A 144,179-nucleotide genomic window follows, 5' to 3' on the forward strand; every position below is an offset into this window, starting at 1 on the left:
TAGCATGTAAATGAGTCATCATAGGCAACGAGTTGAACCAAAACCACTTTCATTAAAGGCACTTCCATATAGTAGCACTCCTGTAAATTATATCCTTAAAAACATGGCTTAGTGATGTGTCACATGACTAAAACATGTGTATTATAATGAATATTGTACCACCTGTTGTAAAATATGAGTATATTAAAGATGCCTGGGAGTTCCACAATCTGTATAAAAGCACTCGGCCTTTAGCCTTGTACCTTTATATGGTCAGAGAACTCCTCAGTGACGTATAATATCCTTATATTTTCCAGAACTGCGTACCTTAATTCATTATATATTGTCCAATGCTCCATGTTATCAAAAGATTAGTGTGACAACTCATCCAGGGACACCCGTATCCTCCCGTATCGTCCCATTAATGCGCTGCTTTTCCAGGTTGCATGCTTGGCTATTTCTGGATTCTATTCATAAAGTGCAGAACGTGGCGTCATCACCGGTGCGAAATTCAAATATTTATTTTGTGTAGTTTTCATTGGCCAACGTAAAAAGTCTATTAGTAGTTCCTGGGTGTGATTTCTATGTGTTTACTGTTGTTATTGACCCTGTCCTGTCTTGGTGCCTGTCCTTCTGCTTGTATTTGACCATTCTTCTGGATTCCGTATTTGTGCTACTTTGTTATTGACCCAGCCTGTTTACTGACAACACTCTCATCTGCCGCTACGGTACTGCTCAGCTCTTTTGACATTGACCCAGCCTGTGACCCGACCACGCTCTTGTCTCCTGAATCTGTACCGTTCTGCTAGTTTGGTATTGACCCAGGCTGTGAACCGTCCAAGTTCTTGCTTCCTGAATCTGTACCCTTCTTCCTGTTGGTATTGACCCAGTCTTTGACCCCGACTATGCTCCTTGTTCTCCATTTCTGTAAAACATGTGGTTCCCTTGCCTGCCCAGAACTCTCCCCCTGGTCCTCTCATATTAAGACCTGGCGGCACCCGAGTAGTGGAGGGCTCCTCCCGAAGTGAAAGGTGGTTGTTAAAGGCAGAAGGCTGAGCCGTGACCGGGACCTTGGGTTTGATCTGGGTTTTGGATACCAGTTGTAACAATTAGACTGTTGCTTTCTAACTTGTGTCTGTACATATTTTATCTCAAACTTATTTAACCTAACAAAGATGCACAAAGAAAAATAATCAATGAAAAAACATTCAAAAAGATAATGTCCATGTAATATCATGGTTGTTCCTTGACAAAAATAGCATAGCATACTTTGCTTGTGCCTAATATATCTGTCATTTTATAAATTAATTACAATGCTTCCTTTCATGAAATACTGCATATGAAGTTTAAATGCACTGTGAGTTGGAATAATATGGAAGCAAAATACAGCAGTAAGGAAGTGTCCTTTTTCTATGAGCAGATTTTTGGATTAAGTTGAACAGTTTACAGCATGCCATATTTCATAATATACAAAAGCCTGTAATGCTTTAATTATTCGACATCTAGCAACACAGTTATTTCCCAGTGTGCAAATGCAAACACAAACAACACCAACACTTTTAATTACAGAAAGTAATCTTGATCCAACCAGTCCCATTAATTACCTTACGCAATGGCACTACAGCCCTTGAAGAACCTTGGCCTCCTTAATAATTCTGCCCCATTGTTCTCTATCTTGTGCCTTGTTTCTCAATCCTCTTATTTTGAGTTTCTGAAGCTCAGTCTCTATGTCATCCAGCCACCATTTTCTTGGTTGTCAAGCCCTGCTACTTCCTCTTGGTTTGCTATTTATTAGTTTCTTCAGAGGGTTGCCACTGAAGAAAAAACCTTTTCACTTCCCCTTATATCTATGTTGTTATATATATCTTCAAGACCTCAGCATTAGTCTTTATTCTCCATATACCATTTTCAATTATAGGCCCATATATCTTTCTCAAAACCTTCCTTTCCCAGGTTTGCAGCAGGTATTCTTAATTTTTTGTTAATGTCCAGCACTCTGCACCATACATAATCAAAGGCTTCATCATCACTTTATAAATCTGAACCTCCAATTATCTGGTCAGTCGTATTGATTTCAGTAATCTTCGTACAGCATAACAGTATGTATTAACTGCAGCAAACCCTGCTTTAATTTCCATATGTATTTCATTATTTTCATTGTAAATTCCTCCTAAATATTTAAATTAATACATCCTTCTTACTGTAACTCAATTTCTCCACATCACTAAATATGACCTTATTCTTTGTACTTATCATATATTTTGTTTTATCTTAATTGAGTTTAAGGCCTATTCTTTTCAATTCGTTATCAAGCACTATAGCTTTCTCTATTAGGACAATTAGGTTTCCAGCAATTAGAACAATGCCATCAGCATACCAATCCCTTCAGAAGCTTCTGCTGCATGGGCTGATTATTAGCCAGCTTTGAAGAAGAATGAACTGATTTATATGCTGCCATGAAATTTGAATTAATAACTTTGTTTGTATATCAGTCTAGAGTGGTGTATTGCAAAAAGGAATACAGCTTGTTTATATAGCTACATGGTTTTTTGAACACCATGCTAAAATCGCAATTTTACACCACCATAGACTTGGTATAATCCATTAAAGTCAGTGTGACAAATTCATAGGATAAAAAACTTTTGATGTCAAAGCGATTTTACATGACATCATGTGAACACCTCATTTTACACTCATTTCTACACAAATGCACTTTAAAACATTATTCTAGCACTAAAAATAATTGGTTGAATCCTTTCTCCTGACAAGAGATTTGCATTGCAGACCAAGAATTTGGACCGGTGAGCCTTAAAAAATGTATTTTCAAAATGTAAATCGACATCATGATGATTGTTTTTTGCTGATAGTTCTGCTTTTGTAAGTGATTATTACTTGAAGTTCCTAAACCTGACTGTTTTGCCAACCTGACTGTCCCTTCTTAACCTGTCAGTTAGAGTCTCTAATGCTAACGGACTACTGCAGCCCCCCTCATAGAGGAACATGTGAGTAAGAAAGGTAATGAAAAAGCATCAGGCAAATACTTTATGGCAAAATCATAAATAGCATTCAAAGATAATGTTATGATGGATATAAAAAAGGTTATTTTCGGGCATCAGTATCGCTTTAAGTAATTTTCACTGTAAGTTGGCAAAACAAAAAAACCCACCAACATGAAAGCAAATAAATATAAAGTAATGTTTAAGATTTGCCTCAGAGACCGAGGGAAAATAATATGTGTATGAAGATTATTCATAGTGTACGGATGTGAAAATGTAGACACCCTCCCATATTATTGACAGGCACATCCCTAGTAATATGGACGCCTAAGTGGGTCCTGATAGGGACCTTGTGCTTATGTAACCCCTGTAGTTCTCACAGTGTACACCAGATGGCACTGTGCAGTAGTATAAGGGTCTTGGGAACCATGAGGTCTGGGTCCATTACTTTAGCCCAACCAAGCAGGCTGGAAGGGAATGGGTAGTGTGATCCTAGGAGCATTGGCCCTAGTTAATAGATTAGCATACTCTGTCATAGATCACTCTAGGAGTGATAGATAGCTTAGGTGGTTGAGCAACTCAAAGCTCCGACGAGGAGACATTAGGAGTGATTAAGATCCCGGGTACTAATAGCCCAGAAGTTGGGACAAAGTGTTGAGTCTAGGGATGATAGGAATTCTCCTAGATGCCAACTAAAGAGATCCTGAAAGCTGGCTGTACCTTTCACATTACTGCTAACTCTGTTGACATGAACCCTTGCCTGTAGGGATCCAGCCCAATGCATGGTGCTGTGAGTATTTGCTTCCTTTATGCTATCTGATTGTTCTGAATACTCCTTTGTGGATCTGTGCTATGTTTAAATAAATATACTGTTCTGGTTAAGCATTAAAGAACTACTGGCACCCATTTATTGTGCGATCGCACCTGGTTACAGTTGCACTACACCCTGCCTCCACCCCGCTGCAAGGGCTTACCCCTGAGAGAAAGGACCTCATTTGTGGTATTACCCCACAATTAAAGTAGCTAAAACTGACCACAGTGAAGTCAGTTTACTATAGCGCTACAATAGTAATATAAACTAAAACCTTGCACCATATATTTGTACAGTAGCAGATTTAGGAACTACCTGCCAAACAAACAAAGGGTAACCTGCTGAAGGAATGGATTTGTAAGCATCTGCAGACAAATAGAGATTATCAGTTCCTTCTCCCATAAACATTTAGAGAAAATGTATGAGGAGAAAGTGCTGGGGGAGATGGAATATATGTGCAGATCTTAGCTCAGTTATACACAGGGGCTTAATTGTATTCTAAGTAGACTCTGTCTAGTCTGGTATGTTGCCAATTGATTTGTGGAAAGCAGATACAGTTCCAGTAGACAAAATGGGATTACAGCCTCGGCTTGGAAACTATAGAACAGAATGTTGGATATTTATGTAAAACTAAAGGAATATACTGTAATTCCTCTCTCTAAAAACTAGAGAGGAAACAAAAACATTAGTGTTGATCAGGGTTGGTTTGAAATCCACTATGCACTGGGCAAGGTATTTTTATTTTAACCAATTCTGTAAATCTTCCCTTAAGACACAAGTGTGTCCTTAGTTCTTACAAGAAAGGAGATTTCACCTTCAGCTAGAAAACAGGTTTCTATAGTGAGAGAAGTAACGCTGAAAAATGCACATCCCAAACTATACTGGCAGATTGCAGTCTCACTGAAGAAATGGCCCATGGCTAGCTTTTTTTTGTTTTTAAATATATTCAGTTATAGGATCCATTATCCGGAAACCTGTTATCCAGATTGTTCTGACTTAAGAGAAGTCCATCTCCTATAGACTCCATTTTAATAAAATAATTAGAATTTTTAAAAATGAATTCATTTTTCCCTGTAATAAAGTACCTTGTACTTGAACCAAACTAAAATATAATTAATCCTTATTGCAAAACCAGCCTATTGGGTTTAATTAAAGGGGAACTGTCACCCACACCTGAAAATCTGTATACTAAAAGTCCTTTTAAAATGAATCATGAAACTCAAATTCTTTTTATTATTAAAACAACCACTTGTTTTAAACTCTCAGCTTTCAATCATATATTGTCTTAGGCATAGAGGCAGGGCAGGCAATTACTTTCACTTTCCTTTCTGCAATTCGTAGATGTCACTGCACTCCTTACATTCCCCCTCAGTCTCCAACATTAAATTTTTAGCCAGTACATGGGCATGGGCATCAGATGCCCCAAGATTTTGGTATGATCTAAAGCTTGCCTTAATAATAGTGTCCACAAAATGGCTGCTGCCTGTTTCATGTGATTGTGAATTCGAAGACTAAAACAAACAAGATTTAAATCCTTTATATAGTGTAAGAGAAGTTTGTTTTGCTTGACTAACATCATAAAGCAGGATTTGGAATTATTTTTTAGGATGACAGGTTGCCTTTAATATTTAAATTATTTATGGAAAGATCCCATGTCAGCAAAACCCCAGGTCTAGAGCATTCTGAATAACCTGTATAAACTAATACTGAGGTAAATCCCTTCCTTACTTGCTTCCTTTATTAACCCAGAATGCCTATATTCATTATTTAATTCCTATGTGTGTATATATATATATATATATATATATATATATATATATATATATATATATATATATATATATATTGTTTTTGTATGAAGTATACATTATTTTAGCATAAGGAAAACTGATGAACTGCATTATTACATGAAGTCACTGAAAGAGATAAATACAATACACAGCAGTACATCTGACAAATGTATGTAGTTTTAATAAAAAACATTCAATTGTTTGATAATTTTCATATAGTCTGTGTTCATTTCCAAAGCCACAGAATATTTAAAAATAGATGCTTCCAAGAAAAAATGGATCAATCTACTGTAAGGTCTCAACAATGGAATATTGTTTCATGATTCGGTAAATCAAAATGGTAACTAGCATAACATATCAAAAATCTGCATCCATAACTGACATTGTCTGCAAAAACCTCAAACATTGTTTTTGATAATAAAAAGAAAGAAATACATTGCACATATTAGAAAAAGTGTGATCCAACATACATTATACTATTTCCCATGAGCAAAGCAGCCAGAGAAGTGAAATATTTATCATGTTACATCTAATATATCCTTAATCAGGTAAGCTATAGAAGCTAGGAATTCAAAGGCATTGTGATTGTAGATGAGAACTCAACATGGCTATAAAAAGGAATACAAAGGCTATTCTAAAATATTTGCAATGGTTTTACTTAAAAAACACAATATGGGAGTGGAGTACACAAAAATGGATATTCAGACAGATGACCGTAATTTTGTTACAAATAACTGCAGGTCTCCTTATGACATTAGGCAATCTCAAACAAGTGATCTATGAATCTGTGCATGTCAACAAACAGGGCACATTTACTAAAATGTTAAACAGGGAAATAAAGATTATCCTTATTATGTATAGTACTAGTTTTATACAGTACTGACATATTCCAGAGATTATACATTATTCACATCGATCCCTGACCCAGGGGAGCTTATTTATATTCCCTATAATATGCAGTCACACACACACTATGGGGACTATTTACTAATATTCAGATTTCTTTTTATTCACAAATCAAATTTTTTATTTTTTTTTATTTCTGGAAAAATGTGATATTTCTAAATTCTAAAAACCATGAAAAACTCGAATACAAACCTTTGCCAAATAAAAGCAGGTTGAGGTGCCATAGAAGTCAATGGAAGCTGCGCTAATCCTATTGCACCTTTTCATTAGCCATTCAGACTTTTAGAAATTTTCAGATTTTCAGATTTTTTTCATTAGTAATTGTTTAAAATTGTTTATAGGATTTAGAGGGTTTTTTATTTTTATTTGGATTTTTTTGTTCATATATTATTATATTCATGGTTTTAGAGAAAAATTTTTTTGTGGTTTCAAAAACCTCTAAAACCACTAAAATGATACTTTTGTTAAATGGGTTAATTTTATCAGAAACCAATTAACCTGCCTTTATATTTTTGCAGTGCAGGAGACAACCAGAGAACTCCTACACAAGCACAGGGAAAACATATAAACTTTGTGTAGGTAGTACCTGGCTGGAAAAAAACCTAGGTCCCCAGCACAGCAAAACACTAAGGGGCACATTTACTTAGCTTGAGTGAAGGAATAGAATAAAAAATACTTCGAATTTCGAAGTATTTTTTTGGCTACTTCGACTATCGAATTGGCTATTTCGACCTTCGACTTCGAATCGAACGATTCGAACTAAAAATGGTTTACTATTCGACCATTCGATAGTCGAAGTACTGTCTCTTTAAAAAAACTTCGACCCCCTACTTTGCCACCTAAAACCTACCGAGCATCAATGTTAGCCTATGGGGAAGGTCCCCATAGGCTTTCTAGACAATTTCTGATCAAAGGAAAATCGTTTGATCGATGGATTAAAATCCTTTGTATCGTTCGATTTGAAGGATTTAATCGTTCGATCGAACGATTATTGCTTTGATCAAATGAATAGCACTAAATCCTTCGACTTCGATATTCGAAGTAGAAGGATTTTACTTCGACGGTCGAATATCGAGGGTTAAATAACCCTCGATATTCGACCCTAAGTAAATGTGCCCCTAATTCTAACACTAATAAGAGTTAGGGGCACATTTACTTAGCTCGAGTGCAGGATTAGAATAAAACATACTTAAAATTTCGAAGTATTTTTTTGGCTACTTCGACTATCGAATTGGCTACTTCGACCGATTTGAACTAAAAATCGTTCGACTAGCTTTCGAACGATTTTTCCTACGATCGTTCGAACGAACGAATTGCGTTAAATCCTTTGACTTCGAAGTAGAAGGATTTTACTTTGACGGTCGAATATCGAGGGTTAATTAACCCTCGATATTTGACCAATAGTAAATGTGCCCCATAGAGTTAACCACTGTACCACCATGCTGATAAATAAGTCAGATCATTTAAAAGTCTTGTGATCGCAAAAAGTGTTTAATAACTCAACTGAAATTTGATTAATACATAGGGCCCACCACAAAAGTTCTCAGTGCAGCATACTCAGTCTCTGACTACCCAAACATTTACAATATGCTGTAACTGCACCGTAATTGTATTTATGCACAGCTGGGAAGTCCAATTTAGACCCCTCGTCGATCAGCTATCTGGGGATTCCTGGGACTGATAAAAAAAGCCTACAAATACAACTTCATAAAGAAACTTGTGATTAGAGAATAAATGCAACATAGATGTTCTTTCAAAAAGAGTTCCTTTTACAACACTTCATTTAAGATTCTTTATACAAATTTGTAACTATTGGTGATGTCACAGTTTCAGGAAATATTGGTACAGGTATGGGATTTATTATTCTTCAAATCCATAAATGTCAATTCTTCTTTACTGCTGAACCTTTTGTCTTCTATCACAATGTTTTACATATTTTTAAGTTGTGTTTATTAACAATAATCTATGATGGTAAAACAATTATGTTCATATTTTCACATTTGGCGATTTTAGGCCTGGTGCTACAATTTTTTGCAAGATGTTTTTTTTTTTTGGAAAAGTTCCAGGTCTCCGATATTCTAGATAATAGATCCCACACTTGTATTAAAGGTTTTTTTAAATAAATAACAGAATAGATATGCACATCAGGTCAAAGCAAGAGTTTTAATTACAAAATATTTTTGTACAGAAAATGTAAATCTAATTCATATACTGTTTTAACTATATAAACAATTTTCATGGATTCAGTACATAAAGGGGCAGATTTATCAAGGGTCAAAGTAAAAATTTGAAGTAAAAAAATTTGAATTTCGAGCTATTTTTGTGTACTTCTAATAGGCCAAAATTCGATTCAAATTTGGAAAAAATGAGAACATCGAAATTTATCATGTACTGTCTCTTTAAAACTTTGACCATTCGCCACCAAAACCTGCCGAATTGCTGTTTTAGCCTATGGGGGACCTCCTAGAACCTATTTGGAGTCATTTGGTGGATTTTTGTAAAAAAAACTTTGAATCGAAGTAGATGGAATATGATCTCACTTTGATTTGATTGATTGTAATATAGCCTATTCACCCGCAGAAAAAAACGTCAAAAAAACTCCCATTACTTCGAAATTCGACCCTTGATAAATCTGCCCCAAAATGTGCATTTATAAAGAATCCAACACCAATTGCAAGGTCTGCTTTCTTGTAGCTATCCCAGTGGGACACCGTTGCTTCTCCTGATTTGACTTTCAGAATAAAATATAAAGGTTTTCATTAAGCTGTAGGGATTTAAGCAAATTTACAGAAAGACAAACATAATAAATAATAATAAATATAATAAAATGTTAGGGGCAGTCATTATAAAAGTGCTTTATTAACATATGCAATTGTTTTGACCCCCTAAAAGTTATTTGCCAATTTACTTATCATTTTCTCAGCAGCTAAGTATATTATTCCATTTTTATTAGATCTATGTTTCAGTTTATATTTATTAAAAAAAATCAGTAAAATATAACTACCATTTATTGAAAAATTATTTTGCAGTTGGAGCACACCTTAAAGGACATACATTACTGAAATCAGCTTAATCTACAGTAATTCAACATAAATTTGTTTTTCACTTTTACAACAGAGAACATCAATTGTACTGGAAGGAAGTCATATAAAGGTGATATACAAAAAATATATTTTCTATTTCTCTTAAGAAATTGCTAGTTTAGATAGAAAGTAAATAATATTAATGGTTCAGAAATTGATGCAGCTTCATTTGTAATCGCCAGTTTTTTCATTTTTATAAATGTAGATTTTAATGAGGGAATAAAGTATCTTTCGAATAAAATCAAAATGATTGTGGGGTAGAAATCTTTGCATATTAAACATTTTCATGTTTAAAGTAGATATATTGTGCTCTAAGATATGACAAAGTCATGCTAAATATTTGTGGGATTTGCTAGTATATCTGTATAAAGCAAAAAATGTATATCAGTGAAAATATGTCTAAATATTGTATCAGTAGAGTCTGTGACTCTTTAATAGAAATATATAATGTTACAGAAATAAAATTATGACAAAGCATGCTGTCACAATATCAAGCAAAAGAAAAGAATCCTCTTGATTATATGTATATATGCATACCGCGAATATATCCCACATAAACATGCAGTTTAATAATCATAATAGTAACAATGTGTAGAAGGTTGAGTTTTTCTTTAAAAAAACAATGAGATGTGCTTGTGTGAGTAGCAAATATCCTGAGATGGATGTTATTAAGGTTGTACTTTCACCTACAGGCTAAATGTGCACCATTAAAGGTTAGACTGCTTTGAGAGATTCAAAAGACGTTGCCTTGTTTACCATCGTATTGAAATACTTCAACTTTGAATATCAAAGTTGAAGTATTTTTCACCGAATTTGGACATCCTGCGATCGAATTAAAATCGTTCGCAATGATTTTAGCGTACAATCGAACGATTTTACTTCGATGTGTAAAGACTTAGAAAATGGTTGTAGAAGGTCCCCATAGGCTAACATAGCACTTTGGCAGGTTTAATTTGGCGAAGTATTGAAGTCGAAGTTTTTTACAGAGACAGTACTTCGATTATCGAATGGTCGAATATTCAAACTATTTTTACTTCGAATCGAATTCAAAGTAAATTTGAAGTCGTAGTATCCTATTCGATGGTCGAAGTAGCCAAAAAATTACTTTTCGTACTTCGAAAATTCCCTCGAATTCACTTCGACCCTTGATAAATCTACCCCTAAATGTTGGAGCTTGTTGCAGCTTGAAAATGGAAGAAGAAAAAACATTAAATTGAAGGTGTTCATAGAGTATTTAGAACACCTCTTTAAATTTGTATTGTGAGATATATATATGCAAGGACAGGCCTAATCTGAATGTTGTATGACCCTAGGCTTACCATTTGAACCTGACAAGCAGTGACTAGATCTCACATAGAGGTATATCAAATGACATCTCTGGTAAATGCTGTAAGCTCAATAGAGAGTAACTGGGGCTCATTTATCAACACTGGGCAAATTTGCCCATGGTCAGTTACCTACTGTATAGCAACCAATCAGTGAATAGCTTTTTAAAGCCAGCTGCAAGTAGAACAATGAACGCAGCAATTTGATTGGTTGCCATGGGTAACTGCCCATGGGCAAATTTGCCCAGTGTTGATAAATGACCCAGAGTGACTTAACCAATAGGTGAAAGGTCCCATTTAGCATCATTTTAATAGTTTAGGCATGTATAGCCAGATTACACTGGCATCCTTAAATACTCAGTGCATTCAAAATGGGGAAGGGTGGTTATTTTCACAAGTTATCTATAACTGGCGTTAAGTGAAAAAATATACTGTACAATATTTGTAGGACATAAAAAGTGGAATCCATCAGTTTGTAAAGATTCAGTGCTTTTTAGATGGATCCCTGAACACTGTTAAAATAATGCATTTTGTGCCATAACAGAACTATATAGTATGTGTAAAAGACAGTACCGAACTTGTATAATAACTTATTACAGGCTTTAAGGAATACACTGGATGACAGAAGGAGCTAGAAAGAGTATATATATACTCTAAATAAGAATATTACAGTTGCTATTATGCACTGGTAACAGGACACTAGCTATCCTAGTGGTAGCTTCTAATGTTCAAAGTAAACAATGAGATGATGGCGGTCATCCAGTTTTTGAAACCAGAACTTGTTATATGTATATCACAAGCAGTATTCAGAAGATTGAAAGGCATTGTAGTTCTTTCTAAAAAGAGCTTCATTGTCCAAAGCTTAAAAATAATTCTTGTGGTTTCTTGAAAAATTGTCCACAGTCATAGAATATACATGCTTATATGAATGAGTGAGCACGGCTAGTGCACATACATTCATATCAGGACCAAGTATGCATAAAAAAATGTTTCTTAATTGCATACAATCAAAAACCCTATTTGTTCTTTGACTCTTGAGTTTCCATAAGCATAGTTTGTCAGTTAATATAATATAACCAGTAGATTAAATTGAAGAGAGAAAATGTTATAGGGAAGACTAATCTTGACCACCTATCAATGGCATTCACGTCCGTTAAATCAGGTATCTTAATTTTTAGCTGGGAAGACCGTCTCCGCAAATGGCTTTTCTTATGAGGATTGTTTCTCTCTGTGGTACGCCGCCCAAGACTATCCCGAGCTGTACTCTGTTTTCTGTACTGGATTCCTGAGTTATCAAAGGATGTTGTTGAGTTTCTTGCATCACTTACGCTTGTGGTTATTTCATTGCCGGTTACTTCATTGTGGATTTCAAGCGTTGTAAGTAATATATTTCCATGGGCATCCACCTGAAAAACACATGCAGGGTTTTGTGATTGCATTTTTGGAGGTTACATGATAAGGAATTTCTCTTATTTTTCTTCCTCTGCCCATAAAAAAGAAAACAAAAACTCTAGTATACCCAACAAACTCTGGAACCTCTGAATGGAAAATGAGTTTCTCACCTTCTTTCCATAGTTCTTACATTTAGTAAAAAGGATGACCGTCAAAATTAGCAGGAACCAGATGATATGTTATATGAACAATCAAAAACTACAGTCTATTATAAAATGAAATATATAAGTAATCATCATGTAGCCTTAGTAGCAACTATAAAGTAATGTAGACATGTTCATGGACTCTACTAAGCTTTTTAATATGTAACAATTCAACTAAGTAATAAGATGGAGTCATGTTTGCTATTAATCATTAACCTATGATCATGGATGCAACAAGAGGCCACAATAGTAATTATGAAACAACATGCAAGTACTGCTGCCACCATAAAATTGCTGGTTGCCTCAGTATTATATGACGGTTTAAAAATTTACACTCATACCCTATTGCTTTCAAATTTGGAGCGATCCTTGTTGGATTTTGCGGTCTTTTCTGCAAGCTTCTTTTGCATTTGGGGACCTCTTCCAAAGAAGATGTAGTTTACAAAGGCATATTCCAGTAAGGCCAGGAATACAAATACAAAACATCCCATCAAATACAAATCAATGGCTTTAACATAGGGGATTTTTGGCAATGTCTCTCGGAGATGTGTGTTGATAGTTGTCATCGTCAGCACCGTCGTAATTCCTAAACAATAAATGTATTTTGTATTAGTGTTCAATTAATGGCTTATGTTCATTGGGGTGAAGGGGTTTCAGTCAGGAATTTTAGCAGGTATATTCCCTAGAGGGTAATTAGAAGGAAGGGTTGTGAAGTGAAGAAATTTCATTAGCAGTTCGCAGCAAAAAAAATATATACATATTGTAAGGCACAGGCTGGGAAAATAGTGAATGAGGTATACATTGCTCCTAGATTTTTCACTACAAAATGAGGGGCTCCAGTATAACTAGCCTCAGCTGGCTCGAATCTGCAACTTGGTGTCCTTGAATCCTGTCTGCCTTACCACTACCAATACTAATTTGAGCAAATTTGAGACCCAGAATTTGCAATTTTAAATCAGCCAGCCAACATCATGACTATGAGTACATTTCCATCGAAAGCAACAGCTGCTGCATTAACAACAATTTCTCTGGAGACAAAGGGAATTGTTTTTATACAGTGCTTTTCTCTCATGAGACTAAAACCACTTTAGAGCATACAAGGCATGTGAACTACGTATGCTGAGACACCAGGAAATTAAGTCACTTGTCCAGGGTTGCAAGAAGTTGCCACAGTGAATTGAAATAGTCTCTAGCATAAGGTCCCACATCACTTAACCTCTAGGCCAGCTCCTAGAAGTACGCTAGTACTAATTGTTAACTTTGGTTTCCTCATTAGCCAGTAAATTGTATTGCCATTGGTGCTGGCAAAAATATATGTGACTCAGAAATCAACATGGCGTATAAAAAAATAGTGACCTTATTTAATTGCACCATTCCAGTAACAACACAAGGACACAATGCTCTTCATATGTAAGAAAGTACTTACAGTAAGAATAGCATAGGTAGTTACTGGGAACTAATAGAGTTGTAATTGCAAAAAACAGAGAATCCATACCTAGGGCAACACGTGCTGCTGATGCATCATAATTAATCCAAAAAGATACCCAGGATAAAATTGTAATCAGTATGGATGGCATGTACGTTTGAAGAATGAAGTATCCAATGTTCCGTTTCAACTTAAAGCTTAGTGAAAGTCTGGGATATGAGCCTGTAAAAAGGAAATAAAAATGTACAAATATAGAAAATGCTAAATTTTATATGAAAACACAAACATGTAAGAAGTCATATGATGCACATACAGTATATGTTTTACTTGATAAATGTTTAGTAGTTGATGACAGTATTTAGCATAGATGTCCCCCATCCTTCCCCCAAGTTAGGCACAGCCCTCATGTTGGTCTTTTTTATGTAGATAGTACAGGCTGGATGGAGCTATAATTTTAACTTTTCTACCAATAAATTTATTTTTTAACTGAATATCTCTGGTCTTGTGGATCCGTATGAGTGCCGATCAGCCCTGCTTCTTTATCTTCTGCTGTACCGCTCCCCGAAGCTGGGGGTCTGGTGCACCTGGACCACCTTCACTGTTTGGTGAGTTACTTTATAACTAATTCTGGAGCACCTTGTCCTCCTCTAACCATTTGTAAAGGTGAACAACCCCTTTAAAACAACAAAATGAAAACTGTATTTTATGATATGGTTACAAATGAAAAATGCTGATTTGAAGAAAGTTGCGACTAAATCATTAATCAGAAGAAAGCAAGAGTCTTGACACAACAATCGGACTGTTACATGCTTCTGCACTTACTGTTTTAGTAACACCAAGCTATTTATTTGTGATTCTTTCCCTTTAAATAATGTTTGTGAGCGAATATTTCCGAATTAGTTATCTGTACAGAGTATCTGTCACGCCAATTGATCTTGTAACATTTTTCAAGTTAACAGCACTTAAGAATATGATGAATGTGTGCAGTGTACATCTACTTTATTTCATTACATTTTGTGCCAGTGTGCTCTCTAAAGGAAATGTTGGAGATTCAGCCAAAAAAATCGAAAGGGTGCTTCTAAAACATTAATCCAAAGTAGAACTTACTTTATGGACACTGTACTCATAATATACACGGGATAATCTAACATAACTCTGTCAAGCAGTAACGAATGCGATACAGTAAATGTTATTGCTGGTGTCTCAGTATTTTTTGAAACACTAACGACTTTTAGAGAAGAAGTATACTGTACATATAAAAATGAAAGTTTTAAAATTAAAGTAACCTGGTCTAGCAGTGCAGAACAGCCAATTTGGGGTTTGATTATAAACAGGAAACTGGTACATATTACCTGGTGATTGATTTGGTTTTGGGATACTAGATCTAGTGCAAACTAGTGACACTTTTATAACATTTCACTTAGGCATAGGGGGCATGTACAGACTGACATTAGCTGCTGAATGAGTATAGAATGAAACAGTAGCTTGTAAACTCTTTGTGGGTTCAATACAGGGTCGGACTGGGCCGGCGGGACACTGGGAAAAAAACTGGTGTGCCCCCGGCCCTTGTGGGCCCTGCCAGCCTAGATCCGCACCCATATCCGATTCTTAATGTGGCAAAAACAGAACGTGCATACTTGGCGCATGTGCACAAATGCGACGTTGTGCACCGACACAGCTGGGGGCTGGAGGGGGGCCCTGGAGCAGTAACCCCAGTGGGCCTACGGGCCCCCCAGTCTGGCCCTGATTCAATACATTGTATTTCTGACTGATACTTGGCTGGGTTCCAGGCAGATATCTATTAGTCAGGTTTAAAAATACTGTGGAAAGTTACACCCACCTACAATGTAAAGGGCAGCACCGTGATGGGGAATGGCTGACTACTGATTTTAGATTTATTTCGTAGGTGCAACAGTAAGCACATATAGGCACAAAGTGTACAGCAAGCCATAAGGTGTCCCATAGTGTTCTAGCATTTGTGCCAAGGAAAATAGTACATTACCTCTTGTATTTAATTTATTGTAATGGTACAGGTGTCTGGAAAATAAGCATAGTAACGTTAACTCTGTGTTTGATTGTGGATGAGAGAAGTTCCCAGAGAATGGTATTATAGCACCATCTGTCCTGCCCCTGAATGAAGGCACGCCAAATTATAATTGTACCTGCTCTGCATATAGTGAAGACAAAGGACTCCTGCAATGCCAAAAAGTGAAACACAGTGAACCATTTCTCTCAGTAGCAGAATAGGGCTGTATAATCTAAAAAGCACCTGCAATTTATACAACAGAGTTGTAAAGAAGGGCTCAGATTTGAATGACTTTGTACAAGGAAAATGTGACATATTCATGAGCGCTTGAGATCCACAAAAAGAGATGAAATAGCAAAATGCAGAAAAAAAGTAAAGAAAAATCCAAGAAGAAAAGATTATGTACTACAGCATGAATGTTTTACACCAATATTAATAGAGAAATATATTACATATTTACATTCAAGAATAAAAAGATGACTCTAATATATTTCACTCCTGCTGCTAAGAAGTGTTCAAAAGTGTGTTTATAGCAGGTGAGATTTTAATAATGCATTCAAGTTATTTTTATATCTTCAAACTATGTGTATATGAGACTAAACACTTGCTCTGCCCATCCTGCTCCCTGCTGCTGTTTGTTCTACTTCCCCTCTCCAATACTTTGCTTCAGAGCAGATTCCTGGCAAAAGGAAAAAGATGTAAGGATTTCCTTTGTGTGCTAATAGTGTAGATTATCCAAGTGAACAGTAGATTCAAAATTTAGCTGAAACAGAAGACCATGAATGCTCACCAGGACATGCAGCAACTAGCCAATACAAGTATGGGTTGTATTATCCAGAAAGTTAAAAACCTGTTAGATTTTTTTTTTGGCTACTTCGACCATCAAAATTGCTACTTCAACCTTCAACTACGACTTCGAATTCGAACGATTCTAACTAAAAATCTTTAGACTGTTCAACCATTCTATAGTCTAAGTACTGTTTCTTTGAAAAAACTTCGACCTCCTACTTCGCCACCTAAAACCTACCGAGCATCAATGTTAGCCTATGGGGAAGGTCCCCATAGGCTTTCTAGGCAATTTCTGATTGAAGGAAAATCGTTCGAATAGAACGAATAGCGCTAAATCCTTCGACTTCGATATTCGAATTCGAAGAATTTAACTTCGACGGTCGAATATCAAGGGTTGATATTCGACCCTAAGTAAATGTGCCCCTATGTCTTGCCTCCTGCCAGATTTCAAAATGAAATATGAAAAAAATCTATTTCCCTTTTGAAAAATGAATTTCAGTGCAGAAGTCTGCTGGAACAGCACTATTAACTGATGTGTTTTGGGGAAAAAATTTTTTTTTTTACCTTTTTAACTATTGCAGTTAGACTAGATGAGTAGAAGTTGGTTTCTATGAGTAACAGCCCAGGGCAGCTGCTGTCTGTGTATTAACAGTTTAAACATGTATAAGAATAGTTTACAGCAGTCCTTGTGAGATCAAGATTTGAGATTACAGCTCACTTTCACTTGTGATGCATTAACTTGCTCACTCACTCCTTTGGTTTGAACTGTACCTACACCAGTCAACACCAAACCCAAACGACAAACCTGAGCCAACCTCTTCCTTGCAGAACTTTTTCTCATGTATCTCCATAGCACCATAGTATCTCTTTTTGGTCCTTCATATTTCATTATACATACTGTATATGTACTATGGAACCCTACAACCTCACAAATGATAAGCTCCATAGAAGCACATAACTAATTAAGCATCCAGAATTTGATGCATAAATATAGTTAGCTTAAGTTAATTTCTCTTTCCTTTCAAATATGTGCAATGCTCAGCAAATAAACTTACCTATAAAATATTGCACATTTTGCACAGATGGTTAAAATAATTATGCTGTAGCAAAAATGAAAACAGATTCTGTTGCCGTTTGGTAAAGAAATAAAATTCAGAGACTGCTATATAGCATTAGAAAAGTTAGTTATGTTTTCTGTAGAGATACAAATCCCCTTCAAGAAAGCATAACTTACTCTATACTGTTTATCACAAAATGAGATCCTGCTGCCTGAGACCTTACTTGGAATCTATATTGTGTGTGTAAACAGACTTCACAAAGATAGAGCACGTCTGAGACTCTTGGCAATGAAAATATCTGACTCTGATACAAAAATGCCTGACATAATTTAGACTTCTATCTCCAGTAGGAAATATTTCAGAATGACAAGTAAAAAGTCATTTCTTGTTACGTTTCTCTTACAAGATTTTATTTACAGCCAAAATAGCAAGTGAAGCTCTTCTTTTAATGAACAGCCATGTATTGCCAACTTGTTTTCAGTAAATCAAGGATATAACAGAGTATTTGAGATGAGACTTTATTTCTGAATACTACCTTGACTTAGGACTATAAAGATAATAAAAAATAAATTTTTGGTTCTTTGAGGGGAACATCTGCTCCTGCTCTGGTTTAGCATAAGTAGGTCTTGTCATGCTATTGTGATCCCTTCACAAAGTCCAAAATGTTTCATTTCTGTAAGACCAGGACTACTATATTCAAAGAAGTGACCAAAACTACAACAATTTTATTATTACAGTCTGGGAGGACATGCACAGTAATAAAATCTGAATTTAGAAGCAAAAAGCTAGCTCTTTACTCTACTTTGCATAGACTCAAAACAATTAATTAATATTTTCTTAAAATGATTTTCTTTTTCTCTGTAATAATAAAACAGAACCGTGTACTTGATGTCAACTAAGATTTTATGAATCCCTATTGGAGGCAAAACAATCCTATTGGGCTTAGTGATTAACAATTTATATATATATATATAGTGAATAAAGTACCCCCTTTTGTAAAATATAAGGATATTATAAGTTACCGAGGAGTTTCATGACCATATAAAAACACGAGGCCGAAGGCCGAGTGTTTTTATACAGGTCATGGAACTCCGAGGTAACTTCTAATATCCTCATATTTTACAACTGGGGGTACTTTATTTATTATAATACACAAATTTCAGTGAGTCATGTGACTGAAATGACATCAGAACTCACCGTTTATAACTGATGACATCAGAACTCACCGTTTATAAGGATATAATTTACAGGATATTCATGGCTTTTGTGTATTATATATATATATATATATATTTATAATTTATAATTTATAATTAATCAAACCTTAGGTTTGAGTAAAGTAAAACTCAGCATATCCCTGATGTATTGCTGGGCAAATGTTCTATAGCAAACACAGGTATGGTTATCCAACAAATATCCCAAAGACTGCGCAGTATCTAGTAGAATTACAGTAAGTAAGTCAAAGGCAATTGGGCATTAAGGGGGTTATTTATTTAAGGTCAAATTTAAGAGATTTTTGAGGTTTTTTTAATACCTCAAATGAACATAATATCAAAGGCTATTGTGATACTTAGCTCTATAGTTAGTATAGATATGGGTATATATAATTTATGTAAAAAGTATGGAGGGGTATGTGTATGGATGCTGGGTTTTCATTTGGAGGGGTTGAACTTGGTCGACTTTGTCTTTTTTCAACCTGATTTAACTAAGTAACTATGTAACTCACAACTCAAATGGTTTATAATTTAGGAAAAAACTAGAATGGAAAAAAACTCGAATCAGTAAATTTTGGGTTAACAACCTGAAAACTCTTAATTAATCGAGTTTTTAGTAAAAAAATACTTCACATCACGAAGGTTATTTACATCTTCAAATGGGTCAAGGGACCTCTGCCATTGACTCTACATGACCTTGACAGGTTTTAGATGGTGTATTTTTTTAGATTCAAGTTATTTCCAGCTTAGGGGTATAATAAATCTTAAAAAACTCAAGTTTCAAGTTGAGGCAGCCACTCAGATGAATGGTGAAACGTTTTCAAGAAAGAACAAAAAAAAACCTCTAAATGTCCAGTTGCCTTTGAATTAATTCTACTAGATACTGTGTATATATCATGACCTGGATAAACGAGAATCTTCATCCTAAGAATGAATAAACAGACAGACTAGGGTCAGCAACATACTGAGTCTTGGTTGAAGAGATAAAAATATCATGCTGATCTGTTAGAAATGCTAACAATATTGTTTAGGTCAGCATTTGGGTTGGATGTCTCCTCAGCTAACGATATTGCATAGGTCTGCATTCAGGGTTCGAGGTCTCTTTAGATTTTGAGTATAAAAGGATACCCTCAGCTTTGGGTTAGCAGCTTCGCCTTGGACCTGTGAATGGGTGTCAGGAATTTGGACTATTGCTCTCTAAAGAACGCCATGCACCAAAGGTTGTGAGGCTCACTGATGTCTGTTGAATTGATATTGAACTGGCTATCTCTGTAATCACTCATATAAAGCTAAATAAATGAATCTTTTTAATTCTACTATTACTTGTGTGTGTGCAAGTTAGTACATCAAAGAGCTTAAAATTGATCCTGCATATTTGTATTAATATTTTTAACACTGTTCATTAATACAAATCATTAATAAAGGTTCACCCTTTTTTACCGTTATGTAATAGAATTAGGGATGCACCGAATCCCCTAATTGGGATTCGGCCAAATCTCTGAATCCTTCATGAAAGATTTGGCTGAATACTGAACCAAATCCTAATTTGCATATGTAAATTAGAGACAGGAAGGGAAAAAAGTGGAAAAAATATTTCTTACTTCCTTGTTTTGTGACAAAAAGCTTACGTTATTTCCCTTCCAGTCCATCATTTGCATATGCAAATTAGGAGTTGTATTTGGCCAAATCTGAATCCTGCTGAAAAAGGCTGAATTCTGGCTGGATTCTGAACTGAATCCTGGCTGAATCCCAAACCGAATTCTGGCTGAATCCCGAACCGAATCCTGGATTCGGTGCATCCCTAAATAAAATAATGTAAAAAGTAGAGATGACGTTCTCTGGATGAACCGGGCAGACATATGGCAAGTCTAGAAAGCTATCTTTCATATTTAGTTTTATATAACTATTCCATGTGATGAGCAGGAATCTTGTTAGATCACTTTAGCGCACACTTCACCGTATCTATAAGGATTTCTCGGATTACAGATGCTATGGCTAAGAAACAACTGCTCTGTATTTTTGAATGGTGAGATCAAAATGAAATAAATAAAAACTAAATAATAAAATGAAAAGTAAGACTATGATGGTAGTGGTGCTATTAAACCAGCTCTACATCTAAACATGTTTATCATTTTGGTTTCATAATTTAGTGCTATATGCATATGGTAACACATTCCAGCCAGTGCACTTGGAGATGTCCTAATAATGCTGGTACCCAGATGTTCTGTCAAGCACATCAACAAGAATAACTGCAAATAGCACCAATGGCTTGGAAACAGGGACAGAAGAGTCCATCAAAAAAGCACAAATAAGCAGTTATCCTGCATCTGCCCCTGTTTCCTGCCTTAGGTGATACATTGTGATGCATTAACATGAAATATGTAAATAACTATTGTAATGTTTTAATTATATTTTATAGTGCAATGCATAATGTCTTCTTCACTTATAAACAGAGCCAATTCGGCAAGCTGTGTGCCAAATACACAGTAGAAAAGAAGAAGAATCACAAAGGTATGCAAGGCATTGTGGAAAGTGCTGGTTTGGCTATTGAGTGCAGATTACAATGTTTAAAAAAACACTCATGATAGAGGAGGATTTAACTAATCAATGTATGTGTGATGCAACTTCTTTGAAGTGATGTGACATACTGTGCCTTCTAGCCACCTCGCCACTAGGTTACACTAGGAAACCACACTGACAATTTACATTTATCCTAGACACAATAGGCCCCACAAGCTAGCCATCTTTGTTACTTTTTACAGGTTGGCTAACAGGTCGTCCTACCACTGATTAGTCATTCAATGCAATGTTGGTTCACTCAAAAAAACCTCCCAGATATTAACGTGAAATAAAAAATATTGTTTGTGGAATATTAGAAAATAGAGAAAAACCAGTAGCAAAGACAAATGATTGGATAATTCACTAAGGGTTAATTAGATGACATTGTATCTCTAGAGATAGATACTCATTTCAGTCTAACAAAGAGATTGCATTTAGCTCCAGTGTCTAGACGAATAAGACTGCAAAAGGTTAACATCGTCAGCGGAAAATGGCCATTCTAGCACATGATTAATTACCACCCTTGAAAACTATAAGGTCCTCTTTTCCCTCAGGTTGTTATGATAGTATTCCATGTGACCCAGAGACATGCAACTTCTGCAAATTGCTGCCCCAGCATTATCACCACAAAACAACACAGTTTATTGAAACTTCGTTTATGCTTCTAGAATCACCTAGCTTTGCACAAACAAGTTTTACATTCAATTCACTTTATTTTTAATATCAATTCAGAAAGATAAGGCTAATTTAATATGCCCATTTAACACAATTTTGCTGCTTAAAGTGGAACCGTCACCCAGACACAAAAATCTGTATAATAAAAGTCCTTTTCAAATTAAACATGAAATCCATTTTCTATTTTTTATTAAAGCATTCATAGCTGTTGTAAACTCATTTAAAAATCTCAGCTGTCAATCAAATATTGTCTGCCCCGCCTCTATGCCTAGGCATAGAGGCGGGGCAGACAATTACTTTCACTTTCCATTAAGTACTTCCTAGATGTCACTGCTCTCCCCACATTCCCCCAGTTCTCTTCACCATTTAATTGTGTAGCCAGGGCATGGGAATGGACATCAGGTCCCCCATTCTGGTGCACAAACAAGATTCTGAGATGATACAAGGCTTATCTTAATAACAATGTCCACAAAATGGCTCCTGCCTGCTTGCTATAATTATGAATTCCCAGACTGATGGAAACAAGATTCAAATAAATTATATAGTGTAATTAAAGTTCATTTTGCTTGACTAATGTGATAAAATAAGATTTTGAATAATTTTTTTCGGTGACGGGTCCACTTTAATAATGACATTTTTCGCTGTGCTGAATGTTAGTCCAGTTCCTCTGCATTCAAATTTTTTTTAGATTTATTATTGCATCGCGTTTACTCCTATTAAATGTGTGGAAAAAATATGTAAAAAAAACCCATACTGTACTGGTCTCTTCCTCTTTGTGTACATGAGGGCCTTTAGTATACTCCTACAATTAACCTGCTTATCTCCTTAACCTTTGTGAAAAGTTCAACCCATAAGACTTCATCCCTAACCTTTCCTCCCATATTTTTCTTTATGACGTGTTTCAGATCATACCACTCCTCCTTCACTATTGCTATAGATCTCTGAAAAGGAATTGTATCTATATGATTCTTTCAGTCATATTTCAGCAACGCCAAGAATATCAGACTTCATTCAGTGAAATTAACTTCAGCTCTTCCAGTTTACTGGCTTAGTTCTTGCATTAGTTAACGCACATTTAAAAGCAGTACCACTTTTATATTTTGTACTGTATATGTAACTTTTCCTCCTGCCATATATGATATCAACCCCCATTTCATCTTATTATGCCCAGATCATGATCTACCCTATCTTCTGCAGAATTACTGCCCCCCCCATGCCTAGTTTATATCTCCTCCACTCTTCTAGGCATCCTTTCCCTCAAAACAGCTGCACTATCATCACTGAGGTAAACTTGTAGCGATACAAACATCAGTCAATTTCTCCAAAAACACAAGCCCTCCTTCCTACACTGTTCTCTTAGCCATGCATTAATCTCTCTAAACTTCATCTGCTTTCCTAAGGTAGCACATGGCATCGGTAATAACTCTAAGACACGTCCTTCCTTTCAACTTTTCACGAAGTATTCTAGAGACATTTTTAAGGATTTCCCTCTTCCTATATGTTTGTCATTGGTACCAATGTGTATTGTGGCCACTGGGTCTTTTCAACCCTCTCCCAATAAGTTGTCCACTTCTCCACAACATGCCAAACTCAAAGCTTGTGACAGATTACCCTGTCCACCCTGTTCTCTTTTCTAATAACTTTTCTAAAATGTATCTTTCATTCTTAAGACTCATCCCCCTTGATGTACTAGAGCTGCTGCCCCATAGGGTGCTCTAAGAGTCAGCTTGCTCCATGCATGCCAATTAAGAGCTGTCCCTCCCAACCATCTTAACCATCTGTTGCTGTGGACCAGCCACCCTGCAGTTCTGCCCTACACTTACCCCTTTTAACTGCAACACATCTTTCTCCAGTTTTCTCCTCAATTCTGCTATCTTCAACCCAGCCTCACTGACCCCTGCCAGTGGCTGCTTATTCACCCCTCAGTGCAGTCTCCCTCAGTGCTATAAGTTGCCCCTTGAATTCAGATTTCAAGAGGAAATTTACAAGTGGATGCTCCCTGGATCAGCTGTCCCAAGACTGCATATATGTTACAAATTCGAAATTGAAACACTACCTTTTTATTTTCACTAATTTCTGCTTAACACTCACAACATTAAATCACATGCAACACTCACTTGGCAAATTTTGCAGACTTACTGAAGTAATTATATCACTGTATAGAAGTTATTTTTGCAACTTCTAGTATTGATCGACTCCTTCTAGAATGACTGTATTTAAATTGGCCTATGAGATAGATTGTTAAATCAATAAAGAAGGACAATTATAGGCACCCATAAAAGGGTCCATTAATAAAGTTTCCATAAACTTACACCCACTGAGTTATTTTAACCACCCTCTCTAGTGTGAGTAGGTCCAGATACTCTTATGTTAAAAAAGGTTGACCCTACAAACTTTCCCATCTGAAAAGTTGCCATTTAACCTGCTAGAAACATGACTGGTATAAAATGACATTTTGTATGTAAATTGATTTCAAATGCTGTTTTTTTGCAATTGCAAGGTTTAATTCAGTATGAATTATAAAAATTTCATGTTGGCCCACAGGGTCTAAAATTTTATTTCAGTTTCATTATTAGTGATTATACATGTGTATAGATAATTTATAAGTTTGGCATTTTCTATGAATACTGCACATTTCTTGTTTCACATTTACACCTGGTAAATATTTGATAACAGTGGTTTTAATATAAATTCTACTCAAGCTTATACTGGCACCAATGTTATAATTTACATGCAGTGTTTTAAAAAGCCATATATTATTGGAAATTCTTTGGCAAGGAAGCAAGTGGAGAGGTGAGAGTGAAGGTTAAATCAAACTGTTCTGTACACATTGGATTTATTTCATATTCAAGCCACAAATTACTTCCTACATTTATATTATATACAGTATACTCACTTTGAGAAAGGCCTTTTATTAGACACCAGTGGGATCACCTGACTATAGCTGGGACTATGTTGTAGCTCCCACCCTTCCCAGCTATAGTCAGGTGATCCCACTGGTGTCTAATAAAAGGGCAGCTAAGTTTGGGAGTTTTGCTTTGAAAGCAGCTAGTAAGTTGCAGGTTAAACTTAGTCCCTTTGTAAAATGTATAATTAAGCAATTGAATTCTTAATGAATCAGATGAAAATAGAGCATAGGACTGGCCAGATATGGGATGACTTTGACGTACTTGGCCAGCTTAAATATATTGCAATATATGGACAAACAATCCCTATTTTGTTTAAAGGGTAAGGCATTTTTCAGTAGCAGTATGCACAAAATGTCTCGGTCTTAAATATATTGATAATGGGTTGAGGACCTCTTGTATTTGTGTGTGTATTATATATATATATATATATATATATATATATATATATATATATATATATATATATATATATATATATATATATATATATATATATATATATATATATAAGTTGAGTAGTAGAAGAAAGGCTGTAGCGGCACACACTCTGGTTCAGTAAAATTCTAATTTTATTTAATTTAGATGATACATATTAAAAGCATCAAAATTTCGGTCCATGGTCTGGGACCTTTGTCAAGACCTTTATATCATATATATATATATATATATATATATATATATATATATATATATATATATATATATATATATAATTTTTTTTTTTTTTTTTCCCCTACGTTTTATCTGCTTAAAAGGCTGGGATGGAAAAATGAAATAACCTGTTACTTTATCTCAACAAACAAAAGCCAAGTAGCTGCAGACAATAATTTAAATAAATCAAATATAAATGGCTTAGAGACGTGTTGTCAAAGACTTCTAGACTATCCACTTGCTGTTTACAAGGTGTTTCAACCCTTATGAACTGTGGAGTTCAATTTGATTCAATGGCCATGAATGATACATACTTTAGGACAAATAAGTGTGCATTCTGAATTTTGCACACTGAGTTCTAAGTTCTTGCAGAATTTCTGCAGGTCTCTGTGCTCCATTTCAGAGCACAGAGACCAGGGGCTGGGCTTTTGAATAGTGCACTGCCTGGGTTAGACATGGCTCTAGGTAAGAAGGACAAATATAGGCAGGGGTACGCCTATGTGCCTCCTCCCACCCGTGCCTCTCAGATAAAGAGTTAACTAACAAGTCATATAAAAGTGCAAGTTAGGGAGTGTCTGAAGGCACAGGTTGCCACAGGGCCCTTTTCTTACGACCTGCCATAGGAGAAGCAGTAAGGACAGGGTTGGTCTGCTTCTCTAGGAGCAGAATGCAATCTTTTTTGTGATGCGTGTGTTTGATGAACATTAAGGGGATCTGTAAATGACCCATATAGTGTATTATGATACATGTTACATTCATTTCTTCCATCTGTGACTGATTGAAAAAAACAAATATTTCCTGGAGGTCTGCATCCAGCCCTGGGCCTTCAGCTAGATATCCATGGGCAATATTAAGCATACAGTAAATAATATAAAGTGTTCCTTTACAATAAATTAAAAAAACGGAATATTCTCAGAATACTGTCACTCCTTATTCACTAGCATATACTCATGAGAGAGTCGGTTGTTAGAGAAAGCAGTAAGGAAAAAATGGAAAAGGATTGAGTTAAAAAAATGACTGACCCTAGGGTAAGAATACAGAAATAGACAGATAATTCTATTCAGTATTTAAGGCCTCCATCTCCAGTGCTGCAGGGATGGAAGAAAACTCAGGTGGCTCTGATTTTGAAGACAAATATGAAAAAAGAAATGAACCTGAGAGTTGTAGACCCATATATTTACCTTCAGTAGTGGGGAAATGTTTGAAAGTTTAATAAGTGTTATTATTCAGCCTGACATTGTTTATAAAAATTCATAAGACTGAGTGAGGGAGATAGCATAAATGTATATTAAGTACAGTACAGTATACCATGTACATTTGGATTTCATAATCATATTAATAGGGTTATACATGTGAAATTAAAAATCACAGGTGTTCTGAGAATGAACCAAGGTTATAATGTAATAGATTTGCATGTGGCAGTGCAAGGTATAACTGGCAAAACAGAGAAACATCTATAGAGGGTGGGGTCTGCTTCCTCTATAGTTAGCCACTGTCTGTGTAGCAGGGACCTCCTTCCTCCTGTATCTCATAACATGTGACACTTCTTTGTAATGGTGAATATTTATACTAATTATATATTCAAAGATATAAATAAACTATACATACAGGGACAGATTTATCAAGAGTAGAACTGAAAATTCGAAATTCGAGTTTTCAATTTTTTTTATTATCAAAGCTGTCAAATTAGACAAATATTCAAATTTGATTATATTTTTAAAAAAATTCAAATTCGATTTTCGAGATTTATAATACGATGGCCCTTTAAGAACTTTTATTCGACTATTCGCCACCTAAAATTTGTTTAAATCAATAGGAGAGGTCCAGGGATCAATTTGGAGTTGTTTTCAGCCTTCCTGACATTTAAGTTTTTTTCGGATCGAATTCGATTCAAATTCGATTCAAGTTTTCGGGTCGATTTAATCCATTCGAGTTTTGATATTTGATTTTTAAAATAAATTTCGATTGGTTGAATTTAGAATTTGTGGGAGTTTTTAAAAATGTGCCTCACAGTGTATATATACAAGTATTATAACACTTGAAATATCTTATACAGTAAGGGCACTTGCTAATTTCCTGTTTTCCAGGCAAGTAACATATGTATAAATAAAGAGTTCTTCATGCCTTGTGAAAGAATAATAGAGTACTATTACTTTAATGTCTATTAGCAAGTGAAGTGCTAAGAAAGAAAGAAAAGCTCTCACCTGTTGCAAACACAACATTCTTTGATACCAGCCTATGATCCATTATAGAAAACTGTGGAAGTTCAATCCTTTCTACACCAGTGACAGCATTCTCCCCTCCTAGCCAGTAGAATCCAATGTCGTCTGTTGTGTAACCATCTAAAACAACAAAACAACATTGGAAACCTTTATACATTGCTTAAGTCAAACAAATTTAAACAAATTATGCAAGGACTTTGTAGACACATCTAGAAAAAATACCAATTCAAACAAATTTGATAGTTATGTACGATTATCCAGGTCATGATGTACAGTATCTAGTATAATTAAGTCAAAGGCAACTGGACATTTAGAGTTTTTTTTTATATGCCAGTGAATAGGGAGTGACAGTATTTTTTTTTTTAGCTATTTCTGTATTCTTACCCTAAGGTCAGTAATTTTTTTAGCTCAGTTCTTTCCCATTTTTTCCTTACTGCTTTCTCTAACTACCAACTCTCTCATGAGTATATGCCAGTGAATATGGAGTGACAGTATTCTTTCAGTATCTTGACAATATTCAGTTGAACTGAAGAAGCCACGCGGCTTTGCTGAAATATTTGCAAATCCACAGCAAAATGGCGAAACATTAGCAAAAGTGTTGAAGTCAATGGGCGTCCAAATTTTTTTGCTGCTAGCGTCAATTTTATTATGCACGACTATTTTGTCCAAATGCATTAAAGTCAATGGGTGTCCGAATAATTTTTTTTTTTTTTGTCGCTGCAGATTTTTTGACAGCAAATTTTGTTTTTCATGATTTAAGCGGTTAAGTCTTTTTTCATAAATAAGCACATATACAGGTTTTGTCCATGAAAATACTAACATTACAAAAAAAGTGTTCTTGACAAATAAAATCAGGATTAATCACATTTTGAAAAAGTCAAAAATGTTTAATATATACTTTCCAAGTCTGATTTATTAATAACTGTATATTCTGTTTGGGTTTATTATTGGCAGATAAGAGAGGAAGAGAGATCTTAAACTTGCTCACTTTTTCTTGTTTTTCCCCCTCCTTGCAGGATTTTTTTTCAAAAATGTGTTTTGAAAAATAATAAATAAAAAGGCAATCAGGTTTTAGGTGGCAAATTTTTGATTATTTAAAAAAAAATCTGAAACATTTTAAGTTTGCTTCTAATGATTCACCTGAACACAATCTTCAATCATTAATAAATTATAAATAAATCAAGTCACCAAGCTATCACTCCTTGGATATTATCATTTGTTTTAGGGGTTATATATATATTTTGGAATGTAACAATAATAAACAGAAAAAAACATGCTTCTCCTTATATTTTAAGAAATAAATAAATACAAATAAGACTCTGAACATATCTGAAGGTCACAGAAGATCATTAACTTAAAAGATGTTGCTTTTAAGGCATTCAATATAGCTGGGACAACTGAAACGTTTATCAGGTACAAGGAGGCTAATAAATCATGCCAAAAGACTACAAGACAAGCTAAAATTGAGATGGAAAAAGATATTGCAGCGAAGAGTACAATGAATCTAAAATTATTTTTTCAATATGTAAATAGTAAAAAAATAAAGCAGCAAGGGGTGGGACTCAAAGGTGGTTATTTACTAAACTCCAAATGCAAAAATCACGAAATATTCATGATTTTTTTTTATAAAATCGAACTTTTAAAAAATCACAAATTTTTCAGAATTTATTAAACTCTGAGGATGGAAAAGTTTGAATCAGAAAATCCGGCATATCAGACCTGTCAAGGTTGGATATAAGTCAATGGGAAAAGTGCCCACACAAGAGGAAATTCAAAAGAGACTAGAACATGTAAAGATAAACAAAGGTCTGGGACCAGATGGTAACCCAGGGTACTAAACAAGTTTAGCTCTGTGATTTCCAAACCTCTTTGCTTAATTTTTCATTATTCACTGGCATAGTGCAGAGGGACTGGTGAGTTGCAAACGTGCCGCTATTTAAAAAGTGATCCTGTTCTCAGCCTTAAAACTGTAGGCCTGCTAGTCAGTGGTAGGAAAGCTTTTTGAAGGGGATTTTAAGGGATAAGATACTTGACATAACTGCAAATCATAATACCATGAGTTAGTGCTAGAATGGTTTTTGAATAACAGATCTTGTCAGACTGATTTAATTGCCTTTTATGAGGGGTTAAGAAGGAAGATCAGCGATGGCAGCAGATGTGATCTACTTAGACTTTGCTAAAGAATTTGATACAGTACCACACAGAAGGCTGGTTAAGAAATGTTGGCCTGGAACATAGTATTTGTACAGTTATGGGACCTGTTATTCAGAATCCTTGGGACCTTGGGCTTTCCAGATAACGGATCTTTCTGTAATTTGGAACTTTATACCTTAAGTCTATTAGAAAATCTTGTAAACATTAAATAAACCAAATAGGCTGGTTATACTTCTAAGGATTAATTATATCTTAGGCTACTGATTCTGTTAATGATTTTAAGAGGGGTTGGATGATTGTGATACTAAAATCTACAATTAGTATATATATTGGTATATATAATTTAATTGAGTGTATTGAGGGGTCGGTGTGAGTGTGTGTATGAATGGGCACTGGGGTTCATTTGGAGGGGTTGAACATTATGGACTTTGGTCTTTTTGCAGGTCAACTGGAAGCAGCTGGAAGTTGTAATAACACCCAAATCAGTCAGCAATACCTTGTAAAGTTTTATTTTATGTATAATTTGAATTGATATTTGCTTTTCTATACATTTGATAACCTTACATTTATCAACTTCAAGGCAATTAATGAAAACAAAGAAGTTGCATATAAGGGGAAATTTCCCCACAAGCTCATTTTATATTATTCCTTGTATTGGATGACCTTATCTATTGACCTCATTTTATATTATTCCTTATATTGGATGACCTTATCTATGGCCTTATTAACTACCATGAAAACACCAGCAATCCCAGTCCATTATTTGTGTATATATAGACAAATATAGAGATCCTGAGCAATGACAATAAGTGGCACTAATTGTATGTGAAATGCACCTAACAGGAAATGACCTGAGGTGAAAAACACTAATTTCCATTTGAAAGGGCTCCACTAATCATAATTAGTTCTTTAGCGTTTTTTCTGTCCAAGCACAAATACAATAATTGGCTTCTAACCTATAGTTTTAACCTTTCTAATGCTAAGGGTTTTCATACCCCAGTACTGAGCTTCATATAGGTTATTTTATCAGGTTATTATTAATGAGCAAAACCACAAAGAGTATTGCTTAAGGGGTAAAAGTTAACTTTTAGTATAGAACTTGCTATTTTTGGGAACATTTTAATTGGTCTTAATTTTTTATAGTGTATGGATTATTTGCCTTCCTCTTCTGCCTTTTCCAGTTTTTAAATGGGGATCACTGACCTTGGCAGCCAAAAATCTATTGCTCTATGAGGCTACAATTTCGCTGGTTTCCATAAGGATACTTATGGAATAAGAAGCGGTGTACATGGTCAGCCTAAATCATTCAGTTATTATGTTGTACATATATTACATATGAGACCGTGAAGCCCTTTTGGCAGAGACCTATTTTTATGCTTTGGTTGCTTTGTTTGACATTGGACTGAAGATTTTAACACTTAGGTGACATTTTGATATAGTATAGTTTTTTTTTTATCCCTTTACTCTGGAGACCATGCTCCCAACAGTTTTATTCAGTTTCTGCTATGCCTTTATTAACGGGGTGGTTCACCTTTAAGTCAACTTTTGGTATGTTATAGAATGGCTAATTCTAAGCAATGTTTCAGCTGGTCTTCATTATTTCTTAATAGTTTTGGAATTATTTGCCATCTCTTTCCAAATGGGAGTCAGTGACCCTACCTAAAAACAAATGCTCTGTAAGGCTACACATTTATTGTTATTGCTACTTTTTATGACTCATTTTCCTATGCAGTCCCTCTCCTATTCATATTCCAGTCTCTTAGGGGCAAATTCACTAAGCAACGAAGCGCCGAACGCTAGCGTTAATTCGCTAGCATTTGGCATTTTCGTTACTGCGCAAATTCACTAACGAACGCTGGCGTAGTTTCGCTAGTGTTACTTCGCACCCTTACGCCAGGCGAATTTTCGCTAGCGACGTAACTACGCAAATTCACTAACTTGCGCAGTGTACTGAACGCTACCTTTTACGCTAGACTTCCTTCGCCACCTCAGACCTGGCGAAGCGCAATAGAGTAGATAGGGATTGTTTGAAAAAAAACCAAAAAACGCTGGCGTGTTTTCTACATTATGGGTGATAGGCTGAAAAAAATCGAATTTTTTTTTAGGGCTCCCCTCCTTCCCCCCTACATTTCCTGACTCATGGCAACTTACCTAGACAGTGGGCACATGTGTTGGGCAAAATTAAATTTTTATTTGATGATTTGAAGGTTTTCTTGGCATTTGTAGTGCTGACACGTATTCCTCCATTGAAATTTGAATGTCGCCGTATGCAAATTAGCCTTCGCTAGCGTAACTTCGCTTTACATAGCGCATCAATGCTAGCGCAACTTCGCAACCTTACGCTACCCCTGAGCGCAACTTCGGATTTTAGTGAATTTTTGGAGCACTGGCGAAACTAGGCCTGGCGAAGTGCGGCGAAGTTGCGCCTGGCGCAACTTCACATCTTAGTGAATTTGCCCCTTAGTCTCTTGTTCATTTGGACCCTAGCAACTGAAATTGCAAACTGGAGAGCTGCTGAATAAGATGCTAAATAACTAAAAAAACAAAAGATAATAAAAAATGAAATCCTATTTTTTGTGTACTTAGTCTAAATTCGATTTGAATTTGAAAAAAATTCAAAAATTCGAATTTCAAAATTTATCATGTACTGTCTCTTTAAAAATTTGACTTCGACCATTCGCCATCTAAAACCTGCTGAATTGCTTGTTTAGCCTATGGGGGACCTCCTAGAACCCATTTGGAGTCAATAGGTGGACTTTTGAAAAATTGAAGTTTTTTTGAGGGAAAAACTTTGAATCCAATTCAATTGCGATATTCCTTCGATTTGTATGATTCAAATTCTGCCTAATTCAGACTTATTCGATTGAAAAATGACCTATTCAACCAAAAAAAAACTTCAACTTAATTTCTGTTGGTCTTTTTTTGAATTTCGAAGTTCAATTCAAAATTCAACCCTTGATAAATATGCCCCTAAGAGTTCATTTAAAGGGGAATAACCCTTTAAACGACATATTGTACCTAGGCTATAGCTAGTATATTGTACCTAGGCTAAACAGCATTTTTGCAAATGTTCTTCCCTGATATTCTTTTGCCAGTGGGGTTCTTTTTTAATTCTTGAAGTTTTCTGCTCTGTATAATATTTTTTTATTTTATGGATTTAATAAAACATATATTTAAATGTGGGTTTTTTGCACTTTTCCACTATGTGATTTTTCAACCTCTACACTTAATCAGTATCATCTGGCTGTATCTTATCCAGATTTAATGTCATGCTGTCTGTAGTTATGGCTGTAATATGGACCTTGCACATACTGGGTATATACTTTCCTTGCCTACAACAACATTAAATTCAGCTGTGTATGATGTTGTTGTGTTAGCTAGTAAACAGAAAAAAACTAGAACAGACCAAATAAATAGTTAAAGAAAAATATTTTTTTTTTATTCATGGGGATACCTATTTATCAATATTCAAAAAACATTCTGCTCATCACTTTCAATGGATCCACCAACCACAAAACCCAAAAACTTGGTTTCAAATGTTAATAAGTGGAACTTAATGTTCCTTAGTGCCACTGGTTATTCTACAAAAGAGGCCTTATTGTATAATGGTTAAAGAATATTCTGCCACACCATCAGAATGCATAGCCCACTGGCCGGCACAGGGAATATTTTCTATATACTAGTGTCCCACAAGGCACAGAAAGTCTCCTTTATTCCTATCTGTTTCTGCCATACTATTGCACAGCAATGCATTTAATTTTGTCATTCTAGAAAAAGTCAAGCAAAATATTGTCATATAAAAATTATATTTGATAGCATAATATTCCTTTTATAAGAATCAATCATCTACATTGTAAAACTGCTGTATAGCTTAATGCTGTGCCGAGCATAACAAAAATAAAGTTTAAACTAAGCACAGCATACATGCCCTGTTCCACAGAGCTCAGTAAAAACTAGCATCAAACTATTTTCTACTGAGCTCTATTGCCGTAGCTTTATTGTAGCTAGGAGGCTCATTGTCTTGTACTTTTTAAATCACGTATTACAAAATGGACATGATTTTTTTCCACCGCCCTCTTACCCAATTTACAGCACTATAATACCTTCTGCCTCTGTCACCCCTAACAGCTTTGCTGCACAGTTCCCCAAGGGTAATCTGTCGCATTCGGTTGGGTGATTACTATTTAACGTTACCAGGGTGTCAGAAACAGTATTAGTATATATCATTTCTATCTAGGGTTAACAAGACCATCTATTTAAAGTAAAGTATTACAATTCTTCAAAAACGACTATACACACAAAATTGCTTGCTCATACACAGATGAGTTCACAATGATAATAAGAGGGTTTTCCATGTGCCCTGGGGAGGATTAGCAAAATCGGCGCTGATGCATACTGTATTAAACCACAGTAAAAGTAAATTGCTTCTCACTGTTTTCCCTATTCAAACAGAATCTGATTAAAATGTGAACATTAGTTCTTTTGCATTGCCGACAAGCTTCGAAGCAATGGCTAATCAGTGTGGCGAGAGCCAGTGCTGTCTAATTCAGTCTAATTCAGTGATCTCTGATCACTACATAATGCAAAGGAGAAATTAAACATTCTTTTAAAGGTTCATTTAATATTAATCATGTATGCCACAGTTATGGAGTACTGCATAAACAATACTTGTCTTCTAGACATTTGGATTCTACTTACAGCTTTCTATCTCAAGAGTGCAATTCTGCTCATCCAGTGGGTACCTCCTTAAGTCCATCATGCACGCAGCTGTTGTTGTTATTCTGATGTAAACAAACAAAACACAAACAATTAGGTTACAGGCAACTGTCACAAGTGAATGCAGAATTTACAGTTAAAAACAAATGAAAGCTGAAACTAGGTCTATTCACTTTAGACAGAGAAACAGTTCCACGTGTTGATAAATAGGCCAAATGCACTGAGAATGAACAATATACTATTTATGGATGGATAGTGATATGATTGCTACATGTCCAGAACATTAAAAGGGTGGCTCAGCCTGAAGGCCAGCTAGAATGAGAACTGGGAGGAATGACCATTTGCTTTCCTAGATACACCTGTTTGTAGGTCAGTTAGGATGGATATGTATTTTCTGCAATAGATAATTACACATAGATAATCAAAATTATGACTGAATGGCTGATACATTGACAAGGGGAGCACTGGTCAGAGGTTGGACATTCATTTAGGGCTTTAACTGATAAAGCTTAAAAACACAAAAAAAATACGGAAGCCATATGCTACTATATTTTCTAGTTATCAGATACCATTGTCTGCAATTGAATTATATCTTCAAGTCAATTACCTGTGGGTGGGACTAATTCAACATGACTAATGTTGTTTACGCTGGAGATGTGCAAATCATCCACAATTTGATTCACAAAGATTTGTCAATTGAATCACACAATTCATATTGATCCAGCTCAAACAGTACGTTAATTTATGTACTGATCACAAATCTTTAACTACTGATTCACTTTCAGTATTTTCTGTACCAAATCATGATTTATTGCAACAATTTTACTTTAATTTATTCTAGGGGAAGTCCCCTCCAGCAATTGGTTATTGTTCTTAATGATGGAAAACTGCATTTTGGCTGTTCTTCTTCATTAAATTTGAAATTGCATTTTTTAAATTGTGTTGGATTTGCACTTGATAGCGATGTCTTAAAAGCCCGACAAGAATAAAAATTACATGAAAATCACATCACCTCCTAAAATCTTTTAAATGTTTGTGTGCAAGGAAAAATGAAACAGGTAAAATAGCTGTAAATAAGAAGAAAGGGTTGGAAATTAGTGATGGGCGAATTTATTCGCCAGGCGCGAATAAATTCGCGAAACGCCCGCGAACATTCACGGCAAAAATTTGCCGGCGTCATAAAATGTTTTCGAAAAAATGAGCGCCGGCGTCAAAAACGGGCGCCGGAGTAAAAAAATGGGCGCCGGCGTCGTTTCGCGAATTTTTCACCATTTCACAAATTTTTCGGTGAAGCGAAACGGCGCAAATTCGCCCATCACTATTGGAAATGCCACCAAAAATGTTCCCATTTTAAGCATGTGTTATGGAATTATGGATATTTATATATACAAAAATAAAATTTACAAGAAAAAGTAAAAAAAAACAAAAAAAAAACAGACTAGTCCAGACACACTACCAAGTTAAAGAGGCAAGGACATGGCTCCATAACCAGTTTTTTAATATCTTTCCATAGATGTATTCTCTTTGGCAAATTTCTTGTGCTGGTCCTAGAGGTTATGGAAACACTTATAATTTAATATGCAGTGGGGTTTGGCCTTACTCTAGGTCAAATGGGAACTTTCATGCCAGCTTCACTCGCCCCCTTTTTCATCCAGATAGTTGCACTGTTTGTTATTTATCATACTGATAGGATAGCTTAATAGTTAAGGGCCCTTGGCAGATATATATTGGTCCTCCTTGGGATCATGAAAGCTTGCTATTAAAAGTAGAATATTGGGTCCTGAGGGTGACATAATACTAGAACTAGTTTTAGTATGCTTATATAATACTGTTTCCAAACCTTGGAGGATACAACTTCAAGTATCCGCCAACATATAATCAAGGTAGGATTAATGTATGCTTGCAGCTGGGTATTTCAGTTTAAGGAAAACTGCATTAGAATAATACAAAAGGAAAACAATGATAGTTGCAAAAATGGGAATATTTTAATAAAGAATGACCTACAAATAAATATATATATATTATATTTTTTACACAAGGGAACTCAAAGCAATGATGAGTGGAAGGAACAGGACCAGGCAGGACAGTTAATGGTTTTAGAGAGCTGGATTTGGACTGAATTTTATGGTTTTCTGCTTCATCTTTGGTGTTGGATGAAGCTACAGCTGAATGTGGTGCTTTACTGTATTAAACAAGGGCAAATATAAAGAATAGCAAATATAAAGATGCCCTGTGGCATATTTTTGAGTGGGTAAAAGCAGGTAAAAGTTCACCATTTGACAAATATGCTTTTAAAAATCTCATGAAAAATTAAGAGAGTGGTGAAATTTCACTTTGATGGACTGTGGCAAGGGTTGTTTCACATTTGATAAATATATCCCTATGTATACTATTCACCTAAACATCTCTGTTTTAGGCGTAAAACTAAAAACGAAAAATACATATGGGTGCAAAAAAACGTCCTGCCATTTATGCAACCGCTGAGCAACCGCTGAGCAACCGCTGAGCCTTGAAATTAAGAAACAAATGTAACCTTGTAAACAATAGTTTCTCATCTGAATCCCTTAAAGGAGAAGGAAAGGTTAAAACTAAGTAAGCCTTATCAGAAAGGTCCATCTAAATATACCAGTAAACCCCCAAAGAAGTGCTGCTCTGAGTCCCCTGTCAAAAGAAACACTGCATTTCTTTCCTTCTATTGTGTACACATGGGCTTCTGTATAAGACTTCCTGCCTTCAGCTTAAACCTCATTGCCCTGGGCAAGAGCATGCTCAGTTTGCTCCTCTTTCTCCCCCCCCCCTCCCTTCTCTGCTGTAATCTGAGCCCAGAGCAGGGAGAGACTCAGGCAGGAAGTGATGTCACACCATGTTAATACTGTAGCTCCTATCCTGAACAAACAGAGAGTTTCTAGAGCTTTTTACTCAGGTATGGTAAAACATTCTACAGAATAAATATAGCATTCTAGCTTGTGCTATTGCAGCTAATCTATTGGCAATAAAACACCTCTGTAGCTTTCCTTCTCCTTTAACTTCACAATTGAATATAAGTTGAAACAAATCAATAACAAGAACTGCAATACAGCAATACAGATGGGTGCAGTTTAATAGCACAGTCCAACATCAAACTTGTTTTCCAAACAAATGTTTTGGGGACAAGAAGCAATTGAACATGAACAATATTAATAATTAAATATGACTACGAGTATTAATCACCAATTACATATTTGACTCTGGCTAAAATATTGTCTATGCACTATGGGGCAGATTTACTTTGGGTCGAATACCGAGGGTTAATTAACCCTCGATATTCAACTGTCAAAGTTAAATCCTTCTACTTTGAATATCGAAGTGGAAGGATTTACCGCAATTCGTTCAAACGAACGATTGAAGGAAATTTTTTTCGATCGAGCGATCAAATCCTTTGAATCGAACGATTGGAAGGATTTTAATCCATTGATCGAACGAAATTCCTTTGATCAAAAATAGCTTAGAAAGCCTTCCCCATAGGCTAACATTGAGGTTCGGTAGGTTTTACTTGGCGAAGAAGGGGGTCGAAGTTTTTTTTAAAGAGACAGTACTTCGACTATCGAATGGTCGAACGATTTTTAGTTCGAATCGTTCGAATGGAAGTCGAAGTTGTAGACGAAGGTCGAAGTAGCCAATTCGATGGTCGAAGTAGCCCAAAAAACGTTTGAAATTTTAAGTATTTTTTCTTCTATTCCTTCACTCGAGCTAAGTAAATGTGCCCCTATGTGCTAATGGCACATTTTGAACATCTTAGTTATCTCAGGGTGAAGATAAAAGAACATACATATAGGGGGTTATTTATTATTACATTTTCCAGAAAATTTGCTTTGCAAGAAAAAAATCACATCAAAAAGTCATTGGGACTTCCCCCACTGACTTAAATGCAACCTCGACAGGTCTGAGATGCCGGATTTTCTGATTTGGACTTTTCCATCCTCGGGGTATAATAAATTCCTGAAAAATTTGTGATTTTTTAAAAGTCCGATTTTATAAAAAAAAAAAATCACAAATTTTTGCATTAAGAGTTTAGTAAATCACCCCCATAATCATATAGAAATACAGACATTTCATGGAAAATGTATCAAATTCAAATACCAATTTTGTTTGTTTTATAGAAAAAAAAGTTATAAAGCTTGCAATTAAAAAAGGTGAAAGAAAATGATAGAACAAGCAGGGATGTCTTCTCTGGTAACAGGCAATCTGCTATGGACAAGATGTACAAGATAATAGATGGTGGCAACTCTCTCATCATACATCAGTGCCAAGCAGAGTATCCTTCCACTACAGGCAAGTCTTTGTTTTCCAACTTATTACTTACAATCTTTCAGCCTAAATGCATACAGCCTAAGTGCAAAGCTTTGTGAGATTCCAGAGGATCTTTACACACCATCTGGTGTGTGGGTGTTGAGATCTTACGTACTGAAAATGCATATTTTAAAACAAATTTGTAGGCTGACTGACAATAATTCTGTAGTGCATATTCTGAACTAAAGAGAAGATTTTACCCTTACATTTTTTAAGAAATAAACTGAACTAATACATAGGCTTGATATTCAAATAGTTCTCCCCAGTGCATGCTTATGTGAGTTTGGATGCTTAGAACTGCTCTAAATGTATGTTGGAGTCTGTGAACAATAAAATGAGATACCGTTAACCCCTATTTGTTATAATCCTGTACTGAACCAATAGATTTCAATTTATGTTCATCTTCATAAGGTGTGCACTGAACCATAACCTATTATTTAATCAGCGGTTAGAACACCGAAGATTTTATTTTCAGGGTAAATTAAGCCTGTAGATGACAGTTGACTGGAGTCCCAAATGGCAGCCGGTATAACACTGTAGATCTTATCATAGATATGTTGTAGTAATCTTTAAGTACAGAAACTTTGCAAGGAGTGTTGCCTTAATCTGTGATTAATGTCACTATGGGGTGTTGTGTTCCAAAAATTACACAGAGGACATTTACTAGAGTTAAGATTGGTGCTTTTATGCTTTCTTTTGGATCTGTTGATGGAAAGAGGGAGGCCAATCAGCATTTATGTAAACTGTAAACTTGTAAGGGTGGTTACCAGGTGTTAGACCCTCACACAAACGATTCCGTGAATAAAAACACATTTTCTTTTATTAGCAATGTGAATCCAAACAGCCTCAGCCACACTCACAGTTCAAATCATGCATCCAACATCATTCTATTTCCAGTCGGGCTCACAGTTTCCGTGCCAAATCCCATAGGGCCTTTCCCAGATGCTACGGCGGGTTAACACTTGCAGCTCCGGTCTTTTCCTCTGCCTGGTTCAGTAATCCGGTGCACCTTAGCACCCCTTTACTATTTCACCAAGCCCTCCCATCTCAGTAATCTGGTGCTCGACCAGCACCCCTTTACTATTCCGACCGGGATCCACCGACATCGCTTTTCCTTTCCTTAAGCCCTTATCACACAAGTGTAAAATCAAAAGCATTTGCTCAGTGGCGTAACAGGTGTGCTCCAGGCCCTCCCCCCAGCAAAAAAATATTTGGAGGGCAATTCCTACCTGCCCCCTCCCTGCTTACGTTGAGCCCACTGCAGGCCCTCTCCCCCTCCCCCCAGTGGCCCTTGCTGGGCCATGCTGATGCTCAAAGATAGGTGAATAATCAGAGCATCCACAAATCTGCACAAGCATGCACACAAGAATCATTTGGTTTCATTTTCTTTTGTCTATAAATAAAGCTGAATTGGCATTTGCATGAAATTACACAGAAGATCTTGTATTGTGAATATCTCCACAGCAATATCTGCTATGTTAGATCTATTAGTAGTAGTAATAGTAAATTGCATTTAGGATATACTGTAGCAGAAAAATGTTCCTTTTGCTGAATACAGTATACTGTAGTCCGTAATGCTTTAATGACAAGACTAGATTTAAGAGAATACAAAATGTATATGAAACAAAATAAACCTTAAATCATTTTTATATGATATATATATATATATATATATATATATATATATATATATATATATATATATATATATATATATATATATATATATATATATATATATTACATATGCAAACTTCAGAGTTATGGCTAACAAACTAGGATCCATGCAATAAAGAAGGCAGGCGTTCCACACTGAGAAAAAGACCCACATGGAAATTAGGGATTTTCAGCCTGTTAACATGTAGCCTACTTTGCTGTCATTTTCTTTTGCCTCTCTTCAGGTGTCCCCTGTGCCAACTCTGACACATACTCTATCACAAAGATTTTTGGGTTCCAGTGGTTCTTAACCAGAAACAGTAGAGTTACTTAAAAAACAACATAGAAAAAAAGGCTCTTCCTTTGTACACAGAATATTCGTGGAATACACTGCATCATATCACAATCACATGGGTATTTTTAGTACCAAAGATGTCTGCTCCAGTGTATCTGTATTCTCGCAGGGATTTCACTCTCCTACCTACTTGAATCCCTACTGGCCGGGGGGGTTGTTGTATGTAGAACTACCTCACAGCCCACATCTCCCTATCCATATGATTCACATAGGTCAAGGGATGGAGAATATTTTTCACATGTACATATGAATTCTTCATTACACAGTGCACGACAAAATGGCATTCCCCACGTGCAAGGTACATTTTTGGGAAGGTAACACAGTTAAATAAAATGGTAATTAAAAAAAAAAGTAGCTATCGGGGACAGCCAAGGGTCCTCTATAACATACTGAAGACTTAATAGAATAAGAGAAAGGGTTTCCTTGTCCTTTTGAAATAGAGGACAGCGATGGGTGAATTAATTTGCCAGGCATGAACTGGCTGCTAATTTCCACATTTCGCGAAAAGTCTACCACGACAAAAAAAAATAAAATAGTTAAGCGCATTAAATTATTCGGATGTCCATTAACTTTAATGCATTTGGACAAAATAGTTGCATGTATAAAAATTGACACTCGTGAAGTTTCTTTCGTGAAGTTTTCGCCGTTTCACAAATCGGTAAATTCGCAAAATTTTAGGTAAATTCGCAAATTTTGCGGTGCAGCGAAGTGGCACTGATTGGCCCATCACTAATAGAGGAGGACTAAATAGCAACATATATTTTTCATTTAAAAATATAGGGGAAATATAATAAAAGTGGTGAACAAATAATTGCATAAACAAGAATAACAATTCTCATATTGTAATGTAATATTCTTCATTAGGCAGCTAATGAGGACTTTGAGGACAGTAAGAACTATATGAAGGAGCATGATATACTATGATGCAATATTCAACCACAATTCGTTTTCAGGTACAAACACATTTTACAGAAAGCTACTGTTAAACTAGAAACTGTCCAGATAAGGGCAATAAAATTGTTGTCTAAATCAGTGTTGTCCAGGTTGGATCCCCTTGAGGAAATTATGTACATGTACTAAAGTCTATGGGACTCTTGTCAAGGCTCAGAACCATTAGCAGGTTGGGTTTTTTTTTTTTTTTAATAAAATAGGGCAAACTTAATTAGAACTTCATGGGGGTTATTTATTAAAGTCTGAATGCCAAAAACTTGAAAAAAAATTTTTTAACTATTAAATTTTAATTTTAAGTGGAAAAAAACCCCTCAAATTTTTCAAGATTTATTATACCCCAAGGAAAGAAAAAGTTTGAATCTGAAAAATCCAGCATATCAGACCTACCAAGGTTGTATATAAGTCAATGGGAGAGGTCCCTATCCTATTTGGAAGTTTCTGTGCTAGAATTAGCCCAAAAATCCAAAATTGTACGATTCTGATTTTCACTCGATTTTTTCAAGTTTCTCCCTGATCCAATAAAATTTAGATTTTTTTCATAACAAAAGAGGTCCAATCGTGGATTCTAGTTTGGTCAGACTTTTTTCATTACAATAGTCAGATAAATTCAGACTTTTATAAATAAGGCCCCCATGATAAAGATTATAGATAATGTTGATATAATCACAATATGCAGTGCCGGGCCATGCTGGGCAGGTGCCCTAGGCAGGCCCAGCAGTTGCGGCACCTGTTTAGTGTGCGCGTGCGTGAATTTGCGCATGTGCAGAAGCGCACAAAGAGAAGGGAACCGGACTTGGGGTAGGCGATAGAGGAGGTACGTGCCTGGCGCCCTCCCAGCTTTGCGCCCTAGGCACGTGCCTACTCTGCCTACCCCTAGTTCAGGCCCTGACAATATGTAAAGTACATAAATTATTTGACAGAGTTTAGACAGGGAAATGTGTCTAGAAAAGACACATCTTGGATATAGCCAAGGAATACATCTTGAACGGAAGAACACATGATAGATATAACGCAATGATAATTCTGTTTCAAATTAGGTTGCACATAATTACCAAATTGGGCAGATTGTGGCAAATGTAAAAGGAAACGTGAGCTGTGGGATACATGAATATGCTAATATTCTTCTACTCAGAAGTCTGTAGAGGTACAGTTAAGTGTCCTTTCATGCTGAATTGATAGATCGAATTGTTTAACAACAACTACTTTAAGATCATTAAGGACAGATGCCATTCAGTTAGTCTGATTCAGATTTGTGTAAGATTGCTGATGATTGATTTTGCTAAGTTTGAAACTGTTCAGTCCCTGAGAGAGACAATAAATTATAAGGCTAAATAATAACAGCTTTTCTCAAAGGTACTGATAAAAGTAATGTTCCCATATATGTGAACGCAATATTTCTTTTTTTTTCCAAGACACAATATCATATAGCTTTTTTAAACAGTAAAAGCCAATAGATAGGAAGAAAGATACAAATAAGAACTATAATATAAGATCACACTGAAATGCTAGCATTAAAACAATTTATGTTTTTTTTTTACCTCAGACCATATAAAACTGTCCCATCTGGATGAAGGCGTATCATACGATTCTTCACTGTAACTCCATGTACAAAAGACTTTTTGTCATTAAGAAAATAAGTGTCAGGAACCCACAGTTGATCAGCCACACGGTTGTCAAGAGTGAGGTTGAGTGGGATGCCAGTATAAGCCAGCCTCTTGTCTCTCCAGTACTGTTGAAAGTACATTGTCAGGGTGTAATCCTGCAAAAGACATACACTATTTAAATGCTGGTACAGGATATACAAATATACATCTTGATTTTGTTAATTTTTGAGGGTTATTTACTAAAATATGAATTTATCTCATTTTTTAAATAAAAAAATCACAACCAAACTACTATACCCTTTTATGGGTTCATGTAAAAGGAGTTTTTTCCAGAATCTCTAGATTTTTTTGAGCTTTTTCCTTAAAAGCCTGAGTTTTCAGATTTTTGCCAGAAATGGTCAGATTTTTGGGCTAATTCCAGCGCAGACCACAGACACTTTAAAATAGAATAGGGATCTCTGCCATTGACTTATACACAACCTGAGATGGTGGTTGTGTATAAGTCATATTCAGGCTTTTTGCTGCATCATGCTTTAATAGATCTTGAAAATTTGAGTTTTTAAAAAAAAAGTTGAGCTGTGCCCCAAAAAGTCCAAACAATCTGATTACAGGGGTTATTTACCTAAAGCATAATTGCAATGGGGATTCGTTTTTAAAAATTGACTGAGGGGAAGGGATACTGTGTCAGGCCTTTTTTTCCGTCTAAATAAGTGGATTTAATTATAATTTTGACTGGTCAGGCAGGTAAAATACCAACTTTCCCCATGAATTACTTTCATACTTGGAGGGTGTTATTCTCCTTTAAATAAAGAGCAATTCTTTTGTTATTTCCAAAAGTTCTTACTAACTGAACAACAAATGTTTTTTGGTTAAAAGTACTGTATTTGAAAAAGTATACATGCTTTATAGTCATTGATATCCAAAACTGTATAGTTTTACACAAGGAGAACTGTTAAAATAGTCAAATCAGTGTAGGCAATATTCAAACTATACATGTCCTACATATTTAATCAATGAAAAGGAATTGATATATGGTTATATTCTGGCAAAGCATTTCAACAGCTTGCACAGGGTGTTATTGACAGTTCTTTGTTCATCCAAGTGTAGTATCAGCCACTGACTTATTCCCTTTCTGCATATTATTACCTACCGTCTGAAGTTCCTTTTAAAAAGATTGACTGGATTATATTGTAAATGTGGCCAGATATAAGGGACTGGTCATGGCAAATACCAGAACAAGCAGCAAGAGTAAAATTCCCTTGCTAATAGCCTGTTTCTTCTACACACATCATAATATTGGTCCTAGAATAAGGATCTGAACATATTTAAAAATACAAAACTTTAATACCCTGTTATAAGATGTGGTTATGCCAGGCCATTTTCTGTAATATCCATCTTTATACTTCCATAACTGACGTGTCATTTTTTGGGTACTGTAATAAACCAAGTAAACCATTGATACGGTAGCTAAAGTACTTATTAATTAACTTACTGTTTAAAAATTATTATATTGTTGGCATGATGGGAAAAGGGAAATGTTGCATAACACACAAGTGATTTTAGGTCTGTGTACAGCTGATTAACTTGTACAGGATAAGGAAAGGACAAAGGAATTTATTAAAATAAATGAAGGTTTTTTTATTTTCTAACAGACAACTCTTCAATAAATGTTCAGTCTCCCACAATTTGCATGCCAGGCTAAAGCTATGACAAGGTTCAGTGCCTTATACATTAAACAATATCCAGACCTTTGCTCTTATACACCAGAGTAAAAGTCAAAGATTTTTAACTCATTAAAAGAAGACATCAGAGGGCATCAGAGCAAATAGCTTCTGCCACTCTGTCCCTTCCTACTTAATGACTTGCCATATCAAGAAGCTATTTCCAAATTTCCAGGTCTTACATGGCTTACATGAGGTGCAGCATACTATGAGGTGCATTTATCATGCCAGTTGCTGAGCTCTAAAACTCCAACAGAATGGTCTTTGACATACTAGCTATCCACGTAAAGGAGAAGGAATGTTACGGAGGCATTTTATCGCCAATAGACTAGCTGCAATAGTGCAAGCTAGAATGCTATATTTATTCTGTAGAATGTTTTACCATACCTGAGTAAAAAGCTCTAGAAACTCTCTGTTTGTTTAGGATAGGAGCTGCAGTATTAACATGGTGTGACATCACTTCCTGCCTGAGTCACTCCCTGCTCTGGGCTCAGAATACAGCAGAGAAGGGAGGGGGGGGGGGAAAGAGGAGCAAACTGAGCATGGTCTTGCCCAGGGCAATGAGGTTTAAGCTGAAGGCAGGAAGTCTGATACAGAAGCCCATGAGTACACAATAGAAGGAAAGAAATGCAGTGTTTCTTTTGACAGGGGACCCAGAGCAGCACCACTTTGGGGGGTTTACTGGTATATTTAGATGGACCTTTCTGATAAGGCTTACTTAGTTTTAACCTTTCCTTCTCCTTTAAACTTCATTACTAGGTGCTATAACTTAATAGCACCTAGTAATGGTTTACCATAGTCCACCCGACTGCTAGATGGCATTTTTTTACCATAACTGTTAATTGTCTGGGTATATATACAGTACTACAACATGCATATTCTGTTTTCCATGCCCAACAAGACTCTGACCTGAATTTAATAACCAGGAGAAAGGTAAGAAGAACTCAAGGAGTTGGTTGTCTGCCACAGTTCCAGGTCATTCTGCCTTAGGCATCAGACTGTCTGGAATTGCTCCTGCCTTACCCATTTCACAGCTGGAAAGCAATAAATCAAGTTTTGCCTTGCAATGCAACAGCCATAGACACAGCCAGCTCTGTATGCACAAGAGTGCACTAATCGCATTTCCTTATTATTAATATGGTGTTGTTGCCTAATGCACTGTAATAAACCAAAGTTGTCTTTTGTCAATCAGAGCTGAAATTATAATGCCAGTAAAGCTTCTGAAAACATGTATATCATAATGGGCTTTTTGGCCTCCCTGCCCTTTCAACTAATTTAAATGAAGAAAAATTCAGTGCATTTAACTGAAATTCTAGCCTTGCAAGAGACCACATCATTCACAGTATAATGCAGGGTTATCATTTATTTATAAAGCAACAGATTATTTAGCAGAGCTCTCCAGAGTTAAAATATAGTATAAAAAACAAGAGGTGAAAGATTTCCCTTTGCACCCAATTAAGATATTATCTTGGTGTTCCACAAAACTGATTTACTGGATGAATTAAGATTAAGGTGGCAACTAAAAGGATTTTATTGGGCCACTATCACATTTCTGCCAGCATGAGGGTACAAACCTCTAGTGTGATTATGGGAAAGTAGATGCAACCACCTAATGAAGAACGAGTGGCAATAATAGTGATGGTTAATCGCACATCAATAAAACAATAAGGGAAACATTTACTAAGGGTCGAATATCAAGGGTTAATTAACCCTCGATATTCGACCATCGAAGTAAAACCCTTCGACTTAATATCGAAGTTGAAGGATTTTCCCGCAAATACTTCGATCGAAGGAAAAATCATTAGATCTAACTATTAAATCATTCGAACCGAACGATTCAAAGGATTTTAATCCATCGATCGTTTGATTTTCCTTCGATCAAAAAAAGTATAGAAAGCTAATGGGGAAGGTCCCCATAGGCTAACATTGTAGCTCGGTAGGTTTAAAGTGCTGAAGTAGGTAGTCAAAGTTTTTTTTTAAGAGACAGTACTTCGACTATCGAATGGTCGAATAGTCGAACGATTTTTAGTTCAAAACGTTCGATTTGAAGTCGTAGTCGAAGGTCGAAGTAGCCTATTTGGTGGTTGAAGTACCCAAAAAAATACTTCGAAATTCTAAGTTTTTTTACTTCGAATCCTTCACTCAAGCTTAGTAAATGTGCCCCAAATAATAGTAGGCACAGATTAGTGATACAGGTGCACAAAGAATCAGCCCCATTTTGCTTCACTGAAAAATTTGCCAATTTGTGACATGAATTGAAGTCAACAGGCTTTTTTTTGCGCAATTCTTTTTACAAAAGCAAATTTTTTTCTGACTCCAATTGCATTAAAGTCAATGGACATTTTTTCTCAAGTTTTTTCTCGCTCCAAATGCATTGAAGTGAAGGAGGGTTTTTCCTTGTGTTTCTTTTTTATGCAAATTTTTGTTGCAATTTCACAAAAAAATTGTCAAAATTCACTTATCACTAGCACAGTTGCATAAAAAATACTCTGCATAATTAAAGCGTTATCAGTTATCAGCATACTATAGTTGCAAAGTTATAGTTAATTTGATTTAAAAAAAGTCCAACCCCTTCAAATAAACTCCAGTGCACAGGTAGCCAATACATATAGAAAAATGCGTATCTTAAGATTGCTATATACTTGGAAATTGTACTTGCTCAAGAAAGGGAACAACAGTAACCAAAAAATGAAAGTGTTTTAAAGTAATGAAAATATCAAGTAATGTTGCCCTGCACTGGTAAAACTGATCTGTTTGCTTCAGAAACACTAATATAGTTCATATAAACAAGCTGCTGTGGAGGAATGGCAGAAATTGAAAAACGGCTATATGACACAGGTTAAATAGTGGATAACAGATAACACCATTATTTTCTACAGAGCTTATCTGCTATCTGCTCTGTAACCTGAGCCTTTTCTCCTTTAAATGGCTGCCCCCATTGCTACACAGCAGCTTATTTATAAAAATAATAGTAGTGTTTCTGAAGCAAACACAGCAGTTTTACCAATGCATGGAAACACTGCAACATATTTGTATTACTTTAAGGGGCAGATTCACTAAGGGTCGAATTTTGAAGTAAAAAATACTTCGAAATTCGACCCTCGAATTGAAATCCTTCGACTTCGAATATCGAAGTCGAAGGATTTAGCGCTAAACGTTCGTTCGATCGATCGAAGGATTTTTTGTTCGATCGAACGATTAAATCCTTCGAATCGAACGATTCGAAGGATTTTAATCCAACGATCGAAGGAAAATCCTTCGATCAAAAAAAGTTTAGCAAGCCTATGGGGACCTTCCCCATAGGCTAACATTGACTTCGGTAGGTTTTATCTGCCGAAGTATGGGGTCGAAGTTTTTTTTAAAGGGAAAGTACTTCGACTATCGAATGGTCGAATAGTCGAACGATTTTTCGTTCGAATCGAAGGTCGTAGTCGAAGGTCGAAGTAGCCCATTCGATGGTCGAAGTACCCAAAAAATACTTCGAAATTCGAAGTATTTTTCATTCGAATCCTTCACTCGAGCTTAGTGAATCGGCCCCTAAAACACTTTGATTTTTTGATGTTACTGTTCCTTTAAAGGCATGAATAGACACCTGTATATTTTTAGAAGGTAGAATCATCAGCCAAAACAGAGACAGTATTTACAATTTCTACCTCAAGGTAATTAATAGACAAATTAAAAAGCAAAGGGCCAAGTACAGACCCCTGTAATACTCCACTAACAACACAGGTCCAATTAAATTGGTAGTAAAGCAATCATTTTCTTTGTAATCTATCCTCCAGTCAGTTCTCTATTCAAGTACAAATATTATGATTTGGAATGTATGGAAGTATTTTGTCCCTTATTACCCCCTTCAAAAGCTTTCATGCCACTGATGGCAAACTTACAGACTGAGAATATGATCCCTTCTTGAATAGTGGCACCTTATTAGTAATTTGCCAATCTCCTGGCCAGACTCAAAGAACTCTGAACGATTAAGTAAAAAGGTTTGACAATCACATCAGTCTTTGAGTCCAGTTCCTTTGGTCACCGCAATTGAAGCACCAAAAGTATACTACAACCAGGCTTTTCTCATCCTTATTTAGAATAGCCCTTCTGTATTTTAGCTTAGGTTTTTGGGTTGAGTTGCTCATGTCTAAAAGTGTACATGACAAAATCCATATACTCTACAGTACAGATTGGAAATAAGATGGTCTGTGGATATTTGCACACTTTTAGACATGAGCATCTCAACCCATATATAACCCCTTTGGTCTTGCAGTTAATACAGTTATTCACATTATGCATTTCAGCTCTCTCATATTACATTTTACATTTTATCCATCAATGAGCATGCATGTTCCACTTGTACAGTATAACGTCACACTATTGCTTTTTTTCCCCAATCATGAGTTATGTACACATTTTCAGTTTTAAATTCACTGCTTACTAATTAAAACCTTGATTCAATTTTCAATTAGCAAAATTCCCTGAACCATCTTCCCCACGTCAAATTCTACTTATGTCCTTCATCGAAAACATTTCCCTAAAGGGGCAGTATACTCCCATGTTCAATATGTAAGGCTTGTGCTGACCACATTTTTTTGACTTTTGTTAATTAGGAAATAAACGGAAAATAGAAAAAAAGAAAATAAATAAAATGTTTTTGCTATTTCTTGAGTTAAACAGGGCAACTCTATGTTTGGTTCTTGCCAGTGCACAGATAACCCCCCTGCATAAAGGACTCCTGCTAACAAAACAGTCACAACAAAGGTTGGGGATTGTATTCTGGTGAACTAATTATCTACCTCACAAGGACCAAATGTGGAGCAGATCAATCTCATTCTCCCTGTTTGCCCTGAACTTTAAAATTGGAATTATTACTCTACTAAACATGCTAGCTGTTATGTACAGCAAAGGAGATATAAGTGGCACTGACAAAGGTGGAAGCACAGTGCTCAGTGGGTTGTATACTGGGTGGGTGCATTTTCACCAGGAGGGCCAGCCCAGGGTGTAATGCAAGTGATTATATTCACTGAGGGTCCCCTAACACATTTGTTGACTTGCCTTTCGAAGCTCTAAGGGGCAGCTTTATAAAATTGTTAAATTAGAGCTCATGCTCTCTATTCATTTCTATATTTATCAAATGACTTTGATAAATGTGCCTCTATAAATCTCATAGAAATGTATAGAGAGTTGCTGCATTTTACTGAGGTTAGCGCTAATCTACTCTTAAATGTGAACATGTGATAATAATTTTTTTCAGAGCTGGAAATGCAGATAAGGCTATGGATTCAGTTTGATATTTGGTATAACAGACCTGAAAACATGGACAAATCTCAGTGCTTGGACAATATGTTTATGATTTTACCAATTCATATTATTTAAAGAAAACATGTATACTTTAAATTCCTTTTAATTCAATGCAAAAATGGAATCTTAGCGGCTATGTTTGCAAGCCTTTAGGCTTTTAAATCGCTTTTCCACCAGCTTGTTGAAACAGATGCAACTGCGGGAGTCATACAGCTCATACAGCTAAAGGATAAATGACTGAATGTTATTCCTTTTTAATGCTGAAGTAAAATGCTGATATGAAATTGCTGTTTATTTAAATAGTTTACAGGATTTATTTGCACCCCATTTTGGCAAAGTGTATGTTTATGGCACTTGGTCATTTGTAAGATTACTGTACAAAAACATGAGGCTACATATAATATGCATGACATAAAGAAACATGATTGCAGAAAAGAAGGATAAGTTTCAGAAGACTTTAAGCATCAGCATTACAGTTGAAACCTATATCTCATGTGTTATGACATGCATTTATCTACAATCTAATATAACACTTACTGTATATGTATAAAAATACTATATGTCACAGAGGAGCTCCATTAATCCATAAAAAGCTCAAGGCTGCCAAACTCCCTATAAGCTGACCTATATAAAGATCTTTTACCACTTTGATTTTTCTTTCTGTCTCTTCTGAGGAACATCAAATTTACCTATAATATAAACCTTTCAGTACTTCTGTGTTTTCTTTCGATATTTAACTTTTTGTTACTGTGTAATGTGAAATAGTTAATTTCTCTCTACTGTATTAAGTAACATATGTCTGGTGAGATGGATATGTTCCTATTGGCCCAGTAGTGTTATGGTAATTCTATGTATAAAAAAATGGAGGAGCAGGGGCCTTAGTGAAGGAGAAGTCAGGATTCTAAGGTATAGCAATAAACCTTGGTGGAGTATGGGAACCCCCTGTAGACAAGAGCTAATCGTGAGTGACAGCGGCAGGCAAAGCCAGACAGACAGGCCACCATTCTCCCTGCCCAAGTGCCGCCGCGCATGCCTACCCTTATTTCCGGCCATGGTGAGTGATAGAACAGCAACAGCAACTGCCACTGTATGCAGGGTCAGCTAGAATAAACAGTTGTATGCTCTACCAAACAGGAACAGTATGGGTTCATTCTCGTGGTGACAACCACCATGGCAGGGACTCTAGAGTGTAGGAGCTAGAAGTAGTATATCTTCCCTTGGAGGCCCCACTAAGTTATCCAGTGCACTGGCGCTGACACGTGTTTTGAAATAACCTGTGATGCAAACTCATATACCTCCATATGTGTAATGAGAGTGAATAAGCTGTGTGATAAATTTGTGAAAAATATTGAGACTGTCCTGGAAATTCAGTTACCCGAGATCACTTGATGTGAAAGACAAAGTTAATTTCACATAAACTCCTTGGATTCCGAATACACAAAGAAACCTGAACAAAGGAATCACAGTTTTTATATGTGGGAGAACACAAAAGATGTTGCTCCACAGCACAGAAAAACAAAGAACTGCTCTTACAGCCAAACAGGTGGCTCTGCCCTTAAACCCAGGGTAGTAGTAACCAAGGCTAGCTTGAGAACAGAATTCAGCTAAGTCAGGGGGGCACATGGGAAATCTGCATAAACGGTATTTTAGACTCTCTCAAAACTATCTCTACTAAGTGACATATCTTCTTGCCCTATTTTTGTTCTTCTTGCTGTTCCTGCTACATTACATTTGCAGGTTAAATAAATTTATTGCTGTATTTCTTCAATTACAATTCCCAGATTTGTAAGGGGCAGATTTATAAAGGGTCGAATTTCGAATTGAAAAAACTTCAAAATTCAAATTGAAAAAGACCAACCGAAATTAAGTTGGTCAGTTTAGTAGGTCCGTATTCGGCCAAATTCAAATGGTATAAATCGAAGGAAAAGCACATTCGATCGAATTTGATTCAAAGTTTTTCCCAAAAAAACCTTAGATTTTTCAAAGTCCACCAATTGACTGCAAATAGGTCGTAGGAGGTCCCCCATAGGCTAAAACAGCAATTCGGCAGGTTTTAGATGGCGAATGGTCGAAGTAAAATTTTTAAAGAGACAGTACATTATAAATTTCAATATTAAAATGTTTACATTTTTTTCATATTTGAATCGAATTTAGACTATTCCCTAGTCAAAGTACACAAATATAGCTTGAAATTAAAATTTTTTTCATTCGAAAATTCACCTCGACCTTTGATGAATCTGTTGCTGCCATACAGAGGAATAGAATATGGCTGAAGTGATCTGACAAGCAAGCATATTCTCATCAGATGATTACTTTCTCAGGAAACAATTCTTAAAGGGTTTGCCTGAGTCACTCTATGGAAATGTAAGAATGGATTTATTCCAGTAACCTGTATGATGTGAGGCCAAACCTTTACATGAATTTCATCCTTTCATTATTCCTGTTTGCTTGGCCATTTAAAGTTCCAAACAAATGGGCAGGAAAAAAAAGCTAATCTATACCTCATTAACTATTAATACGTTATCTGGAATCTTTGCTGCTTTTAGTGTTGCAGCATGTAAAGTGCTTTTATACCTCTAACTTCCCCTTTCAAATAACTGAGAATTCTGTAGCTTTGTCATTATTATTGATTATGAAAACTGACCGTTAGGAGGTAGTTATTATTGTAACAGGGTGTGGCACTATTAATCTCAGTTTCTGTGCAATATACTTGCATATATGTTCATCTACAAAGACTGTTATATGTTTATAAAACACAAGAACCATGAATATCCTAAAATGTATATAGTGAATTAAGTACCCCCTCTTGTAAAATAGTCAGGTGACAGAATGACATCAGAACTCACCGTTTATAACTGATGACATCAGAACTCACCGTTTATAAGGATATAATTTAGAAGATATTCATGGCTTTTGTTTATTTTATCCTTATAATACACAAATGCTATCAATATCTTGTAAATGATATCCTTATAAACAGTGAGTTCTGATGTCATCAGTTATAAACAGTGAGTTCTGATGTAATTTCTGTCGTATGACTCACTGAAACTTGTGTATTATAATAAATAAAGTACCACCAGTTGCAAAATATGAGGATATTAGAAGTTACCTCGGCCTCGTGTTTTTATATGGTCATGAAACTCCTGGATAACTTATAATATCCTTATATTTTACAAGAGGGTACTTTATTCACTATATAAACAGTGCTTAGGGATGTCATCAGTTATAATTGGTGCTTAGTGATGTCATTTCTGTCACATGATTTGTGAAACGCATGTATTATAATTTAAATAAGTAACCCCTGTTAAAATATATGAGGATATTAGAAGTCATATTAGAAGTCACCTCGTTCTATGACCTGTATAAAAGCACTTGGCCTGGATCTCCACTGTGACTTATAATATTCTTATATTTTACAATAGGGGATACTGCTAACATTCTAATATTCAATTTAGATTATTTTTGACACCACTACTGCATTTAGTGCAATAAAAGACAAATAACAGAAAATGTCAAGATAATTAGAGATTTGCCAGCCCTGAGGAATGACTGCACAAATTAAATTCCCATGACAAATGGAAACAAGGTGTGCTGCAATGTGGACTCTTTATGGAATTGGACAATGTGTAATGATGCAATTTACACTGCCATTCTAGAAGAAAGTAACTACATCCTAGGCATTCTTCCCATGAAATACAAAATACTAAATGATGTACTCTTTCAGGTTTTATTTAGGGAACAACAGTAAATATGTGAGAGAGAATATTTCTGTGAAGGCATGTATCTCTGTGGCCCATTACATATTCAACTTTTGTGTTCTTACATATTTTTTTTACTTCTTCTTAAGGTGGCCATACACGGGCCGATAAAAGCTGCCGACAGACTGTGTCAGCAGCTTATTGGCCCGTGTATGGGGGCCCCCGACGGGCTTCCCCAATCGAGATCTGGCCGAAAGTCGGCCAGATCTCGATCGGATGGGTTTCAAAATCCCGTCGGATCGCGGCCGCATCTATTCGTTGATGCGGTCCCGCGATCCGACCGCCCGTTTGCCGAATGCTAGTATCCGATCGTTGGGCCCTAGGGATCTGCCCGATATTGCCCACCTCAAGGTGGGCATATCGGAGGGAGATCTGCTCGTTTGGCGACATCGAGCGGATCTATCCATGTTTGGCACCCTTACATGGTAAAATGAGGTTTTACATTTCAGTTTTATTGGCTGTTTATAAACCATGTAAGGGATAATCCCTTTAGTGAAAGTCGGGGGAGCAGGAACCCTGTGAACAAGGTTTTAGTCAGTTATTTAGTCAGGTTATATCATTTAATAGCACTTTTTATGAAAGTGAGAAAGAGAGATTCAGATAGAAAGAGCAGCTTGTGCTCCAGCAAGGATTTATAGCGGGGAGTAGCACTCCCCTAGGCTCTGCTTCCCTAAGTAAAGGGACCGCAGTACTGAATAGGGAATCAGGCTTAGATTAATGTCCCTGATCCACTGTTGCTGTATGGGATCCTGAACACAAGGGGCAATTGGCAACCTAGAAGATGAACCTTAAACTACCCTAAAGCTGGCCATAGACGTGCAAATTTTATTCACAACTACCATTTAGATAAAATAAAGTAGTAAAAATGACAAATCACACAATATTCTGTACATTTATTATTATATCCAACAAACAGTAATGATAGTCATTCCACTGATATCGTCAGATAGGCAATATATGAAGAGATGGAAGAATATCAAAGGCTATTATGATACTAAACTCTATAGTTAGTATAGGTATGGGTATATATAATTTATGTGCAAGTAGGGAGGGGTGTGTGTATGGATGCTGGGTTTTCATTTGGAGGGGTTGGACTTGATGGTCTTTTTTCAACCCGATTACCCGATTTAACTATGTAACTAATTAACTATGTAGATATTATCATTAGCCAACAGAAATCCTCCAATCAGTCTGACCAACTAAATTAACGATATCCATGGTACGAAAAATGTTGGGACAATCCACACGGTCTGAAAATCGTATGAACCTTTGTTTTATATAACTATATCTTTTCGTTTTCTCCACAAGTTGTCACATCATGCTGTCTCTATATTGTGACTGTCCAATTACATCATGTGCTGCACTGCCTCTGTGTTTTTTTTGAGTAGTAACCCTGTGGGCATTATCTATAAGTACCTCCTGGCATCCATATTTTATTTTTCTCCTAGTGGCATCCATATTATATCTTTGTGTCTAAGGCTTGCAGTTGGGGACGACCCACCTTCCCCTTCTTTGCTGGTGTAATTAAGCAACCAGTTGGAAATGATTGTAAAAATAGACACACAGCAGCTCTGTTCCTATTTCTAGCTGCATGATCTTTAAATAGAGGCCAATAACCATTTTTACATAAGCTCAGCAGGTTTTCCATTGCATTATACAATGTGCAGAGACAAAAATGCAAATAGTTGTTTTTCTATTCATTCCAATGATTAACAAATTAAGACAATCTATAAAAAGAGATTTGCCTTTTCTCGTGAATCAAAGTCATATGTAGATACAAAGTTAACAAAATTAAACAGATCGCTGATTGATTTACATATCTGGCTGATAATTATGCACAGTAATAATAAACTCGCAGATCATTCATATTACATTAAATGTACAACATGGAAGTTAAAGCTATTTTTTGTTAATTAGTTTTATCCAGGAAACAAAATGGATTAAATCCACCTTGTAAGTCTATGATGAAAAAAATCCAAGTAAAAAAAAATCAAGTGAATAGACTTCATGCCCTTCCTTGTACAACTAAAAGCCAGCAAGGGAGTAGAAATGCCCTCTGTTTGCATAATGAGAGCAAAGTGGCTGTTCGTGAGAATATAAAAATCCTGAAAAAACATGTTCTCTAGTTAAGTAAATAGCTGATATAGAGAATCAAGCCACCGTTATGAGGAACTATATGCTTTGCTGACTTCATATCTTGCAGTTCTGCAAGGAGGGTGAATTTTTAACCACTACCTCCTATACTAATTGATGAACACCCACAATGGGAATCCTGGCCTCCCAGCAGCTGAAATCAGCATTCAGATTTTAAGAGAAAGTGAAATGTTATTTTTTCTGTTTATTCAGCAAGGCATCACCACCTACAATCTAATTTCTGCATGCTCAGTTTTATTCTCATTAGAACCTGTACTTTCTTTGTAAGATGAAAACATTTACAATGAAGCGTCTGTCTAGTGCAGTACATTAAAAAAAGCATTATATTAGAGATATCCTTCCATGCATATGTTAATACATCTTCAAAGCTTTTAACTGATTCAACTGAATGTAAACGAGTGATAGTATTTTTTAAAATATAAGAAATGTTTGCTTCTGTTGCAAATAAAGTTGCAAAATTATGCATCAAAGAATATTATGCTTTTGTCCATCTGAATATAAATCACACACAGGCTATTTCATACACAGATCAGAAGGCTATAAGGCATAAAAAGGACCATATTGTGCTTTAGAGAAGATAACTTCTTGTTTGTATATATTCTAGCAAGGCACAGGAAAGTTACATTTTATCACATAGATGTAAAGGAAAGTTATGTGGGGGTTGATATAAATATAACAGAAAATTGGTTTAGAACAGTGGTTTCCAAACCTTTGTTAGTAGGCCATGAGCAGTGGCTGGTGGATTCAAACGCAAGGCTATTTAGGGTCAGATTTGGGAATAATTTGTGTTGGCTCTCAAAGATATTTCTGGAAGCACAGCTTCCAATTAGTTAGGGAGAGATTTGAGGTAAACATTTATTTTCTCTCTGTTCTTGGAACTATGGCTGAATGGCTGACACACCAACGTTTTAATACATCTTCAATTTTTTTATGGAGAAAGGGGGCCCTGGCCAAAACTTTGGACTCAAAGGAAGGGCTTGAGCCAAAAGGCTATAGACTATTGGTTAAGATGACGCCAGCTGAATGCGTAAATAACATAGATATTAAAAATTGTTTCACTTTATGTTAATGTGGGACTACGATCCATTTGTACAACTGGAAATACTTGTCAGAGTGATCAGATGTAAAAGATATTGAAAGCATGTGTCCAAGGACGTAACAGAAACATTTTCGGAGGGCCCAGTGTGTTACTGCCTGCAACCCCCCCCCCTCCTCTGCTGTATGCTCACACAGGTGTGAGCGCATCAATATAATGAAGAAGAACAACGGGGAGGGTATATAGTTATGCCACTGCATGTGTCAGGTACAGCTGCATATGTGATTGGCAGGTAGGAGCCTATGTGCTTGGTAACCTGGTCTAATACACATATCCCATGCTGAATGTAGACTGAGATACATATGGTGAATACAAAAAGCTTAATGAATAAACAAGTGACAAACAGCAGGTTCAGAATGAGATGCAAAATGTCAGACAAGCCCAAATAACAGGCCAGAGTTTGAGGCAGGAGTTAGCTTGAAACAAGCCTGAAATGCAAGCAAAAGTCCTAGGTAGGCAGCAAGTCTGTGTAACCTGTTCAGGGATCAAATCTGCAGATAAGAGGATACGGGCTAAACAGGGACTCAAGAACAAGGGAACTAAAACACAGAAATGGCTCAACAAGAAACCACAATCCTGATAAGCAGAGCCAAGCCAAAGTTGCGCCCAAGGCTGCTGCTGATTGCACACACTCTCACTTGAGTGCGCTCCAAAGATTGAGTGCAGGGAGCGAGAGGTGCAACTGTGGAAGAGGGTCCTCCAGGAGTTTGAACTAGAAATAGTCAGAAAGAGGAAATACATGCCCAGCCAGCGCTCCCCCCCCCAGCTTTACACCATAGGCACATGCCTCTTCTGCCTATCCCTAGTTCTGGTCCTGCTGATAAGTCCTGACATGATAGAAACAGGCATTGAGCCCAGATAAGAATGTTATAGAAAGTTGAGCACAAAAAAATTTTTTGAATGATAGCTATACTTTGTGGCAGTAATGGATATAAAGGTTTTGGTAGTTTATGTGTTAGAATGAATAGGAGTGAAGATTAGGTATTCAGTCAGGTTTTACCTTTAATTACTTTTCTGTGTAGAGATAACCAAAGCAAATGATAATGCCAAGCATTGTCTGAAGCTGAGTGTAGGTAGCTGCCACTGGACGCTTGAGCGTTGGAAACATGTCATCTGGAGTGATAAATGGCATTTTACCATCTGGCAAACTGATGGGAAAGTCTGGGTTTGGCCGACAGTAGGAGAACACTATCATTACCTGGTTTCATTGAAAGCAAACCATAAGGGAGGAACTCCACGATGCGGCTCGAGCCAACACATTGTCATGCAGGAAGTGAAGGAGAAATCGCAGGTAAGAACTACATTTATCCGACTGTCGGATTTCCGCTTTTCGTCGCATGGCGACGTGTTGGCTCGAGCCGCATCGTGGAGTTCCTCCCTTAGGCTACAGCGAACAATGACATGTCATACAATTTCATGCTGTTTACTTTTCGTCAAGGATGGCTATTTTCTCTTTCCGCACAAAGCAAGGTTGATGAAGGATGGGTTTACTGCAATAGCAGCGCAAAAACAAGACTGACTTCCAGAGAACCATGATCTCATCCCAACTAGACACCTATGGGATGCATTGGAATGCCAACTGCAAGCCAGAAGTGATACCCCAACATCATTGCCCAACATTATCAACAAATACCACCAGCAAGCTTCCAAATCTAGTGGAAATCCTTCACAAAAGTGGAGAGGCTGCTATAGCAGCAAAGGCAGGGCCAATCTTATTTAGGAATTAAATATGGACGAGAGGTGTCTGGATACTTTTTGCCTTATAAAATATATATATTCTGGATTATTCTTACTGTCAGATTATTTTGTTATGCATCAGAGCCATAAGTGTAGTACCTATACTGTTCATGGAATCAAGTCTGTCTTTAAAGAAATAAAAGTTAACTAAAAGAGCAGAAAGCCATTTCCAGTCATTAGTGAAGAAACAGAAGCTATTCAGTAAAAGGGGTCAGCCCCTAGAAATAAGCAGTATTGGAAAACAACACAGTAATATTCACCCCTGGCAATGGCTCTAGTACTTTATTGATTCAAATCTGTCATAATCATGCCTGGGAACAAACAATATTTCTAGCTATTGTCCATAGCAATAAATACAGTAATGGTACCTGCAAGTTTGCCCTTATGAATGAACATTATTAAGTCATTGCCCCTGGCATTGAGCAGAATTCCAAGGATTTGCCCATGGCAACAAACTATATTACCAGTAGTTGCCCCTGGCAAAAGCAATATCCTCAAATATAAATGTGCAGCTTCTGTGTCTGCAGTAAGTGCAATTTGAGTATCAGCTATCTGAATTCCAGTTTTCCAAACCCTTGTATGCAAGAGAATTTGTTCTTTGGTAAATTAACACATTTGTTAAATAATGATTTTAATGATTTGTTAACAACAGCAATGTTTTCACAAAGGGTCTAGCAGTCAGAGGCAAAATATGCCACGCAGGTTATTCCGTTGTTAAGGGAAACCATTTCCTTAGGGGCATTGCATTCAATAAGAAGAACTTTTTAGTTAAATTATTCACAGTGTTGTGAAGGCATAATGTATTCTTTGACAATTTCCATATTTTCACTTCAAGAAATGGTTATTAATTAATCCCCATGTTGAGTAACAGACTTGTGTGCATTAGCTAAATTACTTTTCTTTTTTTGCTCTGATCTGAAGGTTAAAGGGATCCTGTCATCGGAAAACATGTTTTTTTCAAAACGCGTCAGTTAATAGTGATACTCCAGCAGAATTCTGCACTGAAATCCATTTCTCAAAAAAGCAAACAGATTTTTTTATTTTCAATTTTGAAATCTGACATGGGGTTAGACATTTTGTCAATTTCCCAGCTGCCCCTGGTCATGTGACTTGTGCCTGTACTTTAGGAGAGAAATGCTTTCTGGCAGGCTGCTGTTTTTCCTTCTCAATGTAACTGAAGGAGTCTCAGTGGGACATGGGTTTTACTATTGAGTGCTGTTCTTAGATCTACCAGGCAGCTGTTATCTTGTGTTAGGGAGCTGCTATCTGGTTACCTTCCCATTGTTCTTTTGTTTGGCTGCTGGGGGGGAAAGGGGAGGGGGATGATATCACTCCAACTTGCAGTACAGCAGTAAAGAATGATTGAAGTTTATCAGAGCACAAGTCACATGACTTGGGGCAGCTGGGAAATTGACAATATGTCTAGCCCCATCTCAGATTTCAAAATTGAATATAAGAAAAATCAGTTTGCTCTTTTGAGAAATGAATTTCAGTGCAGAATTCTGCTGGAGCAGCACTATTAACTGATTCATTTTGAAAAAAAATTTTTTTCCATGACAGTATCCCTTTAAAAAAAAGTCCTCTTCAATGTACCTGTACCACTGGAGGTCTAATCCACCCACAGGGCATCATATATGTCCCTCTTCTACAAAGATTTTCTTTAGCTTAGGTGCAAATAATTACATTGCTTCTAATGAAGGGAGCGAATTTGTCCCATTTCGCTTTGCCACGAAATTAGCAAATTTCAAGTGAAATTCTCGATATGGGCGAAACATGGAAATTCGCACCTGGTGAATAAATTGGCCCATCACTAATTATTTCCAAAGGATATAGTAACCTGCAACACATGCAAAAATTGCAATATTGTCAGTTGAAGTTGGTCAACCTTATAGTGTTTTACAGCAAGAAATGTTATATTCCCATTTTATGCCAGCTAACACATTTCTAACAATATACATATTCTAAAATCCGGCAAGCACAATATAATTTGCTAATATTGTCTTTCATAACATTTTGATTGCTTTGTTGTTACAATTGAGTTTTGCATCCTGGATCGATATTGTTCTGAAGTATAACATACTGCATTTGAAACACATTTTTTGGCCAAAGAGATATTCTGCAGTACTAGCTTAAGTAAATTAAACTTGATATTTGGATAACATTTGGAGGGTATTGTTCTATTCTTCCAAACCACTTGGAAGGTAAAGTTTTTGCTGCATACACCACCATATATGAACGAATTTGTTAGACTACGTTTGTCATCTTTTGTAAAAATTGGAGGTGTCGTGTGTTTAAAACTTCTTGTAAAGAAAAATGTACCCTGATTTTAATTATCATTAAAAATATACTGTAATTTACTGTGGGCAATCACTTTGCCAAAGATAATTCAAGAATATGTCTGCATTTCCATCCTTAATGATGTTGAGTGATATCCCTGCTCATTTAATTCTTCTAACATCTGCTCCTGGCAATTGTAAGCAGATGTTTCTAATTATTACCTTTCAGTGCTTCCTTTGGCAGAGCATGCAGAGGAACAGAAAATGTAGCTTTGCTGTAAATTATACTCAATGGTCATCTGTTTTGTTATGCATTGTCACACTGTGCCATTGCACTCTTTAGGCTCCACAACCGATTCATAAAATGAATGCTTTTCAATAAACAATGCACTACTATAGTTTAAGGTAAAGGTTATGCATCACCCAGACTTTTTGAGTGTGTGAATTCAACAGCTGTTGAAGTGCCCACTGAGACCATGAAACACATCTGGTTTCCACTACCCACTGCCGGCATGAATGGAACCTGGTTTCACAAAATAGTTTGTGAATTTGGATTCCTTTTTTTCCAAAAAACGCTCCAGAGACCAAAACATTCTGTCCACTTTTTTTTTTTTTCGGGAGTAACTGCCAAGCATAAAACTAAGTTTTAACTAATTTACTAACAATTGAATTTCTACTTTTTCAATGAATCTCAAAAAAATTAGGGGGTTATTTATCAAGGTCCGAATTTATTTTAATATCGGCTACTACAAACTCCAATCAAAGCTGTTTTTCAATGCTTATTTATTATTAAATTTTCCCGAAAATTACCTTTATGGGAAAAGCTGAGATTTTCAAGATTTTTCCGTGAATTTTCCCCAAAAACTGAATTTTTCAGAGTTTTCTCCCGAAAGCTCAGAAAACATTGTGAAATTGCCCGAAACCCCCGACACAACCAAAAATCAATGGGACTCTTCCCATTGACTTTTATTCAACCTCGACAGGTTTGAGATGCCGTGTTTTTATATTTGGGCTTTTTAGACCTCAGGGTTTCATAAATTCCGAAAAATTCGTGATTTTTTAAAAAGATTATTATAACACAAAAAATCAAAAAATGCTCGGATTTAAGGGATTTTCTGGTATTTGGAGTTTAGTAAATAACCCCCTAAGTGTAAAAACGATGAACACCGATAAATACAAAACTTTGTCAGGTAAAAGTTTTCGAGGTCCAATGGAAGTCAATGGAAGCAATGATCCTATTGGACTGTTTTTAATCAATTCTGTTTTTTTTTCCTAGGAAATGTCCTAAAAACTTTAATTCTTAGAGGTTTTAGAGGTATACATATTTCTTGCTGGATTGTTCAGCATTATTTTACATTTGTCCTTTTTTTATTCTGATCTTTTAATAAATGTCATGACATACTGGGCTTTAGAGAAAATGAATTTAGTTGTGGTTTAAAAAAACAGTAAAATTAGACTGTTGATAAGTAGGCCTCCACGGATATTATGTTTATAGTGCGAGCTTTAAGTTTTATACTTTGGATGCTTTATCTCATTTGAGGGCAGCAAAAAATGACCTCACAACCTAAGGTACAAAGCAAGGGATAAGTTGCTCAGCGATATAGTATGAGCTATAATACTTAATATTGACACCACATAACCACTCCTTTTGATATATTATCACTGGGAGGCCATTTATTAAAGGTCAAATTTTAGCGATATTTGAACCCATGATAAACTCTATTTTTCTAACCACAAATTCCATGAAAGTTATTAAAAGATCCGAATATAAAAAACATGAATGAAAGAAAGCTCTGAATGATCAAAAAATAAGAATAACTCTAAAACCTATAAAAATTAGAATTTTTGGACAATTTCCAGCAAAAAATTATCCAAAAACTTCTAAAAGTCTGATTGGTTAAAGAAAAAGGTCAAAAAGGAACAGTGTAGCACCCATTGACTTCTATGGGACATTGACTGCTTAAACTTGCCACAGTTTTGTTTTAGAGATTTTCGTGGTTTTTACACTTAATAAATCTTGAGTTTTTATAGTTTTAGAGAAATTAAAAAAACATAAATTTTTTGAGAAAAATACATTTTGGGAAAAAAAAAAAATCCTAATATGAGTAAACAGGCCCCCTTAATGTTTACACAATCTTTAATAGTATCATAATTGAGGAATAAAACAAAAGTTTTTTAATTGGTTAATTTTTTGGGAAGACATTAATTACAGTACATTCAAATTAACAAATTTCAAAAAACATTCAAAAGCCGTTCACACACCCAAGGGTTGGTATGAGTTATATGGAAGATTACAATCATAAACACTATAAATATATAGTGAGTGGAGCTTTCAGAATGCAATACTGTAGTCTATTCTGAGAGCACTTAATTTCAAGTGCTTCAAGTTCCTCCCTAGGGGCAGCAGCTAAGTTTGACTAATTATTGTTTGATACTAGCAATACATTGGTGATCTGTCAGTCAACATCTGTGGTATAGTATTTGAAATGCACACAATACATAGGTATAACCATTTGCATTGGAGAGCATGTGAAATCCATTTAAAATTGAATTCTTAAGGGCATTTGATCTACAGAATATTACCTTTTAATTTGGGGGGATTTATATCAGTAATTAATCAAAATGGAAATCAATGATGAGATGCAGATGTCAGTTGTCCTGAACCATTCTCCTTTTTTTTAAAGAAAATGTAAAACTGTTCTAAATGTAAAACTGTTGCAGTGCCATAGGGTAGGGTGTATCAGAAGGAGATGGAGGATGTTCCTCTATCAGTAATGAATAGCGTCAATGTCAACATTAGTAACAAACAGCAGCCCCTAGGAAGTTGCTGATTTCCTGTTCCCAGTGGGCTTGGAGATAGGAATCATTGGAATTAAAGAGGAAGTATAAATCTGGCAAAGACCAAACATGGAGGGCATGGAGTTTATATGTTGTCTCTATGTTGTTTGTGTGGGTTTCTTCTAGGTATTCCAGTTCCTTTCCATACTCCAAAAACATACAGGCTTTGTAATTGGCTCCTGACAAAACTGACCATAGTGTGTGTGTATGAGCATGTGATTAGTGATGGGCGAATTTATTCTCCAGGTGCAAATTCACAGCGAATTCCCGTATTTCGCCACCGGCGAATATATGTAAATGCTATATAAGGGAAATAATTATAACAATAGTAAATTAGTATTAAGTTTGCTTTTTATTTATATTTTCACCTCCCCCAAGCCACCTCTTGAATGCTGGAGAGGAGGGGGTCCAGAAAATGCCTTTGTTGCTATTCCCAAAAACTGGCCAAGAGCTAAGGTATACCCCATTGAAGTAGCCAAAATGATAATTTCTTAGATGCACTACCATTTATTAGTAAAATTAATTACTTGAAACACCCTCTCACCAAGATTTAATTTATGGCAATATTAGAAGGGAATGTGATTATGCTCAGTAATGTCAGCGCTTCTGTAACAGTCAAAATCAATAAACTGTATCCCATAGTAAGTAATATTGCTTAAATTTCCCTTTTGTTGGAATAGAAATAGAATAGGAAGTTAAATTATGATATTGGAAAGAGCAGAAGTCTGCTTGGCTGTTCTATAATTAATGCTTAGATTATGTCCAATATAGAAAAGTGCTGAAATTGCTGGAATAGTGGGCATTATTTATTTGTTCATTGGAAAGGAGTGAAAGATTTCACACTGAGCTGATGTAAGTTTATTTCATCTGGCGTCAGAGCGGTAAAATTGAATTTCTAATGCATGACAGTGTCAGATTTGCACCATTAAACAAATGGTAAAGCTTACAACAATTCCCTATGAATTAGAATAATATACTATGACATTCAGAGAAAATTACTTCCTGCACATTTTGACTGTACAGCAAAAAGCCTGTCAAAATACAGGTCAAACTCATATAGCTGTTCCTCGATTTCACATTTGTTTTTGTGTTGATCAATTTCGTTTCATTCCTTTGTGGAGCAACTTTATCAAACTTTTTCTTGTGAAATGTGAAATGGAAGTTGCCATAGGTTGAGGATGACACAGGGAATTTCCGCTGCTCTATACACTTTTATGGGAATATAAATTAAAGTTCTTACTTTTGATAAATATGCCCCTAAAAATACAATTTTAATGAATGGTTGATTTGACTCCTAGCCTAAAGACAGTCTACTTCAAGAGAAATCATGAGAAAGTGATGAATGATTAATGATGAATGATTAAAAACCTGATGGTTTGGTGGGCTTTTTCAAAGAAAAGAGTCAAGGGCTCAAAAAAAAGCAAATATATAAGTCCATCAAGTTCAACCCTTCCAAATGAAAACTCAGCATCCATACACACACCCCTCCATACATTCACATTAGTTCTATATACCCATATCTATACTAACTATAGAGTTTAGTATCACAATAGCCTTTGATATTATGTCTGTCCAAGAAATCATCCAAGCCACTCTTAAAGGCATTAACTGAATCAGCCATCACAACATCACCCGGCAGTGTATTCCACAATCTCACTGTCCTGACTGTGAAGAACCCCCTACGTTGCTTCAAATGAAAGTTCTTTTCTTCTAGTCTAAAGGGGTGGCCTCTGGTACGGTGATCCACTTTATGGGTAAAAAGGTCCCCTGCTATTTTTCTATATTGTCCTCTAATGTACTTGTAAAGTGTAATCATGTCCCCTCGCCTTTTTTCCAGGGAAAACAACCCCAACCATGACAGTCTACCCTCATAATTTAAGTCTTCTATCCCTCTAACCAGTTTAATTGCACGTCTCTGCACTCTCTCCAGCTCATGCATCATCATCAAAATGGAAAATGAGGTTCATCCACATTGAACCTCATTTTCCAGTTTGCTGCCCAGTTTCCCAATTTAGACAAATCACTCTGCAAAGTGGCAGCATCCTGCATGGAACCTATAGTTCTGCACAATTTAGTATCATCTGCAAAAATAGAAACAGTACTTTCAATGCCCACCTCCATGTTAATAAACAAGTTTAAAAGCAAAGGACCTAGTACAGAGCCTTGCGGTACTCCACTAAGTAATTAGTATAATGCATGATTTCTATCGACATTTCTATCGACATAAAATATAATTTGGGGAAATGAAAAAAAAAATACGAACAATCAAGGCCTTATTCCCCAAATCAGCTTGTATTTATTTCATACAGTAGCTTGAGTGTCACAACCTCAACACCTGGCATGTCTCTATTACACATTGCCATTGTGTATGCCAAAGCTCTATTTTAATATATCAACACAATTAACTTTAGCAGTTAGTCCCAGAATACAATTCAGGGTTACAAAGCACAGATTACAAATCAGATTACAAAAAAATTTAAAACTATATGTTCCCTACAACTGGCTGCAAACTTTTGTTCTTATGACTCATTACCCTAGCTAATGTTTAATATTAATCATAAGACTTCCCCTACACCAGTTTGGGATGTATTTAAGACTGTCACTCACCCAATGCATAAATTCATTAAAAATGCCCAAATGGGCGGTAGACCTTCTCAGTATAAAAATGATCTCTGCATAATTTATTGGATTGATATACCAGTTTACAGAATTATGACAGTTTAAAATCTGGTAGTTTACTTTAAGAAACACTCATTTTTTCATTAGGGCTGATAATAAGCTGATATGGCTACTTTGCTGTAACCTCTGTGTAATAAAGAAATATTTATGGTACAGTACAAGCTGTTTTTCAATGAGAGCATCTGCCAGTAGCACAAAATGGGACCTTTTGCCAGAAAGAGTATTACTTACTAAAACTGCAATAATCATTTACTGTATGTTCTTTCAACAATATTATAGTCCCTATATCTAAAATGCCTTTGTTTGGAAAAAGTGCTGAGGTTGCACCGAATAAGCAGTATACTTTTAGAGATAAAAGACCAGTTATTTGTTTGCTTGGTAAAATACACATGTTTGGTTTTAAATTGGGTTACAAAAATTGCACAAGCTTCCAATACAATTAGTTACTTGTTTGTAAAATATTTAATATACAGTACGAGTATATGCAATCTCCTTTATGTTTGACTGTAATCATTCCTAAAGCTGACAATAGACATTCAGATACCAGTACAGCCATTGCTGACCAAACTGTATAATTGTATTTGCATGTATCGTTCCATCCATATTATTTGTATTAGACAAAATTCTTGTGAGACAGAAACAAAAGCAGTTTTGTAGAAAAGAGGAGCTGTCATAGCTATAACATGCACCCAGACTGTGGTAATGAATAACTGATGTAACACAAATAGATCTTATTATAAATACACTTTAACATAGTGGGAGTTATTTGTCAACGGTCGACTTTGTGAGGTTTTTTCTACCTCAAATAAACTCACAACTTCAATGTTTACCTTTTTATGAAAAAGCCGAATCTAAAAAACTCGATTGAATGTAATTGAGGAAAAAAACTTGAATTTATCAAGTTATAGTCCAAACAAACCTTGAATACTTCAAATTTATCAAGTTTTCAAATGCAAAACACCATAAAAAAACAGAAAATCACGAAGGCAAAAAACATCTTCACAATGACTTCCACATGATATCGATAGGTTTTAGCTGGAGCATTTTCGTACTCAGGCTTTTAGCAGCTTCGGGGCATAATATATCTCAAAAAATGCAAGATTTGCTTTTGTATGAGTTAGCCTTCATAAATCTATGCTGTCTCTCTGTAATTAATGTATTGTTTTATAATGTAATCCTGAATATAATCCCTCATGTCTCTATGACAATATATATGTGACACTATATAACAATGTGAGCTATGTGAGTTTTTTAGACCTCAAATGAACTCACGACTAAAATGGTTTCTAATTTAAGAAAAAACTTGAATATAAAAAAACCTAAATCAGTAAAGTCGGGGTTTACAACCCGAAAATGGATTGAGTTTTATGGAGGAAAAAACTTGAATTGTTCAAAATGACCACGTTTTCAAGTGAAACCCACCAAAAAAACTTGAAAATCATGAAGGTTATTAACATCTTTCAAATGATTCAAGAAAATTCTCCTCCATGACCTTGACAGGCTTTAGCAGGAGTATTTTTGGATTTGAGATATTTTCCAGGGTTGGGGGATAATAAATCTGGAAAAATTCTGCAAACTGTGTTAATGCAATGTTCATTATATTAATGTATAAAATCAAGCATACATCCTTAGTTACAAGTAATGATTCTACTATTTTATATTAGTTAGCAAATGGAACTCTTAGCATGCATTTTCTTCTAATTAAATACTACTGCTATTTTATGTTTTTCACAAACAGAATCTTTAGTATGCATTTTTTACTAATTAAATACCCATGCTGCTATTTTAAGAAAACTGCAAATGATATTCTTAGTATGCATTTGCTTTTAATTACTCGGAAATAAATGAAGTCAGAACCATTCTCCTTCTTAAAATGTCCAGAAGCAAAAATGCAATGGATTATACAGTATGTGTAAAGAAATAGGGATACATTCAGGGCCACCATCAGAAATCACGGGGCCCCTTACAGCAACATTTTCTGGGCCCCCTGGTCCCTGCCCACCCAAGATCCCACCCAAGCCCCAAATTAGATCCTGTCCCAAGCCCCACCCCTTATCCTGCCCACCCCTCAAAAAAATTGTGATCCTCCTACAAGTTAAAAAAAAATCATTGGTGGTCCCCCCCCAATAAATTAAAAAAAAAAACACTAGCAGCAGGGCCACCCATAAATATTTTTTTTAAAAAAAGCATTGGTGGTCAGGGCCCCCCTACAAGTAAAAAAAATCATTGGTGGTCAGGGCCCCCTACAAGTTTAAAAAAATCATTGGTGGCCAGGGCCCCCCCTATACACTTAAAAAACATTGTGAAATGGGTAAAAAGGAAAATCCTGTAGTTCACCCCCTTTGCCGGCTCCGATAATCCGTTCTACTCCAGATAGGCAATAATTGTATTTTTGTGAATGAACCATTGCTAAAAGCTGGAGGACTAACTTGCCCTTTAACCAGTGTTTTTTTCAAGAGACAATGGCACCTTCTGTGTGTGCAGAATTTATGCTCACGGACGTTTAGAAGTAGTAATTGGCATTGAAAAAATAGTTGTTCCCCCTCTATTGGTGTTATGGACTTCTGTTGGTTCTAAAGAGATGTGCTCAACAAGAACCTTTAATAAATAATCTTATAATAAAAGAATTGCACTCACATGTGTACACTTAAAATTAACGTATAGACAGTCAGTCCGTAGGTGTTTGCAGCTCCAATTTTTTGCTCCGATGTAGTTGGTAATAGTAGCCAGCGTTGTAAGCGTGCAATGCTGGGCTCCCGTGAAAGGGAAGGATTACCTAAAGTTCAAACACCCAGAAAGGTTCCCAACGTTTTAAACTTTCCCATATTTAAAGGCATACTGTCATGCTTCTCCAGCAGAATGATATATATATATATATATATATATATATATATATATATATATATATATATATATATATATATATATATGTATATAACCAAAGGAGTGGTGCACTCCGTAGACAAAATTAATACCTGGGTGCCAGCATGGTGAATAAGCAGTGAAAAAGGATTGCGGCACTCACAGGGTTTTAGTGAAAAAACAAAAAATGTTTTATTATTAAGCCTCAACGTTTCGATTCCCCACAGGGATCTTCGTCAGGAAGATCCCTGTGGGGGATCGAAACGTTGAGGCTTAATAATAAAACATTTTTTGTTTTTTCACTAAAACCCTGTGAGTGCCGCAATCCTTTTTCACTATATATATATATAGTTTACAGGTTTACGGTGGCAAATAGTCGAATTCAAATTCTTAACTCGAAAATCAAATTCGATTTTTTTAAAAAAAACCCAAATCAAATTTTAACTATTGCCTAGTCGAATTCCACTTGAAAAAACTTGAACCCTTGCCCCTTGGTACTATAACTCTTGCTCTACCTGATTTCTTAGGGATCTCCAAAATAAGCACACAAGCCACATGAAACCTAGAGTTAATGCACTGTGTACTCTGTGAATTGACTTGGGGAGAGTCCAAATTTTTTAGACGCTCATTGACAAAACAGAATTGATAATATTGATTTCAGGGATTCAGCCAGAGAAACCTGTACACATCTACTGGTTATTAAACAAACATTACCACTGACATTTTTCAAAAGCTGAAATTAGTTCTCATCATTGTCATTATTTACACAAGCAGGCTGCACATGTATATTTAAATATATATATATATATATATATATATATATATATATATATATATATATATATATATATATATATATATATATATATATATTTCTTTTTTTTTTTATAGGTTCATCTCTAATATTTAGAACAAACTTATTTAAACATTTCTCATCTCATATGCATCATACTTTTGCATAGTCCACAATCAAGGAAAGCTTTTCACCACCGTAAACCCCTTCATCCATCCATTATTCAGATGTACCCACTGAAAATAAATGTGTTCCATTACATAGTGTTTGTTGCTCAGCAGGAGCATTTTGCACCTGTCTGAATTATTAATCCCTGATTAGATTCGGGCATTAGCAATCTCCTAGTGCAAAAATAATTTCATAGAAAGCAATATGATGCCTAAAAGAGGTTGACATATCACCCACATATGTGTGTTCATCTATGCACAGTAAATGGGATAAACAATCCCTCCGTTTTTAATACCTGGTCAGAGAACTTGATCCAAAGACATATTCTTATACCTAGCAGGAAAATCTCATGCTGAGGGTCATGTATCCACCACACGACATGATTTGATGGGACAGATAAAGTTAAAATAGGGCATTTTATACAGAAGTCTGTGGAGTCCATGAATCAGCAGTAAATAAAAATCACTTGGAGGATGGTATCTGGCAAGTGGGTATCCCGATGCAAAGTTATAGACGGTATCTCATATGGAAATAATGCAAAAGTTGGATGCTTTATTAGTCACCACTCTAAATATATCCCAACATCATGTCCTAAAAGTTCCAATATTAGTTCAAATGACCAAATTGTTACCCTAGACACAATGTCTAAAAAAAGAAATCTGAGTGCACAAGTTTCCAAACCATTGGCATATACTGCCTGGATGTCAAAGCCTCATCATAAACTGAGTTGCTCTCATTTGGGAAACAATTTTGCTAGTCTGAGCTAACAGCTAGTCATTTTATTCTGAATGCAGCAGCATTTTTAAATCCCTGATGTGTACACAGAAATGTGGAATGCTGCCTCTCCTAAACTAGAGTTTACTTGGCTTTCAAATTCAAATTCACTGCCATTATTTACTCATAATTGTCCAGACCAGAAGTTCTGCAATGTCTCCCTAGTGGCACATGGCCACACAATCTTTTAATGTTTTCTGACTAGTCTGCATCTAATCTGCATACAAATAAAATTGTGGATAATAATCCTGAAATTTTGGATTGATTCATTGCAGAGACACAAATAAGAAGGTTTCGGAAAATACACGTAGAAACAATTCTTATAAAGAAAGACTGTATTATAATTTTCAAAATCAGTTCTAATAGACCGGGAGAACAAATTTAGTAAAAGAACTTAAAATTAAATTAAACTTAACCCTCCACTTTCTTTAATGAATAGATTTCATCTCTTCCCAGCTGCATCACTCACACTGTATAAATGTCCCTTTCCACTATACTGGTTCTCTCACTGCAGAGTTGGTGGCCGCAATTTTTGGCATCTAGAATCTGGCTCTCTGGCAGTCATTGCTAAGTGTGAACATGTGAAATGGGAAGCAGAGTAGACCTTTTTTCTTCATTAGCAATTCTTCCACTACACACATTTTAGGGTCCAGAGAAGGAGGTCATCAGAGTCCAAACAGCCAAAGTTGATTTTGAACTTTAGTTTTCTTTTAAAGGGGTAGTTCACATTTGAGTTAACTTTTATGATGATGTAGACAGTGATTCCCAACCAGTGGCTCGCGAGCAACATGCTGCTCACCAACAAATTGGATGTGGTTCCCAGTGAACTCAAAGCAAGTGCTAATTTTTGAATAAATAATAGTACAACAATAGTGCAAACCTTTAGAGAAGTCCTTATCTCTTGGGTATTATATGCCATATGATGGTACACCTTAGTTATGTTATTTCCAAATTATTTATTAAAAGGAATTTCGCTATGTTTTATCTTTATTTTACGAACTTGAAAATGGAGTGAATCTCTGAATACAAGAAATATATTAATTCCCCCCGTGGGTATTTATTCACAAAATGTTAATATTTAATATGCAAAAAAATGCTTGCTGACTTATAGGGGCACATTTACCCAGGGCCAAATATCGAGGGTTAATTAACCCTCGATATTCAACCGTCAAAGTAAAATCCTTCGACTTCGAATATCGAAGTCGAAGGATTTACCAATATTCCTACGATCGAAGGAATAATCGTTCGATCGAACGATTAAATCCTTCGAATCGAAGGATTTTAATCCATCGATCGAAGGATATTCCTTCGAACTAAAAGTTAGCCCATAGGCTAACATTGGCCTCGGTAGGTTTTAGGTGGCGAACTAGGGGGTTGAAGAATTTTTTAAAGAGACAGTACTTCGACTATCGAATAGTCGAATAGTTGAACGCTTTTTAGTTCAAATTATTCGATTCGAAGTCGAAGGTCGTAGTCGAAGGTCGAAGTAGCCCATTCGATGGTCGAAGTAGCCAAAAAAAACATTCGAAATTCAAACTATTTTTCCTCTATTCCTTCACTCGAGCTAAATGGCCCCCTAATAGTAGGGTTTCCACTACCCTATTAAGAGACCCTTTTTCACATTACAATATTTCCCTATGTGTAAGCTTCATCCTTTTTTAAGATTTTCTGTAGTTGAGCCAAAGGTAATCTTTTTTCATCTGGACAAAACTAAAAATAATATAAAAAAAAAGTGAGCCTGAATACTTATGTAAACAGCATATTTCGGTTTGTAAGATTTTTCTTTTAACATAAAATATGCATTAATAATTAGTAACATTAACACATAGTTTAGAGTTTTGTTGCTTTGAAATAAAATAACAAAAATGCAGTATATGTTATTGAGTAAAATCAGGGTCTGGCCCAGGATCTGCACAGACTGACTGTATTCCTTCTGAACCATGGAAGATTAAAGTAGCTTTTTTTATACAGTGCAATGATGAAATACAATTGCTTAATAAATAATATACTGTATTGTATCACATACAGGTTTAGTAGTCAGTTTAGTAGTCAGTTCTTTTAATGAAACAAAAACTATATCATATGGATGCAACGCCTATTTTTACAAGCTTGCATTTTCTGATGCATCGCAATAATTATATTATTTTGCTTAAAGGCTGAAACAATCTGCATACTGATAAGGCCGCTCCATCTCGTCTACACCTGCATTACAGAGCTCCATGCTTCAGTGCAAATAACATGCCCACAGAAACACTTCGAATAGGCTTAAAAGACATATTATGATAAACAATGGTTAATACATTTAACATAGCCTGATATAATCAGATTAAAGGACCAGTAACACCAAACAATGTCAAAACTTCTTTTTGCCCGTAAACTTCGGGTTTTGCACAAAACCCAGCGCACATCAAAAAAACAATGGGTCTTCTCCCATTGACTTATATGCAACCACGACAGGTCTGAGATGCTGGATTTTCTAATTCTGACTTTTCCATCCACAAGGTTTAATAAATTCTGAAAAATCTGTGATTTTTTAAAAGTATGATTTTATTTAAAAAAAATCACACATTTTTCATGATTTTTGCATTCGGAGTTTAGTAAATTATCCCCAAAATGTATATACAGGTATGGGATCCTTTATATGGAAACCCATTTTTTCAGAAAGCTCTGAAATACAGAAAGGCCATAGACTCCATTTTATCTAAATAATCCAATTTTTTTTAAATGATTTCCTTTTTGCCTGTAATAATAAAACAGTACATGCTACATGACCAAAACTAAGATATAATGAATCCTTATATGGAAGCCAAATGAGCCTATTGGGTTTATTTGTTATTTACATGATTTTCTAGAAGACTTTTTAAAATTTCAGAAAGACATGTTATCCGTAAAACTCCAGGCCCTGAACATTCTGGATAACAATTTCCATACCTGTAATAAAATTCTATAGCACACACACGCACACACACGCACACACAGATAAATACATTTCCAACTACGCTGGAAATCACACAATAAACAAATTATAGATTAGATGCAGCAAGAAAAGAAAACTTCAGTTGCAGGTATACTAAATATGGCAGAATGCTATTGGCATAGTATTTATTATGAATAGTGACTCATTTTTCTTTCAGGCCACAGAAAATAATACATCAATCTGTAATGAGAAATAACGGAGTTGCGGCACAGCGTACTGTGCTGCAGTAAATAAAAGATATAATTAGAAACCATGACCTGGCATATACTGCTCTCGCTTGATCCTGTGTTAAGTGCTGCATTATTTAAATCTACATGCTGTTATCATAATCTGCCTTTTTAATGAGATGACATCTACATGCATGTTTTGCCTGAAGTCGCTTTTGAGGACTAGCAGTAACCATGACAGCAAAATCTCGGCGCAGTAAGAAACAGTAACATGTTATTCCAAACCTCTGAAAAGCTGTTTTTATGTCTCATTTGTCAAGGATTATCAAGCAGATAGAAAGCCTGTAACTCTACAATACCAAAGCAGATGCCGGCAGGCAGTCACTTTGTCTCCCATATCTGTATCACCTTTCTCAGAGGAAAAAAAAATTGCTCTTGAAGGCCACACATGGAGGTCTTCATTAGAGCTAGAAGAGCAAGCTTTAACTGTTTTGCCTTGCAAACCCCCCCCCACTGATTTTAATTAATGAACAAGTCCCACTTGTCAATATTCATTGGGTGCTGCTGTGCTTTGAGACACCACAGGCCAGACTATGCATGTCTGTTGCTCTACTGGCTGGGTGCGTTACTTTACATTATTGAAGAGAATTTATGATATTAAAATGAAATTCCATATTTAATATTAATGATCTTGTTTTACAGCCCAGTCAGAGCAAGTAATGTACTCTTGTGGATATGCAGAGTTTAAGAGCATGGGATTTTAACTCCACATATTGTACTTTAGCACTATTAGGGGCCCATTTATTAAACCTTGATTTTTTTTCTGGACTAGGTTTTAAAACTTGAATTTTTCGTGGAAAAAAAACTTGACATTTTAGAAACTCGTCATACCCCAAAGCTGCTAAAAATCAGAATCCGAAAATACGCCATCTCACACCTGTCAAGGTCATGCAGAAGTCAATGGCACATGTCCTGGAATTTATTTCTTGACATCGTGGATAATCCAAGAAATTTGGAGTTTTAGTCCGATAATCCGAAAAAGTCAAGTTTTCCCACGAGTTTTTGGCACATCAATCATACAATATGAATTTAGGCTCGCTTTTGCCACCAAGTTTTGTTGAGTTCAATTCGTGGAAGGGAGTTTGTTCGACTTTGTTTTCACAAAACACTAACATTAATGCAAGTTTTAGTAAATAACCCCCTTTGTGTAGAGCATTTCAAATTCACAGACATTGCTACAAATATTGGCACAGGCATTTTATATTATACTACAATGATTTATTATTATAGTATACAATTATATATTATTATAGTATACACCCAAGAAGCAGGTAAAAGTGGATGTTAGTGTTTGAGTTTTCCACAGGTATAGCAGTTACAGTACATATCTGATATAAACTGCATTCAGTTGCTTTGAACAATTTCAATAGAATGTGTTGCTTTTATTTAAGCCTTTTCTGCCTAAAACAGTTTATACTCTTACACTTTGAGCTGGTCTTTTTGTGCACTGCTTTTGTACTGATTATATAGTAATCCTCCATACATCAAATAGTAGTTAGCTTGTGCTTCCCCCTGTTGTCTTCTTCTGGGATCTGCCCAGAAGAAGACATTTTCTAGTAATTTATACTTTATTATCTAATTGTGTGGCTGACATTTACCTTAAGTTTCAAGAACACAACTGGAAATGATTTCTCTTAAAGGCTGAGTAAATTATAATGGATTCGTATCAGGAAATAGTTGTGTGTCACTGTTTCAGTGGTGTATAGCTATTTGAACTCAGAGATGAGCATTTGGTACAGAGCAATTTCCCCAAAACCACATTTCAGCCTTTCCACCAGAACACTCATGCTGGTCTTTGCCAGGGGCGATGCTGCTGCAAATATTTATTGAACGTACTGTAACAAACTCTTCTTGTCAAATTATATTGCTTTACTCCTTTAACACCTTTTGCCTTGAGCATTTACTTTACAGTAGTAAGCATTAAAGCAACTGGATAATACCTGCATGGCTCTTTCTTGCAAGATAGTTCAGAAGTAGTATTAAGGAAATCAATATTGTACCTTATTGTTAATAACAGTAAAGTTATAGGTTTAGCAAATGTTTAGGTTTAGCAAATGTTTGAAACTGTGGGCATTGTCTTACAACCAATGGGGAGAGTGTTCTGTTGCAATACAAGTGTGTAGGCATTTCTGAGAAATAAAATGGCCCACTGGTGTATGGGGGCAGGTGGATAATCACAAAGAAGGATGTTGGCAAAGAATCAGGATGTAAGTTGAAAGGGACTGGAAAGAGAAAAAAAGGAAATACCTCAAGGGTATGGGGGTTAAGAGTAGGAGGAGCATCAGTGAGCTTGGCTGTGTGTACCAAATTGCTTATTCCCAAAGGCTCCATTTTTATATATGTTAGAAAAATGAACCCTGTGCATAAAGCAAATATTTGCAAACATGTTTTGGGTATGTTAAGAGTTCCAATGCCAGAGTGGTCTCACAGAAACAGAAGTAACTGTAAGTCTCACAGATCAACCCAGGTACTTGGTAAAAATGGAAATATTACTGCCCAACATGTGTTCTGTGCAACTGCTACAATATTACATTCTTCACCAGTTAGGGATGTGTAAATTGAGACCTTGGTTATTCTAGTAGACACAATTCTCTAAACAGCATTGGTGTTGCAGTCAGGCAATTTTGAACTTATTGTACCTGGAATGCTCTCCAATCTTTTCAGTCCTTACAACCCTGCAATACTATGCTGGCTATTAGCGACCCTTTGGAGAAACGGTAAATCAGGGGTGCCATCCCTTTACTTTTCATTGCTGCCATTTATTCTTACTGAATTCTGCTGCATTAGCATCAAATATGGACAACATGGTCCAAGAACAAATCAGTAAAACCGATAAAAATGCTACTTTGACCTTCTCACCACAGAGACAAGATGGCAATATGTGCTTAGAAGAGGCCAATGTTGGCCATTAAGCACATACATGTACGTATGTATAGCAAGAATAAGCCTTGGGATCCCATTCTAGTTTGAAGGTAAGGGAGGTAAATAATGACTTCCAGACAAGTTATAAAGGACATATTTCTATTTTGATCTTAACAAATGTGTTAGGACTCAATAAGGGGTCCCCATGCTGTTCAGGGTGAGTATCAGGTGAAGGGTGAATGGAAATTTGTTGAAGGAGAACCACTGTCAGCAAGAAGAGCTCTGTATGCCAAAAGTGCCTACAGCAAATGATATGTAACATGTAAAAACGGTGCCACCTGGTATGAACTGTGTTATAAAAGAGGTGAACGAAAATATTTGATGAAACAGAGCTGTCTGTGAGACCTTATTAATAATAAATGGCTACATTTATTTATATCATATCTGCAGCTGATAATATATAAAAATACATATACATACACTTCTAGAGAAATTGCCAAACTGTAAAGGAAGGAGATTAATTACTAACATTATCACAGCTCCTCATAAAAATGCAATGCTTTCAACAATATGCTATGATTTCTTGGCAAAGGGATAGTTCTAAAGCTCGCAGGAGTATTGCACTCAGGATTGTATCAATCAAACTATAAATGCAAGACAGTGCTGAGTCATGCTAGAAAGGAAACATCATTAAACTGGTAAGAGGACTGCATCGTGAGTAAAGTTGTTTAATATAGAAAACTGAATGCCAGCACCATAGTTTCAGAGGACAGGTTTGGTATGGGCACGTCACATTAATCAACAACATAAAATTATAAAATTAAAGGAATTTACATAAAAACGACCCTATAAAAAATGCCTAGTGGCTCATATATACAAGTATAGGATTGACATGTATTTTCCCTAAAACTGATATAACCTAATATTTGAAATGAAGAGTAGTGCGACTCAATGTGCCAACTCAGTCTACTGACTGACTGGTTTATAACACCATGGGAAAATGTAGGTAGCGGATCCATTATCTGGAAACCTATTAGCCAGAAAACACCTAATTACGGAAAGACTGTCTCCGTTTGACACCATTTTATCCAAATAATCCACATTTTTTAAGATTATTTTCTTTTTCTTTGTAATAATTAAGCATTTGAGCCAAACTAAGATATAATTAATCCTTACTGGAAGCAACACCAGGCTATTGGGTTTATTTCATGTTTACATGATTTTCTATTAGACTTAAGGTATGAAGATCCAAATTACAGAAATATTCTTTATCCAGAAACCCCCAGGTCCTGAGCATTGTATATAACAGGTCCCATACTGGTACTGATCTGATCAAAGGTGACTGCACACCATTTAAGGTAACATTAGAGAGGTTCTGCACCATAACACCCTGCATAAGAATCGTTACTTCCCTTTCACATCATAAAATTATAACTGAAAGGTCAAACCTACATCTATTCATCCCTCCCCACCAAAACATAATTGAAAAATAAAGCTTTACATTTATAATAAGATTTTGTTTAATAGTAAGATATGTATATATCTATGTATATAATTGTCTTATATTTAGTACAGTATATGTATATAAATATTTTATGTTTTTTTTTTTTTTTTTTTTTTTTTTTAAATTTAGGTAAATACAATGAAAAATGACAAACAAATCCATATCAGGATAATTAAGGTAAGTAATACATACATTTTCAAGTATTATATAACTGTAAATAACAATTTAGTACAATGAGTAATAAGTTGGTAATAAAAGTAAAACCTAGAAAAGAATTAAATTGGGTTAGCTTGACTTGCATTTGATAGAATAGACTCCATAAATCTTTGGAATTTAAGAAAAAGAATATAGAATCTTGTCTAACTGTTCTTTGTCAATTTGAGATAAAGTACTTATAAATAATTTCCATTTAAACCAGAATTTAGATCGATTTTTCTTGTTGTCAAAAGTAAAATCAATTGCTTCATTAAAACAAAGGGTTTTCAACTCAGAAGACACATCTTTTATAGAAGGAGGGTTGCTATCAATCCATTTATTGAAAATGGCTCTCTTAGCTGCTGCTAATATTAATTCAGTATATCTAATCGAATATAACTTATGCCTAAATTTAGGCTGCCGTAACGTTGAGAGAAGATCCAAGCCATCAACGTTATTCAATAGAGCTGTTTTAGATGACAATGTAACTTGGGAAAGTAGATTTGAATTCAAGACATTTTCAATCTCCTTCCAAAATTTTCTAATAGAAGAACAATCCCAAATTAAGTGAAAAAAGTTGGGAAGCTGCGAATCACATTTAGGACATTTGTTTAAAAGATTTTTATTTTTTGAAACAAAATTAAAACCTTTATATGCTAAATGGAAAAGCCTATAGTTTTGCTCTCTCCAAATTTCTGTATGTATAAGTTTGTCAAATTTATTTATACCATTTACTAAGGATTCTGGAGAAATTTCTGTTTGTAAATATTTAGACCATTTTTTTGCAGTACTATCCATGGGATGTTGTTTGAGATTTGATATATTCCATATTAAAGATTGAATCATCCTAATTTTGTTAAGATATTGTGAATCAATCATCTTATTTAGCGAAGAAATACATTGGGAGTTATAAGATGAATTTGGGTTTTTCCATTTCAAACCATTAAACCAATGAGATATCTGTAAGTAGAATAACTTTTCATTTTCTGGAATTTTAAATTTTTCACTAAAGTCATTCCAGCTGATGATATTATCTGAATTTGACGAAATTATGTCTCCTAAATAACGTAATCCTTTTTGCTTCCAGGAAGTGGTAAATGGTGGAGAAAATGAGCTTGGAAGACTTGAATTCTTGACAATAGGTAAGAAAGGAGTTAGATTATAACTTAATTTATTTGACTTGAACAGTAGTTTCCAAACGGCCAGTGTATCCCTGTATAATGGATTTTCTTTTACTTCTGTTGACTGATTTTTTAGAGGTTTATGTAACTGTTCTACCACATTTTCATGAAGGTTTGTAAATAACTCTAATTGTAAATTAATATTTTATGTTTAAATAAGAATACAACTTTTAAATCATTTATATTGTCATCTGCCAATACAGTACAGACATACCAAGCCATTATATTGATTTAACGTATGTGTTGATTATCAATATAAGGTAAACATCAATTTACAGCCAATTACGCTCATTGAAAACATGCAATGATTGGTATCATACAGCACCAGCACCCGTTATATAAGTGAATATAGCCTGCATATTCATTATAGTGTAAAAAGAAATGATTACCTAGTGACATTATGGGAAATGCTCATTATATGAGTATGCTCAATCTCATTATATACCTAATCATGTTCAGTCTGTACAGATAAGATGGGTGTTTATCCAATTTGTTAAAAAAAGGAGCAAAATGAACCATTTCAAGTTATGTTGAAAAAAGACACATGTTCATACGATTCAAATACATAATTTTTTTTTTAACTAGGTAGACAACAAAGGCCAATTTAGGGGTCTACAGTTTTCTTTCAACATGGTTAAATACAAATTCTCTTAAAGGAACAGTAACAGTAAAAAATAAAAGTGGTTTGAAGTAATTAAAGTATAATGTACAGCACTGGTAAAATAAGAATAACAGGTTACATAGCAGGTAAGCTCTGGTCAATAGTTTTTACAGAGCTTATTGGTTATCTGCTATGTAACTTGTGCCATTTGACCCTATTTCAATTTTAACAGCTGCCCCCACGGCTACATAGCAGTTTTGCTTATATAAACTATAGTAGTGTTTTTGAGGCAGACACACAACTTTTAAGTGCAGGGAAACAGTGCATAATATTTTTATTACTTTGATACACTATAAATGTTGGTGTTACTGTCCATAATCAAAAGGCAGTTGTATGGTATAAATCCATGGATTAAATGTGTAATTGCTAGTAGGTTTTATTATCATGATCAGTTTTATCTCATTATGACGAAAGCCTGTTTACTAAACTTTGTTCAAATTATCTATAACTCATGGCCCACTAATGCTGACATTTTTTTGGTGCCAAAATTAGCACACAGTGTATGTGTTTCATAAATCACACTGCTCCTGATTTGCCTTGCAATAATAAGCAAGGGCTCATTTACTTTCTGTGTTTAGTGTCACTGCCTTCCTCTTTCCTCCAGTTCCAAATTGAGAGATGTTGCACCCATTGCTGCAGCTCGTTGTGGGAATCTCTGGTGCTAGCTTCACCCATGAACCAGGAGGTTTCCACAGCGGCCTCATTCAAACACAGCAGTGCAGATGTTCCCCAAAAATCCAGGTGGACACTCTCACGCCAGAAATTATGGATAATGGGGAAAATGCTGCACTGTGGGAATAAAATGCCAATCTTTTGAAAGCAATTTAATTTGACTCCAGTTTTTGCATAAAAATCTGAATTTTTCTTATTTTTTTAAACTAAAAAAGTCAGACCAAACTAGAATCCATGATTTGATCTTATTCATTATTAAAGGAAAACTATACCCCCCAAACAATGTAGGTCTCTATAAAAAGATATTGCATAAAACAGCTCATATGTAAATTCCTGCTTCATGTAAATAAATAATTTTCATAATAATATACTTACATTTTAAAAAATAAGGGCTCCTGGGATCGTAGGATTCACTGTACTCACAAACATACCAACAAACCATACATGTTAGGTCACATGAGCCAATTAACAGACAGAGTTGTGTCTTTTGCTTCCACACTTCTTCCTGTTACAGTTAGAGTTGTAGTATTTCTGGTCAGGTGATCTCTGAGGCAGCACAGAGACCATCACGAAATGGTGGCTCAAGGCAAGAGATGTAAAAGGGCAATATCTACTTAAATATATATTCCAGTTTGGTAAGATTCTTTAATATGCCACTTAATATGATATGAACTATCTGTTGCTTAAGTGTTCATTTTCGGGGTATAGTTTTCCTTTAAAAAAAAAGCACAAATTAATAATATCGGGAAAACCCGTAAAAATCATACAAAAAATTCTACTATACGATTTTTTTGGAGTTTTTTCCCAAATCGTACTATTTTTTGGAAATTTTTCTTGAATTTTCTCGGATTTTTCTAATTCCAGCTCATTCCAGCGCAGACCACAGAAACTTCCAAATAGGATAGGGACCTCTCCCATTGACATATATACAACCTCTGCAGGTCTGAGATGTTGCATTTTTGTATTTGGACTTTTTGCTGCCTCTAGTTTTAATAAATCCAGAAAATGTGAGTTTTTTTCCACTAAAAAATTGGATTTTATATTAAAAAAATTAAAATTCGGACTTTAATAAATATGAATTATCAGTAGATTGTGTTAATAAAACAAATTTTAAACCATTAGCAATGTTATTGTTGTTAATAAAACAAGTGGCACGAATCTGGATCTTTTGGTCTTTGTAATTTTCTAAATCACATATGTGTGCAAAAGAAATCTGTAATTATGAGGTTAGTTTAATAATCTGGCTCTTGTGATTCTTCTGGTGTTATGTCTGGCACAAGTCATTATAACTCGCCAGCGGTGGGCCAAGATGGCAGGGTGCTCTAGGCAACCCTTCCAGCTACATTGCCTCCCCCCTAGTGTGTGCGCATGAACATGAGCATACATGCACAGGAAAGCGCATTCATGTTCAGGTGACGGCAGCAACACTGTAATAGCTGCTGAGCTGGGAGAAACAACAGCCCGAACTAGGGGAAGGCAGTAGAAGAGGTAAATAGCTGATGCCCCTTTACTTTTGCACCCTAGGCACGTGCCTCTTCTGCCTACCCCTATTTCCGGCCTTGTAACTCACTATTGCACGCATTAGTAAACAGAATCCATAATGTCTACTTTTCAAACCAACTCCACTTCTCTGGCTGGTAGTAATAGTAATGCTGGTAATAGTAATGCTGAGATGGAAATCTCCTGTATAATTACAAGTGATGCTTATTTTCCACAGTAAGAACAATTAGCTAATAGGCTCCCAGATTTGCTTTTAAAAGGAGCATTATCTCTAGTGAATATATAGCTAAACAATGGAATTTGTCTGCTTAAATGAAATCATTAATTTGCTGTATCATATGTAGTTTGCTTCCAATCTTTAAACTCTCTAAATGTCAATAATTATATTTTTTTATTATGCTTTAAGTTTAGGTCTAGAACAAAAAAGAACATCTTCCCAAAAGCACTCATTCCTTTTTCTGTGCTCCTGATTATATACTGTATATTAATTTGTACATGTATGTTATCCAGAATGGAGATTTCCGAGTATTATTATTATTAACATGTATTTATATAGCGCCAACATATTGCGTAGCGCTGTAAACTAAATGTGATTATACATCTAAATCACATGAATTATATAAATAGAACATATGGAATTACATACCTCACAATCAATACCGGTACAAAAGGTGAGGAAGGCCCTATGCAGAAAGAGCTTACACTCTAAAGAGACGGGAGTAATACACAAGGTGTGGGAGTGGGCAAGATCAAATTAAGTGGGTGAGAAATGTGGTACTGTATGTGGTGTTGCGTTTGGTAGTTAAGCAGAGTGAGGGTAGGCTTCTCGAAAGAAGTGCATTTTAAGAGATTTCTTGAAAGCAGAAAGGTTGGGAGAAAGTCGGACAGACCGTGGGAGAGAATTCCAGAGGAGGGGTGCAGCCCTTGCAAAGTCTTGAATGCGAGCATGTGAGGAGGTAATGAGAGAAGAGTTGAGTAGCAGGTCAGTAGAGGAGCGTAGTAAGCGGTTGGGTGAGTATATAGAGATGATTTCAGAGATGTCTGGTGGGGCAGAGTTATGAAGTGACTTGAATGTCAGGGTCATTAATTTGAATTTAATTCTGAGAGGTAGTGGAAGCCGGTGCAGGGATTGACAGAATGGCGTGGCAGAGGAGGAGAGGTTGCCGAGGTGTATGAGCCTCGCAGCAGTGTTCATTATGGACTGGAGAGTTGACAGTCTCTGGAAGGGAAGGCCAATTAAAAGAGAGTTACAGTAGTCTAGACGTGATATGACAAGAGAGTGAATAAGAATTTTGGCAGCATCTTGGGTGATAAATGATCGTATTTTGGATATGTTCCTATGTGGAATTGACATGATTTAATAAGTGACTGGATATGAGGAGTGAATGTCAGGGCAGAATCTAGGATAACCCCAAGGCACCGGGCCTGGGGAGAGAGGGTGATAGTGGAATTGTTAGCTATGATGGATACTTCTGGGATGTTACTGGTGTTAGTTAGAGGAAAGAGAACCATTTCAGTTTTAGAGAGGTTTAATTTATGGTAGCGTTGCGACATCCAGGTAGAGATAGCGGACAGGCAGGAGGAGACGCCAGTTAGGAGTTCTGGGTTGAGATCAGGAGATGAGAGATAGATCTGAGTATCGTCAGCATAGAGGTGGTAGTGGAAACCATACGAGTTGATTAATTTGCCGAGGGAGGAAGAATAGAGAGAGAATAGTAGGTCCCAGGACAGAGCCTTGAGGAACCCCAACAGAAAGAGGTAGGGGAGAAGATGCTACTCCATTGTAGGAGACACTGAAGGAACGATTGGTGATTTAAGAAGAGAACCAGGACAGGGCTGTGTCATGAAGGCCAAGCGAATGGAGGGACTGGAAGAGGAAAGGGTGATCTACAGTGTCAAATGCCGCTGAGAGATCAAGCAGTATAAGTATTGAGAAATGATCGTTGGGTTTAGCAGTTAAAAGGTCAGTTAGTCGGGTCAGAGTGTTGTGGCTTAAAACCAGATTGTAGGGGGTCCAGCAGGGATCTTTCTGTAATTTGGATCTTCATACCTTAAGTCTACTTAAGGTATGAAAAATCATGTAAACATTAAAGAAACCCAATGGCTTGTTTTGCTTCCAATAATAATTAATTATATCTTAGTTTATATCAAGTACAAGGTACTGTTTTCTTATTACGAAAAAAAGGAAATCATTTTTAAAAATTTGGATTATTTGGATAAAATGGTGTCTATGGGAGATTGCTGTAAATCTGAGCTTTCTGGAATGGGTTTCTGGATAACAGATCCCATACCTGTATATTAATTACAAAGTTAATTTACTGCAAATTATATGCTAATATAATTAATATAACCCTGAATTAATATAAATCTAATATAATCTGCCAATGAGGTTGGATGGGAGGGGGGAGTTGCAAGGAATGAGCAACTCTTGCATTGGCATAAGTAATTAACTGAAAACCCTCCACCTTCCCCTTTACAGCAAGTTCAGAGATCAGTCTTTGTTTTTGCTTGTGGCTTTGCCAGCCATGTACCAGAACCGATGATTGTGTTAGGCAAGTTATGCCCCATATATTTGTTTCATGAGTGTCAGCCATGGTGTCATGTGGCTTACCATGACATTTTTTGTTACATTAAACCTGTATCTCACAGAACAACACTACACAGTTTAGTTATGCAAAATTCTGTGTTTATTCTATTCCATTTTTAAATACTGGTATTAACTACTGCCTGATCATGATCAGACAGCACTCAATTAAATCAACCTTGTCTGATTTGCTTCTTTTATTTGGGGTTTGTCTTGCACCTATTTTATGCCTAAAGATAACAGCAGGACAAAAGACAAAGGCTTTGCAGTTACATGGCATTTCTTTCATGCTGGCATACTAAGAATTCATTAATTACATTGCCACAGTCTAGTGAATTATCCATCAAAGTTTAAAAGGTTAAAATATTATGCATCTTTTCTTGTTCTAGAGCATTGTTTGGCGTATAATGCCGTGGTGCATTCTTGTTGAATTTCCAGGGAATTACCCTCTCACATAATTATTTCTAACTGAGTAAATTTATCCATACTTAGGGGACCTCAATTTAATTAAAATGAAAGGTCCTGATGAATTTTTCACTTGCTGATTTATTTTTTGTCACCTATTATGTCCGTGGGCTAGTAAAATTAAGTTACACAAGATTTTTTAATAATGATGCATTTCCACTAATGTCTATCATGCTTACAGTATTAGATGTGATAGATTTGTTTTTCTCTATGAAAATCCTCTGATTAATTTCTCGCAAACCTCAGACATGTTTTATGCATTGGCCAATGACAACAAAGTACAGTTTATTATACGGTATGTCTTAAAAACTATACATGGGGTTCAAGAGAAGTTTTAACAAATAATTGTCTTATAAATGCAAGCAATTTTATTAGTCTAAGAAAATATTCCAGAAGTAAACAATCCACTTAAAACACCTGGAATACGGACCAAACGCACAACTATGCAGTACAGTATACCCTGCAGGGCTCATTTACATTCGTAGATGCAGTGGGCAATAGAATTTCCACGCTTTGCCACAAGCTAATTAGTTAACGAAATGACAGCGACAATTCGCCGGCGAAAAATCCGCTGCACAAAAATATCAATTGGCGGGCGTCAGAATTATTCACCCATTGACTTAATGCATTTGGACCAAATAGTCGCGCATATAAAAATTGACACTCGCGTCAAAAGTGACATGCGCCAAAATAATTTTGATCCCAATTGGCTTCAATGCACACCAAACCTGAAACAAGCTGACTATAAAAATATTCAGGGCAACTGTGCCCGATTTGTTACCAAATCACATGCAGTTACCCATATTTTGATGGATCAGACACAGTTGCACTGGATGCAGTGCAGGTGATTTAGGGTATCTTCATCCAATTCAATACCGATATTGCACCCGCGCAGTGGGAAAATCATGGCAATTGCACTTTGCACACTGAGTCAAGGTAAGTGAATGCTCCCTATAAACTTGTACTGTGTTTTTCAAATAAAATTGTCTTGTGGTTTAATAGCCTCATGCCAAATGTAATGATACAGCACAATAATCTTACTATGCAGCAGTAAAATCAAAAATACAATGTACCACAGCAATGACAACAAATACCTACACTGATTAACAGCAGATATCAAATCTGCATTCTGCCAACTTCAAATACAATTCCTGAAGACGAGTTGTGCAGAACTAGTAAACAGTGGCAACAGTAACTTGTAGTTTGTATAGTCAACCTCTTGCTGTGTGTTTAATAAAGTCCATCATAGTGACAAACATAATTCCTGCAAATCTAGTTAGATATGCTGAGACCACGTGAGGAGCAGGAAAGACTAATCTGTGGCTTCACTTTGTAGAAATTTAATTCCTAGTGTTGTTTAAATTGCTAGAGATCACATAAGGTAAAAAAAGATAAAGTTGATTTGACACAAACTCTGTAGATTCTGAACTCACAAAGGGTCACAAACAAAGGAAACACAGAGTTTATATAGGTTTGGGAACACATGACATAATAACCTATGGGCATAAAAGGGAGTTACCATTGGGGGAGAATAATGCTATCTTTCCATAGCACATAAAACAAATAACTGCTCACAAAAAATCAGGTGGTTCTGCTCAAGGTCAGGGTACTAATAACCAAGGAAAGCTTAAGAACAAAATCCATCCGAGTCAGGGGAGCTGTATTCATTCTCACTAGCATGACAACTATAGTGATGAGCAACATCCTTATACCTAGTTCAACAGACTGGCAGAAAGTAGAAGCAGCTGATGGCCAAATCAGCAGGTGATGTATCCAGGAGTCAGTGGGTGGCTGTAAAGCCATGGTTTGGGGAGGAATTCATAGATTCCTTGCAGTGCAAGTTGAAAAGCCTGTATACCAATACCTACACTATTTACTTTTCTGGTAGATAGAAAGTAAATACAGGAATGTGAGGAGGAAACACTGCCTAACTGAGCCAAGTATATCAAGCTTTCTGCTCCCTCTACCAATGTTTTTACTAATTACATCTCTAACCTGGTGACTGCAATATGATGCTTCTCTTCTGCATCCTTTCTGTCTGCATTATTTACTCAGTGTCCAATACATAAACCTGTTGCTAAACTGTAAAGCTATTATTACAGACAGTGTCGGACTGACCCACCGGCAGTGGCGGAACTACCGGGGGAGCGGGGGTGCGAGCGGGCCAGGGCCCACACCCCCTCAGGGCCCCCCAGCAGCGCTGCACGCCACTGAAATCCCCACTAATATTCGGCCATATGGAGGAGGGCGGGGCCCGGCTGCAGAGGAGGGCGGGGCCTGGCTGCGCATCACGCACCAGGGCCCGCCCCCCTCTAGGAACGCTACTGCCCACCGGGATACCAGGAAAAGTCCCGGGGGGCCCATGTGTCAGTGGGCCCCATGCAGCTAAACATTTGGCCTATTTCATGGCCTTTCCCTATTTTTATGAGAACAAAGAGGCTAAATAGTTGAAAAAAAAAGAATATTGTATGTAAAGAATAGAGACTAGGAGAGGTTGAGTGAGGAGAGGAAGATAAATAGTACTAAATAAGAGTGGCCCCTGGTAAAAGGTTTTTGGATGGGCCCCTTATGTCCCAGTCCGACACTGATTACAGAGCTCATATGCAGCTGCAGAAATCAGTACAGTCTTTGGCATGCACTCAAATTTAAATTTTTACCGTTATATTTTATTAAAATGTTATTACAGAATTATTTAGAATATATCTTTATTTAGGCATGCAGAGGTGAATGTAATTTGTATATAGCGTCACGTTTAGATGGTTACATCAACAGAAAGAGAATTTCAATGGGCAAAAACGCAAAACAAATTAAAAACCCAATTTCAGCAACGAAAAGGTTGCGTGAGAAAAAAACACAACATTTTTTATGTGAGCTATAACTTACAGTTTAGTTCATAGCTAAACAAACGATAATTGAACAGAACAGAAAGCATATTATTCCAGCAAAAGGTTTTACAATAAATTAGCCTTTGTCGGTTCTGCCTTAAAAAAATTACTCTGATTATGCCACAAAGTGTCAATCACAAAACCCAACGACGGAACTTAGTAGCAGCTGTTTGAGCCGCTGATCTTGTTACTATAATAATGCCAAAATGACAACAACACCTAAAAATAACATCTGCACAACAGCAGCTACAAACAATGCAATGTAATGATTAATGGCTTAACCATCTTGGTAGAAACAAAAATGTATTAAGTTGTAGTGTTAATAATAACCAAAACAAATGTTCACATTTGATTAAAAAGATTGAACATGTTGGAAAAAATATAGATTTGTTCCACAAAGCCTTTAACCTGTTAGAACTGTAAATCCTAGGAACTAAACTAATGATCGACTGTTGAGCCAAATTTAAGAAACCACCATCCTAATTTAAAAACTTTCTATTTCGTTTTTTTTACTCATTCTTAAATTAAAAGTTATGCTTGAAGTGTTGCCGGTATTACCTTTCATGATTTTCATATGAAAACAGATGTACGCTTTAGGGCATTTAATGCAGTGATACAGCAAAATGCATAAAGTTATTTAAAACTGGAAGTTCTTAGGAGAATAACTTTTTTGGTATGATGTTGAAATAACTGTTACCAGGAGCAGGAGGGAAGCGTTCAGTGATGAAAGAACACTGGTGAAATAGACACACCTCAGTAGAGGTCAAGGAAGAGACAACCAATGAATGACGATTATCTATTGGTTGTTTAGGGCAATGGTACATGGGGCATTTTCCCTTCAGTACATGATTGAAAAAAACATTTGCATTCCTATCAATGTGAATTGCAATGGAAAATGCCCCATGTTCAATTGCCCTTAGATCCTCCTACAGACACATGTGCTCTCCTATCTAATGTGAATATCATATTACATAATAAATATAGTACTTATATATAAATTTAAGATTGTTATAACACCATAATGTTAAAGTTTTTTTGTTTTACCTTTGTAGTTGGGAGTGTATAATGCTCTATAGAAGTGATCCCCAACCAATGGCTTGTGAGAAACATGTTGCTCACCAATCCCTTGGATGTTGCTGCCAGTGGCCTCAAAGCAGGTGCCTATTTTTCAATCCACAGCTTAGAGGCATGTTTTGATTGCATAAAACACAGATTTATGGCAAAACAGAGTCTTCTGTAGGCTGCCAATCCACATAGGGCTACCAAATAACCAATCATATGCTTAATTTGGCACCCCCCCAGGTGACTTGAACATGCTTGTTTTGCTCCCCATTTCTTTTCCACATTTGAATGCGGCTCATGGGTAAAAAAGGTTGAGGACCGCTTCACTATAGACACCTTCTCCATTGAGCTCACTGTACAAAGTGTTTTAGATGATAGTAACCATTGCTCTTACTGTATAAGGCACCAAAGAAGCCGATTACCTATTCTTCTCTCTGTTCATATACTACAGATGCCAGCTCCAACTGGTCTCACTAAACATGGTGTAACAGGTGCTAGAACCATGTATTGTATTTCACTGTACAATATACATAATAGGCTTCTGATGCCTCCAGTTACTGTCACGTGAAATGTTAGTTCCAAGTGATCATACAAATACATGTCAGCTAAAATAGTAAAGGTGGCCATAGACTTAAAGATCCGCTCGTTTGGCGACATCGCCAAACGAGCGGATCTTTCCCCGATATGCCACTAAACTGCGTGGCTATATCGGGGGTAATTCGAGCGTTCGGCCGTATGGCCGAACGATCGAATTACGATGCGCCAAGCGGCTCCGACGGGTCGGTCGGGTAAAAATCCAACCTTCGCGATCGATATCGTGGCCAGATATCGATCGGGATGACCCGTCGGAAGCCCCCATACACGGGCAGATAAGCTGTCAAATCGGTCCAAACGACCGATATCGGCAGCTTTATCTGCCCATGTATGGCCACCTTAAGACAGATTTACCTGAAAATGTATAAAAACAAATGCTCGCAAATGTTCAAATCTTCAGTTTTCCTTTAAAGGTTAACGACTAGAGATGTCGCGAACTGTTCGCCGGCGAACTTGTTTGCGCGAACATCGGGTGTTCGCGCTCGCCGGAAGTTCGCGAACGTCGCGCGACGTTCGCCATTTTGGGTTCGCCATTGTTGGCGCTTTTTTTTGCCCTCTCACCCCAGACCAGCAGGTACATGGCAGCCAATCAGGAAGCTCTCCCCTGGACCACTCCCCTTCCCTATAAAAACCGAAGCCCTGCAGCGTTTTTTCACTCTGCCTGTGTGTGCTGAAGAGATAGTGTAGGGAGAGAGCTGCTGCCTGTTAGTGATTTCAGGGACAGTTGAAAGTTTGCTGGCTAGTAATCGTTTTGATACTGCTCTGTTATTGGAGGGACAGAAGTCTGCAGGGGTTTGAGGGACATTTTAGCTTAGGTAGCTTTGCTGGCTAGTAATCTACCTTCTACTGCAGTGCTCTGTATGTAGCTGCAGTGGGCAGCTGTCCTGCTTCTGATCTCATCTGCTGACTGCTGCAATAACAGTAGTCCTTGTAAGGACTGCTTTTATTTATTTTTTTGTTGTTTTACTACTACTACTACTACTACTATAAGAGCCCAGTGCTATTAGTCTAGCAGTGTTGGGGAGTGGGACTGGTGTGCTAATCTGCTGCTCCTAGTAGTTCAGCAGCACCAACTTTAATTTTTTTTTAATATTCATTTTTTTTTATTTTACTTTTTTTTATTTTACTACCGCTGTAGTAGTGTATAAGTTGACCTTTTAGGCATTATTTGCCCTGTAGGCATTATTTGCAAAGTGTTTTCTTCAACCCGCCATCTAGCTGTGTGACCTTGTTCACATTCTGTCTAAATATCCATAATATTACCGTCTCCAGAAAAAACACCGGAGTGACTTTTTTCAAGCAGCCATAATATATTTTACGTAATCCGTATCCACCGCTGTAGTAGTGTATACGTTGACCTTGTAGGCATTATTTGCACACTGTTTTCTTCAACCCGCCATCTAGCTGTGTGACCTTGTTCACATTCTGTCTAAATATCCATAATATTACCGTCTCCAGAAAAAACACCGGAGTGACTTTTTTCAAGCAGCCATAATATATTTTACGTAATCCGTATCCACCGCTGTAGTAGTGTATACGTTGACCTTGTAGGCATTATTTGCACACTGTTTTCTTCAACCTGCCATCTAGCTGTGTGACCTTGTTCACATTCTGTCTAAATATCCATAATATTACCGTCTCCAGAAAAAACACCGGAGTGACTTTTTTCAAGCAGCCATAATATATTTTACGTAATCCGTATCCACCGCTGTAGTAGTGTCCTTGACCTTGTAGGCATTATTTGCACACTGTTTTCTTCAACCCGCCATCTAGCTGTGTGAGCTTGTTCACATTTTGTCTAAATATTGATAATATTATCGTCTCTAGAAAAACCACTTGAGTTACTTTTTTCAAGCAGCATTCATATATTTTACGTAATCCGTATCCACCGCTGTAGTAGTGTATACGTTGACCTTGTAGGCATTATTTGCACACTGTTTTCTTCAACCCGCCATCTAGCTGTGTGACCTTGTTCACATTCTGTCTAAATATCCATAATATTACCGTCTCCAGAAAAACACCGGAGTGACTTTTTTCAAGCAGCCATAATATATTTTACGTAATCCGTATCCACCGCTGTAGTAGTGTATACGTTGACCTTGTAGGCATTATTTGCACACTGTTTTCTTCAACCTGCCATCTAGCTGTGTGACCTTGTTCACATTCTGTCTAAATATCCATAATATTACCGTCTCCAGAAAAAACACCGGAGTGACTTTTTTCAAGCAGCCATAATATATTTTACGTAATCCGTATCCACCGCTGTAGTAGTGTATACGTTGACCTTGTAGGCATTATTTGCACACTGTTTTCTTCAACCCGCCATCTAGCTGTGTGACCTTGTTCACATTCTGTCTAAATATCCATAATATTACCGTCTCCAGAAAAAACACCGGAGTGACTTTTTTCAAGCAGCCATAATATATTTTACGTAATCCGTATCCACCGCTGTAGTAGTGTATACGTTGACCTTGTAGGCATTATTTGCACACTGTTTTCTTCAACCCGCCATCTAGCTGTGGACCTTGTTCACATTCTGTCTAAATATCCATAATATTACCGTCTCCAGAAAAAACACCGGAGTGACTTTTTTCAAGCAGCCATAATATATTTTACGTAATCCGTATCCACCGCTGTAGTAGTGTATACGTTGACCTTGTAGGCATTATTTGCACACTGTTTTCTTCAACCTGCCATCTAGCTGTGTGACCTTGTTCACATTCTGTCTAAATATCCATAATATTACCGTCTCCAGAAAAAACACCGGAGTGACTTTTTCAAGCAGCCATAATATATTTTACGTAATCCGTATCCACCGCTGTAGTAGTGTATACGTTGACCTTGTAGGCATTATTTGCACACTGTTTTCTTCAACCCGCCATCTAGCTGTGTGAGCTTGTTCACATTTTGTCTAAATATTGATAATATTATCGTCTCTAGAAAAACCACTTGAGTTACTTTTTTTCAAGCAGCATTCATATATTTTACGTAATCCGTATCCACCGCTGTAGTAGTGTATACGTTGACCTTGTAGGCATTATTTGCACAGTGTTTTCTTCAACCCGCCATCTAGCTGTGTGACCTTGTTCACATTCTGTCTAAATATCCATAATATTACCGTCTCCAGAAAAAACACCGGAGTGACTTTTTTCAAGCAGCCATAATATATTTTACGTAATCCGTATCCACCGCTGTAGTAGTGTAAATGTTGACCTTGTAGGCATTATTTGCACACTGTTTTCTTCAACCTGCCATCTAGCTGTGTGACCTTGTTCACATTCTGTCTAAATATCCATAATATTACCGTCTCCAGAAAAAACACCGGAGTGACTTTTTTCAAGCAGCCATAATATATTTTACGTAATCCGTATCCACCGCTGTAGTAGTGTATACGTTGACCTTGTAGGCATTATTTGCACACTGTTTTCTTCAACCCGCCATCTAGCTGTGTGACCTTGTTCACATTCTGTCTAAATATCCATAATATTACCGTCTCCAGAAAAAACACCGGAGTGACTTTTTTCAAGCAGCCATAATATATTTTACGTAATCCGTATCCACCGCTGTAGTAGTGTATACGTTGACCTTGTAGGCATTATTTGCACAGTGTTTTCTTCAACCCGCCATCTAGCTGTGTGACCTTGTTCACATTCTGTCTAAATATCCATAATATTACCGTCTCCAGAAAAAACACCGGAGTGACTTTTTTCAAGCAGCCATAATATATTTTACGTAATCCGTATCCACCGCTGTAGTAGTGTATACGTTGACCTTGTAGGCATTATTTGCACACTGTTTTCTTCAACCTGCCATCTAGCTGTGTGACCTTGTTCACATTCTGTCTAAATATCCATAATATTACCGTCTCCAGAAAAAACACCGGAGTGACTTTTTTCAAGCAGCCATAATATATTTTACGTAATCCGTATCCACCGCTGTAGTAGTGTATACGTTGACCTTGTAGGCATTATTTGCACACTGTTTTCTTCAACCCGCCATCTAGCTGTGTGAGCTTGTTCACATTTTGTCTACATATTGATAATATTATTGTCTCTAGAAAAACCACTTGAGTTACTTTTTTTCAAGCAGCATTCATATATTTTACGTAATCCGTATCCACCGCTGTAGTAGTGTATACGTTGACCTTGTAGGCATTATTTGCACACTGTTTTCTTCAACCCGCCATCTAGCTGTGTGACCTTGTTCACATTCTGTCTAAATATCCATAATATTACCGTCTCCAGAAAAAACACCGGAGTGACTTTTTTCAAGCAGCCATAATATATTTTACGTAATCCGTATCCACCGCTGTAGTAGTGTATACGTTGACCTTGTAGGCATTATTTGCACACTGTTTTCTTCAACCTGCCATCTAGCTGTGTGACCTTGTTCACATTCTGTCTAAATATCCATAATATTACCGTCTCCAGAAAAAACACCGGAGTGACTTTTTTCAAGCAGCCATAATATATTTTACGTAATCCGTATCCACCGCTGTAGTAGTGTATACGTTGACCTTGTAGGCATTATTTGCACACTGTTTTCTTCAACCCGCCATCTAGCTGTGTGACCTTGTTCACATTCTGTCTAAATATCCATAATATTACCGTCTCCAGAAAAAACACCGGAGTGACTTTTTTCAAGCAGCCATAATATATTTTACGTAATCCGTATCCACCGCTGTAGTAGTGTATACGTTGACCTTGTAGGCATTATTTGCACAGTGTTTTCTTCAACCCGCCATCTAGCTGTGTGACCTTGTTCACATTCTGTCTAAATATCCATAATATTACCGTCTCCAGAAAAAACACCGGAGTGACTTTTTTCAAGCAGCCATAATATATTTTACGTAATCCGTATCCACCGCTGTAGTAGTGTATACGTTGACCTTGTAGGCATTATTTGCACACTGTTTTCTTCAACCTGCCATCTAGCTGTGTGACCTTGTTCACATTCGGTCTAAATATCCATAATATTACCGTCTCCAGAAAAACACCGGAGTGACTTTTTTCAAGCAGCCATAATATATTTTACGTAATCCGTATCCACCGCTGTAGTAGTGTATACGTTGACCTTGTAGGCATTATTTGCACACTGTTTTCTTCAACCCGCCATCTAGCTGTGTGAGCTTGTTCACATTTTGTCTACATATTGATAATATTATTGTCTCTAGAAAAACCACTTGAGTTACTTTTTTTCAAGCAGCATTCATATATTTTACGTAATCCGTATCCACCGCTGTAGTAGTGTATACGTTGACCTTGTAGGCATTATTTGCACACTGTTTTCTTCAACCCGCCATCTAGCTGTGTGACCTTGTTCACATTCTGTCTAAATATCCATAATATTACCGTCTCCAGAAAAAACACCGGAGTGACTTTTTTCAAGCAGCCATAATATATTTTACGTAATCCGTATCCACCGCTGTAGTAGTGTATACGTTGACCTTGTAGGCATTATTTGCACACTGTTTTCTTCAACCCGCCATCTAGCTGTGTGAGCTTGTTCACATTTTGTCTAAATATTGATAATATTATCGTCTCTAGAAAAACCACTTGAGTTACTTTTTTTCAAGCAGCATTCATATATTTTACGTAATCCGTATCCACCGCTGTAGTAGTGTATACGTTGACCTTGTAGGCATTATTTGCACACTGTTTTCTTCAACCCGCCATCTAGCTGTGTGAGCTTGTTCACATTTTGTCTAAATATTGATAATATTATCGTCTCTAGAAAAACCACTTGAGTTACTTTTTTTCAAGCAGCATTCATATATTTTACGTAATCCGTATCCACCACTGTAGTAGTGTATACGTTGACCTTGTAGGCATTATTTGCACACTGTTTTCTTCAACCCGCCATCTAGCTGTGTGTATTATCGTTTCCAGAAAAACCAACTGAGTTTTTGTTGTTGTTTTTTAAAAAATAATGCCAGGCAAAGGCAGGCCGCCACGCAGAGGCCGTGCTAGGGGCCGTGCTGCTATGCAATCCTGTGGCCCTAGCAAATTGCCCAGTTTTAAAAAGCCAATGACCCTGAACTCCCAAAATGCTGAAGAGGTAGTTGACTGGCTTACACAGCACACCCCATCCTCTACCGTTTCTAACTTTACCACAACATCCTCCTCATCCTCCACTGCTTTGGCCACCCCACGTAACACTTCCTCCACCACCGGTGCCCCTTCTTCACTGGGGTCAGAGGAGTTATTTTCCCATGAGTTTCTTGAACTGAGTAATGCGCAACCATTATTGCCAGAAGAAGATGAAGGAGATGAGGACCTTACACCAGATTTAATTCTGGCAGAGAACACGACAGAGATGGACATAATGAGTGATGAGGAGGAGGTCCCCGCTGCTGCTTCCTTCTGTGATGTGTCAGAAGAAATTGATGCATCTGAGGAGAATGATGATGAGGAGATTGATGTTTTGTGGGTGCCTAGTAGAAGAGAGCAAGAGGAGGGTAGTTCAGATGGAGAGACGGAGAGTCAGAGAGGCAGTAGGAGAATAAGACTTAGAAGAAGCAGGGAGGACAGCCCGCAGGGATCAGTAGGGCAACAACATGTATCGGCACCTGTGTTCAGCCGGCCAACGCACCCGCCATTGCCGCCAATGCCGCCAACTTCTACTGTTACCGCCAGATCGCACACTTCCAAAAAGTCAGCAGTGTGGGATTTTTTTAATGTGTGTGCCTCTGACAAAAGCATTGTAATTTGCAATGAGTGCAGTCAGAAACTGAGCCTTGGTAAGCCCAACAGCCACATAGGTACAACTTCTATGCGAAGGCACATGAGCGGCAAGCACAAAGCACTTTGGGAGCAACACCTCAAAGGCAACAGGCAAACTAAAAGCCACACTCCTTCTGGTCCAGCATCTTACTGCTCTACCTCTGCTCTCCTTGACCCGTCTGAACCACCCTCCACTCCGCCTTCCACCTTGACCACCTGTTCCCATTCCCAGTCATCTGCCACCAGCCAAGTTTCTGTGAAGGCCATGTTTGAGCGTAAGAAGCCAATGTCTGACTGTCACCCCCTTGCCCGGCGTCTGACAGCTGGCTTGTCTGCACTCTTAGCCCGCCAGCTTTTACCATACCAGCTGGTGGACTCTGAGGCCTTCCGCAAATTTGTAGCAATTGGGACACCGCAGTGGAAGGTACCCAGCCGCAATTTTTTTTCTAAAAAGGGAATACCACACCTGTACCAACATGTGCAGAGCCAAGTTACCGCATCTCTGTCACTTAGTGTTGGGCCAAAGGTCCATATGACTACTGACGCATGGTCCTCCAAGCATGGTCAGGGCAGGTATGTCACCTACACTGCCCACTGGGTGAACTTGGTAATGGCTGGGAAGCAGGGAATGGGTAGCTCAACAACAACAGTGGAGTTGGTGTCACCGCCACGGATTGCACGCGGTTCTGCCACCACCTCTACTCCTCCATCGCTCTCTACCTCGTCTTCTTCTTCTTCTTACTCTGCTGCTGGGTCCTCCTTCTCCTCCTCCACACCTGTGCACCCCCAGCTCCCCCTAGGCTATTCGACGTGCCAGGTACGCCGTTGTCACGCTGTCTTGGGGATGACGTGCCTGGAAAGCAAAAACCATACCGGATCTGTACTCCTGTCATCTCTGCAGTCACAGGCCGATCGGTGGCTGACCCCACACCAACTGCAGATCGGAAAAGTGGTGTGTGACAATGGAAGCAATCTGTTGGCAGCGTTGAGACTAGGCAATTTAACACATGTGCCCTGCATGGCACATGTGTTAAATTTAATAGTCCAACGTTTTGTCTCCAAGTACCCAGGATTCCAGGACGTTCTCACCCAGTCCAGAAAGGTGTCGGCCCATTTCAGACGTTCCTACACAGCCATGGCACGCCTTGCTGACATTCAGCAGCGCTACAACATGCCAGTCAGGCGTTTGATTTCTGACAGCCAGACTCGCTGGAATTCAACGCTCCTTATGTTGGAACGTCTGCTGCAACAACAAAGGGCCGTCAACGAGTACCTTTTTGAACTGGGTGGTAGGACTGGATCTGCACAGCTGGGGATTTTTTTCCCCCGTTACTGGGTGCTTATGCGCGATGCCTGCAGGCTCATGCGACCTTTTGAAGAGGTGACAAATATGGTCAGTCGCACCGAAGGCACCATCAGCGACCTAATACCCTTCGCTTTATTCCTGGAGCGTGCCGTGCGACGAGTGACAGATGAGGCTGTAGACCAGCGTGACGAGGCGCTGGAAGCGCACGATTTCTGGTCGGAATCACCAGAACGAACCCAGGCACCTGCTGCAACGCAGGGAGAGGTGCCAGAAGTGGAGTCAGAGGAGGAAGGTGGCTTTGTGGAGGAGGAGGAGGAGGACCAACAGGAGCAGGCTTCCCAGGGGGCTAGTGGTGACCTTTTGGGGACCCCTGGTCTTGTACGTGGCTGGGGGGAGGAGACCGTGGATGATGCAGTCCTTGATAATGAGGAAGCGGAGATGGATAGCTCTGCATCCAACCTTGTGAGAATGGGGTCTTTCATGCTGTCATGCCTGTTGAAGGACCCCCGTATCAAGAGGCTTAAGGAGAAGGACCTGTACTGGGTCGCAACGCTACTAGACCCTCGGTACAAGCATAAAGTGTCAGAAATGTTACCAACATACCACAAGTCCGAAAAGATGCGGCATTTACAAACCAGCCTGCAAAACATGTTGTACAATGCTTTTAAGGGTGATGTCACTTCAGGAACTCATCAACATTCCAGGGGCAGAGGTGCCAGTAATCCTGCCACGAGCACACCTGCAAGGACAAAGCCCTTTGGCCAGTCTGTAACGTCAGACATGCAAATGTTTTTCTGTCCAAGGCAGCGCCACAACCCTTCTGGATCCACCCTCAAAGAACGCCTCGACCGGCAGGTAGCGGACTACCTGGCATTAACTGCAGATATCGACACTCTGAGGAGCGATGAACCCCTGGACTACTGGGTGCGCAGGCTTGATCTGTGGCCAGAGCTGTCACAATTTGCCATGAACCTCTTGTCTTGCCCAGCCTCAAGTGTGCTCTCAGAAAGGACCTTCAGTGCAGCAGGAGGGATTGTAACTGAGAAGAGAACTCGCCTAGGTCACAAAAGTGTCGATTACCTGACCTTTATTAAAATGAATGAGGGGTGGATCTCGGAGGGTTACTGCACGCCGGAAGACTTGTTCTGACTTCTATGCAGCTGTCCTTCTCTTCAAGCCTCATGACTCCACACACAGCTGTCCTTTAGCGTCCTCCTCCTCCCTCCGCCACCGTTACAAACTAGGGTGCAAACCCTACTGGTTTAATTTTTTCTGGCCTCTGTGCTTCAGTGGCTGCAACCAAAAAAACTGGGCAAACAATGTCTACAAGGTCAACGTATGGCGAAAAATTACTATTTTCAGCATTTATATGGCATATTTTTTCTGGCAACTGTGCTTCAGTGGCTGCGTCCAAAAAAATGCATATTTTCTGCATTTATATGGCATAATTTTTCTGGCCTCTGTGCTTCAGTGGCTGCAACCAAAAAAATGCATATTTTCAGCATTTATATGGCATAATTTTTCTGGCCTCTGTGCTTCAGTGGCTGCAACCAAAAAAATTTATATTTTCAGCATTTATATGGCATAATTTTTCTGGCCTCTGTGCTTCAGTGGCTGCAACCAAAAAAATGCATATTTTCAGCATTTATATGGCATAATTTTTCTGGCAACTGTGCTTCAGTGGCTGCGACCAAAAAAATGACTATTTTCAGCATTTATATGGCATATTTTTTCTGGCCTCTGTGCTTCAGTGGCTGCGGCCAAAAAAACTGGGCAAACAATGCCTACAAGGTCAACGACGTTGACCTTGTAGGCATTGTTTGCCCAGTTTTTTTGGCCGCAGCCACTGAAGCACAGAGGCCAGAAAAAATATGCCATATAAATGCTGAAAATAGTCATTTTTTGCCATACGTTGACTCAACGTATATGGCAAAAAATGACTATTTTCAGCATTTATATGGCATATTTTTTCTGGCAACTGTGCTTCAGTGGCTGCGACCAAAAAAATTACTATTTTCAGCATTTATATGGCATATTTTTTCTGGCCTCTGTGCTTCAGTGGCTGCGGCCAAAAAAACTGGGCAAACAATGCCTACAAGGTCAACGACGTTGACCTTGTAGGCATTGTTTGCCCAGTTTTTTTGGCCGCAGCCACTGAAGCACAGAGGCCAGAAAAAATATGCCATATAAATGCTGAAAATAGTCATTTGTTGCCATACGTTGACTCAACGTATATGGCAAAAAATGACTATTTTCAGCATTTATATGGCATATTTTTTCTGGCAACTGTGCTTCAGTGGCTGCGACCAAAAAACTGGGCAAACAATGCCTACAAGGTCAACGTATGGCAAAAAATTACTATTTTCAGCATTTATATGGCATATTTTTTCTGGCAACTGTGCTTCAGTGGCTGCAACCAAAAAAACTGGGCAAACAATGTCTACAAGGTCAACGTATGGCGAAAAATTACTATTTTCAGCATTTATATGGCATATTTTTTCTGGCAACTGTGCTTCAGTGGCTGCGTCCAAAAAAACTGGGCAAACAATGCCTACAAGGTCAACGTATGGCAGTTGTTTAAAGAGAACAGTAGATTACTAGCCAGCAAAGCTACCTAAGCTAAAATGTCCCTCAAATCCCTGCAGACTTCTGTCCCTCCAATACAGAGCAGTATCAAGCAGATTACTAGCCAGAAAACTTACTATCATCTGTCCCTGAAATCACTAACAGCTCTCCCCCTACACTATCTCTTCCAAGCACACACAGGCAGATTTTTCAGATACATTTTTGCCCTTGATCCCCCTCTGGCATGCCACTGTCCAGGTCGTTGCACCCTTTAAACAACTTTAAAATCATTTTTCTGGCCAGAAATGTCTTTTCTAGATGTTAAAGTTCGCCTTCCCATTGAAGTCTATGGGGTTCGCGAACCGTTCGCGAACCGCTCGCGTTTTTGCGCAAGTTCGCGAATATGTTCGCGAACTTTTTTTCCGACGTTCGCTACATCCCTATTAACGACCCCTTTAATAAAAAAAGAAGGCTCCTTCACTAACATGGGAGGAAGAATTCTGTATGTAATTCTTTGCTTAATGGGAATACAGGGGAGGGGAGGATTTTAGCAGCAAACGTCAATATAGATTGATAGGTAGCAATAATAATATACTACTACAGGTACTAGTTATTACATCTGCCATGGGTCAGTGCTTCTCAGTGAATCAACTAATATTTTATCATTTCTAAGAACAGAAAAATGTCCTTAAATATAGAAACCCATGGTTTCAAATACATGTATCAAAGTCAGGGATACGTTACTTATACATAAATATGTCTCCCAAAAGGAATTATTTTTGGATACATTTGTATTTTAGACAAAAAACGGTTTACTAGTTCTTTCTAGTAATTAAATTCCCAGTGCACTGATAATCTCCCTGCATAATGAATAGGGATGTAGCGAACCGCCAATTTGATGTTCGCGAACGCCGTTCGCGAACACCGGCAAAAAATGCGAACAGTTCGCGAACTGTTCGCGAACTTCGAACATCCGAAAATCGTTCGATTCGAACGATCGAAGGATTTTAATCGTTCGATCGAAGGATTTTCGTTCGAATCGAACGATCGAAGCCATTCGATCGAATGATTTCATTCAATCCAATGGCTTTGATCGTTCGATTCGAACGAAAATCCTTCGATTTTAGCGATCGAAGGAATCGAATGGTCGAACGATTTTTGACGCGAACGCCTATTGGCGAACGTCGCGCGACGTTCGCGAACATTCGGCGGACGCGAACAGTCGAAGTTCGCGCGAACTAGTTCGCCGGCGAACAGTTCGCTACATCCCTAATAATGAACTCCTGCTAACAAAACAGTCATAGCAAAGGGACAGGGGAAGAGTTATGTACTGTAATCTTATTATCTACCTCTCAAGGCCAAATGTGGAGTAGCTTCAGTTTCCCTGTGAAGCCTACAGTAAGTAATAAGAAAAAACATATATTTTATGGCGAGTTCATTAAACTCGTGCTGCATGGTTGTTCTGATGTACACAGTAAGATGGATGCTGTCTTAATTCCCAAAAAAAAGATTAAAACCGTTTACCCCTATGTCTGCATGAATGTGTGGAATCTGACCATCAATGCAAGCTGTGGTTTGTGCCACTATCTAAAGATATTGTCAGCTGAAGACCCATCTGCCCTGTGTAAAACGATGCCTCTAGACAAATGTTTACGTAGGTGATTTAACATGCTGCTAGCCTCATCATAATGACCAGCTGCTTGGAAGCATTTCTACCCATGTGTCAAACTGCTAATACTGGGGGTTTTTAGCTCAGTTGTAGGTTTTCAGACTAGACACACTCAGTTGCTAAAAAGAGGCATTTCTCCATCCAGTACATTGATTTATTTGTTTTAGTTCTTTGATAAATGTCTGTTTGAGAAGGTCAAAAAAGAAATGTATACAATTGTATTTATCCAATGGAAAAAACTATTTTCTTTCTTTTTTTTTTACAGTGCCAACTAACAATGCACTGAACCCCCGAATCCTTTCCCAAAGATTCAGCCAAATACCAAACCGAATCCGAATCCTATTCGGAGTGGGAAGGGGAAACATTTTTTACTTTCCTGTTTTGTGACAAAAAGTCACGCTATTTCCCTCCCTGCCCCTAATTTGCATATTCAAATTAGGATTCTGATTCGGTTAGGCCGGGCAGAAGGATTCAAATCCAAATCCTGCTGAAAAAGGCCGAATCCCGAACCGAATCCTGGATTCGGTGCATCCCTAGTGCCAACATAGTCAGCAGCTCTTTGCAGAGATTGTGTAATATCCACATCAGTTCCTGCTCCAGTGGAACTTACAATTTCAGGTCCCATATCATTCATATACTGTACATATAAAAGCCATGGCTACCAAAGGGAACAAACCCTGACACAAATAGCTGCGGCCACATATACAACTAAATAAAACACTTGACACCATACTGGAGGGAAAAGAGGACACCACTTTACTATAATATTAATAGTATAGCTTTCATTTTACACATTATGCTGCTGAAAAAGTCAGTAGGCACAAAGGGAAAAACATGGAAACCAGGAATCTCGTGTTGCAAAGAGGGGGGTTGAAGATGTCAACTACTGCTCACCAGCCAAGAACCTCAAAGCTGTGACACAATGGACAAAGGAAACAAATTCAAGGCAAACATTTGAGAAAAAAATCAGCATATATTAGTTTTTAGGAAAAAAACACTGACACATCAGCTGCTGGGAACTGAATGGGAACTTACTGTTTCCCCGACACCAGGCAGAAAATATCAATAAACTTTAACCCAGGGTTAGCCCGGCAGCCATGGCCCACCCACCATCTACTGGGGAGGGGTGTTGGGCAAGCTTGCTACAGAATATGTTATTAATAATAATCTTTATGTATGCGACTTCTAAGCTTCTACCAAATGTAAAACGTAATGACTCCAATAGCTATTAAAGTTACTTCTGTGGTGTTCTATGTACTGAATCTCAGCCATAGACATAATTTGTGTTCCACCAACCGCTCATACACAATCAATTTTTACGCTGATAATATACAGAATAACTGAATGAAGCTTTGAAAAGTTAGATATGCTAATAGCAGCATATGCTGCAATAAAACTCAGTTGTAATCTGGATACATTTTGGAGACAGAAGAGTAGGTAGTATAGAGCTATTTCTTTCATATGTTCAATGGTACAGCATGTCTGCATTTTTGTACACATGTACGACTGATATCCTGTTTCGCACTGCGTTGGTAAGCAACCTTAGATCACAAGCCATGATATTCACCCCTCAACACAGAGAATAAGCATGTGTAACCAGCAATTTATTTTCAGTTCTGTATTTAATCCCTGATCCACCCTGATTAAAATAGTTAAGAAATGAAAGTTTGCAAGCCTCCACCAGCCTAGGAATATAACATTTTCATTACAATGCAAAGATATAAAGATTCCAATAACAGAAGATGACTAAACAGCAAATAAAAGGAGTGACAACTCCACCGTACTGTATTTTTATCACATCACTTAATCAGCAGTGCCATCAGAAACAATGCCCCCTAAGACACCTAGGGGGCAGATTTATTAAGGGTCGAATTCATGTTCATGAGTTAAAAAAAAACTCACATGAATTCGAAATTCGACCCTTGATAAATGTGCCCCCTAGAGACATATAGGTGCAGATTTATCAAGGGTCGAAGTGAAAATTCGAATTTCTAATTAAAAAAATTAGAATTTAGAGTTTATTTTAGTGTAATTCGACTAGGGAATAGTTAAGATTCGAGTTTTTTAAAAAAATTGAATTCAAATTTTGAAATTTATCATGTACTGGCCCTTTAAAAATTCGGATTTGATTAATCGCCTACTTAAACCTGTCGAATTGCTGTTTTAGCCTAAAGGGGATGCCCTGGAATCAATTTGGAGTTGTTTGGAGACATCCTAAAAATCGGGGGGGTTTTTTGTTGAAAAAACTCGAATAGAATTAGATTCGAATTTAATTCGAGTTTGCGGGTCAATCCCATTCACCCAAATGGGTTTTACAAACTCCCATGAACTTGAAATTCGACCCTTAATAAATCTGCCCCATAGTAGGATTTCATGTGAGATTTTTTGTGAGATCTTTGCTGATACAGCTCTGACACCAGGTAAGGTGTACATAAGATTTCGGTGCATTTATTTTACTTGTTCTGCAGTTTTTCTTGCCTACAAATAAGGGGGCAACACATCCTTTGCCTATTGAACCCCTTACCTCCTTAATAGCTGTCTTCCAAATCACTTCTGCGTAGTAATGGGGTGACAATCTTATATCTTAAAAGCAGTTGTGATGCATGATAAACCATTCTGTAAATGATGGAACATTCTAAATTGTCTTACTTAGATGATAATTACACATCTCAATATTTTTCCATGGTTTCCTGGAAGGTGCAGCATCATGCATTAATGCAATCAGAAGCATACCCTTGGCATTAATGTATTAGTTTTATGTTCCTACAACTAGACAAACACAATATCCCTAGATTTCTGTCATACATACATCACATTGTAAATATTATATATTGGATATCATCTGCACAGGGTGCATCACTGAAAGGTACTCAGTTATACCTTAAAGGAACAGTTCAGTTTAAAAATAAAAACTAGGTAAATACATAGGCTGTGCAAAATAAAAAATATTTCTAATATAGTTAGTTAGCCAAAAATGTAATCTATAAAAGCTGGAGTAAGTCTAACAGAACAGAGCCCAACTTCCTGCTTTGCAGCATTGACTTTAAAGGGAAAGGAAACCTAGTCGGCGCAAAACCAAACAGACGTCACCTTCTTCCACGCAATCTTCTTCCTGCTGTGAACGGCATTTTGGCGCATGCGCAGTAGGATCATTTCGCCGGTACGGATCTACTCTGCATGCGCCAAAAGTCACGCACATGCGCAGTAGATCGTACCGGCGAAACGATCCTACTGCGCATGCGCCGTTCAAAGCAGGAAGAAGATCGCGTGGAAGAAGATGTCGTCTGTGAACTCCCTGGACTGGACCTGCGCAGAATTGTAAGTAACAAGTTAGGTGCATTTGCCCAGCAGGACGGGTAGGCCAGGGGGGAGGAGGGAGGGTGGGCAACAAACGGGAGGGGGGGTGGGGGTTTGCGCCGACTAGGTTTCCTTCCCCTTTAAGGCTGGCCACATGGGACATAACTGTTCAGTGAGTTTGCAATTGATCTTTAGAATGCAGGTTGTGTCCCTTAGCACTCTTGGCTTGCAGGTTTTGATTGACACATGTCCTTCCTATCCTGTATAGAGCAATACCGCAGTAGGAATGCTCTAAAATATTCAATATTATATTTATTATAAACTGTTATATTGGGGTTTGAGGATTAGCAACCTTAGCAGAGTATAACCCTGTTAATAACCCTCTAGAACATTTTGTATTTTGAATTCTGGAGCAGATTAGTATATAACAAAAGTTTAAATATGATGCTGTGTTTAACCCTCCCAAATAAATATAATTTCTGTGTAGTTGAATCATGGGAAAAAGTCATAACGCAGGAACCTGCTGTATTTAAAGGCATATCATGAAGCAAAGTTTCAGCATCAAAGTACTAACAAACGCATTCTCTAAAATTCCCTAAGTCAGGGAGATAAAGTGCCTTACAAAGAAACTGAATTTAGACATCCCTGGGAGACGCATCTCCTGCAATGGTGGGGTTGGTAGCTTTATCATTCCATGACTACGCACTAAAGGTGCATTTTATAAAACAAATGTTTTACTCTACTCTTTACTTACTTTACTCTACTTAACTGAGTGTTTTCTAGTAGTTTAACCTGGATCACCAACCTCAGATGCAAAGATTTAAATTAGGTTTATACAGAATTGCTGAAATAGGCATCACCATTTCGTTGGTGAAAAGTAACCAACACCTTGCTGAGACACTATGAAACATTATGGGGCAGATTTATCAAGGGTCGAATTTAGAGTTTATGGGAGTTTTTAAAAACTGAATAGCTCCCATAAACTTGAAATCCGAAAAAAAACCGACCAATCTAAATTTATTAAAGAAATCAAATTTTTTGAAACTGGTGAATAGAATCGAGCTGCAAATTTTAATGTTTTCTTTCAAAAGTCCACAAAATTGCTCCAAATTGATTGAAGGAGATCCCCCATAGGCTAAAACACCAATTCGGCAGGTTTTCGATGGCGAATAGTCGAATTCGAATTCTTAAAGGGACAGTACATGATAAATTTCAAAAGTTCGGATTTCACATTTTTTTTAAATTCGAATCGATACTAAAATAAACTCAAAATTAGAATTTAAAAATTTAAATTTTCAATTCGAACCTTGATAAATCTGCCCCTATATGTCGTTATGCATCAAACATATGAGAAATAAACTTGAACAGCAAATGGCACTGTAACCAATAACAGTGATCATATAAGCAAATAAATGTGACTCCGCATCTTTACCCCAAAGTAAATATGAAACAATTGCTGGTATATTGGGCTTACCATGTTAACTTCAGAAACCATGTCAATGCTAGCAATATCTATATTCATTCCAACAGCAACTGGAGAACCTGAAAGCAATTAGAAAATTAGCTTGTAGGTTTGAGTCTTGATTTGGAGAAACCAACACAGAGCAAGCTATAACAGGCTGAATTTAAACTATTTACATTCATGGTTTTAGGGAAACGTAAAATGTTTTTCTCGTTTAGAATCTCCAACTATACTTATGGCCTTATAAACCATTACTATAAAAATGTTTCCAGTCATATTACTATTAATGTCATATATATATATATATATTTTATTCCGGGGGATATTTCTAGCTTCAATAAAGTGGTATATAGTTGTGGAGCAGTGAGCATTATAAAAACAAATTTAGTAACATTTACCTCCAAAATCTGGTCTTAGGCGAATATCATAACCTTTCAACAACTTATCCACTGTTTCTTTCACAAAGGACATGTTACCAGGATCATTGACGCTGTGGAAAATAAAGAAAGAAGTGAGGTGTTAGTGCTCAAAACAGGATACATTCTTATTACCAACCGGGACTAGGTGCTCAGGTGCCCTTAACAAAACTTTCAAATATTACTACAGGTATGGGATCCATTATTTGGTAACCCATTATCCAGAAAGTTCTGAATTATGGAAATACTGCCTCCCATAGACTCCATTATAATCAAATAATCCAAATTTTTTCTCTGTAATAATAAAACAGTATCTTGTACTTGATCCCAACTAAGATGTAATTAATCCTTATTGGAAGCAGAATCAGCATATTGGGTTTATTTAACATTTACATGATTTACTATTAGATTTAAGGTATGGAGATCCAAATTACAGAAAGATACGGTGTCCGGAAAACCCAAGGACCCAAACATTCTGGATAATAGGTCCATACCTGTATAAAGCTTTAAACTGTTGTTCAAAAAAACATGTTAATATAATTATATAAGGTAAATTGTTTCTTTCAACTTCACTTTTCATCTCAGTATACAGTAGGTGATATTTTCTTATGTTTCCCTTTTTGATCTATTTTTCCTTGTTCTTTTTTCTACTTTCCATTGATCTCATGCTGTCTTTTTCCAACATGACTTTCTTGAACTTTCTCCGTGTTCTTCTATATCCCCCCTTTTCCCATGTCCCATCTTTTCTCTTATCCCACTCTCTCCTGGTATGCCATTCCCTCCTTCTCGTTACTGTCTTAAAAACACACTCCTATCCTCTCCTCCTTGTCCCATGTTACATAGTTACATAGTTAAATTGGGTTGAAAAAAACAAAAGTCCATTAAGTTCAATCCCTCCAAATGATCTCCAATGCACATACACACACACACTCACACCAACCCTTCCATACACTCACATAAACTATATTTACCAATATCTATACTAAATGTGGATTTTATTTTCACAATTGCCTATTATATAATGCTTGTCCAAGAAATCATCCCAGTCACTCTTCAAAGCATTAATACAATCAGCCATCATAACATCATCCGGCAGGGAATTCCACAACCTCAGTGTCCTCACTGTGAAGTACCATCTACGCTGCTTCAAATGAAAGTTCTGTTTCTTTAGTCTAAAGTGGTGGCCTCTGGTGCATTGATCCTTTTTTTGGGAAAAATATTCCTTGCAATGTGTCTATAATGCCCTCTACATACAATCTTTTCAGCCATTTCCTATGCCATTCTCTCCTCATTTACCCTCTTCACATATGTCACCCTTCCTTCCTTTCATTCATTTTCCATCTCTCTACAGGATATTACTTCTTATAGTGAAGATCTACCCATATGCCAATCTCTTCCATTCATCCTCTGCTAAGTTCATAATTCGCTCCCTGCCCCTTTCCACTAAAGCCATGCTTTTATTTTCCTTACCCACCAAATGTGCCCACCATGTATCGTTTTAAACTATTTTTGTGATACTCTATATTCAGCCCCATAACAATGCCCCCTCTTGCGTCCTGCCAAAGCCAGGCACAGGTCTCATTCTCTCCTTTATACAATAAATTACAAAAAAAAGCAGAGAGCTTGTGCTCCACCTCAAGACCATTCCACTATAATCGTCTGCCAGTTTTAATGCTAAAGGACCCACCAAGTTCATGTGTCTGTTGGAAGTAGAAGTTTTTGGTATGACTTAATAATAGCTATGTGGTGATGGTTTGGAACCTCAGACTGTCATACTTTAAAATATATATTTTCACATTTTTTAAAACTCACTTTGATTTAGTTGTTCCATCACCAGGACTGCAAAGTGGACATGTTATATTTTAATAGCAGCATCAGTGGCCCTATTGTCAATTTCTTAATTTCCTTTTGCCCACTCATAACCTCTCCACACACATATTGCTGCCAAAGGATTTCTACATTGCTTTCTTCAGAGGCGTACGGGTCAGTACCCAAGCCTCTAAAGAAATGACTGAGTTGTTATACTTTGGAATGCAGCCCCACCCTGATTGCCCTGAGTATTCATTACTTTATACAATATGCTACTTCCTGAGCAGATAAGCGAGCACTTCAGCAGTCTTTTAGCAGCAGTATGTGTTTATTTCGGATGGGGGGGTGTACAGACATAAACTAATATCAAAGATGGGGCAGCAGTTTGCAAGGGAGAGAGAACCCTAAACAAACTTTAAAGGTAAATTACTCAAAATGAAAAATGTCAGTATGTTTTATGTACTGTGTTGAGAAATGTGAAATGCTTTAAAAGTTAAGTCTGCTTTAATATATTTTATCAGACTGATTATGGGTTATGTACTTGTATAGAGACAGAAACAAGCAGTGCTGTGTGGCACAGTTGCCAACATAATCAACCATATAGCAACCAAGGCCTCTGCTTGGCCTGCAATCCTCCAATCCGGTCCTGCTTATTATGGAATTAATACACTGCTATTTCTTCATTCAACAGAAATGTAATTGTTATTGCTTATTTATCAAAACAGGCCGTATGTGTGTGTGTGTGTGTGTGTGTGTGTGTGTGTGTGTGTATATATATATATATATATATATATATATATATATATATATATATATAAAGCATAACTTTATTTTCATGACAATAAAGAGGTGTCAACACTATGTTGCCTGCTATGATTCATATTACAATTTTACCAACTTTATTCCAATTCCATGATTAACACTAGCCTGTGTAGAATATAATAGTATAGACAGGTATGGCTGGGAAGCAGTGAGGCAGCCAGGGAGTTGTAATAAAGCTCATTTGCACACATGCAAGTAGTGAAGAGAAGCATGGTGGGAGACAGGCAAAGTAGTGAAGACATGAAGCAGGAGAAGTAGAAATAAAAGTAGACAGGCAAATACTGCTATGATAACAAAAACCTACCTTTGGGCACAAGACACCATTGATATTAAGATAGGGAGAGAGATCAGCACTAATAACTGTCCTCCCAGCTTCCCCCGCATTCTGGGCATCCCGCACAGGCAAAGCTGCAGGCACAGAGGGCAAGTGTCGCCGGGAAACATGAGAAGTCTCCCTCCTGCTCAGCTGGCTGATATCCTTCACATGCGCTCCACACACCGACCAACTGAAACTTTCCAGCGCAACATGGGCTGCCGTCCCGGGATGTCCTTTAGCGAAGCTTCTCCAGCTGCTGTGGCTGACGTGGCTGGAGGGTACTGTCAGTGATGCGGTGCGACAGGCGAGACAATTCTCCAATTCTCCCACACAATGTAAGTAATAAACAAAGTGGAAACCATAGCAGGCCTTCCCCAAGTAATCATGACGCAATCAAATCATCTCTCTGGTTAGTGAATCTCTTCACCATCATTGGTGTACCTCCTAAAAAATTCCCAAGGAAATGTGCCGCTGTCTCTGCGCTGGAGGGGGCGAAACGATCGCCTTTCTTTTCTGCTTTTGCTTCATGCCGGTTCCAGTATCCAAAGTGCGGCGCTTTCAATGTGCTGATGAGCGGCGCCGGCTTCTAAACGCGGCTGCTATCCAGGGTGCTGAACGCTCGCCCAGTGCTGATGTGGATTGTGGATCAGAGCAGAGCGGGTACCAAGTTTTACTCATCTTTAACCACTCCTCCCCAGTGCTTAGCCTGCATATTGTATTCCTCCACCCCCACCCTCATCTACATGTTGGAAATGCACCGTTTTTCAGATCGTAAGATCCTGCTGCATCGTGGATCCAGAAGAGAGAGCTTAAAATGTTTGATGCAGGAGATTTGCTGGTTCCTAAAACATTGCTAGCAAAGGGTGTGTTGGAAAGGAACACCCAAAGTGACTTCTATAAAGTCCACTGTCTGAGTTCATTTGCTGTGCTGCTGCTTGCGCTGACATTCCTTCCTCTCTCCTCTTTGCCTTAAATCATACAACTGAATAGTCACTAAACCATGTTCCAAGTCGTGTCTATTTATTTAGCAGCCTAAAGTGCTGGTTTTGATGTTAAACTCATCACCCTTTGCAGTCTTTCAGATGTAACATTTTTCTATGATTTCTCCATATTTCCATTGAATAACATGACCAACCTGTATTTGCATTTGACGAATGATGTACCGCTTTATGACTTCCATTTTAATTTGCCCTGTTTCAACGGAAAATCCGCAAATTTACCTTGAAAATCATGAAACCGCCAAAAATTTACAAAACGACTTAAATTATTTAGACGTCAATTTTGACTCGTGCGACAATTTTTATTTGCGTGCCTATTTTGTCCAAATACATTAAAGTCAATGGGCGTCTGAATAATTTTGACGCGCGGCAATTTTTATGTGCGGGACTATTCTAATGTGCGGACAAATTATTTTTGACACTGAGACTGTACAGTTTTTTAAATTTATTCACCGGCGGAGAAATGTGGAAATTCGCTTCAAATTCTCCCATCACTAATCTTAATGAATCCATCCCTGTTCCTGGTGCTTTCTAAAGGATTCCTCAAATTCATGTTTTACTTCAAACTAAGCTGGCCTCACATTTTACAATCAATTTGTGGAAGCAAATTACTGCTATTCCAACACCTGCATACACTGCTGTGTCCCATATACAACTAATCTCTGCAGTTACTTCACTTCTATTTCCCTTTCAATCTTTCAGTGCCAGAACCACAATCCATCATTTTCCTTTTTGACCTTCCTAGTGTCATGGTCTAACCCTGACATCCTTTAATTCATTCAGTGCCTGCTCAACTCATGTTCTAAACCTTTATTGCATACATAAAAATTGCATTTTGTTTTAAATGTGTCCATTAGCTAGATGTTATGCTTGGCTCTGTAGCATTATATACACAATTCCACTTCTCATTTTCAAAACTCTCTGCATGGTTATATTTCTTTTAAGATAAATAACTGTAATTTCTTCCAAATCTTGTTAAATAACTGTGTGTCAGAACATACCCCTGGGAAATAAACATAATAGAAACTAATCAAAACCATCAGGGCTTAAGAGAAAGATTAGAAATGGCCAGAAAAATAGATGGATTTAAAGTGTAAACATGATATTTTAATAAGTACAAGGACAAAAACTGAACCTAGAAAAAATGCATTGCGTTTGCAATACCAGTAAAAAAAAAGTACAGTATATTACCAAAGAGAATAAACTTGATTTTCCGCAAATAATGTAAAGTAAATAAAATAAAGAAGAATGACAGATGGATCCATGGATAAATGCAAGCCGCTATTGGTATTAGGAATAAGCCAAATGAGTCAATACCTTTAATAAATGTTTAAAAGGCCACCTTTGCTCTAAAATTTCCCAGTTGAATTGTGCTCAGCAGGATACCTAAACTACAGGACACAGACAATTTTAGGGGATGGTGCCTGCTTACGTAATAATTCCATTCCTGGCAGATGCAGTATGCCTTCTCCAAAGTCAAGCCGTGGATCTGCTGGCTTTTTGTAAGGGGATTGTGTTACTGCTGGAATATTATGGGCAGCCCACTATGAAAGGACATTTGCAGAATATAGAGAGTATTATTTACTATGAGCCAAAGTGCAAAGAACATGCACATTTTAGAATATGTGTTTCCCACAATGCAGTAATCTTCCCAAAATTCTGGCAAAATAGTGTGCCAAAACTTTTCATTCATCTGAGACTGGCACCGAAAATGAAACTCCTCCATTTGGTCCAATGCTTGTATGGCTTAGCAGTCCATATCAGGTTTACAACTTAGCAGCACAGGGTGAAAATGAGCAGTTTACTAAAGTGTGGATAGAGGACACTTTAATTAATTAACCAGTAATAGTAAGACTTGTCAAATACAACAGTACATTGATTTCAAAGGAAAGACAGCAATGACTCAGATGTTTGCATAGGATATCAGAAATAAAATGCTAAAAAAATAAACAAGTGTTTGTAAGTTAAAGCAGGTTCATCAGGCTGCCAAGTTTAATAGGCAATGCTTGTACACAAATGGGGTTCCTACAGCCTTTAGGGAAGTTGGGGTGGTCATGAAAAGATAAAAAGATCCAGTTATGTGGAATCTGGATGAAAAATTATGAAGCTTAGTTGTTTCCAGTAGTAACTGAAGGCAATCATGATGCCTCAGCAGAGGATTATCTTATTGGATGTTGCATTTAGTTGGTACACAGAGAGACAATATTAAGCCCTGTTCAGTGAAAACCAAGTCAGCACCAAATCCAGGTAGTGGCTGTAACAACACATCAATACCCCAATAGAGGCCCTGGCCTGATTAGTCCTACTCTGCTAATGCAGTGCAGAAGTAATAAACTAATACAAGAAGAACAGACAGTTACTAATAAATTATCCCAGATGCGGTTTCCTAAGTGTGAGAGAAGAAAACAACAAAGTATGTTTAATATGCAGGCAGTCTGAAACATATTAAGATGTTAAACAATGTTGACATACACATAGAGGAGGATTAATGATGCTTTCAGCTCAACAAAGTGCAAGAGGACATGCCATTTTTCCATGTAGTAAATGGTATTTCTATGCAAGCATGGTGCCCTGTGTGGGATATGCTGCACACTAAAAGCCTGCTATATATGTAAATAAGTGTGGGCATATGCTATTGCTTTTTTTATACACACTTATGGCTGTTTTGCAAAGCTAATTGTAATTTCTATTGCTAGAAATGCATTACATCATTAAGATTAAAAAAAAAAACCATGTCAGATCAGGTGCTGCTGATTAGATCCATAGCAAATTCAGTTCACAGTACACTGGTACAAATGTAATCAAACATAAATAAGGGAGCAGCACCCCTAAATTGAGAGAAACAGTAGATGGTGTGCAGAGTTAAGGAGATAAATAGTAATTCAAAAGAAAGAAAGAGTTAACCCTTGAAATTGCACCACCCCATCGTAGAACCCGATAACTCAGGGAACAAAATTAAAACTTAACTTTTACTAATAAATTAGATAAAATCGTGAGTCCAAGAGAACATTTAAAATAAAGTTAGGAACAGGGAGATGAAGAACCTAAATTAGGTTAGGCGATAAATGCAAAGCATAAGATGAATCTTGGGATGATTCATTAAATCTGTAGTGAAACACTACAGTGGTAATGTGGTGGCAATAAAGATAAATATATCGTAGTCTGTAGAAAACGGGTGTTCAACCCACCTGCCAAACTTATCTTAAGTTCACTTATGAGTCTCAATTGGTGAGCCACCCCTTCACCCTACTTTACACCTTCCCAGTTTCCTGGTACGAAGAGACTGGTAAGTAAAATGGCAATTACACGAACCTGCCAATCAGAGTCATAGATTAAACTACACATTCAACCATCACTTTCCAGCCTTGGTATTTCCACCACCCCTTCACCCTCAGGCGCACCCTTCCATTTCCATAGAAGGAGATAATATAACTGGGTGGTATCAAAAGTTGACCCACTGTTCAATTAATAGAACTGAATTTTAGTATTCTAAGTAGGCTCCCATCAAAGTTTGCATTAAATTCTACCCCAGAAAGAGGCTCCATCGATCGCCCACCCCTTCACCCACAGAGCTTCCCACCGGTTTTCGCTGTGAAGCAATGGCCTATAGAAATATATAATGGTTCAGTCCCCCTGCCTAGCTAATCTAAAATGTGCCTAACTGGTACAAATGGACTTGTATATACAGTATGTAATAACAGTAAGGACTAACCGAAAATTCTTTGGAGCAGGCACTCAATAAAGACAATCTTCCACCAGGCAAAAAAATTATTTATTGTGTCCACAGCCTTACGCGTTTCGTGTTACAAACACTTAATCATAGGCTGTAACAGTAAGGACTAGTTTAATGATAAGGAATGGTAAAATCTAAAACATTCTAACATCTTCACTACCCAAGAAGTGGAGGATTAGCAAAAGGTAATTGGTTACTGCAAATACATTGCTTTTGGGTTCATTCTTTTCTGTGCTAAGCTCTTGGATATGGCGCTAATGTTCTTGCAAGATATTCCCAGAACTGGGTATATACCCATAATACATACATGCAGAATTGTATATACTTCTTAGACTAGCCATATATTTATACAATGCATTGAGCCATGGCATATAATCACAACTATGTCTTCAATTTACAGGCTAGTACTATATAAATTGCTCAAAAGATGAAAAGACAGCACTCCGGTAAGATAAAAAAGGTGGTTTATTCAAACAGGTTATAGGCTATGATTAAGGAGTTACTCCCGAAACGCATCAGGTGATGTTGGTCAGTGACCTGTTGGAATAAACCACCTTTTTTATCTTACAAGAGTGCCGCCTTTTCATCTTTTGAGCAATTACTATTTCAGTGTGGATGCTGATGGCAGAGCACCTGGACTACAACAACTAAAAAATGGAATGGAGTTTGGAGAGGCCAAAATCTTTTTTTTCTAGTACTATATAGTGCTATATATTTACACTACAGCTCATTTAACCTTGCTTAAACTATGATGCTTGGGATGTTATGCAGTGCCTGCAGGAAACAAATATATTTGGTCCCAATTCCGAGCATAACAAATTCACACAGATGCGCATGCAAAGGGGGAGGCACATGAGGGTGGGGTTTTGCACCTGTGCCTGTCCAAGTTACAAAACTGATTTTTATGGTGTATTTTTTTGTAAGAAGATTAATTTCAGTTATGGTGTAATGTTTAATGGTATATTATTCTGGCCACCTTGCAAACAATTCATTGCCTCTCATTGTGTGCAATGTATTTGGGGCTAAAGTTGCTTTGCCTCTTATTGTATTTAATGTATTTATTGTGTCACTTCCCCTGCCTCTTACTGTATAATCTATTTAGTATCTGAAGATCACATATGTGATATTTTTGGCATATTATATGCCCTTTATCAAGCCATAATACATGCAACTAAAGCTACAGGATGCATTTAAAGGGATATACAGCATGTGACATCATAAACAATTCTCCATAACCATAGTGATCAGTAACTTATCAATAAATAACACAATGTTCTCAATGATAATTGCTTCAAAATTTACAAAATCCACTATATCTGAGATAAACAGAAAATATAAAAGTAAAAACAAGTCAACTGGGGTTATGTAATGAAAGGAACAATGTTTGCCCAGGAGCAGTAACCCATAGCAACCAGAGTGTACTGTTCAAAAGCACATTTTTTTGGTAACTATGGATTACTGCTACTGGGCAAATTTAGTGCTTTTTATTACATATTGGGGAACATCTTTATATAATCCCATCCAATGAAAAAAATGTCTTGATTTACATTTCAAAACATTGCATTTCGCAATGTAATTTTCTTTCTTAGGGGCCCATTTAAAAAAAAACTAATTTTTTTCTGTTTGAGGTTTTTAGGGGGAAAACTCAAATTTTTCAAGGAAAAACAAAAACTTTTTATAGAGATTTATCATACCCCAAAACTGCTAAAAATACTAATCCAAAAATACCCCATCAAGGTCATGTAGAAGCCAATGGCAGATGTCCCTGAAATTGTTTCTTGACATCATAATCTGTGCTGGATAATCCAATAAAGTTAGGTTTTTTTGTCCAAAAATCCGAAAAAGTTGAGTTTTTTGCAGCCAAAATGCAATAAAGTAAATTTTCAGAGCATCAATTATATGATACAAATTGATGCTTGGTTTTGTCAGATATTTTCTAGATAAATTATTTATAATTGAGTTTAATTCGTGGAAGGGAATTTGGATGACTTTGTTTTTTTTTTATAGAAAAAACTATATTAATTTGAGTTTTAGTAAATAACCCCATTAGACTTTTATTGCATTGTGAATTTTAATTGTGCATTGTTCACTTTAAAGAAGTCCTTGAGGGTGTTGTAATCCTTTGGAGCAAACATAACTTTTTTACTGAGAAGTTTTATTACATACACTGCGCAGTGGCACAAACTATACAATTCACAATCTTTCTTCCACTGTCGTAAGTGATCACTAAACATTGACTGAGTACCCAAAACCTATATTACTTTTGAGCAAAGGAAAATTTATATGCACAAAGCCATACATTTTTCCAGTGCGGATACTTTCTCTGTTACCGACTTTTATTACAATCCCCAGAAATCATTAACGGTTGTGTTTTAAAAGAATACTTGCTATCCTGTGACAGCATCCCTTTAAGAATTATGTGTGGTTTGTACGTGAAACTTTTGACCCGTGGTTTACATGCATGGGTTAAATAAAATATTTGGTGTTAAATGCTTGACATGGTGACTGTTCTTATGTATGTAAGAAAGAAAAAGAATCAGGGATTCCCAAAGGTTTTTCAAATAACAACAAACACCTACAGATTAGGTTTCAGGCAATACCATATGTTCAAACCAGGATGCACACATCAAGAAGATTTTGACTAATTGAGGATGTCTAATCTTCCTATATTCAGAACACCAGCTGACCGCAGCACAGGCTACCTGGAACATATTACTGCTGAAATGGAGCATATAATGAGGGGGATTTATTATATTTGTCTTAAGTGAGATTGTAACATTATCTCTAAAAGACACCGTGGTATGACTTTTATTGTCCACTCGATTATATATTTGACCGCTGAAGGATGAATACAGTTCCCAAATATTATATTTTAATAAGTCCCACTCCATTCTGCACTTGGACAAATGCCTTGTGGTATAAGGTAATACTATACATCTGATGTGAAGTGAATCCAGGTAGTAAGTGCAAACTCTAAAATCTAATTTGATGAAATTCTATAAATTATATCATATATTCAAAAATATGCAACATAAAAGTTTTGAATTATAGTGCTTTAGTTTCTAGATGAGAATCTACTGTATTAATATCTGAGCTCACCAGTAATTTGGTTTCTTTTTAATGTGATATGTGTATCCGTATTTAGCACTTAAAAGACAATAGTTCTCAAGTTGCAGGAGTAATAATGGGTTAAACTAATTATTCACACCCACAACTCAGCCTTACTATTGAATCAATGCAGGAAACTTAGAGACAGCAAGTTTTCCAAGCACTTGTCAGTGTATCACTTTTCAGAAAAAACAGTCTTCAATCAATAATGAAATCGAAGCTATTATTTTATCCCACAGCTTCTACTTACAAAGGAATCAATGGAAGGAAATTTCTGGAAGATGGAAGAATTTCCAAACCATTTTAGAGCTCTACTATAATGAGCCATAACAAAGCAACATTGGATATTTATTATTGAGAATGGGATTATTATTAGCTGCTATTTATATAGCAACAACATATTCTGCAGCACTTTATAGAGATTATACATCAGTCCCTGCCCCAGTGGAGTTTACAATCTAAGATCCCTATCACATTCACACATTAGGGTCAATTTTATCGGGAACCAATTAACCTACCTGTATGTTTTTTGGAAAGTAGCAGGAGACTGGAGTACCTGGAGGAAGTTCACATATGCATGCAGAGAAAATACAATGTCCATGCAGATCAAAATCGAACCCCAGCACTGGTAATATTGATTGATTAAAAAAGGAAATTGCACATATACCCATGTTTCATTAATAAGCAAAAGTGGATAATTTCACTTATTTGGCGCAGTGTATTAAACTACAGTTAGAAAATATTATAAATGAACAGAGCTGCAAATCTGAATACATAAATAATAAGTATGGGATATAGTAACATTTTTGGTGTAGGAGGAATTCCCTCCTGCCTAGCCTAGCTTGGGCAGCTTCCAAATTTTGCTCTCCATTTCTTTAATAAAGCGTTTTGTGGACAGCCATTTTGGCATCTGGACAATTGGCACCAACAACTGCTCTGCAATCACAAATTCCGCCAATATATATATATATATATATATATATATATATATATATATATATATATATATATATATATATACAACACACTAATTTTCCTCCAATGTATACAGTATATATTATATATACTAGTTCAGTTACTAAACTGACAAACAGATTAAGTAACTTGCGTACATCAACAAACCCACTAAAACTAATGCCATGGCATATTAAACAAAAGCATTTATTGCCATATCTCTTTCACAGCCCATATACAGGTATGGGATCCATTATCGAGAAACCTGTTATCCATAAAGTTCCAAAGTACAGGCAGACCATGGCCGTCTCTCATACACTCCATCTTAATTATATTACTCACATTTTTAAAAATGATTTCCTTTTTCTATGTAATAATAAAACAGTACCTTGTACTTGATCCAACGAAGATGTAATTAATCCTTATGGGAGATACAATGTTCTTATTGGGTTTAATTAATGTCTAAATTATTTTTAGTAGACTTAAGGGATAAAGATCCAAATTACAGAAAGACCCCTTATATGGAAAACCCTAGGTTCCTGTATTCGGGATAACAGGTCTCATACCTGTATATATACTTGTAGGTCCAGAGCTATGGAATATTCCTTAAAGGAAACATAATGTGTTTGCAAAAGTACCATTCCAATGGGAATATTAAAATCAAATACCGCTGATAAAAGAAGTAGAATACAAGAGAATATTTTATGGGCTATTTTTTTTTTAAAATGCCAACTGGGTTAATCATGATCACACAAAGTTGTGGGGAAAAAAGTTGTTTAGAATAATGATGAGCAACAAGAAGTCTGACCTAAACCGTAACTTCCCAGATCTGACACAGTCTCATGTAATCAACAATATACCCATGACCCAATACTAGTTTAGAATTATATTTTATTTTGGGTTCACGTCTGATTTTTTGGTGCATGACAATGTATTTGGTTTGGCTGAACAGTAAAGTTGTTTGAATCCAACCCTAACCCCAACCCTACAGATAAGGACAAAACTCATTAATCTAAAGCTGCCAGTAACAGCTGTGTTACTTGTTGAAAACCTAAACGTTTCACCATTTCTGCACATAGAAAAATACTTCTCTGAAATATAATTTCCATGTTTTGATGCAAACTATATCGAAGGAATTCACTATTCAGATGGACATAACCATAAAGCAAATACTATAAGGAAGAGCAAAATAATAAAATAATTAAGTTTAGTGAATGATAAAACAAAGTGACACCTGTGTCTTTGAATGTGATGCTTAATTGTGCACTTTGTATGCATTCCTATGTTACGTTAAGTAAAGGAGTAACTAAAATTCAAATTTATATTTCATTCACAAATCAGATTTTTTCTCTAAAAAAATTGGATTTTTAGAATTGTATGTATCAAATGGTGAGTTCTAAATTTCACCCATTGAAAAATACAATTCTAAAAATCCCATATCAATGAATAGAGCATGGGTAAGTTTTTATTTATTAAGCTCTAAACTCACATTTTTATACATTTTTTTGCACTTATATTATTTGATTTATGCTTTGGTACATTTGTTTTTGCTAGAAGTTCATTTATTGCCCTATGCCATTTGAATCAGTTTTGCAAAGTGAAAGACATAGTCTTGATTTAATAACATCATTTTTATTCACAGTCACTGAATTGTGGAGAACATTCAAAGTCTAGTAGTCACTGGCATGACCCAGACCTTGCCTTCTTTATATTAAGGTCAAAAGGTGCTGCAAATTCAGCATTTAAATATAATACATTGTTTTAGACTTTTTTTTAAAGAAACAAATCCCCATATATAATCAAAAGGCACACATATACCCATCTAATACAATGGCCCTGATTTAATTCAGTGAAAAAAAAGTTCATCACGTGAGTTTTAAGTGAGATAACTTTTTGTCACTTAATTGCATCTGGCCCAATGTCTGCAAACAGGTGAACAATTAATGGTACCTGCCAATTGGTTGGTAAAGGCAATTAGACATGTAGATTGCCTTTTCCAATTTTGGGCCACATTCAGTTCAGTGAGAAAATGTTATCTCATGGTTTATCACGTGAAAATTCATTGACAAGATTTAGGGGCAAATTCATCAAGGGTCGAATATCGAGGGTTAATTAACCCTCGATATTCGTCTGGGAATGAAAATCCTTTGACTTCGAATATCGAAGTCGAAGGATTTTGTGCAAATACTGCCATCGAACAATCGAAGGAATAATCGAACGATTCAAAGGATTTTAATCCAACGATTGAAGGATTATCCTTCGACCAAAAAAAGTTAGCCAAGCCTATGGGGACCTTCCCCATAGGCTAACATTGGGTTCGGTAGCTTTAAAGGTGGCGAACTAGGGGGTCGAAGTTTTTTCTTAAAGAGACAGTACTTCGACTAACGAATGGTCGAATAATCGAACGATTTTTAGTTCGAATCCTTCAATTGAAGTCGAAGTCATAGTCGAAGTAGCCCATTCGATGGTCGAAGTAGCCAAAAAAAAACACTTCGAAATTCAAAGTTTTTTTTTCTTCTATTCCTTCACTCGAAGTTAATGAATTGGCCCCTTAATTTGAGGAGAAAAAAATGTTTCTTCTAATTCAGTTCCAGTTTGCTTCCCTATAGACTGATATCACTACAATTTGCAGTGCAAAAGTGTGTCTGAAGTTTATCAGAACACATGACTGAGGGTAACTGGGAAACTAACAACATGTCTAGTTCCATGTCAGATTTTAAAATATAAAAAAATCTGTTTGTTCTTTTAAAAAATGGATTTCAATGCAGGATACTGCTGGAGGAACACTATTAACTGATCCGTTTTGAAAATTTACCATTATGAGAAAAATTATATTGAAACTCTGACACAAGTGCAAGAGCTCTAAGGGGTGCAATATAGTACCCATTAGCACTCATGTACAGGGCAGTTATATCCAGGGCAAGTGCTACTCTCTGCTCGATTAAATGCCCTTCTTTATTTTTCTCCACACTTCATAGAACCATGTCTTGGGAGGTTTGTCTGGCACGAATGCAATACATATTTTGTAGAGCATTTTTGTAGCAATTATTAGAAAATATAATTTGTGTGTCTGCATCATCCAGAGGTCTACAGAAAATGTGCTTGTTGCAGCAGTTTACAGAGCAGACATAACCCCCCATACAAGAATAATTTTGACACTTTCCTCTTGGAACATATGGCTTAAACATTTTCTCAATTTTTCACAAAACCAGTTATTTCTAGTGGCAAATCCATTTCAAACCCTTCCAGAGTACTTGCCGTACTGATTGTAGTGCTCCTGTAGCTAGAACACAAGCTCTTAACCCTGACCTTAGTCCTGACCAATGAAAATGCATTTTTGATGCTCAAGCAAGAGGTGAAGTCTGAGAGTTTATGCCTTTGAGATCTTTAAAAGGAATCTTTAAGCATTGGTAAATCTTTCCTTGGAAATACCTTTTTTTATTTGGAAGCATTGTGCAAATAATTTGAATTTAGCAAATATGTATTTTCATATTTTTACATGAAAAGAATTATACAAATAAAATAATTTTTATTAATATATTTTAACCTAGTCCTTCCCTATTTTAAATGTAACAGTTGCTTGAGGTGTCCTATTTGCATTGTAGTTAAATATTTAAATTACTCATTTTGGTTAAAATGATGAATGAAATGGATTCTTTCATTGTATGTTTGTGACATGAGAGCAAGCTGTCCCTTCATGAACTTGCTGACTTGAGTTGATGGCATGCTACGAACTAAAATATATGCAAATTAATTATGAATCACATCCTTATAGTGGATACATAATTCATAGAGGGTAAAGCGAGGCCATTCTGTCAACAGATCACCCTTTTTAGCTTTATATTGAAGACACTTTAAATTTGGACAATGGTGTGTCACGCTCCTAATATAGTCATGTTTGCTCACATGGCACAAGGGTTAACTCCTTTACCATAAGGTTGAATTGGTTATTTATTTCCCCTTATGTACAATAAGATGGACTTATGTTATATTAAGTGCTTATTCCTTTTCTGTTTTGTATAACGTTGTTTGTTAGTTTATTTTGAATAATTGATGATAGTAATAAAACCACTGAAAGGATAACTTAGAATCCATAGATTTGATCGACCTATTGCTCCCAAACTCTAGTAATCCGGGTGTTCCTACACTCCTACTGCTTTTTTTCTTGGGATTCAAAAAGAAATAAAGCCCATTTCATTACTGAAGCTACTGGGAGATTCTGGGTTTTTAAATTTCATGAAGGTTTTATTTTTCATTTCATTGTATGAACTAAAAAGTACAGTCTTCCTCATTGGTGTAGAATACAATCAGGTCTATTTTCCAATTAAAAACCCTGTAATAGTTTTAAAACATACAATACACACAATGCAAAGGTGCAAACCATTGTAAATAATAAAATCATCCTTTGAGGGTCTGACGTAAAATGTACAAGAACTAAGCAGTTGATCCCAACTAAGTTCCTATATTTTAAAATATATAATATAATTCAGTAATTTCCAGAAGGAAATACTTCAGATGTATGCTATCAACACTGGTTACAGCCTGCCGGAACTGATTCACTTCAACTAACATATTCTGGTAGTTTTATTCTGTCATAGGAGATGACATGCCATGAAGTAAGCAACTCAAGAGTAACTGGACATTTTTTCTGAGGAGTATTGCAAAGATAATAATCCATAATGAGTGTAGTTTTTAATCTCAGCTCAAGACAATGGTCCCAACCATTCTGCTTCATTTTTTACTATTTACATATTCAACTTGTCTGATAGCTTTTTTGCATGATTGATTGGCTTCCTTATACCTGACAAATGTTTCAGCTGTCCTGGCTAACATGACAGCCTTAAAAGTGTGTTTTTTCTTACCAAACTCAACGCCAACAATTCTGTCAAACCACAAAGGTTTTGCTTTGCGATGATATTCCTTGCTTACAAGGTGTACTGTATATACGGACATGTATATTTATTAAGCAGCATTTTAAAGACTTCCCATTTTCTTCTGTGTTTAACTCTGTGAAAAACCTTTCCAAGTTAATATATTGCAGAGATGCCCTTGTACTGGCAACGTTTGCACTTCTAAAGTTTAATGTTTTAGTTTCTCCCTTATAGAGTTGTTTCTGCAACAGAATCTCAAAGGACACCATGTTGTGATCACTATTCCCTAAATGCTCACCCACACAAATGCTAGATATGAGGTCAGTATTATTAGTTATTACAAAATCCAAAAGAAAGTTATTCCTAGTAGGTTCTTGAACTGTCTGAAATAAAAAAAAGTTGTCATTCAGCGTATTTACAAACCCATTAGCTTTTTCCAACTTGGCAAACCCATTACCCTAAAAAAAAAAAAGACAAGGCTCCGGTGGTTCGCTTCCTCTGCCGGTTTAAATAGTGTCTGTTCTCCCTCAGACTTGTAGTAGAATCCAACCAATATTGAAGAAAAAAACAGTGCTCACTAGCATGAGGTTAGACAAAAAAGACAAGAAAAATAATACCAATATAGTGCAGTATTTTGCTATTATGTTGACACACCACTTGTGCAGATGATAATTGCCTCCGTCTTGACCGCCTCGTGTAACCCTGGGCGCCTGTGGATGACATCACTGCCCAACGCAGTTTCGTCTTTACGACTTTCTCAAGGGCTTTCTTGAGAAGTCATCCACAGGCGCCCAGGGTTCCAAGAGGCGGTCGAGACGCCAGCAATTATCAGCAGTTTGGTGAATCTCCAGCCTATTAATTCCCTTAATGCACACTTCCTTTTAAACATTTGTAGTTTAACAATTTGTAGTACCCCACCATTTGAATACATCACATTGCATGCTTTGGAGTGGCGTTGCAAGGGGTGCATAGATTGGATAAGTGGAACAATAAGGGCACCTAAGTTCACTATTTCGCTTAAGCACTAAGTGGTGTGTCAACATAATAGCAAAATACTGCACTATATTGGTATCATTTTTCTTGTCTTTTTTGTCTAATCTAGTGCTAGTGAGCACTGTTTTTTTCTTCAATATTGGTTGAATCCCATTACCCTAGTCAGTGTCTGAATAATTGAAGTCACCCATAGTAATAACTTGACCTAGTTGTGAAGCAGCCTGCATTTGTAATAGTAGTTGGTAATCTAGTCACTTATTTGAGGTGGTTTGTAGCATAAACCAATGATAATTTTCAGTGCAAGTTTTTGCCCAGTTGAAATCTCAACCCAAAGGGATTCTACACCCTCCTTAGTGCCAGCCATGGTTCTTTCTTTAGAGCATGGCTTTAATCCAAGTTTTACGTGAAGACAAACTCTTCTACCCTTTTTAACCCCTCTGTCCCTATTAAAAAGGTGTAGCCATTTCAACTGACAGCCCAGTCACATGTTTCATACCACTAGGTCTCAGCAATAACAATTATATCATAGTTTTTAGCGCAAGCAATAAACTTTAGCTCTCCCATTTTACCTGACAAACTGTCTGCATTTGCCAGCATACAGCAGATGTTACTACTTTTCTCTCTGATATTTACATTATTTAATGGAGAATTAGATTTAAAGTTACTATTAGTCTGTTTTTCTTGTAACAGAGGGATTTCCCTCCCTGGTAAACTGTATGTCCCCCTCACTCCTCCCCATGACCCATTACTATTCCCACTGCACAGTCTACCCTAGCTTCCCCATAATACCTTTGGTTTGAAACTCTTGTGTTTGTAACTCCACTTACAGAGTCCCCACGAATGCCTGTGTTTGTAACTCAACTTACAGAGTTCCCACTTAAAGAGAACACACTATTCACCAGAGCAAGCTCCACTGAAGTCCCAGGGGTTCTATTAATACAGTCTATTCAGGTGCACTAATTAAACTCCACCCACCTCAAATTGAGGGAAATATAACTGCAAAGTAAAGCAGCTTCTGGGAAACATGCTGCAAACACAAAATCACCCCAAACTTTGCTATTTAGCACCTAAGACTGAAAAATCAAAATCAAAAATTAAACCAAAGTAGTTAACTATACAAACCTTTATCCAAAATGACAGTTAATAAAAAAATACTTATCCTTTGTGTTGATTTAATCGTTCAGTTGCTTTCACCAGTCACCAGCCTATTAGTAGGCACACTATTGTATTTACTGTATGCCCCTCAGTTTATTATGTTCGGTTTAAAAATTAATTATGGATGGTGTTTGGGTTTGTGATATTACTCTGTCAGCTCCCTTCTTATAATTGATATCAAAAGTATCTATTGTCAACACCGATTTGTCAAAGTGTGCAAATCTCTATCAGTCAGTCAGATATTGTTATGACAAGGCAAAGCCACAGCAATTTACTAGATCAAAAGAGGAAAATTAAAATCGGACTTGAATCTGAAATATTTTTAACACTTTATAAAGTGTCTGAACAGACCCAGGTGTTTGATTGATCAGAGCCTAGCTGATCAAAGTAGAAACTGTAATGCATTAGATCTTCTGTCCTGCTTACATATATTTCCTAAATGCAATAACCTACATTCATTGTTCCACATACTATAGACCTGTAGACAAGTTGTTAAATTGTTTCTGTCCCTAGGGAGATTTGGGCAAGTCACATCAAACACTTATCTGGTATTTGGGTTCCACTTGATGGTTGAGGTTCTGGTATGAGTGGAAAAAGCTACAAGGAAAGGTTGATTTTACCCATGAACCTCAGCTCTTTGTAAAACATTTCTGCTTTGTGCTGATGCTACCGGGTACCATTTCTGTATGTCATAACATTAAGCTTTGGGGGGATGAGTTATAAAATCCCCATATACATAAAGAAAACATTAGTCAAATATTGTGGGACTTGTGTGCTTGTCTGTGTGGAGTTCCTCGAGGTAATCTACTATACTCCCACACTCCAAAAACATACAGGTAGGTAAACTGACTACTGATTAAATTGACCATAGTGTCTGTGAATGTGATAGGGACCTTAGATTGTAAGCCCCATTGGGGTAGTAACCAATGTTAATGGTGTATAGCTTCTGTAAAGTGCTGGAGAATACGCCTGCAACAATAATGCATTACCAAGAAAAGGATAAGAGTTATAAGAAAATAGGAAAAGGAGATAAGAAAGCCAGGCAATGGGAAAGGTTCAATAATGGAGGAGATTATTGTGAATCAATGACAACAATAGGAAAGAAGAAGGTACATCATTAACCAGGGAAACACAACAAAGGGTTGCAAGCACCAAATGCATTAGGCCACCAACATTATCAACGTGGCGGAAATCTGACTGTGCAGATGTACTGACCTTCCAGCATGAATGACTCTTAATTAATCATGTGAAATGTTGTGCCTATATATCTTTTGGACAGTGGCGTAACTAGATGTTACTGGGCCTCACAACAAATTAATTTTAGAGCCCTCAACATATACATAGGTTGTCCTGTTTTGCTAAAATATATTAAAATTGCTTGGTATATTAAAATTGCTCATCTGCTACATAACATAAAAATGCAATTAAAAATCTGAAGCAAAGTTTAAAATGAAGTTTTTGCGAATGTTTAGCTCTGCTCGCAATGTAAAATCATTCGCTGGCAAATATTATATCACTAAGCAAAGGTTAATACCTGCTCTGGAGTTTCATTAAATATTTTGTCGCAAAATACAGTTTGCGATTGTAAAATTTTATACAAACACTGCAAAAGCCATTTGGTTGCAGCCTTTGCCAGGAAATCGTTGAGGTCAGTAATAAGTGAAAAAAGGATGTAAACATGGTCACTAGCATTCGCAATGGTCTTTGCAAAGATTTTTTTTGTGCTAACGAAACATATTACATTCCCCATTAGACATGTAATAAACTCATAGTTGTTTTGCAACCAATGTGTATTCATGCCGGCAGCTTAAAAACCATCAAGTACAAAGTACTGTTTATTATTTCAGAGAAACAGAACTAAAGGCAGCATATAACATCATATAACAACTTTAATATATAAATATATGTATAGATAACTGTGTCTCTCTGCTTTTCACTTATATGTCTAAGGTCACACCCTGCTCCACTTGACCTTAAACTGAGCGTATTATTTAGCCCATCCAATTTTATATATGAAACTGTGAATCAGTTACAGTAAACCGTTTACCATTTCATATAGTAATAAGAATGGCAACTTGTTAATGTTTATATAATCAATAGATGCCTGAAGGAGAAGTGTTAAAAAGTTAGCCTTACATAATACATAATAATGAAACATCATTAAACCTAAAAAATTTGTAGAGTATCTTCTATTTCTCTTGTATATTGTTGTGCACGTTTTACATTACATATTTGTAGCTTGTAGAATGTAGTGGGATAATGAATTATGATTCTGCTATTATATAACTGGTTGCAAAATATTTTCAGTCTCATTTATGACTCTATATTTTTTTTCAACACAGTTCAGCATTTTCCCTTGCAAATAGCAGCTATTGATGCAGTCTGGTTTGTAAACCCTAGAATTAGCAATACATACCAGGCGCATTTGTCTACTATTTATCAGAGCAGACTGGGTAGGCACATTGCCACCCAGTACAACATCACAGTTGAAGAAATGATTGAGGTTTTTTTGCCATAAAGTTATAGTAAACCAGATATCACATACATAATTTAATGTGCAGTATCAGTGTGCTGCTATCTATCAAAGCATTTTTCTTGGTTCTAGTTTGAAGTGATTAGCACAGAGTATTTAAGAACTAACCACAAATTGTCAAACTCATATATACAAAAAGGGGTGTCCTTAAAGAGGAACTATCGCGAAAATGAAAACGTAATATAAACTTCAGCATACTGAAATAAGAAGTTTTCTAAATATAATCAATTAAAACTTTTGTACAATTTCTGAAATAATCAATTCTATCTTCACTATTCCTCTCTCAGCATCTGTTTCTCTTCATTCTCTCTTTATGCAGGAGTTAAGTGTCAGATAACCATTGACAGTTAGATCCAAAATATCTTGTAGGGGGCTCCTTTTGCCTAGAAGATGTGTTAGAGCCCACTCTATTAAAATCATCAGACATCATGTCTCTCTACATGCAGGATTTGTGCAAAAGGCAGTGATTTTGTTTGTACAGGTATGGGACCTATTATCCAGAATGCTCGGGACCTGGGGTTTTCTGGATAACGGGTCTTTCCGTAATTTGGAACTTCATACCTTAAGTCTACTAGAAAATCATGTAAACATTAAATAAACCCAATAAAAGGGTTTTGCTTCCAATAAGGATTAATTAGTACAATGTACTGTTTTATTATTACAGAGAAAAAGGAAATAATTACAGAGTCTATGGGAGATGGCCTTTCCGTAATTCGGAACTTTCTGGATAACAGGTTTCTGTATAACGGATCCCATACCTGTACTGGAAACAGTTATTTGAGTGAGTAATAATTTATCTGTTAAGAAAGTACCCCCCCCCCCATAATATATATTGGGTCTAACTGTCACTGAATGTTTGACACCCGGCTGCTTCAAAAAGACAGAATGAAAAGAAACAGATGCTGAGAAAGGGACAGTGAAGATAAACTTGATTATTTCAGAAACAATTCTGAATATTTAATTGAATGTATTTAGAAAGTTTTTATTTCAGTATGGTGAAGCTTATATTAAAATTAAATTTTTGCGATAGTTCCCCGTTAAGAAGATAAACCAGCAACATGAGGAAGCTGGTTAGGAGTTAGAACCTTCAGAATTACCTAGATTATGCTGTACAGGTACACAAAAGTATTACTATTATCTACTATAAAGTATTACGATTACTATATGCCATAAACACACACCATTTCTTCCCATAACAATCTTTTCAGTGTTGAAAAGAAATTGTTGATTCCAATAGTTTGGAAAACATATTCATTAGAGAGCTTCAGGAAAAAATGTCAGATATGTGATAATTTTCTTTTTAACTAACCACCCAAACATTATCGTTTTATTTGCATTGGTTTACACATGATGGTAGTTTGAATAATCATTTTACCTCTTCTAAACCTGGGATAGGATGCATTTAAAGGAACAGTAACACCAAAAAAATTAGAGTGTTTTAAAGTAAGGAAAATATCATGTAATGTTGCCCCGCACTAATAAAACTGATCTGTTTGCTTCAGAAACACTACTATAGTTCATATAAACAAGCTGCTGTGTAGCAATGGTGGAAATTGAAAAAAGGCTATATGGCACAGGTTAAATAGTGGATAACAGAAAACACCATTTTGTTCTACAGAGCTTATCTGCTATCTGCTGTGTAACCTGAGCCTTTTATCTTTTGAATGACTGCCCCCATTGCTACACAGCAGCTTATTTATATAAACAAATGTTGTGTACTGCAGTTCTACCAGTGCAGGGCAACACTGCATTATATTTTTATTACTTTAAAACACTTTCATTTTTTGATGTTACTGTTCATTTAATTGCCATTCTGTTACATCTAGTTCATGAGTTTGGATACATTTCAGGCTACTATTCTAGTTGCTCTAACTACAGTTCTGCCCCATTTTATTTGCATGAAGGAGGAAAGATACTGGAGGATAAAACATTTATTACATAGGACTGGCAGCGTACACCTAGTATTATTAGAGCAGCACACATGCAAAGGATGGTTCAGTGAGCTTAGTGCCTGTTTAATTGAACACATTGTGGTTATTAAGTTACACAGCAAACAAATCCAGTACAATAACCCATAAAATCAATACACCTTTACTAATCTACAACAGTTAAAATTAAATGAATGATTGATTGCCATAGTTTATTGTACCAGAGAAAAGTTTTGCCATACATACAGTATACTTAACTAAAAATTTTTGTAAAACAAGAGCATATTTCATATTATGCTTAATCTGAATACAAACGCGTACATACTTACCTTGTATCATATATTGCATACAGTTTTTTATTTTCTTCAACTGCTTTCCTGCAATCAAACAGAGAAACATAATTAAAATCATTCTGAACATGTTTGTCAGTCATTTGACTTGTGACATATTATGAACACCATTGATGCAAGGTGCTTTCACCTATGCATGATCCTTTGCAACTTGCAACAAGCAGCAATGCACCTGCCTATCATGCTATGATTATTTGTGTGCAATGGGAAGCAATAGAACCCTGGAATTACTGGCAGCTTAGACCTAGAGGCAATTCTAGTGTTCTGTTAGTGGCTTGAATCCACAGCTGACTTTGGATGCTAATACCATTTTTGATCCCAGTCGCTTATATTGACACCATTTGCACACAAATGCAGTAGTAAACCCTCTGGTTCATTGGTGAGCACTACTAAGTCAATACCCACTATTACCTTCTAATTCTAAACTTTACTGATGCATCTCATTGAACAATCAACATGACTAGTGATGGGCGAATCTGTGCTGTTTTGCAAATTTCGTGAAATTCGCAAAACCGCAAAAAATTTGCAGACCGCATTGAAGTCAATGGGCGTCAAAATATTTTTGATGTGAGCAACAGTTTTTATACGCGCCACTATTTGGTCCAAATGCTTTAAAGTCAATGGGTGTCCAAATCATTTTGACGTGCAACAATTTTTATGCGCGCTCTGGTTTTGACACACAACAATTTTTTTTGACGCACCATATTTTTTGTTGGTGAATTGTTTCGCTTCCAGTGAAATGCAGAAATTCGTTGCATATTCGTGTCTGCCAAATTATTCGCCCAGCACTAAACATGACTGCCAATGATTACAACTCAGTGGCAAATAATAATCCAATCCTTACTCCATCTCTGCAAGAATTGGATTTTAGTCTGGTGCACAGAGATACATTATTTGCTATTAAGCTGTACTTTGGGAATTGGGAGTAATGTGGATTGTTCAATCATACCTATCAATTAAGTCTGTTCCATCAATACACACAGCTGGAACAGTGTAATAAAGCTTCTGGAGAAAACAATGCACATGGAACCAACCATAAAATAACATGGCAAAAGAGGTAAATTGATGTGTGCCAGATATTTCAAATAATCCTGCACCATGGCCATGGGTCTCGGGATAGCAAGAGTGCTGGACTAGGATTTAGCATTGCTGGATACACATACTGTAGCACAAATGTTGACAGGAAAATAGTCAAAACCCAAATAATTTTACCTACTTCTAAAATAACAGTTAATCAGGGTTATCGGTAGGGATGGGCGAATTTTTTCGCCTCGTTTTGCCGAAAAAATTACGCCCATAGACCTGTATGGCGGCGTGTGTTAAAAAATGTCACCGGGCGTCTGCGACATTTCACCGGCGGCAAATTTTTGGCGAAACAAAACGGGTCAAATTCGCCCATCCCTTGTTATCGGCAACTGTGGCATATTGTGATACTGGCAATGTAAGCCGAATTGTTTGAGCAAGGTATCAAACTTAAAAAAATTCCAATGTATTATTCTATATTATAATGCTAATTAGGATGATGATGATGATGGTGATGATGATGATAAGCATAATACATAATATTTTTCTTCTATTATTATTAGTGATAGATTTTAAATTTTTGTTTTTTTTAGTTCTGGCCTCATATTAGTTGTTCAGCTACACCCGTGTAATTATACAACAACGACCCTTCCTCCTTTGTTATCTTTGCATTGTGCATGTAATTACCTTAATTATTAAAAGGGTGACCCTGGCAGCCAAAAAAAATCAAACCACTACCTAGTTGGTAAAATGGAGCCTTGCACCAAACAGCTGCTGAAATTCCAAACTAGAGAGCTGCTAAACAATTCAAAGGTAAACTGGCCCTTTAAATGCTTGCATTAAAAAGCTACAGTACATGATGAGGATACATTTGATGGCTTGTAGAGTCCAAGGATCTTTTGGCATGTGGAGATGATGTTGAATGGAAAAGAAAAGTTCTGCAGATATGGTTTTCTGGCTGAATTAATTGGAGAAAGAGAACATTGTAGTGTATTTATCTGTGTCTTTAATATTGGTAGAAATATCGAGGGTACTGTGCAGTAGTTTCTTTTCAGTGCCTGTTCTGCAATCTCTCTCTTTTGTACAGCAGAGCGAAACCTTGCTATTGGGGATAAGATGTTCCTTGCTGTGTACTGTAAACATACAGCAAGTTTCTGGAGACTTAATAACATTTATAGAGGCCTTAACACTATGGGGCAGATTATTAAAGGCCGAGTTGTATTTAACCCAAAAAATCTAGTTTTCAGGGATATTTTTCAGTCAAAACTCGCATTTTCAGGTAAAAAAAAAAATTTGCATTTTTGAAAAAAAAACTTGAATTTTTCAAGATTTATTATATCCTGAAGCTGTACATAGCTAAAATCCGAAAATATATCATATGAAACCTGTAGAGGACATGTAGAAGTCAATGGCAGAGGTACCTTGAACCATTTGAAGTGTTAATAGCCTTCATGATTCATGATGTTTTTTTTGTGGCTTTCACTTGAAAACATGTTCAATTCGAGAGATTCAAGGGTTTTTTTCGTCGACAACTCGATCTTACTCGATTTTTACATTCGACTTTTTTCTTAAAATAGAAACCAGTTCAATCGAGGTCTAAAAAAAAAAGCTCACGTAGCTCTAAAATTTTACCTTTGATAAATAACCCCTTATAAGGCTGAAAACTGCAAGAATGAAGACATACTCCACCACTCCAGGCAATCAATAAAATTATTTGAATATTTTTAGGTTCGTCAATTTCTTCTAACCTTATGCCTCACACGCCAAAGAAACCCCTTCTACAGCATTTGAAGTCCCAGCAACCAAGAGGCAGAATCTACAACTTACTAACCTCGCCCTCAGATCCACTCCAGCATAGACATAAGTATATGGATAAATGAGACCAAGCTCTCCCACAACCCGTGCCAGAGACTGGTCCCTAATATGGGAGAATTCTAACCATATGGTCACCTGTATGCGACAAAGGCAACATATATACAAAATACTGACCTTCTGGTATTATACTCCGGACAAACTGCATAAATTATTCCCACAACATTCACCTTTGTGCTGGAGGAATTGCGGATCTCGAGGCACTATGCTGCATATTATTTGGGACTGTTCAATAATTCAACCACTGTGGAAGAAAGAAGCAAATCTTCTAATCCAACTATTACTGCGACCAGTTCTAGTGGACCCCATCACCTTACTATTAGGCAAACCACTACCTAAGATATGCAAATGTGGCCAAGCTTTGATTAATTAAGTCTTAACATCTACCTGGTTAGCCATATCATCCAAATGGAAGAATTCAGCACCACCTAATATGCCACAATAGTAAGCAGAGTGAATAAAAATAGAATCTTTGAAGCAGGTATAGCGCATATATGGGACATATGGGAACTGAGAGACATGGCTGCCAATACGCCTTAAAAAGTCCACCTTCAACCAGATAAATAACCTCAAGAGGTATAAATTTGTACTTTTATCCATACTAAATGACCCACACGCATGTAAGATGACACATTATGCTGAATGGTTTTACTGTATTTAAACAGGTATATAAGCTAACATATTGTTATTTCATAGACACAAAATAACTCAGATCCAAATCTTATTATTTTATTGTTTACTTGCCATGGTAAATGACTTGTTTTTGTGTTGCACGAAAAGCACTTTTGTAAGTAATATTTAAGATATATTTAAAAACCCATAAAAAATAAGTTACAACAAAAAAGTGAACCATCCCTTTTAAACTAGCATTTCAAAATGTTATGCTTGACAAGCAAAGAGTGTAACTACAGGCAGGGATGATTCTTTGTCAGCAGTGGGTTAAAGCTGTATTAGCAGTACTTATAGTATATTTGAATGGTTCAGTGAAAGACAGGAGAGTGGGGGCGTTACCATAGTCAAGATGGGATATCATATAAATACAAGTGTCTAGTAACATTGACAAATGTAAAATGGCAGGCTTTTATCAATATCAACATAATAAAAGAGCTATCTGAATTACTAATAACCTCTAAGGAGCAAGAATCTGATAAGTTAGAATTTTGTCTGTTTTATATATTATAACGGGCAGGGGAAATGACCTAGAAGATGGAAAATGATGGTTCTGTTTTATGCATGTAATGTTTATAGCAGTGGAAAGACATAAAAGAGGAGACAGTTGGGCAGTCAGGAGTGGGGGGAAGATTGAGATTTTACTATCAGCAGCATAGAAATAATAATGAAACCCCATGGAACTAATCAGCTGGCCAAGACCAGATACATTTTATGATGCAGTTGAACATGAGTAAATCACCCACTCACTTGCAAAAATATTTGAATAGTATTCTAAAAAAAGGTTGAATGCCCCTTTTATATGCTTTTTCGTTCAAACTGTGTTGTGTTATTAAATTCTAGACTTTGAACACATCTGTTTATAGTTAAACACACACACTCTCTCTTACACACACTCTTACACAGACACACTCTCACACAATTCTTTCCCTTAGTATCCAACCACTCTAACCAAAAAGAACTTATTGCTTTCTATAAATTGGATTAACTTCCTAAAGGGGGCTTTAAATTGAGATATTGCTAAGCACCTTGATATAGGGCCACTTTGCTTTTGATCAAATAAGACCTACAATTGGAATACACCAGCAATTCTGACTGACAGTCCCATTTTTCAGACTGAATTTGAAAGCCTTGGTGGATTCATTACAGTTTTGTGCTGCTTGTTAGAGTTCCCAATATGTCTTAGCATTATATTTCTGTAAAAAGAGAACAAGGTGAAGAGGATCTGGTGAGATCTTTGAAATGGTAAAAGCAGACATATTTAGCAGGCCGCTGAAAGCTTGAGTGTTACTTTTTTTGTAGCAAAGTGCCTAACAGACTTCAGTCCGTTTTCAATGACGAAAAGCTGCATTTATCAAATCTCCCCATACAAATATCTGGAAATCTGAAACTGTTGCATCTATCATATTATGGAGAGCATATATCCTGTACTTAAAGGGGAACTCTGGCTTCCAAACCAAAAGGCCCACATAACACAGAAACCCCTAATATACCCATCACAGTTACCTGTTTCTTCAAAAAGTATGAATAAATGCCATTTTCTATGCTGAAATCCAGCTGTTTAACAGTTCTTCTCTTTCTGTATCATTTGAAATCCTGGCAGGGAAGGAGGGACTAAAACACTGATGTTACAAATTGTAACAACTTCTCCACAGCTTACAGACAGCATGCAGGAACTACATAACCCACAATGCATTGCACTGTGATGTTCCTTTCCTTATTGAAATCACATGTGCAGGGAATTGTGGGGTTTGGAGGATGCAGGCTGAGGACAGATGGCTGTTGATACAAAGTAACAGTAGTCAGCCAGCTCAGCAAAGTAGTCAGTTCAGCAGGAGAGCAGGGGGCTAGGCTTAGGGAATTGTTCCAAACCATTAAAAATCATGAAAAGTCTGCATATTTTTTAAATAATGTATATTGCAAGGTTGCTTGAAATTATGTTTATTTTTCAGAAAGCTTAAGTTATGTTTTCATGTAATTCCCCTTTAATATAATACCGGTATGGGACCTGTTATCCAGTGGGGTTTCCAGATAAGGGATCTTTCTGTAATTTGGATCTTCATACCTTAAAGGGACACTGTCATGGGAAAACATGTTGTTTTCAAAACGCATCAGTTAATAGTGCTGCTCCAGCTGCACTGAAATCCATCTCTCAAAAGAGCAAACAGATTTTGTTTTTTTATTCAATTTTGAAATCTGACATGGGGCTAGACATATTGTCAGTTTCCCACCTGCCCCAGTCATGAGACTTGTGCTCTGATAAATTTTAGTCACTCTTTAATGCTGTACTGCAAGTTGGAGTAATATCACCCCCTTCCTTCCCCCCCCCCAGCAGCCTAACAAAAGAACAATGGAAAGGTAACCAGATAGCAGCTCCCTAACACAAGATAATGGCTCCATGGTAGATCTAAAAACAACATTCAATAGTAAAAGCTGAACCTAATTCAGTTACATTACGTAGGAGAAATAACAGCCTGCCAGAAAGTAGTTCCATCCTAAAGTGCAGGCACAAGTCACATGACTGGGGCAGCTGGGAAACTGACAATATGTCTAGCCCCATGTCAGATTTCAAAATTGAATATAAAAAAATCTGTTTGCTCTTTTGAAAATTGGATTATAGTGCAGAAGTCTGCTGGAGTAGCACTATTAACTAATGTGTTTTGGAAAAAACATGTTTTCCCATGACAGTATCCCTTTAAGTCTACTATAAAATCATATAAACATGAAATAAACCCAATAGACTGGTTTTGCTTCCAATAAGGATTAATTCTATCTAAGTTGGCATCAAGTAAAAGGTACTGTTTTATTATTACAGAGAAAAGGGAAATAATTAAAAAAAAAATTGGATTATTTGATTATAATGGAGTCTATAAGAGATGGCCTTTCCGTAATTCAGAGCTTTCTGCATAATGGGTTTCCTGATAATGGATCCTATAACTGTAGTAAATTTAAACTCAGTGGGAAATTGTAATTCAATTCATATGCATTTCTGACAGTAATTAAATTACTGGCTGTTATATTTAATAACTCATATGACGTTAAAAATAAACAGTTCTGAATCTATATTAATTAATGTTTCTTGCCCCCCTCATGTTAAAGGATTTTATAGCCAGCACTATTCATAAAATCCCCACTATACACAAGCTACTGGTATTAACACAAATTTATGTTTACGTTTTAAAATAGTTCTTGATTTTGGAAAAGTTCTGTGTGTTTCTCTGTCTGAGGTAAATGTTCAGAAATATGTGGACTTATACAGAGACTTAGAGAGGCACACATCTGAGGTAGAATAATAAAAAAAGAAGACTCAGGTCAATTTAGATAAAGGCTCTGTCAATTCAACCCTTTATGTTTTGAAGAGGGGCTGTAAATTGTAACTGTGTTCATTCAATCAACTTTATAATAGCATAAACTATGTCTTTGCCTCCAATAAGGATTAATTCAATTTTACACATGAAAAGGAAATCATTTTTAAAAAATTTGGATTATTTGGATAAAATAGAGTTAATGGGAGATGTCCTTCCCGTAAATTGGAGCTTTCTGGGATCCTATACCTATACTATTACTCCCCCATTTCATATAAATGCCCGTGCTTAGAGTAAAGACACTTGTTTCAAATTCATACTATTTCTGCTTGCTATTGGCTGATGCCGTATCCAGTATGTAACCTTACAAATGTACAAAAGATATGTAGGTCTTTAATATATTATCCAGAATGCTTGGGACCTAGGGTTTTCTGGATACGGGATTTTTCTGTAATTTGAATTGCCATATTTTAAGGGGCAAATTTATAAAGGGTGAATATGAAAATTTTAATTATTGAATTTTTTGTGGTCAAAACTCTCAAATTCGAACTGTGAATTATCCAAACTCGATTTGAATTTGAATTTAGAGATGTATCATACTCCGGCCGACTATTCACCACCTTAAACCAGCTAAATTTCTGTATAAGTCTATAAGAGAGGTCCAGGGATCAATTTGGTGATGTTTGCTGCCTTCCTGACATTCAAGTTTATTTTTCAAGCTCACATGAATTCTAAATTCAATCCTTGATAAATGTGCCTCTAAGTCTACTAAAAAAAATGTAGACATTAAATAAACCCAATAGTATTGTTTTGACACCAATATGGATTCATGCAGCTTATTTATCATAAAGTACAGGTATTGTTTTATGATTACTAAGAAAAAAGGAAATCATTTTTAAAAACTAGAATTATTACAACCTGCATTGTGAATCCAAACTTACAAGAAAGCTTAATATATTACTTCTTTCTTGGTGCTTTGTACTTTGTATATCAGCACTTGTCTTATTGCAATTTGGTTTTGAGTGTCCCTATGTCCACAAAAAAAATGTAAAACAGCAAAAGAAGCTGATATTATCAAAGTACCCAGCGACAAGGGAGTTATTTAGCTAGGCCTTTAATCAGGCAGATCATAGAATATAAGTAGATGTTTACATGCAAATTCTTATGGGAATGCAGATGAATATAATATTTGCTGTAATTTATTTAACAACTGAAAGCAACTGCCAACAGCATAGGTCATATAACATATTTTGGTGTAACAGCTCTTTAGTAGAAGTCCCTTGTGGCAGGCAATGTTTGCCCATTGATCAGTTTGAGTCACAGAGTGTGTTACTTTCTCACTTTGTATTCTTAAAATTGCTTTATGTTGAATTATTATGTTCTGGTTGGCAATGGCTGATCTAATGGTGCTGTGAATGTTCTGTAACAACATCTGCCCAAGTTGCAATAAAAAAGAAATGCAGAAGAAGCAGTTTTCTACCAGTTTTAACATTTGCATCATAATTTAATAAAACGTATATTGTTTTTTGTGGAAAGGCTGTTAAAAAAAGGCACTGTAAAAGAAAAATAAATAAATGTCAATACAAATACACTGTTATTAATGTTACTGAAAAGGCATCGGCTTCTAGGATTTTTCATTACAGGGCATTTTAAGATTCTACTTAAAATAAGTTATACATTAATCCTTGTCTCTATTATAATATAATAGAGTCAACAGAGGTGTTTGAGTGTGGGGGAGCTGATAATACAATACAGGTCACAGTGATATAATCTGGAAAATGAAACATTTCCTGCATAATGTAGATATACAATTTTATCTGCTGAGAAGAGCAGTTCCAGAATTAGATTTTGCTTTTGCTAAGAGTGCATTAATATTAATTAGAAAAGCATTGCTGTCATTAACTGCAATATGTTACAGGCCTTCGCGTTCCTACGTTGGCTTTTCGGTGACACCAGCTGTTATGCTTCTTGTTCCTCCTCCTACAATTATATTCCCACCTTATATATAGAAAATCATTTACAAAATGTTAAATGTAAACTCCAACTGTTATCATTATCCTACACTCATCAAATCAAACAGTGGATGTAGCATTTCCAGGGCCTGCAGAGGAGTCCATTTATAAATATAAAGCAACTCAGGAACACCTTTACTCAAAAAAGGAAAATTCCTATTTCAGTCCTTTCTCATAACTACAAAGTGGGTTGTAGAAGCACCCCAAATGTAATTAAAGAGTAAGTAAACCTTTTTTTTCATTCTTTACAATTATTCTAAACATCCACCAGAATAACATACCTTTCTCCATGCAGAGAGTTTTATTTGGTTTCTAAATTACAAGCAGCTTAACTTCAGATCATTTAGCTACATCCTTGTCTAGCATGAAGCTCCTAAGCTCTCCTTCTCTCTCCGACCATGAAGACCTCATAAAGGTGCCTACTGCACAAGCCTGATTGATTTCTAGTAGAGCAAAGTATTGAGCATGCGCAATAGGCACCTTTTTGAGATCTTCAAAGTCGAAGAGAAAAGAAAAGCTTAGAAATAAAAGAGGGCAGATCTTTATGCTAGACAAGAAAGAACCTAACAGAGTTGAAGTTAAGCTGCTTGTAGTTTAGAAAACAAATAAGACAATGTAGTGAGAAATATATATTATTCTGGGGAAGTTTAGAGTAATTTTATGGAATTTTATAATAAAAGGCTTACTTATCCTTTAAAGCATAAGTACTGTAATGTAAGTACAACTAACCTGGTCAAATTTGCCTTTGCCTTTTGTTTAAATAGGACACTATGGCTGAAATCATGACTGTAAAACTTTCAACCACTATCCTTTCATTGACTAATTGGGCATTTTTTGTATAGACATCATGCTTGCTTTTCTTTTGGGTTTTGTTTACTTGTTCTATTTACTCTTTTGTTATTTGATTCAGTTTGATAATATTAATTAGAGAGACACAAAAAATAATGTGTTGTTCAACATTTCTTTAAACCCAATCTACAAACACTCTACTAACAGGAGACCAGTAAATGCTCAGTACTTTTGGTTTCCTAAGCCTTTGTAATTTTTATTAAAATTTGCTATAAGAATTAATGGTATTCCATGCTTTATTGGACAGATTAAGGCTCAGGTTTCTGTTCATTGGCAACATAAATAAGAACAAATCCCCTGGGGGGCGTGGCCTGGACGCTAAAACTTTAGCTCCTCCGTTACGGCCCGCTAAAAGCATCCATAAGCACCCTAATTCTGGCTTACAACACTCCCTACGGACCCCGCACGCAACACAATATACCCCGGTACCTGCACATGAAGTAAACCGGCGGCCTGCACAATCCTGACTGCCTACTGCTGGAGCCGCGTCTTCTCCCTCAGCAGCGAGTCTGGTGATCGTGGCGAGGAGTGGTGGGTTTACCCGGCTCACAATGCGGCTAGCTGTGTATTAAACCGGAGGTTAGTGGAGTCGCTGGCTTGACTGCGACCGCGGTCCTGATCCGACCTTAGCCCCGAAGCCACTTGCAGTGCACATTGTGCGGCCTTGTGTGGACTGCTACAGGGCACGCCTTCAGGCCACAGACCCGTCGTGCACTTCCTACAGCGACTTACAGGCCGCTCGACTCCCTGACATTGGCGCTCCTTCACACCCTCACGACAAATAAAGGGCAATAGTGAGCTGCAGAACGCATACGACCTCATAGCAGGCCATAGGACTTGCAGCACGCATATCCTGTGCACGGCCAATCACCTTCCACCATTAGAGTGGGGACATCTTGGACTGGGGTCTGACCTCATTACCATTGAGACACGCGCTGGCACCTTGTCCCATCAATAAGGGGCCCTGTCTGCAGTTTTGAACCAGGCAAATACGTGGCATATAGTGCTTGGCAGAACTGCTAGTTCGGCTGGAGGAACTGCTCCCAGAACCCCATTAAAACAACAGGCTGACATATCCACAAGACAACAGCTATTACCAAGAACCGGGCTGCTCCGGAGGTCGGTTACAGAGACATTCTGCTCATAGCTGACAGCAACTATTCCAACAACTTCTTGGAACTCCCATGTCCTCTACCGCTCTGCGCGACTGATCACCTACTAACCCTCTGAACAAATCCCAACCATTGCAACGCTGTATGTTGGATGATAACAGATCTTTGACAGTTTCCGAACACCCCTGTCATATTAAAAACAGGTTCAGAGACTGATACCTCAGGAGTCCTGTAGTCCTGAAGCTGTAAAAGGTCTGCTCTACAACTACGAGACTTACCCCCCGCCGTCAAACATTTACGCTACCTCTCAGATTCAAAGAATATGACAGGAGGTAGACAGAAATCAACAAGTAATCCTGCTGAGGGGACATCAGACTTTTTCAAAAGCAGATCTGCGACAGCAAAGGCTGCAAAAAATACCAACCCAACTATGGAACAAGAGTCAGAAGCCCCATGCACCAAGAAGGATATAAATGAGCTGAAATCTCTCCTCCTTTGCTTCAAAGATGAGATACAAAATGACATAAGGAACTCCCTGGCTGAGGTCAAAACAGAACTTACAGCAGTGGACCATAGGGTCCTACAGTTGGAACAAACTCAAGACATTCAGGAATCCACAGCGAATATGGAAATTTTGATCCAGGACCTCCAAACTCAAGTGAGAGACCTCCAGGAAGCACATGAAGATCTGGAGAATCGTACTAGACGGAATAATCTCCGTCTCAGAGATATACCCGAATCTGTGCATATCGACAAGTTTCTACCCAAATTTTTCAAGGCACTAACTCCTGGCATAGAGGACAAATTTTTACTGCTGGACAGAGCACACAGAGCACTCCGGGCCAGACCGAAACCTAATATGCCCCCCAGGGATGTGATTGTGTGATTCCACTATTATCAGACCAAGGAGACTATCCTGAGAGCATCTCGAACAGCTCAGGTTGAGCTTGATGGAGTATACCCCAAAATCTATGCTGACCTTGCCTCATCAACTCTGCAGAAAAGAAAGGACCTCAGACCTTTGACAGATGTCC

The 144,179-nt window shown here is 36.8% G+C and overlaps 1 protein-coding gene across 1 annotated transcript; it reads right to left on the bottom strand.

The window, feature by feature from the left end:
* Positions 1–11,099: 11,099 nt before the first annotated feature.
* On the bottom strand, positions 11,100–113,246 carry LOC108708432 (gamma-aminobutyric acid receptor subunit beta-3). The gene is made up of 9 exons (XM_018247121.2): positions 111,669–113,246; positions 108,716–108,807; positions 108,330–108,397; positions 43,714–43,934; positions 34,867–34,949; positions 27,997–28,134; positions 13,981–14,133; positions 12,827–13,071; positions 11,100–12,296 (listed from the first exon to the last, which is right to left on the bottom strand). The coding sequence occupies exons 1-9, from the start codon at positions 111,806–111,808 to the stop codon at positions 11,949–11,951; spliced, it is 1,488 nt and encodes a 495-aa protein (XP_018102610.2). The 5' UTR covers positions 111,809–113,246; the 3' UTR covers positions 11,100–11,948.
* Positions 113,247–144,179: the final 30,933 nt, after the last annotated feature.

This window comes from Xenopus laevis, chromosome 2L (genome assembly GCF_017654675.1).
Source record: "Xenopus laevis strain J_2021 chromosome 2L, Xenopus_laevis_v10.1, whole genome shotgun sequence".
In the NCBI taxonomy this organism is placed as follows: Eukaryota; Metazoa; Chordata; class Amphibia; order Anura; family Pipidae; genus Xenopus; species Xenopus laevis.

Bases quoted from the DNA above. Each gene is read 5' to 3' on its own strand.
- LOC108708432 (XM_018247121.2), bottom strand. From the start codon at position 111,808: ATGTTTCCCGGCGACACTTGCCCTCTGTGCCTGCAGCTTTGCCTGTGC. The intron at 43,935-108,329 runs GTAAGCCCAATA...TGTCTTTTGCAG, and splicing joins TGGTTTCTGAAGTTAACATG to GATTACACCCTGACAATGTA. The intron at 12,297-12,826 runs GTATGAGTGTAA...TGTGTTTTTCAG, and splicing joins CCAAATTTGAAAGCAATAGG to GTGGATGCCCATGGAAATAT.